At 45.8% G+C, this 140,362-nt stretch overlaps 5 protein-coding genes and 1 pseudogene across 6 annotated transcripts in view; 4 read left to right on the top strand and 2 right to left on the bottom strand.

Annotated features, from left to right (window-relative positions):
- Positions 1-11,742, top strand: part of Abcg4 (ATP binding cassette subfamily G member 4) — a 14,645-nt gene extending 2,903 nt beyond the window's left edge. Inside the window, exons 3-15 of one of the 2 annotated variants that reach the window (XM_051156279.1) lie at positions 3,185-3,302; positions 3,411-3,543; positions 3,650-3,700; positions 3,888-4,033; positions 5,572-5,695; positions 5,809-5,923; positions 6,116-6,267; positions 7,115-7,213; positions 7,474-7,642; positions 7,730-7,830; positions 10,439-10,597; positions 10,712-10,830; positions 11,014-11,742. In XM_051156279.1, coding sequence (XP_051012236.1) covers positions 3,185-3,302; positions 3,411-3,543; positions 3,650-3,700; positions 3,888-4,033; positions 5,572-5,695; positions 5,809-5,923; positions 6,116-6,267; positions 7,115-7,213; positions 7,474-7,642; positions 7,730-7,830; positions 10,439-10,597; positions 10,712-10,830; positions 11,014-11,239 — 1,712 coding nt within the window. In that variant the 3' untranslated portion in view covers positions 11,240-11,742. Of the gene's footprint in view, positions 1-3,184; positions 3,303-3,410; positions 3,544-3,649; positions 3,701-3,887; positions 4,034-5,571; positions 5,696-5,808; positions 5,924-6,115; positions 6,268-7,114; positions 7,214-7,473; positions 7,643-7,729; positions 8,077-10,438; positions 10,598-10,711; positions 10,831-11,013 lie in introns of those variants that run through there. The other variant, XM_051156278.1, reaches the window with a different exon arrangement.
- An 8,923-nt stretch (positions 11,743-20,665) lies between these two features.
- Nlrx1 (NLR family member X1) lies at positions 20,666-35,801 on the top strand. Its single transcript, XM_051156277.1, has 9 exons — positions 20,666-21,133; positions 21,657-21,726; positions 22,100-22,188; positions 22,631-23,250; positions 24,437-25,258; positions 30,990-31,585; positions 32,567-32,653; positions 34,471-34,722; positions 35,232-35,801. Exons 1-9 carry the CDS (start codon positions 21,091-21,093, stop codon positions 35,551-35,553), a joined length of 2,901 nt encoding a protein of 966 aa, XP_051012234.1. The 5' UTR covers positions 20,666-21,090; the 3' UTR covers positions 35,554-35,801.
- A 2,213-nt stretch (positions 35,802-38,014) lies between these two features.
- Nherf4 (NHERF family PDZ scaffold protein 4) lies at positions 38,015-41,684 on the top strand. The gene is made up of 10 exons (XM_051155718.1): positions 38,015-38,112; positions 38,259-38,332; positions 38,650-38,861; positions 39,303-39,492; positions 39,572-39,708; positions 39,958-40,162; positions 40,355-40,551; positions 40,655-40,840; positions 40,948-41,148; positions 41,363-41,684. The coding sequence occupies exons 1-10, from the start codon at positions 38,015-38,017 to the stop codon at positions 41,390-41,392; spliced, it is 1,530 nt and encodes a 509-aa protein (XP_051011675.1). The 3' UTR covers positions 41,393-41,684.
- Positions 41,685-42,593: 909 nt separating this feature from the next.
- Positions 42,594-48,931, bottom strand: Ccdc153 (coiled-coil domain containing 153). The gene is made up of 7 exons (XM_051155837.1): positions 48,881-48,931; positions 48,393-48,472; positions 47,801-47,866; positions 46,905-47,024; positions 46,153-46,245; positions 43,686-43,816; positions 42,594-42,778 (listed from the first exon to the last, which is right to left on the bottom strand). Exons 1-7 carry the CDS (start codon positions 48,925-48,927, stop codon positions 42,650-42,652), a joined length of 666 nt encoding a protein of 221 aa, XP_051011794.1. The 5' UTR covers positions 48,928-48,931; the 3' UTR covers positions 42,594-42,649.
- Positions 48,932-57,562: 8,631 nt separating this feature from the next.
- Positions 57,563-133,753, top strand: Cbl (Cbl proto-oncogene). The gene is made up of 16 exons (XM_051156276.1): positions 57,563-57,886; positions 81,569-81,816; positions 111,307-111,453; positions 115,139-115,295; positions 116,602-116,723; positions 117,376-117,513; positions 118,312-118,399; positions 118,867-118,998; positions 119,464-119,667; positions 125,072-125,203; positions 125,291-125,668; positions 127,214-127,308; positions 130,104-130,244; positions 130,794-130,891; positions 131,684-131,863; positions 132,933-133,753. Exons 1-16 carry the CDS (start codon positions 57,695-57,697, stop codon positions 133,223-133,225), a joined length of 2,745 nt encoding a protein of 914 aa, XP_051012233.1. The 5' UTR covers positions 57,563-57,694; the 3' UTR covers positions 133,226-133,753.
- Positions 105,393-105,914, bottom strand: LOC127198359 (prefoldin subunit 2-like; annotated as a pseudogene).
- Positions 133,754-140,362: the final 6,609 nt, after the last annotated feature.

Here is a 140,362-nt window from a genome sequence, read left to right as displayed (position 1 = left end):
AGCTACCGACTGAAGCAAGTGTATTTCAGTGGGAGGTCTATAGGCCCCTCATGATCTGAGCAGTTGTGATCCAGGGGGAGTTAAGAGCCAAATGCTTTCAGCCCAGAGGAAGGCGTGTGGCTGTTGGCAGGCCGAATGCCCTCTCTTGGCTTAACTTTCCTCATTGGATTCTTAGGAGCTCAGCTGAGTTGGTATCTTTGAGAAAGGCAAGTGAGTGTAAGATGATATTTGTGGCAGGCCTTGGGTCTGACTGGCATTGGACAGACTGTGAGGAAGTGAGGGGAAGGTTCACTCTTGCAGTTTCTTTTCTTGCACAGGAAGTCACTTTGGTGAGGGGCTCTGCAGATCAGACACTGGAGGGTGCTTTAGATCACCATTCTGGTTGACCATGAGGAACTTAGCCAGAGGGCTGAGACTTTCCTCTCCAGGGACAGACCTGGCTATGTGGTCTTGGGTGTGTTGATAGCTGTGGCCTCCAGTGGCCTCCTATGCTGGGGGAGCAGCTGAGGTTAATAGACTCTGAACAGGCAGTTGGTGTGGTCTGGTCCAACAGTGGGCATGGGTCGGGCACAGACAGCAGGTGACATAAGGTAAACTCATGGCCTCTGCTCAGGAGTGTGCTTTGGGACTAGGTGAGGGATGAAGGATGGAGCGCTTGCCACAGCAGGTCTGCCAACTTAACATGCAAGGTCCTGGTCCTCCGCCTCAGCCTCCGTCTCCACCTCCCAGGCTTTGGACAGTCTCTGCCCTCTGTCCCGTGGACTCTGTTGTAGCAGTGCCTTCTCTCCTAAAGCCTTGGGGCCTCTCTTGTTGCTCCTGAGCTCCAGTGTCACCTCTTCCATCTCACTGTTCACTCTTCTCTCTAGCCCTAATTTTACTTTCACTCACACCATGGGTGTTTTCTTGTCCATTTCTCTCTTGAACGCATAAACTATGTCCGTCCTTAGTTTTTTTTTTTGTTTTTTTTTTTTTTTGTCTAGTGTCTGGTACAGAGCATAATACATGGTCGATCTCAATTAGCATTTGTCAAATAGAGTCTTAATACAATATGCCTTGTGAAATGCGCTGTATGTGCCAAGAACTGAGCCATCTGCTTTACATATATTAGCTCATTGACTCTTCACAAGGACCCTATGATGTAGGCACCACCTTCATCCTTATTTTACATATGAGGAACCTGGAGCTCAGAGATGTTAAGCAACTTGCCTCAGGTCACACAGCTGGTAATGTGGATCACGGATTTGAACCATATCCACCTGAGTCCATACCGATACATGCACGCACCTACTGCTTCCCGTTGGGTGAGTGGCAGGTGAGATTTTACTGGCCATGGCTGGGGCTGGAGAGACAAGCTTGTAAAACAGTGAAGACATAAAAAAGGAATTTATTTTTTTTCCAGTACGGAGCAAAAGCATGGAGAAAACACACTTACCAAGCATCTATTACATGGCAGTCAGACAAAGAAGCCGAGCAAGGCACAGACCCTTCCCCCAAGATTTTTGCCTGACTAAGAGGTTGGAGGAGGGGTGTGAGCACAGGCACATAGAGTGACAAACGTGCTGGCATCTGAGCAGTGCTGTAGGAACACAGGGCAGGCAGCAGGCTTGGGCTGTTCAGCAGGAGTGTCCTGGAGTGTGTAAGACAGCGAACACTGTAAGGAGAGAGTCTTGTCTTTTAGGGCCTGGGTGCCCTCACCACACATCCATTCAGGGCCGGCCAGCATCAGCTTTCCCACAGCCTTCAGTGCCCCCACCCGACTCTAACACTGGTGGCAGTCATTTTTAGGGGGACAGGATGAGAGGGTGGGAGCCACTGTGTAAGAACTGCTTGCCCATTGTAGCTCAATTCCACTCAGCCATGGATAGTTCTTCTATGACTAAACCTCCTCTAAGATCCTCTCTCTCTCTCTCTTTCTCTCTCTCTCTCTCTCTCTCTCTCTCTCTCTCTCTCTCTCTCTCTCTCTCTCTCTCTCACACACACACACACACAAACACACACACACACACACACACACACACGGGAACCAGAGATCAAGCTCAGATATCATCTCTCAAAAGCCATCCATCCATCCACCTTGCTCTCTGAGATAGGATCCCTGGCTGGCCAGTGAGGTCCAGGGAGTGACCTGTCTTGGCCTTTTCTTTTCTGTTTTAAATAGAATGATTATGATTCTATTTATTTATTCTATGTAAGAGTGCTCTATCTGCATGTACAACTACATGCCAGAAGAGGGCATCAGATCACATTATAGATGGTTGTGCACCACCAGGTGGTTGATGGGAATTGAACTCAGGACCTCTGAGAGAGCAGATAGTGCTCTTAACCACTGAACCATCTCTCCAGCCCCTCTGTCTTGGCCTTTTGAGCACTGGGATTACAAGTATGCACCACCAACCCCAGCCTTTTTCTGTTATTGTTGTCAAAGATTCATTTTTTTAAAAAAATGTGTGTGTGAGCTGGGTGTGGTGGCGCACACCTTTAATCCCAGCACTTGGGAGGCAGAGACAGGTGGATCAATGTGAGTTTGAGCCTGCTCTACAAAGTAAGTCTAGGTCAGCCAAGACTAAGCAGAGAAACCCTATCTAGAAAAACAAACAAACAAATAAATAAATAAATAAATAAATAAATAAAAATGTGTGTGTGGCAAGGGGTGCTAGCATGTGAGTGCAGTGCCTGCAGAGTCCAGAAGAGGGCACTATATCCCCATGAGCTAGAGGTACAGGTAGCTGTGAGAGTGGGTGCTGGGAACCTGAGTGATGCCTGCTCTTAACTGCTAGGCTGTCTCAACTTCCCAAGCAGGGCTCACAGCAGGATCACCAAACACAGGTTAAGCGGGCATTTTAAGTGGCCTCTAGGGGTGGAAACTAAAATCCTTCCTGTGTTTGTGTGGTAAGCATTTTACTGACTGAGCCAGCTCCCTAGGACCCCTTTTTAAGAGTTCTGAGGATGGGGCTGGAGAGGTGGCTCAGAGGTTAAGGGCATTGACTGCTCCTCCAGAGGTCCTGAGTTCAATTCCCAGCAACCACATGGGGGCTCACAACCATCTATAGTGTGATCCGATGCCCTCTTCTGGCCTGCAGGTGTACATGCAGGCAGAGCACTGTATACATAATAATCAATAAATTAAAAGGATGCCTCTGACCCCTTAGCCCTCACCAGTGACTCCCTCTTGTCCTCACCACAGGTTACAAGACCCTCCTCAAGTGCCTGTCTGGTAAGTTCTGCCGCCGAGAGCTTATTGGCATCATGGGCCCCTCTGGGGCTGGCAAGTCAACATTCATGAACATCTTGGCAGGGTACAGGTGAGCATGAAGAACAGGAGCGGGGGGGGGGGGGCGCAGGACTCAGGAGGGGGACCTCCTGGGGCAGCACATGGGGTGCTCATTGCCTACCCGTCGATCTCCCTGCAGGGAGTCCGGGATGAAAGGGCAGATCCTGGTCAACGGGAGGCCGAGAGATCTGAGGACCTTCCGCAAGATGTCCTGCTACATCATGCAGGATGACATGCTTCTGCCACACCTCACAGTGCTGGAAGCCATGATGGTGAGGAGAGGGTGGCCTTCTCCTCCTCCACGCTCCCCTTTCCATCGCTGCAAGCTGAAGGGACTGGGCAGGAAGTGGCCTTCCTCACTTGCTCATCACTTTTTAGGTCTCGGCCAACCTGAAGCTGAGTGAGAAGCAGGAGGTGAAGAAGGAGCTGGTGAGTGGGGGAGGAGGAGGTGGGGGAGGGGGTGGAATGGGTCCTTCTGAGGCTTATGAGTTTCAGGCCCCAGGTTGGGTGGGGAGCAGGGGCTTGAGGGCCGAGCCTTGTGAAAAAGGGGTGGTGCTTCGGTGAAGCAGAGATGCTGAGGTTGACTGGGGCTGGCTGGGGGGCGTGGTGCCTGCAGGTGACAGAGATCCTGACAGCCCTGGGACTGATGTCCTGCTCTCACACGAGGACAGCCCTGCTCTCTGGAGGGCAAAGGAAGCGCCTGGCCATTGCCTTGGAACTGGTCAACAACCCGCCTGTCATGTTCTTTGACGAGCCCACCAGGTAGCTCCTTGCTTCTCCTGACCTAAGCCAGGGATGGATGTGGAGTCTGGTTAATGGCTCCATGGCTGGGGACCGGATCTCCTGCTTGCAGCCTTCTGAGGACTCCACCCTTGCTAATCTAGTCGGAGCCAAGCTGTCCTATCTTTCATCCAGGTGGAGATCTGGATTCCCCGTACCACACGTCTCCCTCTTCTCACCCCAGAAGTCATTAGTCATCAAGTCCTCCTTTTGGTAGCTCTCAGACTTGCTCAGTCCCATCCCTAATGCAGGACATCATCAAGGCCTCATCTCCCTGTCTTCAGTCTCCCAGGGACTTTCCTCCTTTTTTTTTTAGTTTTTTGTGACAGGGTTTCCTCTGTGTAGCCTTGGCTGTCCTGGACTCACTTCGTAGACCAGGCTGGCCTCGAATTCACAGCGATCTGCCTGCCTCTGCCTGCCGAGGGCTGGGATTAAAGGCTTGCACCACCACTCCTGGCCAGAATGGACTTTCTACCCGACAAGTCCAAGCTCCACTCTCCTGCTTCAGACCACGCAATGAGCCTCATTCACGCCCAACACAGTCATGTGGCTTCTTCTCTGGTCTTTCCTATTTTATGTCCTAATAACACTGAGCTGCCCACAACTCCCATCACACTCCGTGTTTCATGCCCCTTGCTATGTCTTCTGTGTGTGCCCTTCACCATGGCTCCTTCCATTGTCCCTTCACCAGCTCAACTCTTGCTCTTTCCAGACTCAGCAACCTTCTCTGGCTCTACTCCACCCCCTCACCCCCCACCCCCACCCCTACTCCCTCACCCCCACCCCGCTATAGCATGGCATGGCTGATCCCCGGCCAGTCCTTCAGTTTATGTTGCTAGTCACCTTTTCACATCTCCTCAAGTCAACCCATGAGTTGTCTGTCTCTCTTTAGACCAGCCTAATATGAGACCTTGCCATTCCAGTGCCTGATATGCAACAGGTGCTTGGCAGTGCTCTGGGCTTGCAAATATCTGAGCCATATAAGGTGTGCAGGATCCGGGGGCTTTGTCCTGGTTGGCTTTCTATTGCTGTAACAGAGGCCTTGACTGAAAGCAATGTGGGGAGGGAGGAAAGGATTGGTTTGGCTTACACATTCAGATCACAGTCCATCACTGAGTGAAGTCAGGGCAGGAACTCAAGCAGGAGCCGAGGCAGGGACCACGGAGGAATGCTGTTTGCCAGCTTGCTCTCTAAGGCTCATTCAGCTTGCTTTTTATACAACTCAGGAACAACTAATGGGGAATGGCACCACCCATAGTGGGCTTTGCCCTCTCATGTCAATCATTAACCAGGAAAATGCCCCCCACAGGCTACTCTGATGGAGGCATCTTCTCAAGTAATGTTCCCTCTTTCCAAATGACTCCAGCTTGTGTCAAGTTGTCACAAACTAACTGGTACAGGGGTGGCCAGAGGGGTGCCTTCCCGCTAGTCGCATCCCGTTCACAGAAGCTGCCCCACCTCACTCACCCCCTCTTAGCTGCATCCACCTCACTGGTCCCTGGTGACCTCTCTCTGGACAGCGGTCTAGACAGCGCTTCTTGTTTCCAAGTGGTGTCCCTCATGAAGTCCCTGGCCCACGGGGGCCGCACGGTCATCTGCACCATCCACCAGCCCAGTGCCAAGCTCTTTGAGATGTTTGACAAGGTCAGTATCCCCAGGTCTCCAAGAAGACTGGCCTGTGATAGAGGGACATGGGTGTCAATGGGGTCCCCCAGGCCACTGGTCATTTTTTCCTCATGTGTTCCTTTCTGCCTCAGCTCTACATCCTGAGCCAGGGACAGTGCATCTTCAAGGGTGTGGTCACCAACCTGATTCCCTATTTGAAGGGGCTTGGCTTGCACTGCCCCACCTACCACAACCCTGCCGACTTCAGTAAGTAGGGGCTCGTGTGAGGAGGTGAGTGACAGAAGAGGGCCAAACGTTGGGGTTTGGATCGTGAAGGCCTCTTGGGGACAGAGAGCTCACTGTCACGCGCCTTCCCCCGGTATACCAAAGAAGGATTGTGCTGCCCTTGGGAACTGGGGGGTGAGGCCTAGCTAAACACTCTACTCTGTGTCCCCCTAGTCATTGAGGTGGCCTCTGGCGAGTATGGAGACCTGAACCCCATGCTGTTCAGGGCTGTGCAGAACGGCCTTTGCACCATGGCTGAGAAAAAAAGCAGTCCTGAGAAGCCTGAGAAGAATGAGGTCCCTGCCCACTGCCCCACGTGCCCTCCGGTGAGTGGAGTGCAGAGGGCAGAGGTGGGGAGGGGAGCTGGGACCGCAGGCAATGACCCTGCCGAAGAGCTGGTCCCCAGAGGCATTGCTGCCACTGTGTATTGGGCAGCCTGGTCCTCAGAAGAGACCTAGTGTTAACAGTGGTGTGCTCTCCTGAGCTTTGGAGTTCTCATCCAAGTGCTCCTCCTGAGTTCCCATGAGCATCTTGGGTGATGCACTAACCTCAGTGCCTACTCAGGGCCCATCTGGAAAGCGTGGCCAGTGCAGTTGCTGACCTCAGGGCCAGGATGGTCTGTCGTCATCTCTAACCCAGAGGTGACGACACTAGCTTCCCAGAACAGATGGGAAAGCTGGCTGGCAAATCACACAAGCTCTTAGCCAGCCACTGGGGCAGGCAGGGTCCACCTAGTGCCAGGTCTTTTCCTCAGATGAGATGCCGCCACTCTTGGGAGCCAGAGGCTTGGCTATTGTTGCTATGAGTCATCGTCATCTTTGTTAACCAATAGGAGATCCAGGGGCCTCTATAGACAATTATGGCCTTAGAGTGAGTGGAAAGGAAGTGAAGAAGGAACCAGTTAGATGAGCCAGAGAGGGGTCCTTCTTCTTCTCTTCAACCACCCAACTATCTTTATCTGCTCTCTCTCCGGTTCTCTCTCCCCCGCCCTCAACCTCCCTGAGGTCCTCACCCCTAAACCCAGCTTCTTGGTGAGCATCTTAGGGGCAAAGTCTCCTCCTTCGGCAGGCTCAGGTGCTGTCCCGGGAAGAGCTTGGGACTCTTCGATCTACTGAGCTGGATGGGTAGTGGGTGGGTAAGGTACACTCACCTGGCCCCATTTCTGCTCCCTAGGAAATGGATCCTATTGAAAGCCACACGTTTGCCACCAGTACCCTCACCCAGTTCTGTATCCTCTTCAGGAGGACTTTCTTGTCCATCCTCAGGGACACGGTGAGATGTCAAGCTGAGGGGCAGGAGGTGTAGGCTGGACCTCTTGGGCTATAGACTCTCAGTAGCTGGGACGGGAACTGGGGACACTATCCTCTCATGTGATGTACCTTGGCTCTGTGTGCCTACAGGGTGCCCCCTTCCCTCCCACCCCCCCCCCCCCGAGTTCCCATTCTAGCATGGCCTCCCCTGTGTCCTCCACCCCAGCTCCCACTCCCTCGGCCTGAGACACATACCTCTTCTCTTGATGACCTCGGCTGTAGGTCCTGACCCACTTGCGGTTCATGTCACATGTATTGATTGGCGTGCTCATTGGCCTCCTCTACCTACACATCGGTGACGACGCCAGCAAGGTCTTCAACAATACCGGCTTCCTCTTCTTCTCCATGCTGTTCATCATGTTTGCAGCCCTTATGCCCACCGTGCTCACCTGTGAGCTGAGCTGCCTGGCTGATGGGCAGGGCATGGGGGGGGGGTTGCTGGGCATGAGGCAGGGTCCTGACCTCCCTGTGCCCTTAGTTCCCTTGGAGATGGCAGTCTTCATGAGGGAACACCTGAACTACTGGTACAGTCTCAAAGCATATTACCTGGCCAAGACTACGGCCGACGTGCCGTTTCAGGTGAGTCCCTTCCTGACGCTGCAGACTCAGTATGTGTGGTCTAATGGGAAAACCGTCAACAAGCCAGAAATAGCTAGGTGTAGTGGCTCACCTCGTCCCAACACTTGGCAGATGGGCTGGAGTGGATGTGGAGAGAGGGGGGTGCTGAGACTGGAGGATTGCCATGAATTCAAGTCCAGCCAGAGCTACAATGTGAATACCTATCCCAAAATAAATAAATAAAAAGGTGACCACAATAACAGAACAGCAAATGTCTTTATCTTATTATAGGCAGCAGAGAGCTCATAGGTTCTGGAGCCTTACTTACTTGCAAGCTATAAAACACTGGGCAAGCTACCCAGTATCTCTGCTTTAGTGGAAAACGGACCAGCACCGGTGACTTCCTCAGAGTTATGCTTTAGAATTAAATGTGAATGCATATAAACTTTAATTTTTAATTTTAATTATTGATTTTTTTTTTGAGACAGAGTCTTCTACATAGCTGTCTTGAAACTCACTGTGTAGACCAGGCTTTCCTTGAACTCACAGTGATCCGCCTGCCTCTGCCTCCAGAGTGTTGGGATTAAAGGTGTGCGCCACTACACCTGGCAATATTTTTTTACATTTACTTATTTACTTACCTTGTGTGTGCATGTACACATTTGTGCCACAGTATATGTGGGGAGGTCAGAGGACAGCTTGCAGAATTCAGTTTTCTCCCTCCAATATTTGGATTCTAAGGACTGAACCCTCCAACTTGGCAAGCAAGCACCTTTACTTGGCTCCCGGTAAAGTTTTTAGAAGTGAGCTTGTCACATACCAACTGATGTTTATTAAGCACATTAGTGCCTTGTTCAAATCTGCGGGGCCACCAGTAATCCTTTGTGCACGTTACTGAAAAGTGTCCCTTAGCTAGGTGTGGCTGGGCACAGCAGTAAAACCTGCACTTGGAAGGCGAAGCCGGTGAGGGTGATTAGGAATTCAAAGGGAGTTTGAGGCCAGAATGGGCTCCATGAGACACCTGTCTCAAACAGGCAGACAGCAGAAGGGGAGGCAGGCGCTGGCCTGTGCCATGGACAGAGCTTAGCGAGAGAAGTGCAAGCTGGATCTTGGCCTCTGGTTGGCTCTGTCTGGGAGCTGGGAGCCTTTGTGCAGGAAAGAACCTGTACAACTGTAGCTAGTGAGGCAAATTCCTGTTTCCCTGTGAGCTTGTTCTCTCCCCTCCCCCCCCCCCCCCGGGTGTGTGTGTGTGTGTGTGTGTGTGTGTGTGTGTGTGTGTGTGTGTGTTTTGAGACAGGGCCTCACCCTGTAGCACGGGCATAGAGGGATGGGAGTAGAACGCTTGCCATTTATGCGTCATGTCTGGGGTTCCATCCCCAGGACTGCCAAGGAGGAAATAGCTATTTTACTTTATTTATCTAGGTTCTCTGAATTGAGGCCTTAGTCTGTAAGCCCAGGCTATACTGGAACTGACTATCTAGACCATGATGACCTTGATGACCTTGAACTTGTGGCAATCAGCCTCCCAAGTGCTAAGAAATTATATCATTTCTTTTTGAGGCTTACAGCTGGTGTTAAGGGTTAGGTAGAGTAAGCAAAATGAAGCAAATTAACAAACCCATTATTTTATATTTTTTAATGATAAGAGCGTCTATGACATGCATATCTAACAAAAATTACAGAGATACTGTCACCTCAGTAACCAGAGTCTCCATGGTGTGCTTCCCAACCAATCCAAAAGGGGAAACAGAGCTTCCTCCTAGAGAGAGTTGATTTTTCAATACTATAAGGAGACTGGAGAAACAGCACATCTGTAAAAGATTAAAAATGCTTGTTGCGCTTCCAGAGGACTAGAGTTCAGCCCCCCACCCACACATCAGACAGCTTACTACTGCTTGTAATTCTAGCTCCAGAGAAACAGCACCCTCTTCTGGCCTCTATGGGTACTTGCACATAGGTGGCATATACATACCGAGACATACACATAGATAAAAACAAATCTTAAATAACTATTATATGTATACCTACATATATCCATACATATCCATACATATATGTATGTATGTGGCTGGAGAGATGGCTCAATGGTTAGGAGTGTTTGATGCTTTTGCAGAATGCCTGAGTTTAATTACTAGCACCCATGTCAGACAATTTACAAATACATGTAATTCCAGCTCTGGGGGACTCCAACATCCTTTTCTGCCTTCTGTGTGCACCTACATAAATGAACACATCCACATCCACACCAGACACACACACACACACACACACACACACACACACACACCACACCACACAGTCACACTCACACATATACATAGACACACACAAACATATAGACACCCCCACCCCCACACACATGGAATACCCTGGAATGATGTGAAGGACTGGAGATGCCCAGGGGTGGAAGGAAGATGCCTGAACCTGTCAGAGCAAAAGGACAAAGTTATATAAGATGTTGTCTGGGAGGAAGGGGACATGTGTCAGTCTGAAAAGCAGCATGAACAAGAAAGAAGGCAGTGTAGGGCTGACAAGCCCTGGGAACACTTATTCCCCAGGAAAGTGTAAGATGATTGGTCATTTGCCCTTGGCTTGAAAGTCCCTAACCCCTTCTGTGGCTGCTCCCCAGGTGGTATGCCCAGTAGTGTACTGCAGCATCGTGTACTGGATGACAGGCCAGCCAGCTGAGACCAGCCGCTTCCTGCTCTTCTCGGCCTTGGCCACGGCCACCGCCTTAGTTGCCCAGTCTTTGGGACTTTTGATTGGCGCTGCCTCCAACTCCCTGCAGGTGGGAAAGTTGGCACTCATGTGGGGTCTCCTGGGAGAAATCAAGAGCTGCCATGGGGTGGATTGAACTGTGGTCACCCCTGTGACAGCCGAGCTCCTCCCTCCTGTCCTTCAGGTGGCCACCTTTGTGGGCCCGGTTACTGCCATCCCTGTCCTCTTATTCTCCGGCTTCTTTGTCAGTTTCAAGACCATCCCCACTTACCTGCAGTGGAGCTCCTACCTCTCCTACGTCAGGTCGGTGAGCTTCCTTCCCCACAGGAGGTCTAGCTTCTAAAGGGGCTGTGAGTGTCTGATTGTTTGCCCCTGCACCCTGGCTGGCACCTGAGTAACGAGAGCCCTGTGGCCGGGCTCTGGTGATTTGCTGAGGGACAGGGGTCCTGTGCTCTGTGGCTTGCTCTGATGTCCCTGTTTGCCTAGGTATGGCTTTGAGGGTTTGATCCTAACCATCTACGGCATGGAGCGAGGACACCTGACGTGCTTAGATGAACAGTGCCCGTTCCGGGACCCACAGATCATCTTGCGAGAGCTGGATGTTGAGGAAGCCAAACTCTACATGGACTTTCTGGTCCTGGGCATTTTCTTCCTTGCCCTGAGGCTGCTGGCATATCTTGTGCTCCGGTATCGGGTCAAATCCGAGAGATAGAGCTTGGCTCACTTCTTCTGGGCAGGAGGCCTCCAGCGCCCGTCCTTTGGGACTGTTTTAAACTTGTCGACTTGGGCATTTGGTTGCTGGTGCAGCTGCCCTCCTCTTCCTCAGTTGCTCCACAGGCTGGCTGTGGGCCTGGCCCCCCAGGGCTTCAGCCCTCTTCAATGAAGACCAGGAGTCTTCCCAAGTGATGCAGTTTGTAGCTTCACCCCTACTCTCTCCAACACCTGCATGCAAAGACCGCTGGGAGACTGCTCTCCTCTGCGCAGAACACCTCCTCTGTTGTTTGCCTGAGAGCCCTGCTGTTCTCTAGGCCTTGACTTAGAAGCGATCAAACTGATGCCCCTCTGAGGTCCCCACCACACTAGTGTTTGTAAACTGCTATCGGGTTGGAGTTCCAGGGCTGGGCCCTGGTGGGGTCCCCAGGGAGTCCCATCATGAACATTGGATAGAGCAAGGAGGGACTCTGGAAGTCACCTCCTCCTCCTCTTCCTCCTCCTCCTCCTTCTCCTTCTCCTCCTTTCTCCTCACACCCACTTTGGCTGATTTGGACAATCTGTTAGAGCAGAAGCCAGGTTTTCTGTCTGGGCCACCACTCCCAATCCTGGAGATTGGAGAGACCACGGGATGTCCCACGCACTTTCCTAACCCTTCTGTCAGGGTAGGTCTCTACAGCATCTCTGCAATAATGTCTGTGTCACTCTCCCACCTGCCACAGGAACTGGAGAATGCACTTTATTCTCTGGTGTAAGCCCGGGAAGACCCAATCCTTCCTCCTTGCTGCTCCTGAGGCTCAGGAGTTACAGGAAAACAAAAGTGACCAGGCAATCTCAGCCCAACACGGGCTCCATCCCTCACGGCTCAGAGGGGAGTGACGGTGGCATGGAGCTAAGGGTGGTGGCAGGTGGGCAGTGCCAATGTCCTCCAGGGGAATGCCACTTTGGAGGCTAAGAATGAGGTGGGTGCCACTCAGTATGGCTCTGGGGTCTGCAGGTGTCTATCTCCCAGTCTTCCCTCCCTCTTGAGGCAGGGGTGGCACTGGGTACTGGCCTCCTTGAGGTCAGAACCCAACAAGCACAAAAATGGGCACAGCTGGCCTCAGCCGCTGCTCCCCCACGGCCCTCCTTTTGTGCTCCAAACTGACACTTGCTCTTCTGCCTTTTCTCCAGCTGTCTGTCGCTCACTCAAACTTCCATTCACCTAGTCCCATCTTCTAGTCAGCTGCTGGTTCCTGGACATCAGAACAGTGGGGCCTAGATGCCAAGGTGGCAGCTACCTGGTGGGTCTAGGATCAACCTCCATGTGGTCTGCCCACCCCCAGGACTCTGTCCCCAGCCCCCAAGGTCACTCTTCTTTACCTGCCCCAGGCTCTTCTCATTACACAGATGCCAGTTGTATTTGTGGGTTTTCACCCATTATTAATAAAACCTATATTTATACAGTACGCGGTCCGTGAATATGGGTCTGCCACCTGCTACCCTAGGCTATTGAGGGGGGGGTGTCTTCAAAGCACTTGGCATAATGTCTGCCATTTTGGGGGATGCTGTGGCAGGGATGTGAAGTCTTAGGCATATGTCAAATTCATGAATGTAGATCTTGTGAAATATTTGTGTCGTACTTCCTGCCTGATCAAAACGCTCAGTGCCAACCCACACCGTCCTTTGTCATCATCGCCATTTTTCAGATGAGGGAAAGGTGACATGGGCCCTTAAACAGTAGAAATGGAACCTTGAGGGCTTGGGCACGTGGCTTGGTTGGCAGAGTGCTTGCCTAGCATGCATGAAGACTAGCCTCGGTCCCCAGAACTGCACAGTCCAGATGAAGTGGCATGCAGGAGTTACCCCAGAACTTGGGGGGTGGACACAGGAGGATTGGAAGTTCAAAGTCATCCTTAGTTACCTAAGGAGTTCAAGGCCGGCCTGGGCAACGTGAGACCCTGCCTAGAGGGGAGGGGGTGAGGGGTGGGACTTGGAGGCCACGTCTTCTGCTGCAAGACTCCGTTCTCAGCACTGGGCAGGGCTCTTGGTCATAGCTGGGTCTGCAAGCTATTTGTGGGCACTTACATCTGTTGCATGGGCATATGACCAAAGTGACCCAGGACTCTCTCCAGGGCTCAGGGAGCCCTGAGAGTACACAGAGGGGAGGGAGAGTGCCTGTCAGTGGTTTTCAGAAAGAGCAATGGGAAGCAGAGAAGACCCTGTAGATCCATCAGTGGTCCTCAACCTTCCTGATGCTGCGACCCTTTGGTGCAGTTTCTCATGTTGTGGTGACTGCTAACCATAGTTTTTTTTCTGTTGCTACTTCATAGCTGTGATTTTGCTACTGTTACGAATCATGACACAACTATCTGATATGTGACCCCTGAGGGGTCATGACCCACAGGTTGAGAACCACTGCCCTAGAGCCTTCTCTGCCTCCAGGATGGAAGTGGCAGGGGCCTCATTGGACTTACTCTAATGTTCTCTTTTTCTTTCTGTTTTTTTTCCCTACTGGGCCACACATTCCAGGGATGAGCCATCAGTAACCAGCACCAAACACCAGATGGTTGGTGTGGGACAGTCCCTGAGGGTCTTGAGAGCTGGTGGCAGATGACCCGAGAAGCTGTATATTGTCTGGTCCTCGTTTCTTTTGGGCCTGAGGTTTGGGGATTGAAAGAAGTGACTGAAACCATCCCTGTCCGTTGTTTGCGACACCACAGTTGTACCCCAGGTGGAGAAAGCGTCCTGGTCTGGACGAGGGTCCAAGTATGACTGGCTGGGTGCGCAACTGTAGACCTTCTCATTTCGTTTCTTTCTTTTTCAAGATTTTATATTTTATTATTATGTATACAGTGCTCTGCCTGCATGTAGACCTGCAGGCCAGAAGAGGGCACCAGATCTCATTATAGATGATGGTAATCCACCCTGTGGTGGTGGGGAATTGAACTCAGGACCTCTGGAAGAGCAGCCAGTGCTGTTAACCTCTGAGCCATCTCTCCAGCCCTCTTACTTCATTTCTTTTCTTTCTTTCTTTCTTCTTCTTCTTCTTTTCTTTTTTTTTTTTGTTCTTGTTTTTCAAGACAAGGTCTCTCTGTGTAGCTTTGGCTGTCCTGGACTCCAGGCTGGCCTTGAACTCACAGCGATCCGCCTACCTCTGCCTCCCGATTGCTGGGATTAAAGATGTGCGCCACCACGCCTGGCTCTCATTTCATTTCTTATGGAGAGTTGGAGTGAGAGGGAGAAGTAGGGGAGTCTGACTCCTAGGTTGTTTTAGGGGTACTTAGGGACTTCCTTCTCAGAGCGTGCCTGACAAATGGCTCTTTACAAGTTAAAGGTGGGAAGTTCTTCCACCAGGTAGTTTTCCTGCTTCCCTCCCTCCCTTTCTGTCTTTCTTTTTTGTGTATTTCTTTGTTTTTGCTTGTTTCTTTGAGACAGGGTCTCACTGTGTTAACCTGACTTGCCTGAAACTTGCTATGTAGACCAGGCTGGCCTCAAACTCAAAGATCTGCCTACCTTAGCCTCCTGAGTGCTAAGATTAAAGGTGTGGGGCTGGAGAGATGGCTTAGTGGTTAAGAGCACTTGCTGCTCTTCCAGAGATCCTGAGTTTAATTCCCAGCTACCACACCCTCACAGCCATCTGTAATATGATCTGATGCCCTCTTCTGGTGTGCATAAAGACAGTGTACTCATATACATAAAATAAATAAAATTTTTTTTTTTTTTGGTTTTTCGAGGCAGGGTTTCTCTGTGTAGCCTTGGCCATCCTGGACTCACTTTGTAGACCAGGCTGGCCTCGAACTCACAGTGATCTGCCTACCTCTGCATCCCGAGTACTGGGATTAAAGGCGTGCGCCACCACGCCCAGCTGAATTCCTGTTTCTCTTGACTCTACCTACCAAGTGCTACACTTTCAGGCAGATGTGTCTGGTTCCTGCATTGCATTGCAAATTAAACCCAGGGCTTCATTCGTACTACACAAGCACTGTGGCAGCTAGGCTACATCTTTAGGCTCCTTCCAGATCATGTAGCCCAGGTTTTCCTTGAAATCAAAGCAACCCCATTGCCCTCAGCCTCCTAAGTGCTGGAATTACAGGAATGAGCTACTGTCATGAACTAGTTTTTCTTCAGATTCTTCCTTTACTGTTTCACTATGTATTTGTTTGTTTGTTTGGCTGCAGGTTGAACCTAAGACCCTGAACATCCCCAAGCCTTTTTAAGTTGTTTTAAACTTTTAGACAAGGTCTCACATTACCCGTGTTGTCTTTGCGCTCCCTCTGTAGCCTAGGCGGGCCTTTACAGTTCCTGGCCTCCATTGTCTGCTTCTCTTTTAAAATGTAAACCCTTGCCCATCCCATACTGAGGGCACTCTACACTGAGCTACACTCCCAGCCCCAAATAGTTCTGATATAATCAGACACCTTTGATTTGAAGTTCCACAGAGAACAGAGAGAGCAAAAGTCCTTCGGGAGCCAGCATCGCCTGCAGGCACAGAGAGCACTGGCAGAATGGTGCATAGATTTACAGAGAGAGCTTTTTTTTTTTTTAATCTTTTTTTTTATTTTTTTTTGAGACAAGGTTTCTCTGTGTAGCCTTAGCTGTCCTAGACTTGCTTTGTAGACCAGGCAGGCCTTGAACTCACAGTGATCCACCTGCCTCCGCCTCCCGAGTGCTGGAATTAAAGGTGTGCGCCACCATGCCCCCGGCTGAGAGAGCTCTTTTGACTCCCACAGCAAACCCGAGGTGGGGCTAAGTGCAGTACTGCCACCTGCATTGACAGCAAAGGAACTCCAAATGGGCAGAAGCGGCAGGCAACCTCTCCAAACACGGAGCTTTTGCCACTGTCATTGTCACCCACCTGCTCTGCTGCCTCCTCCTCCTCCTCCTAGTTCCAGCCACCTGCCCATCCAGGTGTGTCTGGAAACGGGTCCCCACCCCATGGCCACCTGCTAGGCCTCGGAGACTGTGTTCTCAACATGCTGCCTGGCTGTGTCAGGGCCTGTGCAAAGTGCTAGAGGGCAGAGCTGATGGCTTTCTGTGCCACGGCTCTTGGAGCACCTGGTGCTGCTCCATTCTGAGGCCAGAAGACAGAGGACATGCCTAGAACATGACGCACAGCCTTCCTGTCTGCAGAGGCCAGTCAAATTACATGTTATTAATAAAAAGCCACACAGGTGTCATACCCATGGGGAGGGGAACGGCTGCTGGCTCTGAGCAATGTACAATAATCATAGCCAGGTGATAGTTGGCTTCCCATGGCTAGGTAAGTCAGTGACACTAGAGGAGGACCCTGGCCCTAGATGTCACCCCTGAGATGACATCCGTGGGGCTGCGCATACTCCTTCAACTTCTCTGGAAGAACTTCTTTAATATTTTATCTTATTTTTGTTTTGTTTTTCAAGACAGGGTTTCTCTGAGTATCCCTGGTTGTCCTGGCACTCACTCTGTAGACCAGGCTGGCCTTGAACTCAGAGACCTACCTGCCTAGTGCTGGGATTAAAGGCATGTGCCACCACTGTCCAGCCTCTTTTATTTTGTTTTCAATATTTAAAAAATATATATGTGTCCCAGCACTCGGGAGGCAGAGGCAGGCAGATCGCTGTGAGTTCGAGGCCAGCCTGGTCTACAAAGTGAGTCCAGGATGGCCAAGGCTACACAGAGAAACCCTGTCTCGAAAAACAAAACAAAACAAAAAATATATATGTGTATGGGTGTTTTGTTTGCATGTATGTCTACGCGCCACATACATGTAGTGCCCGAAGAGGCCAAAAGAGGGTATCAGATTCACTAAGAATGGAGTTACAGCTGGTTGTGAGCTGCTGTGTAGGTGCTGGGAATTGAACCCAGGTCCTCCAGAGGAACAGCCAGTGCTCTTAACTGCTGAGCCATCTCTCCAATCCTAGAACTTCTTTTTAAAATGCAAACATACCATTTTCCATGCTGCCCTGTATGCTCTTCTGACTTTATATTATTTATTTTGGTTTTTGGCTTTTTGAGACAGAGTTTTTCTGTGTAGCCTTGGCTGTCCTGGACTCTCTTTGTAGACCAGGCTGTCCTTGAACTCACAGAGATCCACCTGCCTCTGCCTCCCAGAGTGCTGGGATTACAGGCTTGCACCACCAGGCCCTGCTCCTTCTGATTTGTTTTGTTTTGTTTTAAGACAGGATTTCTCTTGTAGTCCTGGCTGTTAGGGAGTGACTTTATAGACCAGGAGGGACTAAAGGCGTGTGCACTGCACCCGGCTCCTTCTGGATTTTCAAACATCCGGTTCAAATGTTGCAGTCTCTGTTAGAAGCAGTTAGTAAGTAACTTTCCTAAAAGTTTGCCTCTGTCTCTGAAGAACATCCTCTGTCAACATGGTAGGTCCCTGCATGGCATGCTCTGCTTGGCAGCCCAGGGTGAGTGTTCAGTACTGGCCCAACACCACGCATGGAATGAACAGACAATTGCTTAGATGAAATTACCACCATTGACTTCTGTTCCAACAGAGGGTAGATCATAGAAACCAATTCCCAGCCCTGGCCGGAGGAGCCTCTCTTGGAGTTCGCTATTTGATGTCTGCTCCCTGCACTTTGCACACCCGTGTTGGCATGTGGAGCTTTCCTTGGTTGACGGCGATGGGTGGCTCTGCTATCCCAGTTACGAGAACCTAGGGTGTTCCTTGAATGGAAGGGATGAGGGTTGGGGTTTTTAGAACCCGGAAGTCCTGAGGCTAAACCATGACTGGATGTCAGACAGGAAGAACGGGTTGCAGTAGGAAGTGTCTATCAGCCCCCATTCCTCCTTTCTGGCCAAAGTGACAGAGCCCCGCCCCTAGAGGCCTTGGGACTGAATGACACAGAAGGGAGGATCCGAGAAGGGTTCCGTCTTGTGCCTGGAGGTAAGCTATGGTTATGATCAGGAACGGAGGTCAGGAGGCCTTGGGGATGAGTATCTCGGGGTGAGGAAAGTCTAGACCCGGAACTCTTGTTCTGACTCATCTGGGACTTCCTGCGCGAGTCACTTCACCTCTCCACACTTCATCTGTAAAATGGGCTTTACCAACAAGTCCGGACTGGGAGGTGGATCTGAGGTCCTCGGCTGGGCCTGAATGCTTGGGAACCTGCAGGGGGCAGTACGGGAACTGGGCCCTGGGAGGGCCGGGCGGGGCCGGAGTCCCCGCCCCGCGCCGGCTCCTCCCGGCCCCTTCAGTAGGGCTCCGCTCGCTCGGTGCGCTCCAGTGTCCAGGTCCGGCTAGGTGCCAGAATGGGCCGGGCTGCGCGCTGGCGGGCGGGCGGAGGCAGGCTAGACGCGCCGTGCCGAGCGAGCCGGGGAAGCTGGGAGGCAGCCGGAGACGTCGGTTTCCTCCCGTCCGGGCCGCGGCGACGGGCACCAGGGCCTGGGCAGCCTGCGTAAAGGCCTAGCTGGCTCGATCGCTCCTCTGGTCCCCGGTTGGGCGGCTTCGCTGGGCCCCAGAAGCAAGAGCCGAGCTGCTGGGTCGCGGGAGCGGGCAAGTGGCACTGGGAGTTCTGCCGGAGCTTGGGCGCTGAATGAGGGCCTGCTGGCAGTTTCACTTTGCTTGCTCCCCGAAGCCAAGTGGAAGTGGGAGAGCTGTTTGGGACCCAGTCGTGGTGGGAGAGCTCCGCGTCTTCTTGCTGCATCCCATCTTTTAGTTAGTGCCATGACAACTGTTTGATTAGAGAGTTGCCTAGGCCTAGCGTGTCTTACAGCGGACCCTGAACTGATGTCCAACCTGAGGTTTACCAGGGGTTCAAGGACCTTTCTCCAGCTCCAGGGCCTCCTTAGCAGCCCAGTCAACCCCAGCCAGCTCCTGCTCTGGCTGGTTCTGCTAAAGCAGGTTGCTCATTACAGCCTCTTCCCAAGTTTGCCCTCCTGTCAGTCCCTCAGTGTCGCTGAGGGAAGCCACGCCAGAATAGTGACACAGATATAAGAAGGCGCTCATGGGGTCAGAAGAGGCTTCTCTGGAGAGAAGACCTTGTGCGGACTGACACTCAAGAGTGTCTGGGATTCTGACAAAGGAGATGATAGTCAAAGTATAGGGACTAAGTTAGGAAGGTGAGAGCAAGAGTCCGGTAGTCCTGGAGGATGAGGCGTGGACTGGGGGCAAAGCTAGAAAAATAGCTTGTGTGGGCCTGGGGTTTGTAGCTGTTAAATAGCTTAAGAGTTTAGGGAGTGAGCCAGGTGCAGTAGCACAGGCCTGTAATCCGAGCGCTGAGGGAGGCCGGGGCAGGTGCATCTCTGTGAATTCAAGGCTAGCCTGGTCTAACAATCGAGTCCAGGGCAGGCAAGGTTACACAGAGAAACCCTGTCTTGAAAGAGACAGTGATAGAGAGACAGACACACAGAGAGAGAGAGAAGACAGAGAGAGACAAAGACAGAGAGATTAGGGCGTTGATTTCTTCTGGGAACAAGGACTGGAATAGGCCAAGAATGGAGGCACAGGGGACTTGAGGAAATGGGGATTTTGTCAGATCTGGAAGGATCTGAGTTAGTTCTGCAACGATGAAGTTAAGGGTCTAGCACAAAGCAGCAGGGAGAAGCCTGTAGGGCTGTCTCTGCGGTCTGAAGGGGAGGAAGAAGGATTTGAACTAAAGACCTAGGGAATACCATGCAAATCCAGGGCTTGGGGGAGGTCTGTGGCAAAAGTAACCATGGGGGGGGGTGCGCAGGGGGGTCAGGAGAAGGGTGAAGAGGCCAGGTTGTCCAGGGTGAAGTGGGAGGCAGAGGCGGCACATCCTTGTGTCAAGCAGGAAGTTCATTCACACATTCATTTATTATTTATGCCAGCCTTAAAGGCAGCTTACACAGAAGTCAGAGAGAAGATACAGTGATAAAACCATTAAAACTCAGCTGAAAGGATCTGCTGGCTGTGGCGCAAAGGCAGCAGGAAATGAATAATGATGACTTGGGGGAAACTAGGCTCAGAAAAGACACTGGAACTGAGCACAGGAGTGCTGTCTGAGCTTGGAGCAGTCGTAGAGCAATATAAAACCTAAAAGCAGGTGATGGGGCTGGAACTCGGGAGAGGCGGCTGTGAAGCCTTGGGGTGGGGTTGGGGCTGGGGGAGTTGGTAGGAGATGAAATGCAAGCTCTCAGGTTGGGATTATCCTTGCTGGGGAGAGCTAGAAGCCAGGCCAGGGCTTCAGACATGCTCATATCTAAGGAAGGGCTGAGCATCCCTTGGGAGATGGTCCCTTCTTAGATACTAGGGGAAGGGTTGGAGAGAGAGAGAGGAGAGAGAAAAACAGAGAGAGAGAGAAAGAGAGAGAGAGAGAGAGAGAGAGAGAGAGAGAGAGGAGAGAGATAGAAAAACCAGAGAGGTGAGAGAAAGAGAGAGATATGGGAGGTTTGAGAGGTCACCTACTGGTGATGGCTATACATTAACACTATTGATTTTATTTTATTTTTTGCTTTATTTTTGTTTGTTTGTTCTTAAGCTTTTCTTTTCTTTTAAGATTTGCTTATTTATTACCCATACAGTGTTTTTGCCTGCATGCCATAAGAGGGCACCAGATCTCAGTATAGATGGTTGTGAGCCACCATGTGGTTGCTGGGAATTGAACTCAGGACCTTTGGAAGACCAGGCAGTGTTCTTAACCTCTGAGTCATCTCTCCAGCCCCTTAAGTTTTTCTTTTATACATTTATTTAGATATGTATTTGTTCATTGTGTGGGTGTGGGTACAAAGGTCAGTGGTCAGAGGACAACTTTTGGGAACAGTTCTCTTCTACCCGGTGGGTTCCTGGAATTGAACTCAGGTCCTCGGGCTTGGTAGTAGGAGTCTTTACCTACTGAGCCATCTCCATACTTTTCTTTTTGCAGGAGAACAGGAAAGAAAGTAGTTCTAAGTGTTCCAGGCTCCAACTTTCCTAGGATGAGGTGGGGGCGTGGTCTGGGAAGAACACCCCAGTTATCAGGTAAGCAGGAAGCTGAGGTTTCTGTTTTGACCCCTCCTATCTGCTTCAGGGTCCAGATGGTTCTTCCAAAACAGCAGGGATCCAGACACCAGATGCACAAGTTCCAGCTGTGTGGTGCCACAGCTGGTGCCCGTGGGCATGTCTCCTCGCCTCCCAGAGCCTCATCAAGGGAAAAAGACAAGGGAGCTGAGCTGGGCCCCTTCTAGCTGTTTCAATCTGATTTTTTTTTTTTTTTCTCCAAGACATTAGCTGCCTGTTGGCTGTGTACCAGACCGTGGGTTAGGTTTTTGGTATATAATTGTCAACAAAACCAGATGTGAACCCTGCTCTCACGGAGGGGGAAATGGATGATAATCAAATAATCATATGGCTAACTAGAAGATTGCATAATAATAGCTATTCAGGAATAGCGCATGCTGCTATAAGAGCAAATAGAAGTGGGGCTTGATGTCAGTGTTGAGGTGTGCATTAGTGGGGAAACGTGCATGGGTCTGCAGATGCTGCCTCTTTCTTGTCTTTGTAGGTGAGCATATCTCCTTCCTGATCCACTGGAGTTGGCCCTTTAAAGGGGTGCATCCCTGTGGGCCCCCAAGGTGAGACCTGGGTGTCAGGCCTCAGAACATAGCTAGACATAGCTCAGGAGATGGGGATAGTCAGGCTGGGGCACTGTCCTGATCCCTTGGGAGAAAAGGGTGGGGTTCTTGGGGTGGGGATGGTAGAGAGGCAACTTGCAAGGATCTAGAGGAAGTTGGCTTCCATCATGTAGGTATGCATGATGGTGGGGAATGGGATAGATGGGCAGAGGGGCCAGTCTGAGTCTAAAGCAGGCAGCAGTTAGGCATGGAGAGGCCAGGCCTCAGTCCCGGGCTCATCTTAGAAAATGCAGACTGGACTGGTCTGGACTGAGCTAATGCCAGGGTTGAGCCCAGTTCTAAACCTCAGATCATCCCTTGTCTTTGCTTCCAGGACCTTTATCCGTCACCATGGAAACTCAGCAAACAGTGCTCCCCCACCAGGAAGGCATGGACAGCTGTTCAGGACTGTCTCTGCTACTGGTAAAGGAGGGGTGTGGAGGGGAGAGGTGCCTGGGAGGAGAAGGAGGATGAGGAAGGCACAGAGGAGCCACTGCTGTCATCTACCAATGGCCCCTCCCTCCCAGTATCCCTCCCTCCCGTCATCTGTGCACATGGACCCTATACAAAGCAGTCACAGAGACTTTCTCTCCCTACCTTCAGCCATAAAATCAAGAAGCCAGTCAGCCCAGGCTTATCAGAATTTGTTCAAAGGCTCTATGTTTTCTGTCATGGGACTCTAAACCTTTTGAGTAATCTATTGGTTAAGAGAATAAGTTCCATGTGCCCACTCTACAATGGGATCCCGTATCTCTAGGCTCTCAGTGCTGACTCTCTACTTTGGCCTACAACCACCCTGGCTTGCCCAAAGAGCCAGGATCCCCAGTCCCTTGTCTTAACAAAGGTCCTGTGCTTTTTCATACAGAAGCTCTCCAAAGGCATCGCCGGAACCTCACTGAGTGGTTTAGCCGGCTGCCCAGAGAGGAGCGCCAGTTTGGACCAACTTTTGCTCTAGACACGGTCCACGTTGACCCTGTGATCCGCGAGAGCACCCCAGATGAGTTGCTTCGCCCATCCACAGAGCTGGCCACGGGGCATCAGCAAACCCATGCAGGGCTTCCCCCACTGGCTCTGTCTCATCTCTTTGACCCAGATGCCTGTGGGCGCCGCGTGCAGACAGTGGTGCTGTATGGGACCGTGGGTACTGGCAAAAGCACGCTGGTACGCAAAATGGTGCTAGACTGGTGTTACGGGAGACTGCCGGCCTTTGAGCTGCTCATCCCCTTCTCCTGTGAGGACTTGTCATCCCTGGGCCCCACCCCAGCTTCCTTGTGCCAACTCGTGACCCAGCGTTACAAAGACCTGAAGGAGGTATTGCCCCTGATGACCGCTGCTGGATCCCGCCTGCTCTTTGTGCTCCATGGCTTGGAGCATCTCAACCTTGACTTCCGGTTGGCAGGCACAGGGCTTTGCAATGACCCAGAAGAACCCGGAGCACCAGCTGCCATCATGGTCAACCTGCTTCGCAAATACATGCTCCCTGAGGTAGGTTGTTCCTTGACACACCCTGCCACTGCTGCCCCTTAACCTGCCCCATAGGGATTAAAAAAAAAAAAAAAAAGATTTATTTATAATGTACGTAGTGATCTGCCTGCATGTACACCTGCAGGCCAGAAGAGGGCACCAGATCTCACTAGAGATGGTTGTGAGCCGCCATGTGGTTGCTGGGAATTGAACACCAGGACCTTTGGGAGAGTAGCCAGTGCTCTGAATCTCTGAGCCATCTCTCCAGGGCCCCCATAGGGAATCTCATGTTCTTGGCCTACATGATTGTTGAGTAGGACAGCACCTGGGTTAGTTTGCCCCTGGCCCCTCCACTTTCTAAATGTGTGACCCTGAGCAAGTCACTCACCTTCCCAAATTCTTGTGTTCTTCTGTCCTTGTTCAGTTTGGGTTAAGTGAGATACTACGTATAAACTGCTGAGCTCTGTGCCCTGGACAATAGTAGACAATCAATAATTGGTATTGATGATTTTTTGGGACAGGTTCTCTCTGTGTAACTCTGGCTGGCCTGAAGATCACTATTTAGACTAGGCTGGCCTTGAACTCTCAGATCTACCTGACACTGCCTCTTGAGTGTTGGGATTAAAGGCATGCGCCACCATGCCCAATGCCATTAGTTATAAAGTTGATAACTCTGGTCTTTTTCATTCTTGGACCCTCCATCTTTAGAGGCTTAAGACAGTCAGGTTTCTTGAGATGCAGAAGTTTCTGTTTTTGTTTTTGGTTTTTTGAGATAGGATTTTTCTGTGTAGCCTTGGCCTTCCTGGACTCACTTTGTAGACCAGGCTGGCCTCGAACTCACAGCGATCTGCCTGCCTCTGCCTCCCGAGTGCTGGGATTAAAGGCGTGTGCCACCATGCCCGACTGAGATGCAGAAGTTTCTTTCTTTCTTTTTTCTTCTTTTTTTAATTTTTAAAAAAAGATTTATTTATTATTATATATACAGTGTTATGCCTGCATGTAACACTTGCAGGCCAGAAGAGGGCATTAAATCACATTATAGATGGTTGTGAACCACCATGTGGTTGCTGGGAATTGAACTCAGGACCTCTGGAAGAACAGCCAGTGCTCTTAACCTCTGAACCATCTCTCCAGCCCCTCTTTTTTTTTCTTTTCTTTTCTTTTTTTGAGAAGTTTCTTTCTTAACCTTTAACCATATCCTTTGCAGGCCAGCATTCTGGTAACCACCCGGCCCTCTGCCATTGGCCGTATCCCTAGCAAATATGTGGGCCGCTATGGTGAGATCTGTGGCTTCTCTGATACCAACCTGCAGAAGCTCTACTTCCAGCTCCGCCTTAACCAGCCCGACTGTGGGTACGGTGCAGGGGGTGCAGGTATCTCCGCCACACCTGCTCAGCGGGACAACTTGATTCAGATGCTGTCCCGAAACTTAGAGGGGCACCACCAGATTGCCGCTGCCTGTTTCCTGCCCTCCTATTGCTGGCTTGTCTGTGCTACCTTACACTTCCTGCATGCTCCTACCCCGGCTGGCCAGACCCTCACAAGCATCTATACCAGCTTCTTGCGTCTGAACTTTAGCGGGGAAACACTGGATGGCACCCACTCCTCCAATTTATCCCTGATGGCCTACGCAGCACGAACTATGGGCAAGTTGGCCTACGAAGGGGTGTCCTCCCGCAAGACCTACTTCTCTGAAGAGGATGTCCGTGGCTGCCTGGAAGCTGGCATCAAGACCGAGGAGGAGTTTCAGCTGCTGCAGATCTTCCGCCGGGATGCCTTGAGGTTTTTCCTGGCCCCGTGTGTGGAACAGGGGCACCTGGGCACCTTCGTATTCACCGTGCCCGCCATGCAGGAATACCTGGCTGCCCTCTACATTGTGTTGGGTTTGCGTAAGACCGCCCTCCAGCGGGTGGGCAAAGAAGTGGTTGAGTTTGTGGGCCGTGTTGGGGAGGATGTCAGCCTGGTATTGGGCATCGTGGCCAAGCTGCTGCCCCTGCGGATTCTGCCTCTGCTGTTCAACTTGCTCAAGGTAACGATCCCTGCCCTCAACACACACACACACACACACACACACACACACACACACACACACACTCACATACAACATCCCCCCAACACACCCAATATCACTCAAAATACACACACATCAACATTCAACGTACCTCAACACCCCCCCAATACTACCAATACACACCCAATATCACCCAACACACCACACACACACACACACACACACACACACACACACACACACACCTTGCTCATCCCTCCAAGGATCCCCATGAATCTGTATCACTCCTTGCTCTTTGCCCAGTGGCTACAGGCTGCCTCTTGCATAGCCGTGAAGCTTCTGAGAAATTAGCTCTTAGTGGGATTGAGCTGTAAAGACTGGGGAGAAAGGAGCCACAGGAAGACTCTGGGGGGGCGGGGCTAAGAGGGGACTTGAGGTTACAGGGACATTTGAAACAATCTTGCATGGATTTTTTTTTTCTTCTTCTTTTTCTTCTTCCATTTTTTCCTAACTTTGGCTGCTGGGAGGCACGCTGGGTCAACCTAGTTCGGAGGCCCAGAATCTTTTTTTTTTTTTCCCCTTTCTTTTTTTGTGGTGTTAGGGATTGAGCCCAGGGCCTTGCGCATGCTAGAAAAATGGCCTACCCCAGAGCTACATGCCCAGTAACCCCATGCTCAGAAACTCAATTATGCCTGCTCCTTCAGAGGCGATTCGGCCCCAGGAACAATGACTCATGCTAACTCAATTGCTGGAGACAGGTTTATAACGCAGATGCCATTTATTCATTTGTACTGGGAGGATGAAAGGCACAGGTAATTGGTTTAGGACAGTCCATCCTGGGTGCAGGTCCACTCCAGAAATCAGCCAGCAGGCCTGAGGGCGACGCTGTGAGCAGAGCGGATGTGGGAGGTTCCTTAGAGATGGAGGCGCCCGTCTCTGCTGACATCTGCCAGATGCTTCAGAGGCAGCCTCATCAGCCCAGGAGATCTGGAGAGGATAAGGCTGCCAGAACCTCGTTGATAAAATGGGGCTGGAGAGATGGTTCAGTGGGTAAAATGTTTGCCGGTCAAGCATCAGGATTTCAGTTCACATCTCTGGAACCCACGAAAATGCTGAGTGAGTGTGGCAGACCTCCCATGGCTCCCCCTGGAAGGCTGAGACACCGGATCCCTAGAGCAAGCTGGATAGAGAGCTCACAATCTGATTCAGGGACCCCCGTCCCCAAGAATAAGGTGATTCGGGATAATTCCTAGGATTAATCTCAGGCACACATGTGCACACGCACCCCCACATGGGTGCCTGCACACATGCAAACGTGTAAACACACAAATGAAAAAAATAGTTGAGAAAACTTAGAGCTTGTCTAATGTCATGTTGGCAGCAAGTAGAACAGCTAAGATTTGGACTCAGGGTTTGTGACAGCTGCTGTCCCCTTACTTAGTTAACTCCGGTGTCTTGAGAAGGCAGCACACTGGTTAGTGCTGCAGAACTAAAGCTGAACTTTTCCTTTTTTTTTTTTTTTCCCCAGACAGAGTCTCTCTGTGTAGCCTTGACTGTCCTAGACTCACTTTGTGGACCAGGCTGGCCTCGAACTCACAGCAATCCTCCTGCCTCTGCCTCCCAAGTGCTGGGATTAAAAGGTGTGCCACCATGCCCGGCTCGAACTTTTCCTTTTTTTTTTTTTTTTTAAGGCAACAAAGCATAAAGATTAAGAACAGAGATGAGATATAGTAACCTGGAGACCTGAGTTCCAATCCCAGGCTCTGCTACCAGCTAGCTGTGTAGCCTTGCCCTAGATTCCTGTCTGTTAAATGGAGCAATAACAGAGTTTATTCATTGATACCATTTAAGGCAATTAATTAATTAATCCTTTGGTTCTGGCACTTAGTAAGTGATGTTTAATTGTAAAATATAAAAACAGGGGCTGGCAGAATGTCTCAGCAGATAAAGAGGCTTACTTTTCAATCCTAGAGGCCAGGGCTTGACCTTCAGAACCCAAATAAAAGTAGAAGGAGGGCACCAGGCATAATGGCTTATATCTTATGGGGGGGTTCTCTGTGTAGACTTGGCTCTACTGGACTCGCTCTGTAGACCAGACTGGCCTCGAACTCATAGAGATCCACCTGCCTCTGCCTCCCAAGTGCTGAGATTAAAGGCGTGTGCCACCACCGCCTGGCCTGGTTTATACCTTTAACACCAACACTCAAGAGGCAGAGGCAGAGCCGGGTGGTGGTGTATGCCTTCAATCCCAGCACTCAGGTGGCCGAGGCAGGTGGATCTCTGAGTTTGAGGCCAGCCTGGTCTACAGTCAGGACTACACAGAGAAACCCTGTCTCACAACAAACAAACCTAAAAACAAAAACAAAAACCAACTCCTTAGAGTTGTCCTTGGACTCTACATACACATGCGTGCGCGCGCGCGCGCGCGCGCACACACACACACATGCACACATACTAATAATAATAATTAACATAAACATTAATAGGCCTAGGTGGCCTGATCCTCTTATACCATTGCCTCAGACAGAAAGGCTATGGCCACTGCTGAAGCCATGGAATCAGTGGATGCAAACGCTGGTCCCCTGTGGGATTGCGAGCTCTCCAGTTTGTCTTGAAGTCATGTCTCAAGTCTTCTCAGAGGGAGAATTAGCCTTGAGGAGGGTTGATTGCATCTGTTCTTCATGAACCTACCTTTTTCTTCCTCTTCTTTGTCTTCCTCCTCCACCTCCTCTTCCTGACCTGGAGTTGGGCCTGGGCCCTACACGTGCCTGGCCAATGCTCTCTAACCCTGAACCTCACTGTAAGCCCTTCCATGATGATCTTATTGACTCGTCCTCACAAGGTGACATTTTCTGGTCTTGTCTCCAGATCGATGTCGAGTACCATCACTTCCAAGGTGAAAGCCTCACATTTCAAAACCGAGCAATAATTAAGACACCAGAGGGGGTGCCAGCAAACAACTTTATTTCTTTGTGAGGATGGGAGGTGACGTAGCAAACCTCTGAGATGTAACTTGTTTCTCTGTCAAACATTTCAGTACCTGCTGTGCTGGGCTTTGTGTTAGGTGTGTGTGGGGAAATCAGTGAATGACTCTGCAGGTTCCTGTCTTCTCTGAGTTTGCAGAGCGAATGCAAAAGTCAGTATGTCAACACAGTGAGAATGATAAATGCCTAGAAGGGAAGTTCTGATTTTTTTTTTTTTAAAGATTTATTTATTTATTTATTTATTTATTTATTATTTATCAGTATTCTGCCTGCATGTGAGCCGGCAGGCCAGAAGAGGGTGCCAGATCTCATTATAGATGGTTGTAAGCCACCATGTGGTTGCTGGGAATTGAACTGAGGACCTTTGGAAGAGCAGCCAGTGCTCTTAGCCTCTGAGCCAAGTTCTGATGTTCCAAGAGAGATAGATGAGCCTGCTTTGAGTGGTCAGGAAAGCTTTCTGGAAGAGCCTTTCAACATCTTTTTCATAGGATTAGCCTAGGGGACAGTTGGGGTGGCAGGAACTCTAGCTTCATGGAGGCTCTGAAGGAGGGGGAGCCTGCTGAGAAGGGCAAGAAAAGGTGGCAGGAAGGGAGCATAGGAGCAGGGGTGGAAGCTTGGGGTGGAGACACTGAGGGTGGCAGGGGCTTTACCACGCAGGACCACGAGGCAGCAGAAACCACGCCCACCATGCTTGCTCTGATGGTCAGGATGTTTAGAGTGTTGATACATTGTAACACCCAGCCTGCTCTCCAACCGCGAGCCCGAAAGTCAGCCCTTGCATCTGCGGTTCCACAGCTGTGCATCCGTCCCAGTGCAGATTGCAAATGTATGAACCAGATGTGGTCATGTGTGTGTGTAGTCCCAGCACTTGGGAGGTGGAGGCAGGGGGATCAGGAATCCATAGTCATCTTCAGCTATATAGGCCTGGGACACAAGACCTTGTCTCAAGGGAAGGACAAGAGGAGAAAGAGGATCAAGAACAAGAAAATATTTAACTATTAGGGCCTAGTGGCAACTGCCTGTAATCCCAGTACCCTGGAGGCTAAACCAGGAAGGACAAGACTGGAGTGGACTCCACCAGTAAGAGCTTGTCTTTTTCTCCTCCTCCTCCTCCTCTTCCTCCTTCTCCTCCTCCTTCTTCTTCTTCTTCGTCCTGGGACTTGCTGTGTAGAACAGGCTGGTCTCAAATTCAGAGATTCACCTGCCTCTGCCTCCTAAATGCTGGGATTAAAGGTGTGTGCCACCACCTACTGCCAAGAGCCTGTCTTAAAAAACAAAACAAGAGGGCTGGAAGGATGGCTCAGTGGTTAAGAGCACTAGCTGCTCTTCCAGAGGTCCTGAGCTCGATTCCCAGCAACCACATGGTGGCTCACAACCATCTACAATGAGATCTGGTGCCCTCTTCTGGCCTGCAAGTGTGCGTGCAGGCTGAGAATGTATACATAATAATAAATAAATCTTTAAAAAAAAAAACAAGAAAGGACAGAGGGAAAGATTTGAAAAAAATTGCACACACCTATACACACATATATAATTAAAAATAAATAAATAATAAAAATAAATAAAAAACCTTAATGCCAGGCATGGTGGCGCACGCCTTTAATCCCAGCACTTGAGAGGCACAGGCGGCAGATCCCTGTGAGTTCGAGGCCATCCTGGTCTACAAAGTGAGTCCAGGATAGCCAAGGCTACACAGAGAAACCCTGTCTCAAAAAACCAAAACACAAACAAACAAACAAACCAAAAAAAAACCACACAAACAACCTTTAAAAGAAATCCAAGGGGCCAGGGAGCTGGCTGGGTGGTTAAGAGCACTTGTTCTTGCAGAGGGCCTGGGTTCCATTCCCAGTACCCGTGTGGTGGCTCACGACCATCCATAATTCTGGTTCCAGAGGCTCTAATGTCCTCTTCTGACCTCCTCAGGCACCAGACACCCACATGATGCACATATATACCTGCAGACAAAACTCTCATGCACATAATATAAAGAAACAAAATAAAACAAAACCAGGTGTAGCTGAAGGGGGTGTAGTGCCATGACTGAGGGCACTCACCATGCCTGAAGCCTTGGGTTCAATCCCCAATACTGCCCCCACAAAAAGTATCTGTAGTAAACATACACAGGTCCCTGTCAACACGGTATAGTACTGTTTATCTAGCACAAATAATCCCACATAACCATTCTATATTTAGCCTTTACATTCTATTAAGTGTTTCAAGTAGTCCAAAGATTATTCAATATACAGTAGGGTGTGCATAGACTATATGCACAAATACTAACTCGTTTTACATACGGGACTTGAGCATCCAGGCACATTTGATATCCACGAGGGATCCGGAACCAACTCCCTCCCTGTGGAGGGTCAACTGTATGTATTCATGCTTTCCCACCACCACCTGGACCAGAAAATGAATTGGTACCCCGGGGAAAAGAAAGAGATCCCTACCATCTGGAGTGCATGAGACAAGCGTTTGAGAGATGGGCCTACAAAAGTCAGTTTGGGGCCAGATCATGAAAAGCTTCCTATTCCAAGGCTAAATGTTTGGGGTTTACCTCACAGGCAGTGGCGGGGGGGGGGGGGGGGGGGATCATGGAGAGTTTTCCAGCAAGGAGGAGTAGCCGAGATCTGACAAGTGGTGTTGTGAGCTCAAGGGGAGATCGCCAGGTTAGAACAGCTGGAGGGGCAGTGCCGCTATCTTAGTTGAGCCTTGAAGGCTGGTTGGATGTGTGAGAGGCCACACCCCCTCCTGCGCTTCTTTTCCAGGTGGTTCCACGAGTGTTTGGGCGCATGGTGAGTAAGAGTCGGGAGGCTGTGGCCCAGGCCATGGTGCTGGAGATGTTCCGGGAGGAGGATTACTACAATGATGATGTTCTGGATCAGATGGGTGCCAGCATCCTGGGTGTGGAGGGCCCGCGGCGCCACCCAGATGAGCCCCCTGAGGATGAAGTCTTTGAGCTCTTTCCCATGTTCATGGGGGGACTTCTCTCTGCCCATAACCGGGCGGTGCTGGCTCAGCTTGGCTGTCCCATCAAGAACCTGGATGCCCTGGAAAATGCGCAGGCCATCAAGAAGAAACTGGGGAAGCTGGGCCGGCAGGTGCTGCCCCCCTCGGAGCTTCTTGACCATCTCTTCTTCCACTATGAGTTCCAGAACCAGCGCTTCTCGGCTGAGGTGCTTGGCTCCCTACGGCAGCTCAACTTAGCAGGTGTGCGCATGACACCCCTTAAGTGCACAGTGGTAGCCGCTGTGCTGGGAAGTGGGAAGCACCCTCTGGATGAGGTGAACTTGGCCTCCTGCCAGCTGGATCCTGCTGGGCTGCACACCCTCATGCCTGTCTTCCTGCGTGCCCGGAAACTGGGGTAAGGACTATTCCTTACCCACAAGCATAAAGGCAGGAGGCGGTTGTAGGGGAGGCAGTGAAGAGAAGGTGCTAGGCTAGAGGATGGAGGAGGGTCAGGGGACATGTATGAGCCTGCTTTCTGTTGCTATAGCACTCCCTAAGGCTAGGTACTTTATAAAGAAAAGAGGTCTGCCAGGCAACACACACCTGTAATCCCAGCATCCAAAAAAAAAAAAAAAAAAAAAAACTACGCAGGAGGAGTGCTGTGAGTTTGAGTCCAGCCTGAGCTACACAGTGAATTCCAGGCCAGCCTGGGCTATGTAAGATCTTGTCTCAAGAAAAAGGAGGAGGATCTGGGTGTGGTGGCACACTGGAGGAGGCAGAGGCAGAGGCAGAGGCAGGAGGATCTCTGTGAGTTTGAGGCCCGTATGGTCTGCAAAGGGAGTCTAGGACAGCCATGGCTGCACATAGAGAAACCCTGTTTCAAAAAAACAAAAACAAAACAAAACAGAAAATCCACAAAAAAAAAAAAAAAAAAAAAAAAAAAAAAAAAAAAAAAAACAACAACAACCCAAAACAAGTAAATAAACAAAACAAAAACAAAATAAAAAAAAGAAGGAGGTGGGGTGGAGGGACAGCACACGGAGAAGCCTCGCTCTACAACAGCCCACTGTAGTGGGAACCAAAGCTCTCAAGTCTAGCTAATTCTCTCCAAGTGCAGATCCCGACCTGACCCTCAAAGCAGGCTCCCTCTCTCAAGGTCCCTGCCTTCCTGCAGTCCCTTCACAAACCTCCAGCTCATGTCCCTTGACAGAGCAGAGCACGGCAGGGTGGGATGGAGAAGGTACGGGCAGAGGTAACTGGAGCACCAGGAGGTGGGTGAGTGTAGATGGCATGGCAGGAGGCAGGCTGGGAGGCGGGGCACAGTCCATGAGAAGATCCCAGGCTGAACTGCTTTCTTGGTCTCTTGCCTTCCCCCTCTGGCCACCTTCCCCTCCAGATTGCAACTCAACAGTCTGGGCCCTGAGGCCTGCAGGGACCTCCGAGACCTGCTGTTACATGATCAATGCCAGATCACCACTCTTCGGTGAGTGTCCTAGCAGGGGCCTAGTGGGAGACTCTGGCCTCAGACGTGATGAACACCATGGCTGCCTTGGCTCTAGTTAAGAGGTTGTCTAGGCCCTGGGTGGTCCCCCAGGCCAGGTCTGTTACAAGCATCAGAAAGGAGCAAAGTGGGGCAGGAAAGATGACTCAGAGGTTAAGAGCACTGCCTTCCAAAGGTCCTGAGTTCAATTCCCAACAATGACATGATGGCTTACAACCATCTATAATGAGATTTTGTTTGTTTGTTTGTTTGTTTGTTGTTGTTGTTGTTGTTTTCGAGACAGGGTTTCTCTGTGTAACAGCTCTAGCTGGCCTGGAACTCGCTCTGTAAATGAGGCTGGCCTAGAACTCACAGGGATCCACCTGCCTCTGCCTCCCAAGTGCTGGGATTAAAGGAATGTGCCACCACTGATTTGGTACCTTCTTCTGCCATGTAGGTGTATATGCAGGTGAAACACTGTATACATAATAATTAAATAAATTGGGTGCCTTTAATCCCAGCACTTGGGAGGCAGAGGCAGGTGGATCCCTGTGAGTTCGAGGCCAGCTTGGTCTACAAAGTGAGTCCAGGACAGCCAAGGGATACACGCAGAGAAACCCTGTCTCAAAAAAACAAAAACAAAATTAAATAAATCTTTTTTTCTTTTTTCTTTTTTTGTTTTTTTGAGACAAGGTTTTTCTGTGTTCGCCTTGACTGTCCTGGACTCACTTTGTAGACCAGGCTAGCCTGGAACTCACAGCAATTTGCCTGCCTCTGCCTCCCGGGTGCTAGGATTAAAGGCGTGCACCACCACGCCTGGCTAAATTAAATAAATCTTAAAAATAAGAAAGAAAGCCGGGCGTGGTGGCGCATGCCTTTAATCCCAGCACTCGGGAGGCAGAGGCAGGCGGATCGCTGTGAGTTCGAGGCCAGCCTGGTCTACAAAGTGAGTCCAGGATGGCCAAGGCTACACAGAGAAACCCTGTCTCGAAAAAAAACCAAAAAAAAAAAAAAAAAAGAAAGAAAGGAGCAAGGTGGTGCCATATGACCTTTAACCCCAGCACTAGGGAGGGAAAGAGAAGCAGATCTGAGTTGAAGGTCAACCTGGTCTAGAGAGCAAGTTCCAAGTCAGCCAGGGCTATAACAGAGAAACCTAGTCTCAAAAACAAACAAAAATAAGTATAAAGAAAGGAACAAGGAAGACACCAGGAGTAGGCAATAAGAAAGCCTTTCTCTGGCTAATAACAGGCTAATAACAGCCTGGGGGACAGGAAGGCTGTTGCCTGGCAACAGAGCCACTGATCCCTGCAGACTCCCATAGGGCTGAATACTCTCCAGTTGCTCCCAAGATCTTAGCTGATTTCCTAGGAACCCAGATACTCACATTGGTTGGAAGAAAAGAACCAGTTCCCACAAGTTGTCCTCTGACCGCCTCGGCTCCCTCCCCTCCCCTACCCCCACAGGCATACACGCACAATATAAGTAAATGGATTGTATTTTTGTCTTGAAAAGGGTCGGGGTGGCAGAAAGATGGTAGAACCAGAGAGAAGGGAGGACCGAAGGCTAGAGAGGCTGTAAAGAAAGGTGTAGGAAGGGGACTAATAGGAAGAATGGAGAGCCCGGAAGTTAGAGAAATAGAAGAGAGAAGAAACCGGCTTCCCCACCCCTACCCCCCCCCCCCAGGCAGTGGCCACTCCTCATTTCCCTGTCCCCTCACCTGGACCTCATTTTTGTGTCCAGGCTGGCTCCCAACCCAGATGTGCCAGCTTGGGTATCTACAGTGCCCCATGCCCCAACCTTGCCTTGCCTGTGGCCCTTAGGCTGTCCAACAACCCACTGACCGCCTCGGGGGTTGCCTTGCTGATGGAGGGGCTGGCAGGAAACACTTCCCTGACACACCTGTCCCTCCTGCACACTGACCTTGGAGACAAGGGGCTGGAGCTGCTGGCTGCCCAGCTGGACCGCAACAGACAACTGCAGGAACTGAATGTGGCCTACAATGGTGCTGGTGACACAGTGGCTCTGGCCTTGGCCAAGGCTGCTCGGGAGCACCCTTCCCTGGAGCTGCTGCAGTAAGTCTTCTCATGCCCCCCAACCCCCCTGGCTCCCCCCAGGCTCCAAGCCCTGCTTTTCCCCTCTCTTCATTTTATCTCCCTAAGCATGGGGTGCTCTGGACCTGAGCCTGCTGTTTGTGCTCCCTCTCTGATCCTGGTTTACCAAGTCCTGAGCCAACCCACATCCTCTGTGACTGTCCCTTAACCTGTTTCGTTTTCCTACCACCATTTCTCCCAGGGACCACTGTCTCTGGTCACACTAAAATTTTCCATTGACTTCTACTTCTGTCTCTGGCTTATTGCAGATTCTTTCTGTGGTGCTAGGGAGTGACCCTACTAGCTAGGGCTTGTGCCTGCTGAGCATTTGACCACCTGAGCTGCAGCCCCAGACCTTATTACAGACGCTTGTCCCCTCCCAGTCAGCATCCTGAAGGGGTTATAAGGCCTTCTGGCTCTCTGCCTATCCTCCTTGGGCCTTTCCTCTCAAACGCCTGATGAATGACATCCTCCCATCTCTTTCCCACCAGCCTCTACTTCAATGAGCTGAGTTCAGAGGGCCGCCAGGTCCTGCGGGACTTGGGGGGTTCCGGCGAAGGTGGTGCCCGGGTTGTGGCCTCGCTGACAGAGGGGGCAGCAGTGTCTGAGTACTGGTCAATGATCCTGAGTGAAGTCCAGCGCAACCTCAACAGCTGGGACCCGGTCCGGGTCCAGCGCCATCTCAAGATGCTGCTCCGGGATCTGGAAGATAGCCGAGGGGCCACCCTTAATCCTTGGCGCAAGGCTCAGCTGCTTCGAGTGGAGAGTGAGGTCAAGACCCTTCTGGAGCAGCTGGGAGGCTCTGGACACTGAGAAACTGACAGCTGTTACCTAGCTGTGGGACCACTAGCCCTCTCTGTGGCTTCCTGGCTTGTACAACTCTTTCTGGCAAGATCCCTTTGGTTTTGCAGTCAAAGCAATGGGTACAACTGTGCTCCCCTCTACCCCCAACAGGTCCAGCCAGAGCCCTAAGCCTAGGATTCCCAGGGTCAAATATAGTGAATTGATGCTTGGACTTGGATATGGAGCATGTCACTTCTCCCTCTGCCTAGAAGGACTAAGGGGACGGCATGTGAGTGGCCAAATTGCCCTGCAGCCCCATCACCGGTCTTGCCTCTCTCTCCCCTGATTGTGTTATCAAGGGGCATGACTCCCATGTTTGCCACACTGGGGGTTCTGCCACCCAGCAGATGCACTGAAGGACTTCCCATTCCTGCCTTATTCCCACCTCTGGACACAACATGCCCTCACATTGGTGCTTTTCCCAGCCTCATGTCCCCTCAAATGCACGGGTATCGATGGGTCAAGTGTGCTCACCTTGCTGCTATTAAAAAGCTGTGTGTCTTTCACTCCCTCTGGTCTCCTCTTCCCTGCCTGGTGCTTCACTTCCACTGAAGGTGGTTCCTGGCCACGAGCCTCAGAGGCAGTGGTGTTGCTGGAGGTTTTAGTACTAGTGCCTGGGCTCCAGCATCCCTATGGAGCTGAGCTCTGCCGCTCGGCCTTAAGAAGCTATTTAAAAAGAGGATAGTGAGAAAGCAGAGAAGGTCCAGGTGTGGTGGCGCACGCCTGTAATCTAAGCACTAGGAAGGCAGAGGCAGGAGGATTGCTGTGAGTTCGAGGCCAGCCTGGTTTACAGAGTCCAGGACAGCCAAGGCTACACAGAGAAACCCTGTCTTGAAAAAGACAAAACAAAACAAAACTAAAAAAAATCAGGGATAGGGCTGGAGAGATAGCTTAGGAGGTTCAGACAGACACTCATTGCTCTCCCAGCGGACAGGAGTTGAGTTCATGGCAACCTCTGCAGCTCCAGCAGATCCAACACCTTTTCCTGGCCTCTGTAGAGCATTTACACCTTCTGCACACGTGCCCGCACCAACCCCCCATCTCTTTTGTTATTCTTTCACTCACACATTTGAGCAAATACACACACACATAATTTTTAAAAAATATTTATTTATTTATTATTTATACACATTCTGCTTGCATGTGTGCCTGCCTGCCAGAAGAGGGCACCACATCTCATTGTAGATGGTTGTGAGCCACCATGTGGTTGCTGGGAATTGAACTCAGGACCTTTGGAAGTACAGACAGTGCTCTTAATCTCTGAGCCATCTCTCCAGCCCCCACACAATTTTTTTTTTTTTTTTTTAAAGCTTAGGAAAGCAGAGAAAGGAGATTTGTTTGAGGTGACCACACTGGGAAAAGGTCTGGTGACCCTCCCATAAAGGCTCATCTTTCAGGTTCCTGACCTGAGATTTAGGCTCAGATACAGTAGAGGGCAAGAGGTCTGTGTACTGAGCAGCCCGGTCGGGGTGTGGTCACGAGCCACTGACGCAGTGTCTCTGTCCCAGTCTGTGCAGCTGGGTGGTCTGACAAATTGTCAGAACTGTGCGCAATCTCTTCTTGAGAGGCAAGTTCTGGCTGGCGTCCGGGGCTTCTTTTTTCTTCTTCTCCAGTTTAAGATTCCTGGAGAGATTCCAATTCTTTGGGATCCACTGTTTGACTAGTCTGATAGGTAAAGGGAGAGGCCCAGGTATCTGTAGATAACTTTGTTGCTGGAGGGGCTGTGTGTACACAGCCCTGAGGTGAGGTTGTTCATGCTGGGCCTTAGGATTCCTGTCACCCTCTTCATAACTTACTGCCCCAGCATGGGATTACAGTGACCAGGGATATACTCTTTACTGTGCATGACAGCAAACGGGGGTGGGGGAGGCCGGAGGGGGCGTGGTTAGAGGTAGAGTGTGGGGCTGGGGGCAGGAGGAAACGTATGCACACACTTCCCAGGGAAGAAGCCCCATTACTGTTAACCATTACCCCATTGCTTCCTTGCAGTGTCTTCAAGAAGGCGTGACTCGGGAGGGGGCAGGTGGGAGGGTCAGCTGGTTAAAATGAACCTTGTCCCTACCCTTAAGTCCTGGGTCACTGATCCAACTATGGAGGCGGCTGCAGGTAGGAAGCGTGGAGATGTCCTTGAGAGGGGACTTTGGGCCAGCAGCAGAGGGGCAGGTCTGAAATCTTGGGGCCTAGGGCACTCTTGCTCCTGGAGCTTGTAGCCCTGAGGCACATGGGCAGGAATGAGGTGAGTTTCTGTGTCTTATTTTCCTGGTCCACACCCTGCACTGATTGGCCTCCGATTTCTGTGCCACAGAACTGGGGGATAGAAATAAAGGGAGTCAACACCTATGTGTGTGTGTGTGTAGAGAGAGAGAGAGAGAGCAAAGCAGAACAGAAGGGGTTTGGGGTTCTCCTAAGCCCTTTCAGTTTTTTTTTAATCATGGAAGTCCCAGCTCAGAGGGTGGGGGAGGGGAATGTGTCTCTACTCTTACCCCGCCTTTGTCCAGCAGATCTTCGAGACACGGCCTTGTTAACTCTGTAAGTAGAATGAAGGTTGAAGAAGAAGAAGAAGTGGAGGTGGGGAGCCTTTCAGCTATCAGTACCTATTGTAGAACCCGGGACCCAAGTCCAGCTACGAGGGAGCGAGGGAGCGTCTCTTACTTGTCTCTCCTGCCTCCTTACAGGAAGTTTAAGTTTAATCCACGGCTGGGCATTGACAACCCCGTTCTCTCCCTGGCTGAAGACCAGGACCATTCTGGTAACCCCCACCCCCATCCCTGGCAACTGCTACCTTTCCCTAAAGACACTACAGGTCCACACAGCCTCCAATCTCTTTGGTAACCACTAACTGCCTCCCTCTGATAGCAGTAACTAAGCAGAGGTAGAGGGGGGCAGCTCTCCCTTTGTCTTAGCCACCCTGCCCATGCAGTGTTCACTGGGCTATAAAGCTCACCTTTTCACTGGCTGGAAGCTGCCCAGCGTTGTGACAGGAGGCAGGGGCTCCCAGTCATTTGAAGCTCCTGGGCTGTGTCCCCCCCCCTCCTCTTTTTTGCTACCTATCTCCTCCTCCTCTAGATCCCTGGAACCTTCAAAGGCCTCGCTTCTGTCTGCTGAGCAAAGAGGAGGAGAAGAGTTTTGGGTTCCATCTGCAGCAGCAACTGGGCAAGACTGACCACGTGGTGTGCAGGGTGGATCCAGGCACCTCTGCCCAGCGTCAGGGTCTCCGGGAAGGAGACCGGATCCTAGCAGTAAACAGTAACTTTGTGGCACATGAGGACTATGCGGTGGTGAGGCTGGGCTGGTATTCCTCGTGGTACAAAAGAATATTCTCTGCCAGGCATTGGTGGAGCACGCCTTTAATCCCAGCACTCGGGAGACAGAAGCAGGTGGATCACTGTGAGTTCGAGGCCAGCCTGGTCTACAATGTGAGTCCAGGATGGCCAAGGTTACACAGAGAGACCCTGTCTTGAAAATGACAAAACAAAACAGGAAAAAAAAAAAAAAAAGAACGTTCTATAGCACTTCAGGGAGGCAAAGCTCCACCTTTGCCTGTGCACTGTGGTGTGTGGGTCAAGCCTCTCTCTCCCCAGACCGCATGACTTGGAGCTAGAAGGGTTGGGTGAAGGCATCTACAAAGGTAGTTTCTACAGTTAAAAAATTTGCACATTTTAGGCGATCCTGGGACTTCAGGGGGCCAACCTCTCTCACGCCTGTGTGCCCTTTTATAGGTAGTGCGCCACATCCGGGCCAGCGGTCCCCGGGTATTGCTGACAGTCTTGGCACAGCACGTGCACGATGTGGTGCACACTCAGCAGGGGAGCGATGGTTTCCTCTGTCCTACCCTAGGCTCAGGGGTCAGGCCCCGTTTGTGCCATGTAGTAAAAGATGAAGGTGGCTTTGGCTTCAGCGTCACCCATGGTGAGCTTAGTCACGGGTGGGGAGCTTAGGTTCTGTCCTAGGCAGGCAGCACACTGGGACTTACTTTTCCTGCTTTTAGGAGCTCGGGGTCCTTTCTGGCTGGTGCTCACTGCAGGGGGAGCTGCTGAGAGGGCCGGAGTGCCTCCTGGGGCCCGGCTGCTAGAAGTGAATGGGGTCTGTGTGGAGAAGTTCACTTCCAACCAGCTTAACAGGAAGGTAGGGCTTCCTGAGGTGGCTTTCAGCACGGGCCCACCCCGCTGACCTGGGGGTCTACATGTGTCACCTCTCCGCTCTATAGTTTGAGTGAGGTTTGCCCTCCTTCCTGGGAGGAGGGGCTAAGGAGATAGCTGTCTTTCTGCCCTCCCCGTCCCCCAGCCCCCAGTCCCCCTCCCCCCGCTCCCATCCCCCCACCCCCCACCCCCCGCACAGATGGCTCGTGCTTACGTTCTTGCTCTGTCCTCACAGCTTTGGCAGAGCGGAGATCAGGTGACTCTGCTGGTGGCAGGGCTGGATGTAGAGGAACAGTGTCACCAACTGGGAATGCCTCTTGCTGCACCTCTGGCAGAGGGCTGGGCACTGCCCGCCAAGCCCCGGTGTCTAAACATAGAGAAAGGGCCTCAAGGCTTTGGGTTCCTGCTCCGGGAGGAGAAGGGCCCAAATGGCCACCTCGGTGAGTGGCATCCCTGGAGGTGGATAGGGAACTGGGCCTTGGGTCGGCCGTACATATCCAATTGCATGTTTCTCAGTGTCCATGAGAGGTGCCACACAGCCCCCATGGCATCCTCCCATGTACTGCGGGGTTAGCCTCTGGGAGATCGTGGAGGTGAGTCAGGGAGGAGCAGTGAATATGTCTATGTCCCAGGGCAGTTCTTGTGGGATGTGGATCCAGGACTCCCGGCTGACAAGGCTGGGATGAAGGCTGGAGACCGCCTGGTAGCTGTGGCTGGGGAAAGTGTGGACGGGCTGGGCCATGAGGAAACGGTGTCGAGGATCCGAGAACAGGGCTCTTGTGTCTCCCTCGTTGTTGTTGATCCTGAGGCTGACCGCTTCTTCAGCATGGTGAGCAAGTGACAGGGTTGGGGAGAAGGAGGAAACGGAATAGGCTTCAGGTGCTACAGGTTTGCTCTGGCTGCCCTTCCACCCCCACCTCCACCCCCTCCAGGTACGCCTGTCGCCCCTCCTCTTCTTGGAGAATGCAGAGGTTGCTGCCTCTCCTCCGGCAGTTGACGCAGTTGAGCCTTCTGGCCTTGAGGACTCCCGTCAGTGCTTCCTGTACCCTGGGCCTGGAGGTGGCTATGGATTCAGACTTTGCTGTGTGGCCAGTGGGCCTTGTCTTTTCATCTCCCAGGTGACTGATACCCCGTGTGCCTCGGAATCTTTCCACCATTTACCACCTTCCTTCCCCCCCTCCCCCTTATCTGACCGACACTTTTGTGTGTCCCTCCACATTGCCAGGTGACCCCAGGAGGCTCAGCTGCCCGGGCAGGGCTGCAAATAGGAGATGCAGTTTTGGAGGTGAACGGCTATCCTGTGGGTGAGGCCAGTGACCTGGATAGGCTTCAGCAGCTGCCTGAGGCCGAGCCACCCCTCTGCCTGAAGCTGGCAGCTAGGAATCCACAGGGTTTAGAAGCCTGGATTTCCTCAGTGTCTGGAGAGGTGAAGTCAAAGAGACAAATGGAACCATGAGGAGGGCAGAGAGGAGGGCTGCTGGGTAGAGCTGTGTGGGGAGTGCAGGAGGGAACCGTAGGTCATAGGAGGTTGGCATAGAAGGATCCATTGACCAAGTTCCAATCCTGAGCAATCTGAGCATGTTGGGGCAGGAAAGTGAAGTCTTCTGGTTCCAGACTGACTCCCCTTCCTCTCTATGTAGGCCTGGACTCTGGCTTCCGAGTTGCTATAGGATACCCCTGCTTGGCATAGACTTGAATAGCGCCTCTCCTGCCCTTGCCCTGCACCCTGAGGTGGAGGGAGCCAGGAACGGTCTCACCAAGCTGGAAGTGGGAGCTGCAGGATTCAGACACCACTGACCACAGGACTGCCAGGGGACTTGCCCTTCTCATGAGCCCAACCTCCAGCAGAGGGGTGAAGACAGAGACCTCGGGCAGGCTCACTGGGAAGCCTGGGTCTCCACGAGGTGTTATGTGGAAAATTTGAGGAGCTTCATCTGTGCCCCAAATATGAAGTTCTACCTAAGAAGGCGATGCCATGAGGCCACTTAGGATTGACGCCAATGAGAATTTAGGCTAGGTACGACTCCATTCCTAGGATTAAAGCTATATTTTCCTTCTATGGACACCTTAGCTCGTTCCTGGGCACTGTAATGTCCTATTACAGCCTTTCTCAGCTGGCTGGTGAGGTGGCTCAGTAGATAAAGGCGCGGGCTGCTAAGCCTGACAACCCGAGTTCAATCCTCAGAACTACATGGTGGAAGGGGAGAACCAATTCCTGGAAGTTGTCCTCTGACCTCTCTATATAAGCACCTTAGTATGCCACTGTCCAAATAAATAAGGAAATAAATAAATAAGTGTATGTATTTGTATACACACACACACACACACACAAATCTGGCTTTGTGGGTTTTTTTTTTTTTTTTTTTTTTCGAGACAGGGTCTCTCTGTGTTAACCTTGGCTGTCCTGGACTCACTTTGTAGACCAGGCTGGCCTTGAACTCACAGCAATCCGCCTGCCTCTGCCTCCCGAGTGCTGGGATTAAAGGCGCGTGCCACCACGCCCGGCTGGTTTTGTGTTTTTGTTGGACACGATAAGCCAAGGTAGTTTAGAGGAATCAAAAGTGCTCCATGCTTAAGGTTTAGAACTTTGTCCTTTTGTTTTGTTTTGTTTTTCGAGGCAGGGTTTCTCTGTGTGGCCTTGGTTGTCCTGGACTTGCTTTGTAGACCAGGCTGGCCTCGAACTCACAGCGATCCACCTGCCTCTGCCTCCCAAGTGCTGGGATTAAAGGCATGCGCCACCATGCCTGGCTCTCCTTGTCCATTTTTTATCATTCAGTATTTAGGACAATGGGACAATGGGTCAACTTAGAACATAGATGTTCCCACGAGAGCCATTCCTTACTGCCAAAGGCCACAATCCACAGTTCTGTTGAGTTCTACATCAAGTTGCTTTATTGATAGGCCTCAGAGATTAGAAGCCAATGGCCTTAAAGATCCAGGGGGTTGAGACCAAATTGACGTAGCTGCTCCTTGTACCTGGTGTGGAGTTTCAGCACAGCTGCATCCCACTGAGGCTTGACCGCTCTCAGCTTGGCCAAGAGACAGTCCAGGTTGCCCTGTGAACACCAAGCTTTCAGCTCCCAGGGAAAGGGAAGGGTGAACATTGCCTCAAGTTGCCCAGCTTGGTTAGTATGGGTTCTTCACTAGTGGTGCTCTCTCCCTTCTTACTTTCTTCCCTCCCTCCCTCCCTTCCTTCTTTTTGTAAGATATCCTTGATTTGTAGCCCAGGCTGGCTTTGAACTCAGAATTCTCCTGCCTCAGTGTCCCAAGTGCTAGACTGCAAGCATGAACCACCATGCTTGGCTGCCATTGCTCCTCTCTCTCTCTTTTTCTTCTCTTTTCTTTCTTTCTTCAATGCTCAGGATTGAACCCAAAGCCTCACCCATGCTAGGCGAGTACCCTGTCACTGAGCTGTATAGCCAGTCCTCTTTTTACTTTTCCTATGCTGCTCTTGAACTCTGTACCTGCACTGGCCTATGATCCTTCTGCCTCAGCCTCCTGGATAGTAGAATTTCAAGCCTGTGCCTCTCCTTTCCTTCCCTGCTTCTTCTTCTTCCAACTCCTCTTCCTATTCCCACCCCAAATCCTCCCCACCCTCCCACCCCCCCACCCACCCCCAACAGACCTTTGTGCTGGGGATTGAGCCCAGGGCCTTGCACACTACGCTGCAGCTCTCCACTGTCCTATACCCCTAGCCCCTGATTATTCTGAGTCTAGATCTCACTGTGTAGCAGCTACATAGTACACGGTAGCCTATGTTGGCTTTGAACTTGAAATCTTCCTGCGTTAGCCACCCAAATACTGGGATTACAAGTCACTGGCTCTGTTAATGGTTGTATCTTCTGTTTACACTTAGGATATGGCATGGCTTTCTTGGGTTGTGGGTCAATCACACTACTTGGGGGCACAGGGATAGAGGGCTATGGGATGCTGAGAAGATGGCCTCCGGGGAGTGGTGCTTACTTGTAAGATTTCTTCATATTTGGCCTCCATGTCTGCCACATGGGTGCGAAGCTGAGCCAGGGTTCCAGCTTGCTCTCTGAGGGCTTGCTCAGCCTCTTCCCTTGCTGTCTTAGCTTCCCTTTGGCATGTCTCTAGGGAACAGGGCAGAAAGATAAAGAAGACAGGATAATGACATTGTGCCAAGAAAAGTAACCAAAGATTCCTGAAAAGGGTGCTTTGCCAGAGCCCATCGCAGACTTACTGGGTCATCAACTTCCCTGAAGGACTCACTGAGGTATAGAGGGATTGGGATGGGGAATTGGCCAAAGTCTAGTGTCTATCTTATTCAGAGTGGGACAAGTGTCTCTGAGTCTCTGTGACTTAAATGTTTGTCTTTGTCTTGTTTAACACAGGACCTTAGCCGGTTGTGGTGGTGCATGCCTTTAATTCCAGCACTCTGGAGGAAGAGGCAGGTGGATCTCTATGAGTTTGAGTCCAGCCTGGTCTACAAATTGAGTCCAGTACAGCCAAAGATACATGCAGAGAGACCCTATCTCAAAAAACAAACCAGCACCAGCCAACCAAAAAAAAAAAAAAAAAAAAAAAAAAAGGACAAGACAAGATAGGACCTTATGTAGCTCAGGCTGGCCTTAAATTCTCTATGTGCCAAGGACAACACTGAACTCTAGATTGTCTTGTCTCTGCCTCCCAGGGTTGGGATTATAAGACTCTTACCACCTAACATGATTCAGTTTTTTTTTAAACCTTTATAAAGTTATTTATATCTGGGTTTTTTAAACATATTCTCTCTCTGGGTGTGGTGGTGCAAATCTTTAATCCCAGTACTTGGGAAGCAAAGGCAGGTTCATCTCTGTCTGATCTACAAAGAAAGTCCAGGACAGCCAAGGCTCTGTGTAACAGAAACCCTGTCTCGGCTCACAAAACAAAACAAACAAACAAACAAACAAAATTCTGTGTGTGTGTGTGTGTGTGTGTGTGTGTGTGTGTGTGTGTGTGTGTGTGTGTGTGTGTATGCAGGCACCTGTGGAGGCCAGAAGAGGGCACTAGACTGGACCCCCTGAAGCTGGAACTATAACGGTTGTGAGTTACCATGTGGGCGCTGGGTATCAAAGCGAGGCCTCAGGAAGAGCAGCCATCTTTCCTAAGCACTGAGCCTGCCCCTAGGTCGTTCTCTATCTTTAGAGGGAAAGTGATCTATGTCCCTTGAGTTTGCTGTGACCCTTAACTGTGAAAACGGATGGATGGCAAAGCATCAAATATAGGAAGTGTTCAATATATGATGGCTTTTCATTATAAGAAGGCCAAGGTTAGAGATGGAGTCCCTGGCCTGTATAAGCAGCTCATGAATATTTATAGCCAAACCAAAGAGATTTTAGGATAAGAAAATTTTGAAGTAGGATGTGATGGCTCACATCTGTAATGCTACAACCCAGGAGACCGAGGCTGGAGGATCACTCTGAGTTCCAGGCCACCTTGGGCATTGTGAAGAATATAAAAGGCGGTGCTCAGGAGGCGACTGGAGCAATAGCTCAGCAGTTAAGAACACTGGCTGGTGCTCTTGCAGAGGACCCAAGTTTGTTTCTCAGGACCCACATGGTGGCTCAGAAACACGTGTAGCTCCAGCTCCAGGGGATCTGATGCAGTCTTCTGACCTCTGCTTTCTTATCTGATTGGTTTATTCATTGATTTAGCAAGTAGAAATTTAAGGCCTACTAAGTGCTTGACTTTGAAGATATAGAAGTAAAAAAAACCAAAAAGACAAAACAAAACAAAAACTCAAAAACATTTGCTGTAGTTTGGTTGTAAAAATTGGCTAAACTAATAAAGAAAATGTTCTGCTTAGGACAGACAAGGCAGTGAAAGGTGGTAACTGCTGGACTTGGGGAGATTAGGTAAAGGGAGAAATGGCTGAGACCTAACTTTTCTTTACCCTCAGAGGCTTTTAAAACAACTTTCTTATTTATTTATTTATTTATTTATTTTTGGCTTTTTGAGACAGAGTTTCTCTGTGTAGCTTTGGCTGTCCTGGACTCACTTTATAGAGCAGGCTGGCCTCGGCCTCAAACTCACGAAGATCTGCCTGCCTCTGCCTCCCCGAGTGCTGGGAGTAAAAGCATGTGCCACCACACCCGGCTCACATTACTTCCTTTTTTTAGATTTATTTACTTCGTTATTTTATGTATATGAGTGCTTTGCCTGCATGTATATATGTGCACCATGTGGGTTCTGGGAATTGAATTTGGGTTCTCCGTAAGGACAAGTGCTTGTACTGCTAAGCCAACTCCAGCCCCTAACATAGAGGTTTGTGCCACCGAACTCTGTTCAGAGGAAAGTTAAGGTGAAGGTGACCCTAGCTAAAATTCAACCAACAGACTAGCCATGTAGAGGCGGACCTTCTGAGTCCACTCTTCCAATCTGGGCCCTGTTAATGAGCCTGGGAAAGAAAGGGTGAGGGATGAGGGACTACCCAGCTGCTTCTGTAGACCTCTCACTTCCTCCTCCAGCTGCTTGCTTCGAGTCGCCAACTCTTCTTGCAGGGCTCTGCGCTGGCGGCTCATCTCTGAGGTAGGAGCAACAGGCAGCAAGAACCCAGGCAGGGATGGAGGCATGAAGAAAGAAAATAAAGTTTCATGTGGGGAGAAAGTCTCAGTCAAGGAGCAGAACTAAGAAACTTGAGAGACTTAAATTTTTTTTGGGGGGGGGGAAGGCTGGGCATGGTGGCGCACTCCTTTAATCCCAGCACTCGGGAGGCAGAGGCAGGCAGATCCAAGTGAGTTCGAGGCCAGCCTGGTCTACAAAGTGAGTCCAGGACAGCCAGGGCTACACAGAGAAACCCTGTCTCAAAAATAAACAAACAAACAAAAATTTGGGAGGAGAGTAAACTAGACCCTCGGCCCCGCTGCAGCTTAGGAGGGGAATTCTGCCTTTCTTCCCATTCTCTCCCAAAGATGAAAAAGAGAAGGGCCGTGACTGCATTGTGTTTCTCGCACATACCAAACATGCACCATTAGACAGTCTAGATGTGGTGACCCACATCGTACCAGGGATCTCTCTTTGGTTCTCAGGACCCTGCCTATGCCGGGAAGGTAGAGAATAGACATAGCAGTTGGAATCTCTCTTCATTCCCTACCCAGAATTCCCTGACTCTTGGTTGTCTTCTTCCAGGTACCTGTCTCCTGCACTTTCCCCCAAAGACCCCCCCAAATCAGTCGAATGTACCTGCATATACAGCCCTCCCTTCACTCTGGGCTTTTTCCAGTTCAGCTTGCAGCCCGTGTAACCTCTGCTTCAGCCTGTCTTCAGCAGCCTTGGCCCGTTGAACCTCCTCCCTCTGTAGAGCTGTGAATAGCATCAGAGCCATGCTCAGGTCTGGCTAAGAATCGCACAGAGTTGTCTACCACAGCCTCGGTGAACTCTGCTCAACTCTGGGAACTTGGAAGCAGGTGTCAACCTCTTCTCCAGTGTCTCCCCGGCGCCCCCCAAACCCATAGACTTTTCATTCCTAAGGAGTCAATATTCTTTCCATGTCTGGCTATTCACCCACAATCTTCACTGCCTAGCCCTTTCTCACAATCTTTGCCAACAGAGAATGGTTGGCTTGCTTTAACCCTTTACACCGTTCGAACTTCCCAGTTCTCCAAGAACCCAGAAATGCCCCATGTTGCCAGGTGCTGGGTGCACATTCTATGCCAACTTGGCACAAGCTAGAGTCCCTCAGAGAGGAGATGAGCCTCAGCTGAGAAAACTCCTCTGTAAAATCTGGCTGTAGGCAAGCCTCTAGGGTATGTTCTTAATTAGTGATGGATGGGAGAAGGCCCAGCCCATTGTGAGTGGTGCTATCCTGGGGCTGGTGGTCCTGGGTTCTATAAGAAAGCAGGATGAACAAGCCATGAGGAGCAAGCCAGTTAGCAGCACTCTCCCATCACCTCCGCATCAGCTCTTGTGTCCAGGTTCCCACCCTGTTTGAGTTCCTATCAGCACTTCCTTCAATAATAAATAGTGCTTTGGAAACACAAGCCAAACAAGCCATCTCCTCAGCCACAGCGTTTCGTCACAGCAATGATGACCCTGACTAGGGCATGTCTGCTGTCCCCCTGACGCTTCACACTTCTTACCTAAGTGGGCCTGAAGCAACTCCTTCTCAAGCAGCAGCAGCCTGTGCTTGGCCTCAGCCTCCACACCTGTCCTGGCAAGACAAGTCTTAGGTTACTCTGATCTCTCCCTCACCCTGTCTTCCGTCTTCCTCCCACATCTGCACTGCTTCCTGTGTGATGGAGAAAGAGTCACTGAATGAAGAGCACCCAATGGCAAAGTCTGACAAATTCACAGCTGAGTCTTCACAGCCTGTCCATGCTGGATGCTCAAAAGGAGGGTGACAAATATCATGAAGGTGAAGAACTAGATCGGGTTCCAGGGGGAGTTTTGGAGGGGGGGGTCATCCACCAGTACCCCAGCCTGGTGGAATCTGGAGACAACGCTATGAAGAGGAGGGTGAGAAAGCTTCATGTTAGCCAAGTGCGGCGGCAATGCCTCCGATCCCAGCACTAGGAAGACTGAGGCAGGAGGATAGCTTTGAGGGCTGCCTGAGTTCCATAGTGAGCCTGTGTCAAGAGAGCCAAAGACAAACCAACACAAACCCACTCCACCCGGTTGTCCTCCAAGGACATGGACACGCAGGAGCACCACCCTTCACCCACTTTGACTCACCAGGACTTGGATTCTTTTTCTTCTTCTGTGCCCCGGTTTTTCTCCCCTTTCCTTTGGTTTTAGGCGGCATCCTTGCTGTCCTGGTGGGGGGAAGAGCTTCTATGTGGGTCTGCATACAGACATGCCTCCCTGACTGCTAGATTGAGGCAGGAGTCTCAGGCAGGGTCAGAATTCTAGTCTCCCAGCGTATCTTAACACTTTTTGTTTTTAGAGACAGGGTTTCTCTGTATAGCCCTGGCTGTCCTGGACTCACTTTGTAGACCAGGCTGGCCTCGAACTCACAGCGATCCACCTGCCCCTGCCTCTGCCTCCCGAGTGCTGGGATTAAGGGTATGCACCACCATGCCCGGCCCCGTATCTTACACTTTTTAGAAGCTTCTTCTTGGTCTCCTGGGATGCATAGGCAGGCTAGGATCAGTGAGGGAGAACAATGCGATGTGTAGCAGTCAGTCAGTCCTCTTAGGGTCCCTTAGTCTTCCTCTTTCTACCTGCAGGACCAGCTCTGGCTTGTGTTTTGTCTCCCTGGGAGCAACATTCCACGGGGAGGGCAAAGAGAGACCCAAGTAGATTGAGCCTAGGGAGGAGCCTGAGTCCTCCGGGCCAATCCAGGGTGGAAAACTTCTTGCAGAGGCAGGGCCGAGAACTGGGCTGTTGGGTTTCCAGAGACCGCATGCCATCCAGGCAACTGGGAAACACAGCGTTCCTAGGCAGGTGAGAGAGCTCAATCGGCTCATACAAAGGTCCTATAGTGAAGCTTCTCCTGTTACGCCCAAATCCTAGCCCCAAAGAAGAGGCTTTGTAGCTGAATAGTTAGGCTTCCTGTCTTTATAGGCACTGCCTACGGTCTGGAGACTCTCCAGTTTTAGGATGTAGAAATTTACAGACTGAGAGAACAGTGTTTCACAGAAGCAGAGAAAAGGCAGGCATAGTAGCCAACCACAGGGTCCTGTGAATGCAGTGGCATTATCTTCTTTAAAACTGAATGTTTGGGATGAGTGGTGGCGGCGGTGGTGGTGGCGGCGGCGGCGGCGCACGCTTTTAATCCCAGCACTCAGGGGACAGAGGGAAATTGATCGCTGTGAGTTCAAAGTCAGCCTGGTCTAAGAGTCCAGGATAGCCAAGGCTACACCGAGAAACCGTGCCTCGAAAAACCAGGCAACCAACCAACCAGACAAACCTGAAGCTTTGCTTCAGAAAAGCTACTTTGGTGTGTGAGGGAAAGATGTTCTGGCACAGGCAGTTGAGTGTTCCATTTAAGAGAAACGAGAACAGAGAGGTGGAGCCATGGGCCTCAGGATGCTGACCGAGACAGAAGGGCACAAATTAGGTAGAGTCATGAGTTCAGCTTCTTAACTTGACTTGGCTTGGCTTGAATTTCTTGGTGTATAAGTTTTGTAGTTCTTGAAAGCCCCAGACTCTAATGGTGTGTTTACAGGACTTTTTTCTCTCCCAGTCAATCTTGCCTCACTCCTCCTATTTCTTTTCTGTTTGTTTGTTTGGTTTGGTTTGGTTTGGTTTTTCATGACAGGGTCTCTCTGTGTAGCCTTGGCTGTCCTGGACTTGCTTTGTAGACCAGGCTGGACTTCAACTCACAGAGATCCACCTGCTTCTGCCTCCCGAGTGCTGCCCTGCTGCAAGAGCTTCTTAGATGAAACTCTGCCAGGTTTTTCATATTATTTGACTGCTATTAGTATTGGGTTTCCTCCATTCTTTTAACCTATTTCTGCTCTGATTCTTAGATTGGGGTTTTGTGGAAATCACACACACACACACACACACACACACACACACACACACACACACACAAACACAAACACATGGGGGTCAAGAGAGATGACTCAGTGGTTAAGAGCACTGTCTGCTCTCCCAGAGATCCTGAGTTCAATTCCCAGGAACCACATGGGGGCTCACAACCATCTATAGTGAGATCTGATGATCTCTTCTGGCATGTAGGTGTACATACATGCATATAGAACACTCATATACAAAAGCAAATAAATAACTCTTTTAGCCCTGCGTAGTGGCAGACACCTTTAATCTCAGCACTCGGCAGGCAGTCAGAGGCAGGCAGATCTCTGTGAGTTCCAGGCCAGCCTGGTCTACAAAGTGAGTATAGGACAGCCAAGGGCTGTTACACAGAGAAACCCTGTCTCAAAAACCAAAACCAAAACAAAACAGAAAAGGAACTACATATACGTGACATAGTTCTATATATGTAATATATTGGAAGTATGATTACATATAAATAATGATGGCTTTCGCTTTCCTATTTATTTTTAAAAGTTTTTTATTTTATTCACATTACATTTTGATTGTTAACCCTTCAAGGTTTTAATCTGCAGACAGGTGTTTAGCCCCCCTTTCTCCCTTAGCATAGAGTTGGTTAGGGCTCCCTCTAGTGGACTTGATTGACCTCCTGAGTCTCCTAAATGTCTTGGGCCATCCCCTTTGGGGGGTGCTTTATAGTATCTTGTACATGATTTAAAAAATTGATTGTGGGCAGAGAGTATGATGGGTAGCTTGCTGCTGCCCTCCCTCCAGCTGAGAGGGCTTTCTCTGGAACTGGGCCATGGCTGGGCATCATAATGCCATCATACATAGACTTAAACAGCAAGCCTTCCTCCCTGTGAATTATGGGACCTACAGACTCCTTTTAGGCACGTCTGTCTATTCTAGTCCCTTAAATCGTGGTCAGTTGCCTATTAACAGAAGCAAAATCTGAAGAAACAGACACAGACATGGGAATAAAAATCTTCCACCTGTATAGAGCAAGCAGAAGGTCAACACGTGTTTATTTAACCCCAGGCATTTTAGATATTTTAGAAAACATTTTTTTTTTTTTTTTTGAGACAGGGTCTCTCTGTGTAGCCTTGGCTGTCCTGGACTTGCTTTGTAGACCAGGCTGGCCTCGAACTCGCAGTGATCTGCCTGCCTCTGCCTCCCAAGTGCTGGGATTAAAGGCATACGTCCATCAATGTGCTGCTAGGAACCAGAAACCAGAGGAGCCCTCTGCATGAGCAGTACTCCTCCCCTAACTGCTGAGCCACATCTCCAGCCCGTTATACTCATCTCTGTGATACTTAACAGCCCCTGTAACTTAGGGCTGGTGAGCCCCATGCACACTTCTGGGACGTGGAGAACATCTTTCTTCTCATTTTTTCCCCCACCACATTTTCATTTATTCTTCCTTCAGAATGTCCCCTCCCTGCCCTGGAGCACAGTAGGAGCTCCTGCCCTCTCCTTCCCAGGAGTTCCTTCGGGACTTCTTTCCCTGAATCGCTGTCACTCATGTTGGTGCTTGGAATGACACGTTGAGGATAGAAATGACAGAACGGAAGCTATACCCCCCATGCCTGAGATGAGCATGTATTTTACAAATATGTTCAGTCAACCGAGTCTCAGGTGCAGGATCAGGATGTGGTTTGAGGTCAAGGTGAAGCAAAAAAGTGCCATATGTCACAAGAGAACTGTTTCTAACGTAACCCAGAATAGGATGACATTATGCTCAGCAATTCACCGCCATCTCTAGAACATCTTGTGAAAACAAGCCAGATGAAAACCGCGAGGAAAAGCTTGGGCCTCTCTCCTTTTTCAATTGACTTCAGTTTAGAAGCCATGCTAAGAAAGATCATTTCATCATATTTATCTCTGTTAAATTTCTTTTGGGGGCCTGGGCAGTGGTGGAGCACACCTTTAATCCCAGCACTCAGGAGGCAGAAGCAGGTGGATCACTGTGGGTTCGAGGCCAGTCTGGTCTACAAAGTGAGACCAGTGCAATTCAAGGCTACACAGAGAAACCTTGTCATGATAAAAACAAAAACAAAAACAAAATTCTTTTGGGAGCTGGAGAGGTGGCTCAGCAGTTAAGGGCACTTGCTGCTCTCCTAGAAGACCCACTTATGTGTACACACATATACAGATTATTAAAATTAATAGACAAAAATCTTTAAAATTTGTATTAAGTTTAGTGTGCATGTGTGTGTGTGTGTGTGTGTGTGTGTGTGTGTGTGTGTGTGTGTGTGTACACTATAGAGTACATGGGAAGGCCAGAGGACAACTTGTGGGAGTTGGGTCTCTCCTCCTTCCATGTGGATCTTGGGGATTGAACTCAGGTCATCAAGCTTGGCAGCATGTACTGAGGCCAGCCTGGTCTACAAAGTGAGTCCAGAACAGCCAAGGCTACACAGAGAGACCCTGTCTTGGAAAAAAAAAAAAAGAAAAAGAAAAAGAAAAAGAAAAAAAAAGATAATTGAGCCTACAACAAACAAAACAAAGTTCCATCCAGGAGGGCTTTTGTTTGACTTTTGAGAAAGGGCCTTCTTACCCTGATCTATACGCTGTATAGATCAGGGCCTCTGACTACCTCTGTTTCTTGAGGGCTGGTTAAAGGTGTGCAGCGCCACACCCTGATCTAGACAGGAGATTTGAGGAGAGATAGGGGAGGGATAAGCACTTACTTTTATTCAAATACGGGATTGGTTATTCACATATTAAAAGAAAAATGTCCTAATCAGAGATCCAATGGTCTTGGCTACAGCAGTGGGTCTCAACCTTCCTAATGCTGTGGCTCTTTAATACAGTTCCTTGTGTTTTGGTAACCCCAACCATAAAATTATTTTTATTACTACTTCATAATTGTAATTTTGCTATTGTTTTGAACTATAATGTAAATATCTGTGTTTTCTGATGGTCTTAGGTGACCCCCATGGCCCTCTTAGATCACCAGAAGTTAAGTAAGAACCACTGGCCTATAGGGACCGTGAGCTGGGCAGAGTGACACAGTTGTATAGTCCCAGCTTCTTGGGAGGCTCTGCTAGGAGGACCCTTTGACCCAGATATTTAATGTCAGCATGGGGGAAAAAAAAAGTAAGACCTGTCTTCAAAAGGAAAATGGGGGTGGGGGTAGGGGGAAGGGAGAAAAAGAAAAAGAAAGCAACAGTTGCTTATGATGAAGGGATGATAAACATTTTTTTTTTCTGGTTGCAGATGTCTCTAACTGCACAGAAGGAATTATTAACTTACATGGGAGAAAATCTGTTTGGATGTGGCCAATGCATCTTGTTTTTTCACTTTTTTTTTTTTTTTTTTACATGATTGGTGTGGGTTCAGCAAATATGTATGAAGCTCCAAGCCCAGGCCCTGCCTAACCTGAGGCTGTTTCTATCAGTATGTCAGCAAAGGGTCCTATCTTCCCGGAGAGAATAGCTGTGCAGCAAAGGCCAGGGAAGCTACCACCAGGAGTGGAGAGCCTACCTATCCCTGATGCCTGGAAGGGTCGAGAAGGGTGATTGCTAAGCTTGAAAGACCTGTTGGATAGGAGGAATTGGCCTGGTGAGTTTAGTGGAAGCAGGTGGGAGTGTGTGTGTGTGTGTGTGTGTGTGTATGTGTGTGTGTGTGTGTGTGTGTCCGTCCTTCCCAGAAGGGAAGATAACGTTGCAAAGGCCTGGAGGTGTGTGGCTCCCAAATCTCTGAAACTAGAAAATCGTGCTCATCCTCTCTAGGCTGAATCCTGAGCTATTAAAAAAACAAAACATAGTGTGGCTTTCATCTTCTCTCTTCAATTACCTCTGGTGGAAAAGAGCTCCTAGGCCCTTGGCCACTTCACTGATGGATACAGAGAGGTAGGGAGAGGCAGGGGGAGGTAAGGAGAGGTAGGGACAGGGTTAGGAGTATTGAACCCTCTAAAGATAAAGATGGCACTGCTGACTCCTGCCTGGGAGATGTTTTTCTTTGTTTTTTTTTTTTTTTTTTTTTTTTTTGGTTTTTCAAGACAGGGTTTCTCTGTGTTAGCCTTGGCTATCCTAGACTCGCTTTGTAGAGCAGGCTAGCCTCGAACTCACAGAGATCAAGCAGCCTCTGCCTCCCTAGTGCTGGGGTTAAAGGTGTGCACCACCAGCGCCCGGCTCTGCCTGGGAGATGAACTAGTCTTTTGTTCATGGTGATAGCTATGTTTCTCCCAGGAAATTGGCAGTAAAGGCCAACGGCAAAGCGCCATGATGGGTGCTCAGGCTTCCGACAAATCTTCCACCTTTCCTATTGTTAGGGGACAGTTGGCAGCCTCCATGTGAGCCAGAAGTGAATGTTGTGGGATAGAAATGACATTGGGATTAGATGCTGCTATGGGTGATGCTGTGTACACAGTGAATTGTAACAGGCACTCAGTGGCTGCTTTTACAGTTCAAAGAAGACTTTTGCTGGAATTTCAGAGTTTGCCTCTTCCTAATGATTCGGTGCTGGTGCTGAGTGAACTCTTGTTGCAGGAAACAAACCAAACAGGAAAGAAACAGAAATGTGCCTGCTACAGCATAAACAAAATGTTGCTGTGTAATCCCACGCTATCTATGTAGACTTTGCTGATGATAACACAAACTGAAAATATTTACTTATTTATTTATTGGTTTTTCGAGGCAGGGTTTCTCTGTGTAGCCTTGGCTGTCTTGGTCTCACTTTGTAAACCAGGCCAGCCTTGAACCCACAGAGATCCACCAGCCTCTGTCTTCCAAGTGCTGGGATCAAAGGCATGGTGCCACCACCGCCCAATTAGCCTGATTTTTGAAGAATGATTTTTTGTTGTTGTTGTTTTTCAAGACAGGGGTTCTCTGTGTTAGCCTTGGCTGTCCTGAACTCATTTTGTAGACAAGGCTGGCCTCGAACTCACAGCGATCTGCCTGCCTCTGCCTCCCGAGTGCTGGGATTAAAGGTGTGTGCCACCAGCGCCTGGCTCTCGAAGAATGATTTGCATTTTAGAAGCATACTCCGGGCAGAGGGAATATCCTCAGCAAAGGGGATGAAATCGTGCCTGTTCTATTTTGTGACTTGGTAAGATACCCACCATAGGATCTATGTATCATTGAGGCATTTACAACTAGGAGCAGGATTGTCACTGTTTATTTTATTACAGATGCAACACTGGGGAGGATTTTAAAAGTTCAGTTCATGTGTGTGCTTCTGTCCGGCTACACTTTAGGAACTGTATGGTGACAGGATGAACTGACAGTGTCAGTGAGAAAGGTCTCAATATTCCACGGGAGTCAGAAGGAAGGCCTGCAGCTAGGGAGGTAGCAGTAATTTTAGAGTGTTACTTAGATTTTTCTTTGCTAAATTACTATTTTTTTTTTTCTTTCTAGGTAGAAAATGATAAAAGGCTGAGTGCACACGCCTTTAGTCCCAGCACTCGGGAGGCAGAGGCAGGAGGATCTTTGTGAATTCGAGGCCAGCCTGGTCTACAAAGCGAGTCCAGGACAGCCAAGGCTACACAGAGAAACCCTGTCTCAAAACAACCCCCCAAAGCCATCAGCACCAACAAAACCAAAACAAAGAAACTGATAAAAGGGCAGTCTACTGACAGGAAATGGTAATAAAGATTCAGAAATGTTGGAGACGACTGATTTGCAAACCAAAGTTGTGAGACTGAAGAGCTCTGGAGTTCGGAGACATTTCCTCGCTTGAAGTACTGGATAAACTCAACAACCTACCAGCCAAGGCTTTGGTGGCAGAGCCAAGAGACAGAGATAGTGCGGAACTTAGTACTTTAATGGCACTACGGGGCTTGGGGCTAATTTTTTTTTTTTTTTTTTGATTAGCAAATCAAGGCAGGGCACTTCCTCCTTTGGAAAAGAAGTTTCTATTTTCAAAGTTCTTCAGATGAAGCTTGAAGAAAAGGAAGTGGAGGCAACTGGGAGTTGAATTTCTGTTCCCTGTGTGCAAGTGGCCAGCGCTCACAGCTGTCTCACAGCTTCTGTGGGCGGGGCCTCGTGCTGGCAGCGCATTCCGCTGAGCAATAGAATCTTTAAAATACATATTCAGTTCTCAGAAAAGGAACTGCTCTTCAGAGACAGGAAAAAAAAAAAAAAAAAAAAAAAAAAGGAGAGGCACATGAGACTTGACTCCCCAAACCTTAAGCCTTTCAGGGGCCTAATCAGTCTGCAAAAATTGTAGCACCCGAATTCCCATTCTCTGCCAGTTATAAACACCCAGGAGATTTGTGTGTGTGTGTGTGTGTGTGTTTTCCCCCCGAGATAGGATTTCTCTGTGTAGCCCTGGCTGTCCTGAACTAGCTGAAGCAGGCTGGCTTGAACTCACAGAAATTCTCCTGCCTCTGTCTCCTAAATGCTGGGATTAAAAGGCATGTACCGCTGGGGGCGTGGTGGCACACACCTTTAATCCCAGCACTCAGGAGGCAGAGGCAGGTGGATCACTAAGTGAAACTCTGTCCCAAAAAAGCAAAACAAAACAAAAACAAAAACAAAACCAAAAAAAACAAACAAAAAAAAAAAAAACAAAAAAAAGAAAGAAAGAAAGAAAAAAGAAAGAAAGGCATGTGCTACCACGCTTGGGCCAAGGAAAAATTTAATCTCAGCACTCGGGGGTAGGTAGAAGCATGTGAGTCTGCATGAGTTCAAAGCCACCTATGCTGGTCTACAGAGCAAATTCCAAGGCAGCCAGGGCTACGTGGTGAAACATGACCCTGGTGTAGGGGTATAGCTCAAGGTGGGGTGTTTGGCTAGCATGTGTGAGGTCACAGGTTCAATTCCAAGCACCACAAAAAACAAAAACCTTGGCATTCTCCATTTTCCCACAATATGAGGCAGATAACTCGAAGCTCAACTTCCATATTTGTCGGGAAGACTCCTTCCACCCCTACCTGTCTTGATTTGTTTTCTTTTTCAAGACACGGTTTCTCTGTGTAGCCTTGGCTGTCCTGGACTCGCTTTGGAAACTGAGGCTGGCCTCAAACTCACAGCGCACCCCTACCTGTCTTAATCCGAGCATAGCAACGACTCACTCCCAGAGGCGGCAACAAGCCAGAGTCCATAAAGAAAATGGACCACAGGGCTTCTGTCTAGTGAGCAGGTTCTACTTTGGACCCCACCTCTTTCGTTCCATCCCTCCCTTCTCCAGCAGAGGGCGCAGGCACCCAGTTTCCTTTTGGGGCCCCGCCCCGGGTGGCCACGCCCCATCCTCGAGGGTCGGGGCGGGAGCAGTGGGCGCGGAAACTTGCTAGAGGCTTTCCGGGAGCTGCTGGGCACGCGGGTGCTCGCGAGCTCGGGCGCGAGCGAGTTTGGGGGGGAGGCGAGGAGGGGTGCTCGCTGCGGAGTCCCGTGCTTGCCCGTCTCCGGCGCGCGCCCCCGCGCTGCGCCGGCCGCGCCCGCGCTCGCGCAGGGGCGCGCCTCAGGCCGGGCGCCTCCCTCTCACTCCCTCGGCTGAGAGCGCCCGGCGGTGGCTGCCCGAGAGGCCCCTCCTTCTCGACCCGCTCCTTTCCCCAGCTCGCGGCCGAGCGGGCTCCCGACCCTCCGCTGGCCATGGCCGGCAACGTGAAGAAGAGCTCGGGCGCAGGCGGCGGTGGCTCTGGGGGTTCGGGCGCGGGCGGCCTGATCGGGCTCATGAAGGACGCCTTCCAGCCGCACCACCACCACCACCACCACCTCAGCCCGCACCCTCCCGGCACGGTGGACAAGAAGATGGTGGAGAAGTGCTGGAAGCTCATGGACAAGGTGAGCGGCCTGCGGGCGGGCGCGCGCGGCGCCGGGTGGGCGTGGGCGGTAGGGGAGGGGGAGAGGGAGGGAGGGAAGGTTGCCGTTGGCAGTTGGGAACGTTGAGGTGTGTGGGGAGCCAGACAAAGATGGGGTGGGGGCTGGGGGGAGGGCTGGTCACCGCGCCACCCGGGCGGAAGTGCGATGGGGGTGCGGAGCTTGGGGATGTGATGTGGGTCGCCGAGTGGGCCCCGGGAGGTGGGCCTGAGGGATGTGTGTTGATCTGCCGGCCAGGGCTCCAGGTTGGAAGAGGAGTCGCCCTAAGTGAGGGACCTGGGGTCAGGAGGCGGCGGGCGGGACTGACTGCGGTCTGGGTGAGCTTATAGTTTTTTCTCATTAAGATGTAACGCGAAGATCAAAGAAAAAAGGTGGGTTTAAGTGGGGGCAGGGAAGGAACTTCCCTTCCCCGCTAAGGGTGGTTTAAGATTTTTTTTGGTCTTGCAAAGTGTTGTATGTAATCCATTGCTGCTGCTGAGATAGACACTGGTCAAACCACAAGTTCTGGTTAGAACCATTATGTTTCGAAAGGTGGACTGACCGAGCGTACTAAATTGCAGTCTGACTTGTACAGAACTTCCTCCCTGTGCTCAGTGCTTTAGCCGGGCTGTGGTGGTTGGTTTTTGTAACGGGCCTCTCTGCCTGTTATTTCAGGACCCCTTTGATAACCATTTTAAAATCAGGTGCGGGGCTAGGGTTGGCGTTTTATGTTTAGCCTTTTAAGTCTGTCATTCGAGAGACTCTTACTTCCCTCTAGTTATGTCTGTATAATGTAGTCTTATTGGCTCAAGTACTTAAACGTGGACACACAATCTCTTAACATTTTGTTAGAATTCAGTGCTCTGTTTCCTTGATTCTTACCATAGTCATTAATTTTTCAAAATTCCTACTGCAGATCAATGTGATTAGGAGGATCTGGCATGTTGGCGAATGGTGTTATTTCCTCCAGGGTAAATTTGGTTTTCTTTGGTTCCTCTCTGGGCCCAGGTTCCTCTTCTGTAAAGTTCTCCATGGGTTGTTTTGGACCAGAAACAGCCAATAAAATTATTATGAAGCATTTGGCCAATGTAACTGCTATATAAATGCTTAACAAGTCCTGTGTGAGAATTAACACTCTAGCGCTGCATACCAGTGGTTTCAGAGCCACTTTTCCAGGCCTCATTTTTCCCAATATTAAGTAATTTGAATTGTTGGGAGCCCCCTCCCTGGTCTCGATTGGTATTGTAATTAATGACATAAGTAGGTTGATTGTGTGTGTGTGTGTGTTTTGTGGAAATTTAAAAACCACCACAAAGATGTGCTGATATCTTGTTTGTTTCTTTTTCTTTTTTTAAAATTTATTTTATTAATTTCGTTTGTGGGTGTTCTGTGTGCATGTATGGCTGTGCACCACATGCATGCATTACCCTGGGGTTAAGAAGATGTTGGCTCCCCTGGACCTGGAGTTATGGATGGTTGTAAGCCGCACCTGGGTCTTATGCATGAACCAGTGCTGTGAACCACTGTACCACCTTCCAGCCCCAATATAGCTGAAGCTGCCTGGAGATCCTGGGGAATGAACCCTTGTTTCTTGGGACAAGCTTTCACTTTGTATCTCAGGCCAGTCTGGAACTCACAGCAATCTTTCTGCCCCAGCCTAGATCCTAGATCCATGTATTGACATCTTAAAAAATACTGAATGTCTTTACAATCTGAAGTTTGTAGGTGTACATTTTGGGAGCTTAACTGTTGGACTTCTGGTATAGAAACAGTTTCATTTCCAGTTAGTTTCCCATGTAGGACATGGAGTGGGCTCACTGTATCAGAGTGATCCTGATTAGTGACTTCCTTAGAACAATGAACTTTAAAATGGTGTTTCTGCTAGTGATAGATTATGGCTGGTCCTGTTCTCCATGCTAGCCCAAATGAACCCTCCCTTGCTTTCATCACTTGAGAGTGTTGACTTCTGAATTTTTCTAGAGATGTTTAATCATGGTCTCTAAGTTTTGGTTGAAACTGTGTTTAGCTTTTTGGTGGTTTCCGGGACTGTAGGCGTCTAGCTTTTCTAATCTAGTCTGGAAGGCGAGGGGTTTTGTTCTTTACTGCTTGTCTCTGAGGATGGTCTCAGCCATGTGTCTCATAACACTCACTGTGCTGACATGAAAGCTTAGTCCTTTCTTACGCTAGGCCTGCAGGTTTGTACCACTTTTCAGACTTTCAGATTGTCTTAATACTTCCGTGTTATTACCATCTTGCTGCCTCCCCCCACCCCCAGCTTTAAAAGTCTTAATGGGGATCACTGAATTCTTTTTGCTTCATGTGTTTGAGTGTTTTCCTTGCTTGTATCTACATGCATCCGTGCCTGCTGCCTATGAGAGGGCCAGGAGGAGTCTGAATCCCCAGGAACTGGAGTAACAGACTATTGTGAACTTCTGTGCAGGTTGTGGGAATTGAACCCTGGTCTTGTGCCAAGAGCAATAAGTGCTCTTAACCACTGAGCCGTCTCTCCAGCTTCTTACTGCATCTTTCCGATATGTGGGATTATGTAGTGAGTCCTGAGTTGTCATTTTGTTCTTGTAAGGGTTAGGTGTGTGTTACTGCATCCTGCTACTAGTCAGTTTAATGAGTTATCGCTGGAGACTGGAGGGCTGCTTCTTTCCTTGGTTTTGGATGCCTGCAGCTGATGCAAGTTGTGGGCGTTGCTCAACATGGGCCTAGTTTGCTTAGTTGTGTGGAACTTAAACTTGTTGGGGGAAAAAAGCTTGTAGTAGAATAGCTCTTAAACAAAAATGGACATGACCGACTTTTTTGGGGGCCCTGCCCCCTGCTTTACCAGGATATTGTAATAAATGCTTGCAGAATTATTTCTCTATAAAGAAATTGGCGTAGCCAAGAAGAGACTTGATACCCTATGAGAATATATAGGGGGACGTAATCCCCCTCAGGAACAGTCATAGGGGAGGGGAATAATGGGAAAATGGGGGGGGGGGAGGAATGGGAGGGTACAAGGGATGGGATAAACATTGAGATGTAACAAGAATAAATTAATAAAAAAAAAAAGAAAGAAAGAAATAAAGAGAGGTCTGATGCAAAATGGAATAAAGAGAGGTTGCTCACAGAAAAAAAAAAAAAAAAGAAATTGGCTAGTACACTAAAGACCAGGCAGGGAAGAGAAGATGGAAAGAAAACTCACATGTAAATTTTAAGTTGCCAAGATATTGAATGTAGTGAGATGTAAAATGTCGTTGTAAAGTGTAGCAGGCTGGCAGACATTCCCGGGGAAGGGAAGGAGAGTCAGTGCTTTGGTCTTGCTGGTTAACATGCTTAATCCTATTTTGATGTTTTAAAACAAAAAATTATTCTTGGCCTATGCAGTCTTGCAGGCTTTAACCTTTACCCTCTGGAGTGGTAGCACTGGGAGGATCTCAGATGTCGCTGTAGCCCAGGCTGGCCTTGAACTAAGAGCAGCCCTCCTGGATTAGAGGCAGCCATCACCACACCGCTTTCTGTTTTGTTTTGTTTTTTAAAAGATTTATTTATTATGTATACAATGTTGTGTTCACATGTAACACCTGCACACCAGAAGAGGGCAGCAGATCTCATTATAGATGGTTGTGAGCCACCATGTGGTTGCTGGGGATTGAACTCAGGACCTTGGGAAGAGCAGCCAGTGCTCTTAACCTGTGAGCCATCTCTTCAGCCCCAGCTTTCTGTTTTTTAATTTAAAAGAAGAATTTTAAAAAAAAAGGATTATCTTAGGGCAGTGAGATGGTTTAGCAGCTAAAGATACTTACTGCTAAGTTAGTGTGAGCCTCAGGACGCACAAAGTGGAAGGAGAAAATTAGGCCCTGCAAGTTGTCCTCTGAACACAGCACGCATATGGGGATGCGTGTGTGCTTTGCGCTCTCTCTCTCTCTCTCTCTCTCTCTCTCTCTCTCTCTCTCTCTCTCACACACACACACACACACACACACACACACGCACACACACACGCACACACACAAAGTATTCTGGCTCTCTGTCTCTGTCTGTCTCTCTGTCTCTCTCACACACACACACACACACACACACACACACACACACACACACACGAAATACCTGCTCCCCACTCCCAAAAGAGCATTGGGTAAATTAGTATACTTTGCAAGTAAAATGTCTTCAGCATGTTCTGTTGGACTGACTGCTTTTTCCTCCTTCCTTCTCCCTTAACTTCTGTTTGATTTGTCTGCTGAGTTTCAGGCAGGTGGTAGGCGTTAAGTTCACACACTCCAGGAGACTGGAAATGATAAGTGACTGCTAAAGTATGTCCAGAGTGACCTGGAGTCTCTTAGAGACGTATTTGTTCTGGGTTTATCTTAACCTCTGATGCTTGTGCCCCTATTTATTTTTCTTTTTTAGATGAGGTCTCATTGACCTGGAACTCACATGAAGCTCCTTATCTCTGTTTGCCATGTGCTGGAATTAAAGGCATACCACCACACCTGGCCTTTTGTTGTTATTTTTTTCTCTTGAGCCCTACTATAGTTTTTGTTTGTTTGTATACTAGTTGAGCCTCCAACTTTCTGTAATCCTCTTGCCTCAGCCTCCTTACTGCTGGGGTTACAACCAAAGGCCACCATGTTAGACAGCCTCTGAAGCTTGTAAACTCCATATAGAAAGCATTTGCAAGCTATGTGAACCACCTGTCTGTTACACTGCTCAGGGGCTCCTGTACAGTAGTAGGTAGTGTATAGGTAGTTGCTTGTATGTCACAAAGGAACTAACTGGAAAGAAAAAGTCTGCGGATGGGAGTTAGTTTACTTGTTTTTGTTTTGTTGTGGAATAATTTGTTTTAGCCACAATAAATTTATTTCTTACCATAGCTCTTTATTGGTATCATCCTTGTTTTATAGGTAAAAGTAGTTAGAGTCAGAGGTTAAGTAATTTCCTGACTTGGAATCCAGCATTAACCTACTTCCTAAGGCATCATAAGTTCTTCTTCCTTCTCAGGTGCACATCCAGATCTTGGTCACAGAGGCCATCTATAGTAGGGCTAAAATGACATTGTCAGTCACAGAGCAATAGATTGTGCTGGTCTCAAAAGATACTAATGGATCAATTACTAAGCGTCATAGAAAACACAACTGCTGTCCTATTTGATGTGCTGATACACACCCCTTTGTGAGGCCAGTTGCAGAATTATGGCACATGTGGTTCCTACATTGCATAATACTTGGTAATGATGACGGGTGACTGTTACTAGTTTATGCATAACATTTACTAGACTACAGTTTTTATCATTTTAGCGTATGTGTTCCTTCCAGTGAGAAGTTAATAGTGAAACAACATTCAGTGTTAAGGTGGAAGCAGCCTTGTCGATGCCGTGTTCCTTCCAGTGAGAAGTTAATAGTGAAACAACATTCAGTGTTAAGGTGGAAGCAGCCTTGTCGATGCCGTGTTTACAGCAGCACTTACTGTAATCAGGAGTAAGCATCTGACTAATTATACTCTCCAAGTTTGTGTGAGTGCAGTCTAATGTTCAGACAGCAATAAGACCCTCGAGATGCCTTTGTAAGAATCATGATTGTATTTAGAGAGAGACCTGTGTAGGTTCTCAGTGGGCACTCCCAGCCTGGCCCTCATCTGTTCCCTGTGAAGCCATCATTCCCTCAAATGATAGTAAGGCAGTGTTTAACAAGTACCCCTCAGCGAAATAATTGTTAGCTACTCCTCTCCAAGACAGTCTGATTAGATAGCTTTGGCTGGTATGGAACTCTGGACCTCACTGTAGTTCAGGCTGGCCTTGAACTTTCAGCCCTCTTACCTTAGCCTCCCAAGTGCTGGGGCTACAGACATGTGCTACCATGCCTGGCTATTTTTAATTTGGGGTTAGTGGTTCTTCAAATGATGTGTGTTGGTTACTTTGTGTGGTGAACATGGATGAATGTACACATTATTTTCCCATTACACTTAATGTTGTCCATATTGGCATTTACCACTCCCAGGTAGGGGAAGAGATGAGACAAGGACTGGCTGTCCAGGCTGGTTTAGAATCAGAGTGATCTTCTGCCTCAGACCACCTCCTGCCCCTCACCAGGTGTACACAACCCCACCTAGCACTTTTTACCTTTTTTTTTTTGGGGTGGGGTGGGTGTTTTGACCATAGGGTTTCTCTGTGTTTCCTTGGCTATTCGGGACTCACTTTATAGACTAGGCTGGCCTCAAACTCATATCAATCCAATCTGCCTGCCTCTGCCTCTGGGATTAGAGGCGTGTACCACCATACCCCGCTACTTGTTACCATTTTTAATTTTACTTTTTTTGAGACACAGTGCCTTTGTGTAGCCAGGTGCAGTGGCATATGCCTGTAATCCCAGCACTCAGAAATGCAGAGGCAGGCACATCTCTGTTAGTTCGAGGTCCACCTGGTCTACAAAGCAAGTCCAGGATAGCCAAGGCTACACAGAGAGACCCTGTCTTGAAAAACAAAACGAGTAAACGATGGCATAAACCAGGCCTGGTGGCCACGCCTGTAATCCAAGCACTCTGGGAGGCAGAGGCAGGTGGATCTCTGTGAGCCAGCCTGGTCTACAAAGTGGATAGCCAAGGCAACACAGAGAAACTCTGTCTCAACAAACAAAAAAACAAAACAAAAAACAAAAAAAAAAATTTTAAAGTAGGCTTAAGTTAAGGCTAACCTTTTTAATGGCTCTTAGTATAGGAAAATTTGTTTTTAATAGGTTGTTAGCTGGCAGTATACATATAATAAACCTAGAACATTGAAAGAAAAGCAAATTGAGTTTTAGTTTGAAAACAGAGCCTAAATTGTAATCACAGATTCTAAAGTTGTTAATTGTGATGTACATTAGGTTTGTTACCAGGGGGATTGTAACCAGCAAGTCATTGTGAAGTGTTTTCATGATTAGCACATTTTGTGCTGGAAGGAAATAGGTGGGAGTAGTCAGCAAGGAGCACTGGAAGGCAGCCTCGAGCTGTCACCACACTGCTCCTTCCTACAGCAGCTTCCAAAAGGGGACCGGGGTCTAATAATGGCATTTGTGTTGCATATCTCTGGGGAATCCAGGCACTGGTGAGAACAGCCGTCAGAAGTAAACAGTGGTGGGCTGTGCTTGCTTAGCATGCTCAGAGTCTTGGGGTCCACCAGGGACTAGGGTGCTGGGGTGGGGACAGGACATGACAACACTGATGACACAGGGACTCAGTAGTGACTCTGGATCTTCTTTCCCTGTAGCTTTTAGAATGGCATACTGGGTAAGAAGCACTTGAGTTTGAGCCACAGGATCTGAACTGTGACTGCTTGCTCCCTTCCCTCTGGCTTAGGTCTGCATGGAAGGCAAGGGTTTGTTTTTGTTTTTGTTTTTGTTTTTTTGTTTTTTGTTTTTTTTGAGACAAGGTTTCTCTGTGTAGCCCTGGCTGTCCTGGAACTCTCTTTGTAGACAGGCTGGCCTCAAACTCACAGTGATCCTCCTGCCTCTACCTCTTGGGTGCTGGGATTAAAGGTGTGTGCTACCACGCCCACTGGAAGGTGACTTTAAACAAGGCTAATTCTTTGGTCCTTCGTTGGCTAGGGTTGGGTCCAAACTTCTCTAATGTGTTTTGTTTGGGATAGGACCTTGCCGTGTAGCCCAGGCTGGCCTCAGACTTTGAGCAATCCTCCTACTTAGCCTCTCAAGCATTCGGTCATAGGCGTGGAGGTACCATCTCAGGACTACTTTTTTCTTTAAATCTGTTTTGAACAGCGCTTTGGTTCTGTAGCACCTTTTTGAGAAAAAGAAAAATACAGCCGGGTGTGGTGGTACATGCCTGTAATCACAGCACTTGGGAGGCAGAGGCAGGTGGATTGTTGTGAGTTTGAGGCTAGCTTGGTCTACAAAGTGAGTCCAGGACAGCCAGAAACCTTGTCTTGAAACTGCCTTCCCACCCCCTACCCCCCCCCCCCCCACCAAAGAAAAGAAATAAGAGGAAAAACACAACGGATGAATCATAAAATGTGTAGAACAACACAGAACTCCTCATTATTCCACGCCCTCTCCAGAAGGACCGGAGGTTCGTTCCTCCTCCCCAGGTCCTGTGTCCTAAGTGGCTCTAAGAACTTTGATAGAGAGCATCATCTTTGAGACGTTTGCTGCATTACTGACTAGTGGATTGTTAAAGTTTTTAGCATTTGCTCCCTTTTGCTTTTCTTCACTTCTGGTACTGGAGATGAAACTCAAAGCCTTGAGAATACTGTGTAAATGCTGTCTGACTCCAGACCAACAGTGACACAGCCAAGGATCAGTAATTAATCATTCTTTTTATCTTGGAGTAGTTTATAATTTCACATCTTTTTATAACTCAAGATATCTCAAAATACTCTACTTAATAGCCTAATGTGCATTAAGAAAAGTTTACAGACTGGAGAGATGGCTCAGAGGTTAAGAGGACTGGCTGTTCTTCTAAAGGTCCCGAGTTCAGTTCCAGCAACCACGTGGTGGCTCACAACCATTTATAATGAGATCTGCTGCCCTCTTCTGGCATGCAGGTGTACATGCAGGCACAACATTGTATACACAATAAATAAATAAATCTTTAAAAAAAGAAAGAACATTTTACATGTCACTGAATGTGTGTGAGCATGTGCACGCCTGTGTGCTTGCAGGCCAGAGGCCAGCCCATTCATTCCTTGGACACCTTCCACCTTTCCTTTGATTCTGGAATTGGCCAAGTAGGCTAGGCTAGCTACGTTATACAATCCCAGCTAGCCCCAAGTATCTGCCTGTTTCTGCCTCCCCAGTGCTGTGATTACACCTGTTTTTGTTGTTGATTGATGCTTTCATGTGGATTTTGGTAGGTTGAATTCCAGTCTTCATGCTTGCAAGGTAAGCACTTTACCAACTGAGATATTTTCCCCAGCTCCTTTCCTTTTCAAGTGGCTATTGAACTGGTGAGCTAGTAATCTTCAAAGTTTAACAGTTTAGATCACCTAGGGTTGGGGGCTTGTTAAATGAAAGAATCTGGTAGGTCTGGAGTGGGGCCTGCAGCTCTGCATTGCTGACCATCATCCACCGTGGTCTAAGGAGCACACTTGATGTAGCAAGGCTCCATACCACAGTTGCTTTTATTTAGAAAAACTTGAATTTAATTTTCTGTTAAAGACATGCCAGTATGGTATCTTAAATTATGAAAGTAATACATACTTAAAATATACTTTTTGTAAAAAGAAACAGTGGGATGCGCCGCCCCCCCCCCCCCCCCCCCAAATCTCAGGCTTTCTCTGTGTAGCCTTGGCTGTTCTAGAACTTGCTTTGTAGACCAGGCTGGCCTTGAACTCATAAAGGTCCACCTGCCTTTGCTTTCCAGGTGCTGGGATTAAAGTCCTATGCCACCATTGTCTGGCTGAAACAGTGAGATTTTTAAAGAATCCTTTTTCTTTTATAAATTTGTTACACTTACAAGGTTTTCCATGTTATACTATATAATAGATGTCCCTAGAAAAGTTTTCAAAGGGCTGTGCAAAATGTTAAGATGTGGGCAAGTTTGTTTAGCCTCTGGGATTAAAGATGTGTGCCACCACATCTGGCTATTTTTTGGTTTTAATATTAGAAACAGTTTGTATTGTTTTGACATAGGGCCTCACTTTTGGACTAGCCTTAAACTACTGACTGTTTTTTTTTCTTCCTAGATACTGGGCTTAGAAGGGTAAGCTACCACTTCCTGGTCTAATTTTCCAAGTTTTTTTTTTCTTTTAAATTTTATTTTTGTAATTTAATGTGTGTGTGTGTGTGTGTGTGTGTGTGTGTGTGTATGAGTACATGCTTGTTTGTGTGTGTGTTGTGTGTGCATGTGTTCTCGTGTACACATGAAACCCAGCAGAGGACAATTGGATTTCCTGGAGCTGGAGTTACAGGTGGTTCTTAGCTGCCTCCTTTGGTGCTGGGAAACATTTTGGTTTTTCTGCAAGAGCAGTGCATGTATTAACGGCTAGCACCATTTATCTTGGGTTGGCTTAGAACCCATTATGCAAACCAAGACTGCTCTCCTACCTCTGCCTCCAAGTGTTGATTAAAACCACACACTACAATGCACAGCTTCCAAGTATTTCTTTAGGAATGTTCTTAGAAAAAAAAATTTCTGAGTTAAAAGCCGGGCTCTGTGATGTGTTTTAAGTATAGAAAGGGCTCTGAGGACTCTCTTAGAGATCTTGAGCCAGAGCACTCCTTACTCCCTAAGGAGACAAGAGATTTGGCAGTGGAACTCCTTTAATGTCTTAAGCCAAAGTTGCATTGTGGTAGCACCCAAAAGTTTTTGTTATTTAATCTCTCATTCAGGTTAGCATTTGGTTTGAACGTTACACTGATTAATTCTGGACAGTTATGTTTTTCCCTTTAAAAATAGAGTATGTGTAAAAACTTATCCATGAAGTATGGTTAAGTTGTCAGAACATGTCATTTTGTATTGAATGTATTTTTCTTTTTAGCTGATGTGATAAATGAAAGTAAGATTGGTAGTGAATTGTAAGTGGCACTGTATTTGTAACGTGCTGTTGGGTAGCATTTGATAACAATAATATAATTACAATTCTAGAGTCTGAATGGGGTTTTGATAAATCAGTGTTGGAGAATAGTAGCTAGAAAAAAGGCTTTTTCTCTTGGGCCCTAAATTATTGAGCAATAGTAGGTTTCTGTGAAAAGTATAGGTTGTACGTTTGTTTCTGGAATTCAGTCATGAGTTGCTTTTCTATAAAAGCTTCCCTGTGTGTTTACACTTGTGAAACTGTTCTTTCCTTCAGTTCGGGGATGGTAGGGATCTGTTTTGAGACAGGTGCATACACACTGCGAGCCTCTTTCTACCCCCCTGTGCTGGGGTGGCAGGTTGTGCTCCGTCATGCCAGCTTGAACTTTCTATCATTTGAAGTTTCTGTGGGTTTTATTTTTTTTGTAAAACATTTTTATTATTTTTAATTACATGTATGCATGCATGCATGTGTATGTGAGTGGGGTGACCTCGAGAACCAGAGCCAGGCATTCCCTTGCAGATTGAGTTAGGGGTAGTTGTAAGTCACCTGACATGGGTGCTGAGATTGAATAGTAAACGCTTTTCACCACTGAGCCATCTCCCTAGCCCCTTCTTTGTTTTTGTTTTTGCTTTATTGAGACAGAGTGTCTTGTAACTGAGGTGACCTTGAAATTTTGATATTCCTGCCTTTACCTCCCTAAGTGCTGGGATTACATGCGTGTTAACCTTGACTAACATAGCCACGCCTAGCTAACCCTGATATTTTAAGAGACTTTAGAATGCTTACATTTACAGACAAAACTGAAGTTCAGAAAGATGAGTCATTGTCCGCGCTCATGTATGTGTAGTTAATGTCTGAAGCCACCAGACTAGATCCCAGACCCTGGGACTCTGACCTTTCCTACTGTGCTTCCTGTGAGCAAGAGCGACTGCAAAAGTGCACTAAAGTTTTACACTGTTCTATGTATAGCTCCACTTAAAAGACATTTGCTTTTGCAGTATAGCATTCGTTTCTTTAAAAAAAAAATGTGTGTAGTGTTTGTGGGTGCATGTGGAGGTCAGGACAGCTTTTGGGAGTTGGGTTTGGCTTTCCTCCCTGTTGAGGCAGTCTGTCTTCTGCTGCTCTGTGAACTCCAGACCAGCTGGCCCAGGAGCCTTGGGCAGCTCTGTCTCCACCTCCCTTCTTGCGGTAAGAGCTCTAGGATAACAGATGCGCAGATCTGGATCTGGCTTTTCATGTGCGTCCCAGGAGTGGGACTCAGGTTGTTACACTTGTGTGGCTAGCAATTTTACCTGCTGAGCCAGCTCTCAGGCCCTGAAATTTTTTCCCTTTTGTAGAAAAACTTGTAGATGAAAAGTATGTTACCGGGAGCCGAGTTTAGTGATGAAGTGCTCTGCTCATACACATGAGAACCAGAACCTGAGCCCCAGCACCCATGGAAGGAGCCAGTACTGTGGTGCCAGGCTGGAGAGACAGGAGTATCCCTGAAACTCACTGCCAAGCCAACCTAGCCTACTTGTTGAGACCCAGGCCAGTGAGAGACTGTCTGAGCAGGATGAAACCTGAGGTTGTCGTGGCCTCCACATGTATGTACACTCACACCATGTATACTCTAGAAAGTGCTGTTACGTACAGGTCAAAGTCTATGGAGAAAAAAATTTTTATGTAAGTATTGTGAAACAGAATATTTTCAGAATATTTATTGAGTATTACACTTTTGTTCTGAAAACCATAGTCACAGCTAAGAAGACAAGTAAAAGCTCTTGCCCTTAAAAAACAGGCTTGGTTATACCTATTCTGCCTAGTTGGAAATGCAGATTCCTGACTGGTGGAAACATTCTGTATTTAGAACAGAAGCAGGCCTAGGCACTGTTCTCTGTGGTTCTTCACTTTATAAAAATTCAGTGATTTAGCCGGGCATGGTGGCGCACACCTTTAATCCCAGCGCTCGGGAGGCAGAGGCAGGTGGATCCCTGTGAGTTCGAGGGTGGCCAAGATAACACAGAGAAACCCTGTCTTGAAAACCTAAAAAAAAGAAAAAAAATTCAGTGATTTAAAAAAAAACAAACAAAACAACTTACTAGTTTTGTGTGTGTGTGGGCATACACAAGCTATGGTGTGCATGTGGCGGTCAGGTGGCTCCTTCTCTTCTTCTACTGTGTGGGTTCCAGAAATTAAACCAAGGCTGTCAGGCTTGGAGGCAAACTTCTTCCCCATTTAAGCCATCTTGCTGGGCCCAAATGTAGCAGTTTTTAAGCATGGCTTTACTTCTCTTTATTGTGATCATAGGAGTTTCCAGTGTTTTTTGTCTATTGACTATTGAGCCTTGGCAGAAGCAAAGACAGACGTAAGCCAGTGAGAAACTATTATGAATGGAACATGTGGCAGCCGTACAAGGGCATTGTTGGTTTCTCAGAGCTAAGCGCGTGTCGTTGACATTGTTCTGAGAAACTCTGTAAATATAGCTAGAAACAAAAGTCAGTCACTTTGGAAGGATATAGAAAACAAAATCTCCACATAGAAGATAAGACTAAGTAGAGCATTTTTATTCCTTTAGGTTTTTTATTTTAAAAAAATTTTAAAGACAGTGTTTTACTGTATATTCTTGATTGACTTGGTTCTCATTGTGAATCCAAGCTAACCTAAAACTCATCAAAATTCTCCTGCCTCAACCTCCCAAGTTCAACACCCAGAGTTTGTAGGAAAATCAGAACTCTTTTCTTTCTGAAAACTTTTGATGAATGATTGTTGTTGGTTTTTGTTTGTTTATTTGTTTGTTTGTTTGAGACAGGGTCTCTCTATGTAGTCCTGACTGACCTGGAACTTGCTATGTAGACCTGACTGGCCTTAAACTCACAGAGATCTGCCTGCTTCTGCCTGCTTTGATTAAAGGTGTGCGCCACCATGTCAGGCTTAGTAAATGATTTTTAAAGTTAGGCAGTAGGCATTTGTGCCTAGGAGGTTAACTGGCTGCCAGTGTAAAATTCTCTAAGTCATAAAGGCTTTGATGTGTGTTAGCTGTTCCCTTGAATTATTCACAGAGGGCCTTTTTGGAGCTCCTTTTAAAAAGGCTACAAATGCTTAAGTCATTTTCTTTCCTTAGAGAGTACATTAATAGTAAGAGGTCACCTACCACTGTATTTTCTTTATGGTCAGTGTTAATGTTCCATAGCTGAGAGCTTGGTATTAGTGAAATGCTCATTTCCCTGTTGATGCAGTGATGCATCTCAGAAATATTTTGGAAAAAGCAGGCATTTAATCTTCAAACCATTTTATAAGGCCATATTTTATCAAAGTATAAATAACATTTGTGAGAAATGTATTATATGGGGCTGGAGAGATGGTCTATTGGTTAAAAGCATTTGCTGTTTTTGCAGAGTCTGTGGTGGCTCACCACAGTCTGTAACTCCAGTTCCCGGGGCTCCACACCCTTCTCTAGCTCCCCTCTGGGAGGAATGCCTGCAGTACCTTGTGTGTTCACGAGAACAAAACACTCACACATAAAAAAGTTTTTTTGTTTTTTGTAAAACACACATTGAGTGTTTTGGGAACCAAGTCTTATAAATCCCTGTATTTGAGAGCCTGAGGCAGGAGACTTGCTACAAGTTTGAGGCCAAACTGGGTTACAGAGTGAGACTCTAACAAAAAAAGCAAAAAAGCCAAATAAACAAAACCCCCAACAAACAAATACACAAAAGAATTATATAGTCTATGTGTTGAGGTATAAAGCTGTCTGTTTTCAGCTCATTGTAAATAAAATACATTGTGTGTTGTAGACTGGGTATTCTATGTAATGCCAGGGAAATTTTAGTTTAACTAAAAAAAATTTTGTCATTAAGGAACATGTATTTCCCCCGTCTTAGAGATATTAGGCACATACTATATTTTAATTTCAACTTTAATAAGAAATATGCTCATAAGTACTTTTTTGAAAGATTTTGTGTGTGTGTTGTGTGTGTGTGTCTGTCTGTATTTTTGTTTTGTTTTGTGACAGGATCTAGTTATTACAGCCTAAGCTGGCGTTAATTTCTGCTCCTTTTAAATCTTGGCTTCTCAAGGTTACCACCGCGTTCCTCTGACTTGCTATTGTACTTCCTGAGTCAGTGGAACTGCAGGTTCTGTGATAGCTTCCGCACAGTGCTGCAGGGAAGGCTGTGTGGAAATGGGAGGGAACTGTATACATTGGATGCCTACGTCATTGGCAGCTGGGAGGGCCTTTCACCCACATTTCATGAAACAGATTTTATCTCTTTGTAGGTAGGAGTATTGAGGCCCAGTGTTAAGTTTATTCAAGGTAAATGACTGAGCAGAACATTTTGATATAGCTGGTTGATATAATCTTACCAAGTATAAAAAATAGCATAGTCCTTTTAAATGTTAATAAAAGACCCAAGTTTAGCCTTTGTCATATCGCCTAGCAACCCCCTGGCTGGTTCATACATGTCTGCAGCACCCTGGCTGGTTCATACATGTCTGCAGCACACTTGGGGCCTTGGCAGCTGCACTTTAGCCTGATTGACCTTTGCATTCTTCGTAGTTGCCCGCTAAGTCCAGATCCATTGGTGCCTTAGTGCTGTTGAGGTAGCTGTCTCGTTGGTTATTCTGCGGGTTCTACAGACCAGACTCTTTGCTGTGATTTTAGCTCTCACTGTAAATCCCAATTCATAGAAACCCGTCTTCCGTTTTAAAGCAGTCACGGAGCACTTTGTTATATTTCCAGACTTACTCTGCAGGGAACCCAATACTTTCTTTGTTGGCCCCACCCTCCTTTTGTCTGATCACCTCTGTCAAATTCAGGGACCTTTTCTTTGCACTTCATTTCTCAGAGTATGATTCAGATGTTGAGAAAAATTGAAAGCATCAGGCTTAGTTTAACTGCCTCCGTAGCCACACATTTGCTGCTGTCTAAGCCCATTCTGGCTCCCTTTCTTCCGATTTGAGGAGGAGTCTGTTTAGATGGTGTGGCCCTTCTGAACTCCACTTCAGGTTTCATTTCCTATTGTTTTACCAGAAACTTATCAATCTCTTTGCTCTCAGTGTGAAACATGTACAGCTTTTTCTAAAATAAAAACCGGGTCTGGGGAGTGGTTCGGTTGGCAGTGCTTGTCTTGTGTGTGTGAGGCTCCAGGTTCTATCCCCAGCACTGTGTAAGAAAGCAAACAGGGAATGCTGTCACAAGCCGGTAATGGTGGCCAGTCTAGAACGAGACCCTGCCTTAATAATTCAAGTCTTCAATCACAAGGCTTTTGAGGTCTTTGTTGAATCCTTTTCTTTAATTGGCACATAAAATAATACATATTTATGGCATATGCTAAGTTCCAGTCGGTTAGTGTCAGCCTCCCCTCTACCCAAGATGCACTGTATTTAGGGTTCTACCATCTAACAGTTTTTATTATTATAAGGTATGCTTTGGGTTGTAGCATCAACCTTACGAGGTTTTGGAATGTAACACAAATTGGGAACCATTTATTTTACTAATATGAAATTTTAACTGTTGCACTTAGAATATAGTGGTGTTCTGAAAGGAGCCCTTTTTCTTGGTTAAGTTGTTTACTGTTTTTAGTACTGTATAGAATGAGCAGCTTCCTAAAGTGAAGTTAAATATTTATGCATCAAATATTTTTGATGATTTAGCCTATCTTTGTTTGCTAGCCTCACACAGGGCTATTTTATAAGAGTATACCAGAAATGACCTGGTGAGAATAAATACATAGCTTTAAAGACTATGTATTGCCTTTTCGCTTGAAGAGTCCTTAATGGTTTGCTATTAAATAGGAATTTTGTAGCTTGTTTTTCTTTTAGGGAATCAGGGTCTTCATGTAGCCCAGGTTGCCATGGAACCACTTGCTTCTGCCTCAGAGTATTGGCACTATATTGGGGTATTACAGATGTGTGCCATCACACCCGGCAGCTGGGATCTGTTTTAAGGAAACATGTCTAAGCATGTGTATCACCTTGATACCTTAGTCATGAAGAGTTGAAAACAACATGATTCAATAAGGAGGATAGATAGCTTAGCTATGTTTACTGAATGAGTAATTTAGATATCACATGCTTACAACATGCTTTTGGGGACAGAAGAAGGTCTGTTTGCAAAGGCACTTGTCAGTAGTCTTTTTGTTTTTGTTTTTGTTTTTCCGAGACAGGGTTTCTCTGTGTAGTCTTAGCTGTCCCGGACTCACTTTGTAGACCAAGCTGTCCGTGAACTCACAGAGATCAGCCTGCTTCTGTCTCCTAGAGTGCTGGGATTACAGGTGTGCGCCACCATGCCCGGCTGTTGTCAGTAGTCTAAAGCTATGCCCTAGTCAGAGTGCTCTTCTTTCTCTCTTCATCCATGTTTCTCCCTCTTGCCCCCTTTTAAAAAAATGATTTATTATGTATACAGTATCCTACATGTACACCTGCACACCAGAAGAGGGCACCAGATCTCATTATAGATGGTTGTGAGCCACCATGTGGTTGCTGGGAATTGAACTCAGAACTTCTGGAAGAGCAGCCAGTGCTCTTAGCTGCTGAGCCATCTCCCCAGCCCCCTGGCCTTGAACTCTTGATCCACCTACCTCCACTTGCTAAGTACTGGGTTTACAGGAGTGTGTCACTACACCCAGCTAATCTAGATGTTTACTTTATTTAAAAATTTATTTTTGCAGGTTTATAATTTCAACAATCATTGGTTCTCTGTACTAATGGTAGTTTTTATTTGTTTGTTTGGTTTCTGTTGTTGTTTTAGTGGTAACAGGGATGTAGGTTAACCAGGTATATAGATCTTATTGGATGAACCTTTGTCCTTATGTTTTCTGGGCAGCCACATTTGGAACAGTATGGGACATTATCATCCTTCTGGTCCAGACAGCTTTGTGGAGCCTGGTATCTTTGTGCATATCTGAAGTCTCCATCTTCTTCATTTCTGGCTTTTCTTTCTTTCTTTCTTTCTTTTTTTTTTTTAATGCTATGCTTTATAGTCTAAGCAGGCCTTGAGCTTGAAGAAGTCCTGCAACAGACTTCTGAGCTCTGTGATTATAGACATATGCCACCATATTTAACTAGTCTGTTTCAAAATTAGTTATGAGGTAGTGAAATTATTTTATGATTGGGGTCACTACAACACGAGGAACTGTATTAGAGGGTTGCAGCACTAGGAAAGTTTAGAACCACTGTTCTAGGCAGTGAGAAATTTTGAGGTCAAGTTATGAAAGATGAATCAAACTTTAAGAACTGAGTCTGATGTTGAGGAGGACAAAACTTAGGAAAGGGCCCTGGGAAATATTGGATTGCTTCCTGGTAGTGGTTAGTTTCTCCTCCCTTTCCCATGGCTGCCTGAAAATAGTGACTCATGAGACTCAAGATAATTATTTTACAAATACCTACGCCATATAGCTAGGCTTTTTTCGGACTAGCTCATAACTTAAAATAACCCATTTATACTAATTTACATTCTGCCACATGGCTGGCTACCTGTGCTCAGCCACCATGTCTCCATCCTCTTCACACCCTGTGTGTCTGTCTCTATCCCAGAATCCTTTCTGCCTATCTGATGTTTCACCTCCCATTCCCTGCCTAAGCTACAGACTATCAGATTTATTATTGACAGGTCTACATCCATAGAATACACAAAATATTCCTTCTACAGCTCTACAAATTCTAGGAATAAGAACGAAGCAGAAGTAGGTCAGTTTATATAGGGAAGGAAAACCAGCATTTTAAAACTTATTTATTTATTTATTTATTGTTTTTGAGACAAGGTTTCTCTGTGTAGCCTTGGCTGTCCTGGACTTGCTTTGTAGACCAGGCTGGCCTCGAACTCACAGCGATCCTCCTGCCTCTGCCTCCCGAGTGCTGGGATTAAGGCGTGCGCCACCACCGCCCGGCAGGAAAACCAGCTTTTAATCTCTTGTTCTGCATTAGATTGATATGATCTAGGATTCCTGATGTTGGTATTCTGACTACCTGCTACAAGTAGAAGTAATCCTTTTTGAATAGCAGTATCCACAGTCAAATTATTTATAATTTATACAGTGACCGGCATTTAGTGAAAAACAAACAAACAAACAATAACTAGGTATATGACCAACTGAAAACAATAGGAGACATGGATTGTATAAACACAGAGGATAGCCAGGTGTGGTGGCGCACACCTTTAATCCCAGCACTCAGGAGGCAGAGACAGGCAGATTGCTGTGAGTTTGAGGCTAGCCTGGTCTACAAAGTGAGTCCAATATACCCAAGGCTACACAGAGAACCCCTGTCTCAAGGAAAAAACAAAACACAAATATGGAGGAGTGCTATGATTAGATGTAGCAATTGTCATGAAGCGCTGTTTAGCCAATCAGTTGGGCAGAAGGACAGGAAGTGGAAGGCGGGGCTTCCTGGAGAGGAGGATGAGCTGGAAGTTGACAGTTGAAGTGGACAGTTGACAGGGGGAGTTGGTGGAGAGACGCTGCTCAAGGACCATAAGATTGGCAAGTGCTTGGGATATAGTAGGTTATGAGGACATAGGATTATTTTAGTTTAGTTTTAGTTTACTAGTAGGTTGGTAGTAGTTTAGATTCTGCCCAGTATAGTGCTTGCAACTTTGAATTACATTTCCGTCTCATTGTGTCAGTTATTGGCTTCCTAGGCCATACAGATATCTGCAACAGACTGAGGATAGCCAGGTGTTGTGGTGCACACTTTTAATCCCAGCACTTGGGAGGCTGAGGCAGGTGGATCTCTGTGAGCTTGAGGCCACCCTGGACAGCCAGGGCCACACAGAGAAACCATGCCTGGAACAAAACACAGAGGATCCAGAAATTGTCAGTCAAGGACTTAAAATATATCTATTATTTATGTTACAAAAATTAAAAGCTAAATTGGCAAGTTTTTGTGTGTGTATACCTAAGCCTTATACATACTAGACAAGTGCTCCACCACTGTACCTGATACTCAACTGAAAGTTTTTTTTTAAGATTTATTTATTATGTATACAGTATTGTGCCTGCATGTGTGCCAGCAAGCCAGAAGAGGGCATCAGATCTCATTATAGATGGTTGTGAGACACCATGTGATTGCTGGGAATTGAACTCAGGACCTCTGGAAGAGTGAACAGTGTTCTTAACTGCTGAGCCATCAATCCAGCCCAAAAGTTTTTGTAAAAATTGTGAAATGAATGCACGCCTTTAATCCCAGCATTCTGGAGGTAGAGGCATTACCTGCAGAGCAGTCATGTTGGTGCTAGATGGCCATTCTTTGGATAGTAAAATGATCGTGTGTGGGTGTGTGTGTGTATGTGTGTGTGTGTGTGTGTGTGTGTGTGTAGGCAGGCATATTGCATGTATTTTCTTTTCTTTTGGTTTTTCGAGACAGGGTCTCTCTGTGTAGCCTTGGCTATCTTGAACTTGCTTTGTAGACCAGGTTAGCCTTGAACTCACAATGATCTGCCTGCCTTTGCCTCCTGTGTGCTGGGATTAAAGGCATGCCCGGCCTACATATTTTCTTTTTTGTTAGTTGTTTTTCGTTAGCATAATGGGTTTCATTATGACATTTTCATTGTGTTTTCTTTCTTGTTTAGACCAATTTTGAGAGAAGCATTCATGATGCAGTTAGTGCAATGCATTCTCATTCATAAATAGTATTTATTGTAGTAACTGTACCATAATTTATATGTCTATAATGTGTAAACGTGTGGTTTTGAGGCTGGTACCCATTCTTCTGCTGTATGTTGATGGATATGTGGGTTGTTCCATTTTTCATGATAATCTTCTTCTGCACTTTTTTTTTTTTTTTTTTAAAGACAGGGTTTCTCAGATGGGCAGTGGTGGCGCATGCCTTTAATCCCAGCACTTGTGAGGCAAAGGCGGGTGGTTCTCTGTGAGTTCGAGGCCAGCCTAGTCTACACAGTGAGTCCAGGACAGCCAAGGCTACACAGAGAAACTCTGTCTCGAAAAACAAACAAACAAACAAAAAACACAGGGTTTCTTAGTGTAACAGAGCCTTGGCTGTCCTGGCCTTTCTTTGTTGACCAGGCTGGCCTCAAACTCAGAGATCTGCCTGCCTGTCCCCCGAGTGCTGGGGTTACAGGTGTGCGCCATCATACTTGGCACACATTCTTATATGTATGTCCCAGAATATTTTTCTAGTCGTGGAATTTTGTGTTTGCTCATATATATATTTCAAAAATTATTTTTTCAATTTTGGGTATTTTTTGTGACAGGGTCTTTCCCTGGCTGACTTAGAACTCACTATGTAGTCCAGGTTGGCCTGGAACTCCCAGCGATGGGTAGGCCTATCTCTGTCTCCTGGCTGATGGAATTAATGTTTACCACCATGTCTGGCTCATAGTGTACAGACTGTTAATCTGACAGTATTGCTGGCTGACCTGTTCCCAGTTGGTTGTGTCAGTTTAGGTTGTTCTAGGCCATATTTGAATGCACCCTTTGCTCCATTTCCTTGCTATTGGTTGGCATGGCCAGTTTGTTATTTGTCTGATTGTGATTGTAGGATTTTTCAGTCTAGAATGAGTAATGAGATTGGGTACCATCTTGTGGCTCCCCCCTCTCCCCCCCAAGACAAGGTTTCTCTATGCTATCTTGGCTGTCCTGGACTCACTTTGTAGACCAGGCTGGCCTTGAACTCACAGTGATCCGCCTGCCTCTGCTTCCCGAGTGCTGGGGTTAAAGGCGTGCAACCCCCCATGTCTTTTGTTATTGATACCATATTTTGTAAGGATCCTATTGTAAGTAGTGATAGCTTGTATATTGGATTATCTTTTCTCCTGACTCACAGGCGTTGTTTATGTCTCCTCCATATATTTGTTTGGATATATACTCTGGATACATACATACTGTGCATATCTTCTAACTCGTTAAGGATGTTATTGCTTTTATGTTGTCTTTCTTCTGTTTTAAATTTTTATGTTTTTGATAGGGTTTTCCTATGGAGCCCAGGCTGGCTCCTTGAGCTCAGGATCCTCCTACACCAGTGCCCCAAGTGCTGGGATTTACAGGCCTGTACCAACATGCCCCAGCTTTTTACGACTTCTCATTAAACAAGTTCTTCCTTTTGCTTTGTCTCTCCCCACTTTTGAAGTAGTAGAACTTAAATCATATTTTCCTTTATGGTTTGTGCTTTTCTTGATTCTTTTTTAAGGAAAGCCTTTCTTTATCATGAAGTCATGCAGCTAGTTTTCATGTACTGTAAAGCTCTCTAGACTTGCCTTCCGCATTTAGTATCCCATTATGGATACTCAGTTATTCTAACACGTTTTTGAGAATTGACAGTTCCTTGAGACAAAGGAATCTTTGTCAGTGTGGTCTGTTTCTTGACTTTTTGTAGAGTAGTGTCTTTTCCAAGATACAGGAAATCTGATGTAAATAGCACAAGTTAGTCAATAGGAATAAATACAAATTACCAACTTCTGCAAGAAATAGACCACTTAGAAGTAAAGATTGTTATATTGGGTTCTCAGTATAGATTTGACTGCTGAGTGCACACTCACTTGAGAGATGAAGGCAAGAAGGACAGCCTGTGTTACATGCGGCTCAAAACAGTAAAAGCAGGGGCTGGTGATTCCCAGCACCCACATGTTGGCTGTAACTCCAGTTCCAGTGAACCTGACTTCTTCTTCAGGCCTCCATGGGCACCAGTGACATACATGTAGGCAAAACACCCATACATATAAAGTAAAAATTGAATGAAAAAAATCCAAAAAAACAAATGAGCAAAATCTAGTTTTAAAAGAGACCTACTTAATAAGAGAACTAAGGAAATTTAAAAGTAAAAGATGAGGATAAGAAGCAAATTCTGAGAATTCTGGATTTACTGATGAAAAGATGACAGGTGTATATAATGTAAGGAGAAACCAGAGCAGCTTCATTTTCTTGGGAAGAACTGGGTGTATCAGTTCACTTGCAAGCATTGCTAGGCACAAGGCCTTTATACTCTTGTTCCTCAGTGGCTATTAAAACTCAAGCTTATGTCTGGGCATGGTGGCACACGCCTTTAATCTCACCACTTGGGAGGCAGAGGCAGGTGGATCGCTGTGAGTTTGAGAGCGGTCTGGGATACAAAGGGAGTCCAGAACAGCCAAGGCTACAAAGAGAAACCCTGTCTTGGAAAAAAACAGAACCAAACCAAAAACAACTCAAGCCTATGTACCACAACAGAGATTTGCCTTCCAGAATGGTTATGTCCTTTCTATCTGCCTCTGAACCCCTAGGAATTTTCTTCTTTCTTTTTTTTTTTTCCCCTCCCTTTGTCTCCCCACCTCTCCCCTCTCCTTTTCTCTCTTCCCCTCCCTTCCTTTTAAAGATAGTCTTTCACTATGTAGCCTTGTTGGGCCTGCAACTCTCTTTGTAGACTAGGCTGGACTTGAACTCATAGAAAATCGATCTGTCCTTGCCTTCCCTTTTCTGGATTTAAGGTATGCACTACCATGCCTGGCCGGAATTTTCTTTATTGAGGTATAAGTAGTTTGCTACATTTCTTCTCCTCTTCTTCCTCTTCCTCCTCCTCAACAGGATATTGCTGTGTAGACCAGGCTGGTCTTAAATCACCTGCCCCTGCCTCCCTAGTGTTGGGTTTAAAGGTGTATGCCACCACACCCAGCCTTTTATATTAATTTTCATCTGGCATATTTTCAGGCATTTGTGGGAGAATCCACCCCCCTCACTGGTTGTATTGTCTATACTATTAGTCTTTCAAGAGTCCTCTGTTGCCCCAGGTGCTGGGATGAACCCACAATATGTGTATGGTAGGCAGATGCTCTGCCACTGAGCTATACCCCCTGGCCTCTCACAGAGTTTGAAGAGCCCACCTTGGGGTTGGAGAGATGGCTCAGGGGTAAAGAGTGCAAACTGAGTTTGGTTACATCAAGGTGCCTTACAGCTGCTTCTTACTCCATACAGTTCCTGACTCTCTTCTGGATTCTGTGAGCACTTGCACTCACATGCACATGCTCAGATACATGTACACACATACATATAATTTCAATAATTCAGGAAACCACCCATCTTTGTAGGAGGACTATTAGTCGTATGCCTAATGGTTGCCTATGGCATTGGGTTACAGATCCTTTCTCATCCTCATGTATCTGTCATATTTATGCAAACAGCAAATATGCCATAAATCATAACATAAAAAGGAAAGCTGTCCTTAAGGCCCTCTGAGTAATAGCCTGTCTTTTTTTGTTGTTGCAGGTGGTGCGGTTGTGTCAAAACCCAAAGCTGGCGCTGAAGAACAGCCCACCTTATATCTTAGACTTGCTGCCTGATACCTACCAGCATCTCCGCACTGTCTTGTCAAGATATGAGGGGAAGATGGAGACGCTTGGAGAAAATGAGTATTTCAGGGTGTTCATGGAGAATTTGATGAAGAAAACTAAGCAGACTATAAGTCTCTTCAAGGAGGGAAAAGAAAGAATGTATGAGGAGAATTCTCAGCCTAGGTAATGGAGACATACTACACAAATATTAACTCAGGTCTGTGAATGTCAGAATGGTAATGCTAGAAACAGTTGAGTTGCTTTGAATTTTATTTTAATAGAAGTAGAAAGCTCACATGTGATATGAAAGGTCTTGGTAGACATTTGGCCATCATTGCGTCAGATAGATTTATCTGTGAAAGAAAGAGTGATTTACACTCATGAAAAAGGTTGCAGGCAGTAGAATTGGAATCCCCAAAGATAACAGATGTTTGTGGGTAGATGAGAGTTTGAAAGAGATTAAGCTGAGGTTGAGGAGAAAAGATGAGATCTTAGCAAAAGCCGCAGCATCTTGATAAATCACAAGTGTCAGATAAGGGGAAAAAGCTTAATTCCTTTTTGTTTGTTTGTTTTGGTTTTTGGTTTTTGGAGACAGGGTTTCTCTGTGTAGCCTTGGCTGTATTGGACTCACTTTTGTAGACCAGGCTGCTCTCGAACTCACAGTGATCCTCTCCCTCTGCCTCCCAAGTGCTGGGATTAAAGGCGTGCACCACTATGTCCGTCTCTGTTTTTGTTTTTTTAAATAAAGCAAATTGAACCAACACTTTCTTTATGTGTAACAATAATTTTTAACTAGAATAAATTGAGGCACATGTACAATGCCTTCCCTCTAGTGTTGGGTATAGATAGACCCAGGGCCTCACTTATGGTAGGCAGCTGCCTAGCATCAGCTGCAGTCAGGCTACATTACATGTTACTAGCTTGGCTGTTGTAAACTCCTACCAGAAAAGATAATATATAAATTTCAGTTGTTCTTTTCCGTCCTAAATGCTAGGCAAGTACTCTACTGCTGGGCAATATTCCCAGCTCTCCATCAGTAGTGATTTATGCCTCTTCTCCTTGCCCTGGCTATTTTGAGACAGGGTCTCACTGTGTTTCTGAGACTAGCCTGAAACTACTCCCCCTTATAGCCCAGGCCGGCCTAGAACTTACTATGACCCTTTTGTCTCAGTCTTCTGAGTACTGGGATTGCAGATGTTTGCCACCATGCTTTGCTTGGGTAATGCTTTGCTTTGTTTTGTATTGTTTTTGAATGAACTCACAGTGTAGTCCAGGTTGGTCTGTATGTATAACTGGGCTGGTTTTGGAATACTTTAAAAGAGCTTTCCTAGTTTTCTTTCTACTGCTGCTCTCTGGTTCAGTCTCTCAAAGGCTGGATGGGGTAACTTCCTGATGAGTGCTTGAAGTAGGACCAGTCATTTCTTTTTCTTTCTTTTTGGTTTATCGGCATCAGGTACTGTGTGTGATTCCCTCAGGAACCCGAATCCAGGTGTCCTCGTAGTCTCCTACTCTTTAGGCTTTGTTGGCTTAGACTTTGGCAGTTCTATCTTGCTTAAAGTTTTTCTTTTTCCATATCATTTTTGCCTTTACTATAACAAATTACTCAGATATAATGTAGATTATCACTCTCGTCTTCTTAGAAATGTTTCTTTTTTGTTTGTTTGTGGTTTTTTTTTGTTTTTTGTTTTTTTGTTTTGTTTTTTGTTTTTTTGAAATGTTTCTAGTGAACAAATTCAGTCTGTAGAAGCCTGTCTTACTTTGGTTTACATGCAGATGTGGTGTTTTGTTTTGTGTGTTTGTTTTTTCAAGACAGGGTTTCTCTGTGTAGCCTTGGTTGTCCTGGATTTGCTTTGTAGACCAGGCTGGCCTCGAACTCACAGAGATCCGCCTGCCTCTGCCTCCACAGTGCTGGGATTATAGGTGTGCACCACCACCCGGCTGCAGATGTGTTTTACTCTACTAAATGTTTGGATTTTTGTGGCGATGCTGACGGGGGAGATGGGTCAGTGGTAGAGAACGCGGGGCCCGTCAAGCACTGTGGCATGCACCTACAATCCCAGCACTTCGGCTTCTGTGAGTTTGGGGCCAGTCTGGTCTCCAGAATGAGTTCCAAGACACCATAGCTGTTACACAAAGACACCTTGTCTTGAAAAACAAAACAAATACTTCAGTGCTGGAGGGTGGTGGAAGTAGAGAGAATCTGGGGGCTCTCAGCCATGCTAGTTTAAATGTAGTGACAGATCCTGTCCACACACATGCACACACAGAAGTGAACAGGCCCAAACACACATGCAAATAACACTTATACATGTAAGACTTTAAGTGGTAAAGCACTGTTGTCATAGCATGTCCCTGGGTTCAATCTCTGGTTTCTTTTCTTTTGTGTGTGTGTGTTTCCAGTACTAGTGATTAAAGTATTATAGTTTGCTTTAAAAATCAACTTGTATTTGCTAGCTATTATAAAGTAGACTCTCTAATTTTAGGAGCTGAGAAGAGAGATATATTTGAAATCTGTAATGTGCCAAGGAGTTAATAGAGATATGTAATGCAGTTTTGCCTGTTGGATGGCATCAGAGGTGAGGCAGGAAGTGTTAATCTGAACTAGATTTTGAAGATGAGTAGGAATAGTTTAGGCCAGTGGTCCTCAACTGGTGGGTCATACACAACCCCTTGGGAGCGTTGAATGACCTTTTCCACAGGGATAACATATCAGATAGCCTGCATTTCAGATATTTATATTGTGATTAATAACAGTAGCAAAATTGCAGTTATAAAGTAGCAATGAAAATAACTTTATGCTTGGAGGTCACCACCACATGAGGAACTGTAGTAAAGGGTCCCAGCATTAGGAAGGTTGAGAGTCACTGTCTAGGCAGAAAAGCCAGCCTTTAGCACACTAGCAAGGACCTGCGGACTGACTGAGTGTTGAAGAATGTGGGAGGCCTGGTTTGGCTAGAATTACAGGAGTTAGATGAGGGGAAGTACAGGTTGGAGTCGGACTGTAAGGACTGCCTCTTACAGACAACCAGTTGTCTAGAACAGCTTCTGTCTTTTATTTGTAAGGAGCATTAATTTTTTCATATATATTTTTTGGGGGCGGGGAGAGAATATTGTATCTGAGGTTGGCTTTTGCTATATTGTTCAGGCTGTTCCAAATTCCAGGCCCAATTGGCCCTTCTGTTTCCCCTCCCTGAGGAACTGAACATATAAGCATGCTACTGTGCTCACCTAAGTACATTTAAACTTTTTTTTTTTTTTGGTTTTTCGAGACAGGGTTTCTCTGTGTAGCCTTGGCTGTCCTGGACTCACTTTGTAGACCAGGCTGGCCTCGAACTCACAGCGATCCGCCTGCCTCTGCCTCCCGAGTGCTGGGATTAAAGGCGTGCGCCACCATGCCCGGCTTCATTTAAACATTTTTAAGTGCATTTATTTTTATGCGCATGGTACACATGGAAGCTCACATGGTGTAGTGTGTGTCTGTGTGTAGGGTGGAGAATATTTTGCTGGAGTTGGTTCTCTGCTCCCACCGTATGGGTTCCAGGGATCAAACTCAGGTTATCAGGGTAGGCAGCAAGGCTTTGGGCAAGCATCTTTACCCACTGAGCCATCTTGTCAGCCAGCCCTAGGAACATTTTTATAATGAAGTGGAAACCGCACTTTCTTCTTAGAGCATACTGAACAGTGTTTGGTGTGCTCTTCCTTAATGACTGTCGTAGTTAGGGTTTCATTGCTGTGAAAGATGCCATGACCACGGCAACTCTTTTTTTTTTTTTTTTTTTTTTTTGGAAAAAGGTTTTTCTGTGTAACAATCCTGGCTGTCCTGGAACTCACTCTGTAGATCTGGCTGGCCTCGAACTCACAGATCCACCTACCTCCCAAATGCCACCCTGCCTGGCTCACGGGAACTCTTGTAAAGGAAACATGTAATTGGGCTGGCTTACAGTTTCAGATGTTTAGTTCATTACCATCATGGCAGGAAGCATGGCAGCATGCAGGCAGACATGGCGCTGGAGAAGAAGCTGAGAGTTCTAGGTCCAGATGGGCAGGCTGGATGTGAATGTTACACTCGACCTGGCTTGAGCATTTGAGACCTCAAAGCCCTCCCCATAGTGACACACTTCCTCCAACAAGGCCCCACCGCCTAATAGTGCCACTCCCTATGAGTCTATGGGGGCCATTTTCTTTCAAATCACCACAATGACTGAGAGCCATTAATAGTACACTGGCGCCGGGCGTGGTGGCGCACGCCTTTAATTCCAGCACTCGGGAGGCAGAGGCAGGGGGATCGCTGTGAGTTCCAGGCCAGCCTGGTCTACAAAGGGAGTCCAGGATGGCCAAGGCTACACAGAGAAACCCTGTCTCGAAAAACCAACCAACCAAACAAACAAAGAAAACAAAATAGTACACTGGCTAAGTAGATAAACTCTGAAGCCAACTTGCAGGTTTTAGTCTTTTCTTAGCACACCCCTCCTTTTTTTTTTTTTTTTTAAAGCTATGTGATTTCTATTTCCTCATCCAGAGAATGAAATAATAATGCTTTCATTGTGGGCTGTTGAGAGTTTTGTTCTTTTATATTTTGGAGAAGGGTCTCATGTATCCCAGGCAGGCCTTGAACTCACCACATAGTGGAGAATGACCTTGAACTTCTGATCCTCCTGTCTCAGCCTCTTGAGTTTTGAGATCAGAGGCACCAAGGGCTTTGCGCATGCTGGGCAAGCACTCTACTGAGGAGCACCAGCTTCTATTGTATTAGTTACGGTTTTTATTATCTAGTAAACATAAAGCATTGTATTGGGTTGTGTATTGTTAATATATAATACCACATCAAGCGTGTAATTTGACCTGGCTAAAGTAACTATTCTCATATTAATGTAAATACATACAATATAAAAAAGTGTATAAATTGTTCTTACCAAAATTAGACTATTTTTATAATTAAGTACTTTTACTGTTTCTCTCAATTGTCAGCTCTTTCAAATTTACTTCCCAAATAAGAGATAATAGGCTTCTGGTTCATGTTTTGGTTGCTTATAGACTTTTTGGTTTTATTTTTAGTTCTTATTTTATGTTTATGGGTGCTTTGCCTGCGTGTATGTCTGTAGACCATAGGTAACAATGCCCACAGAGGCCAAAAGAGGATTTTGGACCCCCGTCTGGAACTGGAGTTGCAGTTGTGAGCTACTGTGTGTGCTGGGAATTGGACTCATGTCCACTGGAAGGGCAGCCAGTGCTCCTAACCACTGAGCCATCTCTCCAGCCCCAGACTTAAAAAAAAAAATTTATATACATTTAATTCATATACTAAAGAGTTTTATGATGATTAAATTTTAATCAGCTTTACACAAGCTAGAGCCATTTGTCTGGAACGAGGGAACCTCAGTTAAGAAAATGTCTCTTAGCAGATAGGCTGGCTGTAGGCAAACCTCTGGAGAGTTTATTTCTTGATTAATGGTTGATGTAGGCCCAGCCTAGTTTGGTCATCAGTACCACCCCTAGGCAGGTATGATACTGAATTGATTTTTGTTTTTTTAGAAGGTAAACTGAGTAAACCAGTAAGCAGCACTCCCCCATGGCCTCTTCTTCAGTTCCTGCCTTGAGTTCCTGTCCTGATTTCTCTCAGTGATGGATTATAATACTATTTTTTCAATCTTCCTAACACTTCGACCCTTTAATACAATTCCTCATGTGTGGTGACCCCCCCCACCATAAAATTGTTTTCATTGACACTTCATAACTATAATTTTGCTACTGTTATGAATCATAATATAAATATTTTTGGAAATAGGGGTTTACCAAAGAGGTCACAATGTACAGGTTAATGAACAGGTGGGCTATAAGATGGAGGGTACAATAAATACTTTACTCCACAGAGACCCTCCTGCCTCTGCCTCCTGGCAGCTGGGATCAAAGGTGTGTGACACCATACCTGACTTTTATCATTTTCTTTTTTATCATCACAGCAATAGAAAGCAAACCAGGACAAGCTCTTTAAAAGAATACATTTCCATTTTGTTGTATTTATAAAGTCATACAGCTGGGGCTGGAGAGATGGCTCAGAGGTTAAGAGTACTGACTGCTCTTCCAGAGGTCTTGAGTTCAATTCCCAGCAACCACATGGTGGCTCACAACCATCTATAATGTGATCTAATGCCCTCTTCTTTCATGCAGGTGTCAGGCAGAGCACTGCACTGTATACATAATAAATAAATCTTTAAAAAAAAAAAATCATACAGCTGTCACCACAATTTAATTTTGGAACATTTTCAGTGTTCCAAAAGGAAATCCTATAGCCATTAGCAATCACTTTGTTAAGCTTTCTTCTAGTTCAGGCACTAGTATTTACTTTCTGTATCTGTAGGTTGGCCTGATCTGGAAATTTTATATACATTTCATATAAGTGGAGCCATATAATGTATATAGTAACTAACCATTACTTAGTGTCTGGTTTCTTTAGTGTAGTTACAGTTTGTCCATATTTATAGCATACATTTATACTTTCCTTTGTGTGTGTGTATATTTGGGGGGAGGAAGCTAGCTGAGAGACAGGTGCACACTGTAGCCTGTGCTGCCACAGAACTCACTATGTGGCCCAGGTTGGTCTTGAATGTTCAAGTCCTCCACAGCCTCTGGAAGGCTGGGCCTGCTGGTGGCACCTACCATACTCACTACTTCATTCTTTTGTTAGTTAATTTCTCTGTGTTGAACATTTTGCTTATAGATATTTGAGTTTATACTTTTTAGCTATTATAAGTAATATTGCTGTGAACATTTGTGTACAAATTTTTGCATGCTATTTTTACTTCTCATTGTTACTTCTTGGGAAGGAAATTGATGAGTTACCGAGCAATTAGTTTTTAACTTTTTTGAGGAAGTTCAAGGCTATTTACATATTGGCCTCAGCATTCTACACTCTGCTAGCAGTAGAGTAAGATTCTAACTTCTCTCCAGCTCTAGTTGTTTGAACCATTCTGCAGGTATAAAGTACTGTCTGGAGGCTTTCAAATAAACTTCCTTAGTCAATAATCTTTTAATGGGCTTGCATATCTCCTTTGAAGAAATGCCTATTCAAATCCCTTGCTTTTTAAATTTAAATTTTACTTTGTTTTATTTATGTATATGTATGTGGTACCCTGAGGGAGTTGGATCCCCTGGTTACAGTCAGTTGTGAGCTGTCTCAAAGTGACTGACCAAACTCAGGTCCTTTGGATGAATAGGAAGTACCTTAACCAAGGAGCCATCTCTCCAGCACCCTAGTCTTTTGTTGTTTGTTTGTTTGTTTGTTTTTGAGACATGCCTAGAACTAAATATGTAGCTGAGGATGACCTTGAACTCTTGATTTCCTGCCTCTACCTCCCAAGTTGTACAGTCAGAGGCACGTACCACTTAAAGGAAAAAAAGTTCTTTTCTTTTCCTTTCTCTTTTCTTTTTTTTCCCAGGGTTTCTCTGTGTAACAGACCTGGCTGTCCTAGACTCGCTTTGTAGACCAGGTTGGCCTTGAACTCCACCTGCCTCTGCCTCCTGAGTGCTGGAATTAAAAGCGTGTGCCAGCACTCCTGGCTAAATTACTGTCCTTTTGTCGTTTGTTTGCTTGCTTTAAGATGGGGGTCTCCGATGTAGACCAGGCTGGCCTGAGTGCTGGGATTAAAGGTGTGAACCACCACATGCTTGACCTCAGCTTTCTGTTTTTACCTTTTTCAGTCCTGGAGACTCCATGGTTCTTACACCTTCTGTTCATTTTTAAATTGTGTTCTCTTTTCACTATTAAATTGTAAAAATTCTTTACAGGGCTGATTGAATTCAAGGCCAAACTGGACTGCCCAGTGAATTCTAGGACAGCCTAGGCTACAGAGTGAGACCCTGTCTCCAAATTCCTTTCCCTCCTTACTACCTAATTCAAGGTCATAAGGATAATGGCTTTGTTGTTGTTTTCTTAAAAGTTTTAGCTCTTGTGTTTAGGTCTTTTTTTGGTTATGCGTTCATTTATTTATTGTAGGCTTTTCTTTCTTTCTTTCTTTAAAAGATTTATTTGTTTATTATGTATACAGTGTTTTTGCCTGCATGTACTCCTGCATGCCAGAAGAGGACACCAGATTTCGTTAAATGGTTGTGAGCCGCCATGTGGTTGCTGGGAATTGAGCTCAGGACCTCTGGAAGAGCAGTCAGTGCTCTTAACCTTTGAGTCATCTCTCCAGCCCTATTTATTTATTTTTTGTTTTTGTTTTTTGAAACAAGGTTTCTCTGTGTAACAGCCCTGGCAGTCCTGGACTCACTTTGTAGACCATACTGCCTTGGAATTTAGAGACTCACCTGCCTCAGCTTCCAAGTGCTGGGATTAAAAACGTGTGCCACCATGCCCAGCTGTAGGCTTTCCTTTACGAAATAAGGGTCCTGGTTCATTCCTTGGGATATAAATAACCCTCTGTCAAAGTACTATTTGTTACAAAGACTGTTCTTTTTTTTTTTAAAGTATTTATTTATTATCATGCATACAGTGCTGAAAAGGACATCAGATCACATTATAGATGGTTGTGAGCCACCATGTGGTTGCTGGGAATTGAACTCATGACCTCTGGAAGAGCAATCGGTGCTCTTAACTGCTGAGCCATCTCTCCAACTCCACAAAGACTGTTCTTTAATTATTTGCTCTTGTCAAAAGCAAATTGACCAGCTTGGTTGTGGTGGTCCATCAATGCCTGTAATCCCAGCACTTGGGAGGCAGAGGCAGTTGGATCTCTGTGAGTTCAAAGCTAGCCTGATCTACAGGCAAGTCCAGGACAGTCAGGCTACACAGAGAAATCCTGTCTCAAAAAACAATTAATAATTAATTATTTAACCGACCATAACATAAGGGTTTAATTCTAGACTTTGAATTCTGTTATTAACTCTTACACCTGTCCTGATGCTGGTGTCACATTAGCTTACAGTATTATGCCTTTGTAGACTTTTGAAATCATCAAATGTGAGTTGGGACTGTAAAGATGACTTAGCAGTTAGAGCCCTGTTGCTCGCTCTTCCAAAGGACCAGAGTTAGGTTCCCAGCACTCATGTTGGGTGGCTCACAACTACCTCTAACTCCAGACCCAGGGTGTTTGGCATCCTTTCTAGACTGTGGGCAATGTACTTACATGTATAAACACATACACATAATTAAAACTTCTTAAACCAATAATTTGAAATGTAAATACCCATTAACAAAATAGACACAGAGAGGAGGAATATTCAAAGAACATGGATTTCATCTATAATGCAGGATCAGATCAGGCTGTCAGTTTCTTTGAAAATAATATATAGAAACCAGATAGATGTTGTGTTTAATGTGTAGTTGTTTGCTTTTTAAGTTCTTAGAATTCATCAACCTGGGCCTCCTTTGGTTACAGATCTTTCCTTTTTCCAGTGATGTTTTCACTGTGTACATCATTTTTTGCTAAAGCCTATAGCACTTGATATTTCCAAAAGGTCTCCCATCTAAGTCCTAACAGTTGTGCACATCTTTTAAATGTTGATTCAATCAACTGCTGCCTCCAGTTTTAGACTGTTAATTGCTCATATGTGGAAGTGAAATTGATGTTTGCTTATACATGATTCTTGTGCTCTGCAGCTTTGTTGTTTGGTGTGTTCCTTGGGCTTTCTTAGAAAAAGAGATCATGCTATGTGCAAACAGATGTTTTAGTCTTTTTCCATCCTGGGTGTGTTACTTCTTTTTCCTGCCTAATTATGCTGGCAAGATTTTTGTTGGCTGAACCTGTGTTGAGTAGAAGTGGCAAGAGTGCATCCTCCTTCCTGGTGTGAGGAGGCAGCTTTGTAAGACTTCACTATTAAGATGAGACTGGATTCTTAGAGATGCCTTTTCTTGGGTTTAGGAAGTTTTTCTCTGCTCTGGTTTGCTGTTTTTTTGTTTATTTGTTTTTTGTTTGGTTTTGGTTTTGTCTTAACTCTTGAGAGTTACAAACTTGTGCTTCATCCGTCCTTGATTGTCTTTGAGGCCTAGGATAGTTTTAGTTAGTAAATGCAGTGAAAGAATCTTGATCAAAAACTAGTCTGAGCAGCTTACACCAGGGTAGAAATCTGTCTGCCTGTAGAATCTCAGAAAGGTGTAAGCCTCAGGTATTACAGGACTGAGTGTTCCCAGGGCCCATCTCTTATCCATCAACACCCTTAGTGCCCAGTATGTTCATTCACACTGCAGAAAACTGGCATTCTCTTTCTTAGGAGCTGCTACCAGAGCAAGAGGCTGACTCTCAGTTGTGTGGTTTGCTTTTCCAGTGCTGTGTTCTTACCAGAGAAGTGCGCTCACTGCACCCTGAAGTAAGGAATAATTGATTATGCCTGAGTAGAAGCTGAAAGTGGCTGGTTATAGAGTGTAACTGAATTTTTAAAAACTGGCTCATAGTCATTGTAGAATATAATCTTTTTTTGTTTTGTTTTTTTGTTTTTGTTTTTCAAGACAGGGTTTCTCTGTGTAGCCTTGGCTGTCCTGGACTCGCCTTGTAGACCAGGCTGGCCTTAAACTCCCAGTGATCCGCCTGCCTCTGCCTCCCAAGTGCTGGGATTAAAGGCGGGAGCCACCACCGCCCGGCTGTAGATTATACTCTTTTATTAAGTTATCCTACCCTTTTATGTTATCAAAACTTTGCTTATCTTGCATAATTTGGAAAAATTTAGACCTAACTAAAGCTCATCGGCTAAGTATTCAGTAGAGACTAAGGTAGTATTGAGTGTTTGGTGGCAGCACTGCTCCAGGAACAAGATGGAGCAGAGCAGCCCAGAGGCCCTTCCCCCGAGAAGCCTGTTGATCTTTCATTTCCTAATAATTTGCAAAGCAAGTTTTTTTGTTTTATTTTGAGGCTGGGTCTCACTATGTAGACCTGACCTGACCTGGCCCGGAATTCCCAGAGATTTTTCTGCCTCCTGGGTTCTACCCTGCCATACTCTCCTCCAGCGAACCGTGGGGGTTCACAGACTGGACAGGGTTTGTATACCTAGAGCCCTCTCCCAGCACCCTGAGAGCACTACGGATAGATAAGGAACTACAACTATTTCTGTGTTTACGAGTTTGGCCATGGTGAGGAACTATTTCTAGTTAGATTGGGAACATTTTTCCTGCATTTTGGAAAGGGGTGGGAACATGTACCCGTGTCTTGTCTTGTCTTTTTTCTTTTTCTTTCTTTCTTTCTTTGATTTTTGATTCATGTAACTTTATGTGAGCTCTATGGATTGAACTTGGGTTGTCAAGGTTTGAGACGAGCGCTTTTAGCCACTGGGCCATCTTGCAAGGAATTCTTAAGTGCAAGCAAGCAGTGTTTGGTTTTATCTTAAGTCATGGTAAAGAATGCAGCTGCTGATGACATGTTTCATTTGGTGCTTTGTCTTGAGTTTGTCTGGAACCAGTAATCTTGCCCACTTTTTCCTGAGTGCCATGAGTGTCACTGTAGTAGAAAAGACAAGTCATGCAGTGTGTGACTTATTATGGAGGTAATTTTAATACTTCAGACTGTCTGAAAGGGTCTTGAGGCCTATTGTATTCACATCCTTCTAAAATGAAATTCATTGTATGTGTGCACATGCATGTCATGGTATGATATGAAGTATTTTATGTGCCTGGCCCTTTAAATGACCCAACGCCCTTCAGTGTCACTTGGTTCTTGGACTTCTGGGAACAAGAGAGTATATAAAAAGCCGCCAGAGACTGAGAGCTGTGGGAGAGGAGGAGGAGGAGAGAGTAGTAAGAGGAGTAGGCAGGGGTAGGTTCCAGGAGACAGGAAAGTCGGGTCAGAGAGCTGGTGCAAGAAGAAAGGAGATTGAGTAGGGCTAGAGAGAAGAGATGAGACTGAGCAGAGTGAGGATAAGAGACAGTTGAAAGTTTGAGCTAGCCGAGGTCTCGAGAAGGGAAGGCAGGTGAGCCTTTTTTAGGCAGGGTTTTTCTATATAGCCTGGAATTTGCTATATAGGCTAGACCAGGTTGCTCTCGAACTCAGATCTGCCTGCCTCTGTCTCCTGAGTGCTGAGATGAAAGGCATGTACCACTTTTAGCTGGCTACACCGTTGAAACATCAGATTAAATACTAACCTACACAAACTGGGAGAAGTTAAAACATGCTTTAATAGACTTCTTAAAGGCATGTCTGCTGAGCACAAGCTTACTCAGCAGCGTGATTTACCACAGGAATGTGCAATCACATAACAGTTCCAGGCAAGGTAGTTCTGCTTAGAATACAAACTTGATGATCCAGATAGAGAGAGACTGTGAAGACACTATGTTCTGCTTGCCCAAGTGCCAGGGATATATAAAAACCAGAGCGTTACAGAGAAGCGAGCGGCGAATGTCAAGTAGAATGTGCAAAGCCTTTCTCTCCTCACTTTGCTCTAATAGTGCCAGCTAAGAGTGGCTCTAAACCCGTAGTGCCTGTGAGGCCCACAACTGCATTTAAATGAGGTGTGTTAAAGCAGCAGCTCAGAAGCTGGTCGCAGAATGCCCTTGCCAGTCAGGCCTGCCAGGATGCCTAGGAGCAGTAGGGAGGTTAGCAGCAGTGCCGCCTGCCTTTTCACTTCTATTTGCTACGCCCTGAATTTGAACATTTTTCAGAAAGCTTAAGTCCAGTGTATTAAATTGTTACAGAAATTGAATAAAAAGCTTTCATTGGTTGTTTTCCTTTTCTCTTTCTGTAAACTTTGCCTCTATTTCCTTTTATAGTCCCAACAGTCATCTAGCCTAACGTCTCACAAAATGTATCTGGGTGGTTGAAACAAGTATTTAGATTTTATGTACCTTTGCTTGTATCGTTGTTGTTGGGTTGGTTTCTCTGTTTTTTTGTTTTTGTTGTTGGTTTTTTTTTTGTTTGTTTGTTTGTTTTAAATTGGCTGGAGAGACAGCTGTGGGTGCTAGGAACCAAACTCTTAATTTTTGGTTGTGAACCTAGCCTTTAGCAGCTGAGCCATCTCTCCAGCCCTCCCTGTTGTTTTTAATGGTATTTTCTCTGATTATTTATATAGAAAATAATTAGTTGAGTCTTCAATTTTCTCTGTTAAGCTGGACCAGATAATAACGATGCCGTTCTCTTCCTTCGACTCTTACCTTCAGTGAGCATGATCCAGCAGTAGCCCCTTAGGAAAGACAGCCTTCCGTTGCTGTTTCTTTTGGCAGTAGCCTTGCCTTTCTTGTCACTAACCTTTGGCTTAGAAAAGACTAAATAAGAACTCTTTAAGTCTTAATCGCTGCATCATGAGTTTGTAGATTTATCTCAGTAACACCATGACAGCTAGAAATACCTGGCACTGAGAGGTGAGGTGAAGACAGTGTAGAGTGCTGGTGCATGACAGTGAACTGGCTTGCCCAGATGGGATTTCTCCACCATGTGTCTGCTGAGGAGGAATTCTTACTTCTGGTGTGGGCGTAGCGTGGTGGTGGAATGCTTACCTGGCACACATAAAACCTTAGTTTGATTTGTTGGTTGAAAACAAAAGTGTAAAAAGGTACACATCAGATCAGAAGGCCAAGATCATCTTTGTCTACATAAGGAGTTTCAGGCCATTTTGATCTAGAGATAAAATTAAGAAAAAAAAATTCTTGCGTAAACCCTAGTTTATTTTATTTTGATTTTTTTGTTTGTTTGTTTGTTTGTTTGTTTTTAGACAGTGTTTCTCTGTGTAGCTTTGGCTGTCCTGAACTCGCTTTGGAGACCAGGCTGGCCTTGAACTCACAGCGATCCGCCTGCTTCTGCCTCCTGAGTGCGGGGATCAAAGGCATGCATCACCACGCCCAGCAAACCCTAGTTTTTGTTGGTGGTGGTTTGTTTTGTTTTGTTTTTTGTTTTTCGAGACAGAGCTTCTCTGTGTAGCCTTGGCTATCTTCGACTCGCATGGTAGACCAGGCTGCACACTCTAGTTTTTAGTTACATATTTTGTGATATTGATGTGTGTTTGTGTGTTTTTATATGTGCATGCATATTAGCAAGATAGCAATAGAATGCTTGCCACATAAACAATGAAGCTCTGAGTTTGATCTAGCACCCACATAAACAGCCAGATGTGACTGATGTTTGTAATCACAGTGTTAGGGTTACCACTCTAACCGAATTGGCAAGCATAAAGTCCCAATGAAAAACCCTGTCCCAACACAGGGTGAACAGCTCCTGAGGGACAGCACCTATGGTTGACCCCTGGCCTCCACACAAACATACTCACACACAAAAGCTATGTGTTTTACTACTTAACTAGACTAGTGATTAATAATCATTTAGATTTGCTAGGGTTTTAGGCAGTGCTTGGGATCTAACCTAAGGCCTCATACATGCTAGACGGGTGCTCTATTGCCAAACTGTTTCCATAGTGCCTATAATCATTTAGAAATTTTTAAAAATGTTGTATGAAAATAACATTTTAAAATGTATTTTATTACCTTTCAAAGAATTAGTTTTTATTATGGCATTTAAATATATTTTCTATATATGAGTATTTTTTTTCTGCATGTATATAAATGCACGTTGTGCATACAGTGCTCACAGTGGCCAGAAGAGGGATTTGGAGCGCCTGGAACTGGAATTACAGATAGTCATGAGCTGCCGTGTGGGTACTGGGAACTGAGCCCAGGTCCTCCTCACGACTAGCCAATGCTCTAACCACTGAGCCATTTCTTCAGCCCCTGAAAATAATGTTTTTATTTCATGTACTTTGATTATGCATTTTTGAATACACTTCATGCAAATGGGGGCTAGAAAAATGGCTCAGTGATTAAGAACACTCATTGTGGCTCACAACCACCTGTAACTCTGGTTTTAGAAGATTTGGCATTCTTTTCTGGTTTCCTCAAGCTCCAAGCATTTACTTGTATACAAATATATATATATAGGCAAAAAACCCATACATATAAAATAAAAATAACTTTCAAAAATTAAAATAAGCTTTTATAAGGAATATTCCATAAAATTCTTAGGTAAAACTGTCACTAACCAGGCGGTGATGATGCATCCTTTTAATCCCAACATTCCAGAGGCAGAGGCAGGCAGATTGCTGAGCTCAAAGCCAGCCTGGTCTACAGAGTGAATTCCAGGATGGCCCAGGCTACACAGAGAAACTCTGTCTCCAAAACAAACATTAAAAAAACCTGTTACTAGTGATGTCTGTGTTTGCCACCCACATATATGTATAGCTGTGTATGAAGAATGGTAAATGGTTTAGTACTATTTAGCCTGTGAATTACTGCCATGTTAACATTTTTGAGAACTTTCACAGTGAGCACCCTTGGATGTAGAGTCTCCTCTCTCTTCACACACTGATTCCTATGGGTATACAATTCCTTCCTTAATTGTGTTAGTGTAATGCAGTGGTAATGATCATCCACTGTTGAAATTGATTCTTTTTGTTCGTTTGTTTGTTTGTCTGTTTTGTTTTTCGAGACAGGATTTCTCTGTGTAGCCCTGGCTGTCCTGGATTCCCTTTGTAGACCAGGCTGGCCTCGGACTAACAGTGATCTGCCTGCCTCTGCCTCCTGAGTGCTGGGATTAAAGGCGTGCGCCACCACGCTCGGCTGAAATTGATTCTTGCCTTGAACTTTCTGTTTTTGTTTTTAATCTATGAAATGGCAATAAAAATCTGGTATAAATTCCTGGTATCTAATAATCCCTTAAAAAGTATTCACTTTTAGTGCTTCCAACCCTTCCAGAGGACCTGAGTTCTGTCCCCAGCACCCATGTCTGGCTGCTCACAACTACTTGAAGCTCCATATCCAAGGGTTTTAATATCCTATATTGGTCTCTTTGGGTACCTGAACACACATGGCAAATTCATTCTCCCTCTCCCTCTCCCCCTTCTGAGTGCTGGGATTAAAGGCGTAAGCCACCACGTCAGGCTTACTTTTTGGTTTCTTTAAAAACAGAGAAATAGGGGCTGGAGAGATGGCTCAGAGGTTAAGAGCACTCATTGCTGTTCTTCCAAAGGTCCTGATTTCAAGTGTCAGCAACCATGTCGTGGCTTGTAATCACTCATATAAGGAGATCTGGTGCCCTCTTCTGGCATGTAGGCGTACATGCAGACAGAACACTGTGTACATAGTAAATAAATAAATCTTAAAAATAGGGAAATATAGCTGGGTGTGGTGGTGCATACCTTTACTCCCTGCACTCAAGGAGGCAGAGGCCAGCCTGATCTACAAAGTGAGTCTAGGACAGCCAAGGCTACACAAAGAAACCCTGTTTCAAAAAACAAAACCCAGCTGGATGTGGTGGTGCACGCATTTAATCCCAGCACTGGGAGGCAGAGGCAGGCGGATCAATGTGAGTTAGAGGCCAGCCTGGTCTACAAAGTGAGTCCAGGACAGCCAAGGCTACACAGAGAAACCCTGTCTCGGAAAAAGCAAACAAACAGGAAAAACAAAACCCCAGAGATATGTTATGGAAATATGTTTTTGTTTTAATCCCAGGTGTGGGATATGGGCCTGCTTCAGAGTGACCACATCAGCTGACTATGATTTGCCTTGGACTCCAGCAGGGGTGTGATTTTTGCTAGCTGAGGATAGTTTATGTTTGGAATTCTGGGAATTCTTCAGCGTGTATATAGATGCTAGAACCCTGAGAGAGATGGCTGCTGCTGCTGCTGGTTTCTGCTGCTGTTGCTATCGCTGGGTTGCTGGTTGCTGGCTGGAACTTCCCCTAATCAACAAGAAGTAGTCTTATGATATTTATGCCCCCTTTCCGCTTTAACCTTCTTTCTCTCCTACCTAGAGTTGGGGTTTTAGAAGGGATAGGTAAGGAACTTCCCCTAATCAACAAGAGGCAGTCTAACTCTATTTATGCCCCCTTTCCCCTTTAACCTTCTTTCTCTCCTACATAGAGTTGGGAGTTTGGAAGGGATAGGTGTGGTATAGGGAGATCGGGGAAAAAGAACTCAATAAAGTAGCCAAAAAGTCTGGCTACGTGTTTTGGCATGGGGGAAAAGACGTAGTAGTTGTGTTGTTGTGTTGTGAGGAATACCCTCTTTGCAGGCGCACAGGCTCAGTTAGGCTCATCTCGCCTCATTCACACTTGGTTTCTGCAGTGTCTTATTTTATGGCGCCTGTGCCTTTCTTTGGCAGTATTGTACTAAGTCATCTCTTTGCTTTTGTGATTTCCTCTCTATCTTGCATACGGCTGTCATTTACAGCCTTAGAGCAGATCTTCCCAGTTTCAACCGTTAATAACACCCTACTGCATTTGTGAAATCCTTACTCCCTTAGCTTTCCATTTCAACATGCTGCCATGATTATGCTGCTGTCGGGTGGTGTAAGCACAGGCTGCATTCTACTGCCCTGCCCCTCCCTGGCTGCTGAAGGGGAGCATTTGCTTCACTTGGACTCCTTCCCATATTTCTGTAGAAATCCCGTCCGTTCTTTCAAGTCTAGAAAACTTCCTAAGTTACACAAAATTATAAAGTATATGTGTGGTCCATTACTCTAAACTCATGAGATGGCCTTGATGATGAAAATTCTCTTTGATTCATTCCCCCAGATTTAGACTTATCTAAAAAATCCACATCTCCCCCAGTCTTTGGGGAGGGGGACAGCAAAACTTGGGGGCAGTAGTTAGTATCTGTTTGTTCAGGGAAATCGTTGTTTAAATAGAAATTGGTGTTTAATGTGTTATGTACTTAGGAGTTAAATAATTAATCATAACTGGATAGGCTTTTTACATATTTGATTAGAATCTATTAGAACTGTCTCCTGTTCAGTGTAATTTGTTTTGTCTGTGTGTTTTTATTTTATTTTTAAGTGCATGCCATCAGTAGCCTTAAAAGAGGCTTCCTTGTTTGTCCTTTGTGGAAGGAAGTTACGATAGGTTTTTGAGATTGTATAACTGTGTTGCTGTGAGTTAGAGAAGAGTCTTCAGGCGGGGGCAGCGGTGGTCATGCCGTTAATCTCAGGACTCGGGTGGCAGAGGCAGAGGAACTGCAACTTTGAGTACAGCCTGAGGTCGAGGACTACACAGAGAAACCCTGTCTCAGAAAACAAAACCAAAAGCCAAATAAAAGGGAAAAAGAAAGAAAAGAAAAAGAAATCGTCTTCAGGAGCTGTAGTGACTGTATTATAGTCGTCTTCAGGAGCTGTAGTGACTGTATTATAGTCGTCTTCAGGAGCTGTAGTGACTGTATTATAGTCGTCTTCAGGAGCTGTAGTGACTGTATTATAGTCGTCTTCAGGAGCTGTAGTGACTGTATTATAGTCGTCTTCAGGAGCTGTAGTGACTGGTATTGTAGGCTAATAGGTTCTCAGCTGGAGACAAGTCCTGGTCTCTAAGAGACAACCATAGTACATAGGCTAATGAGCCAACTACCAGCTGCTAACTGGCTCATCCTGATTCTTGAGTATTTTGTGTTTTCTAACTACACTGAAAACAAACAAACAAACAAACAAACAAACAAAAAACCAAAGATACTAACCTCCAAAATGTCTGTCAGTAGAGGTTTTAATTTTTGAGATAGGGTCTTCCTGTGTAGCCCAGGCTGCTGGCTTTGAATTCATGATCCTCCTCCTAGCTTCCTGAATAATGGATTACACATGTATACTACCACATCTGGCCTGTGGTTTAAATGTATAATATTATTTTAAATTTTAAGTGGATTTAACTGGACTTGGTGGTGCATTCCTATAATCCTAGCATTCAGGATGCAAGTGGATCTATGTGAGTTCAAGGTCAGCTTGGCCTACTAAGTGAGCCAGGACAGCCGAGGCTACACAGAGAAACCCTGTCTTGAAAAACAAAACAAACAAAAAACAAAACAAAAAAAATTTAAGTGAATTTGTCTGTTGCAAAGGAATTAGGAAAAAAATATACCCATGGAAAAGTATGTCAGTCTTTTCTGGTAGTAACCTCACAGTGAAGAAGCACGGTGAAGATTAGGTAGTTAGACGATCAAAGCGCTACAATAAGGTGCCATGACATGTGACAAAGGGCACCTTTCACTGCTTCTTTGATGAGTTCATAGTCTCAGTGAAAACGTACGGAATTCACAAGTCAGATACGTTGAAGACATAGTACAAAAAAAACAAAAAACAAACAAACAAACAAACAAAAACTGGCCAGTGCTCTGGAGAATAACTGTTATGAAAAACAATTAACGATCAAGAAATTACCATAGTGAGCAGTGGTGGTACATGCCTTTATTCCCAGCACGAGTTCTAGGACACCCAGGGCTACACAAAGGAACCCTGTCTCAAAAACAAATGAATAAACAAAAAGCCAAACAAACAAAAAGAAACTACCATGTCAGATAAAAAGAAGTGGCTTATGCCGGGCGTGGTGGCACACGCCTTTAATCCCAGCACTCGGGAGGCAGAGGCAGGCGGATCGATGTGAGTTCGAGGCCAGCCTGGTCTACAAAGTGAGTCCAGGATGGCCAAGGCTACACAGAGAAACCCTGTCTCGAAAAACCAAAAAACAAACAAACAAAACAAAAGAAGTGGCTTATGATGTCCAGGCTTGGGTTTGGGAAAGTATGATCCAGAAAAAGTGCAGGACTTCATCAAGAATGCTAGTCTTTTACAAGAAGGCCAACAGAGCCAACTAAGCAGGGCTGGGGGCGAGGTGCTTGCGAAGACTGAAGCACCAGCCAAAGACCATGCATGAACTGGACCTAGGCTCCTACACAGATGTAGATGATGGGCAGCTTGGTCTTCATGTGGGTCCCCTAGTAAGGACTCTGTTGCATGCTTTTCAGTCATTTCCCCCTGGTGGGACTGTTTCGCCAGGTCACCGAGGAAGAGGATGCACCCAGTCCTGATGTGACTTGATGTGCTGAAGTGGGTTTGCGGGGGGGGGGCTCCCCTTTTCTGAGTGGTAGGGCAGGGGGTATGGGGGAAAAGGAGGGAGAGTGGGACCAGGAGGAGAGTAAAGTGAATAAATTAATTTTATTCAAGTTAAAAAGTTCTGTTCTGATGCTGGTTTCTTGGGTTGGTTGGTTCACTGGGGACACTTTGGGGATAGAACCAACTCCTTGACCAAAACCATGTGCTGTACTGTTTCCTGTTGTGTAGTCTAATAAAGATGCTAGAGTGCTAGAGGAAACAAAGTGGATGAGAGGTAGGTGTGTAGTGGATATAAACATGTTTTTGTTTTGATCCCAAGTGTGGGATGGGGAACAGCCTTGTGAGAGAACAGGTGATGTTTATCCACTAGAAGACAAACCACCTCATGCGGGGGCGTGTTTTTTGCCAGCTGAAACACATCTTAGTACAGACTCTAGAGGAGCTACATATATGGGCCCAAAACAGGAGGCGGGGCCTTGGGGGTCTTGGTATTGTTTGGCTGTTCGTCACTCCACATCCAGGCGCTCCCAGGGAACCACGCCGGAGAACACTTCGGGCTGCTGCTCTGGGCTCTGGCTGCTGTTTCAGTTCCAGCAGCAACTTTGGTTGAATTGCTGGTCTGCTGAAATCCTGCCAACTACGCCAGGGGAATCGCTCCCAGGAACTGAGTATAAAAAAATGTCTACTTCTGTTCCCATAAACCTCCTTTCTCTCCTATCTAGGGTAGATGGGTTGGAAAAGAGGTGTAAGAATTAAAGAACCCCAAATAAAGTAGGTTTCAAAAAGGTCGAAGCCTACAGGTAGGTATGTGGAAATTGCTATCTTTCTAACTTTTCTGGAAATTGTTTCAAAATTAATAGGCCTTTACAAATGAGCAAGACCTAGCTATAGTAGATGAGTGTGTTACACTTTCTGCCTCTGCCCCCTGAGGAAGTGTCGTTCGAATGGTGGAAGGAAGACAGTTATTACAGAGCAGGGCATGACACAGCCCATGAAAAGTCTGAACAAGATGTTATAGTTTGTTCAGAAGCAGAGAATAGATAGTAAAGATAGATGGGTGACTTTTCTTTTCCTTACCCAAGGGAGGTGGGATTTGAGAATGTTGAAAAACGGGCAAGATTTCCATAACCGTAGTTATGGGAAGGGAAAATATGTGCCGTAGCAGAGATCCCCAGCTCCGGGATCACACAGATACTTACTTCCTTACAAGCTTGTAGAAGGATTGGGGTGTACCTCAGTGGTAGGGTATTTTCATGTACAAGGCTACAGGTTAGCTCTCTAGCACTTAAAAAAAAAAAAAAAGTTGGCCACAAAGAGATGCACATGTTACTGCTGTCCTGTCACCATGAAAGCATGGGGCTTAGAAAGTAGAGTGTTCGGGGGAACATGGAGTATTGTTTAGAAAGGTGAATTAGGATATGACCATGAGTACCTTTTGTTGGCTTTTGGCCAGAATTGCATGTGGAAGGAATAAAGAGATTGAATCTGTATTTTAAGATGCATTTGGGAGCCAAAGAGCTGGCTCAGTATTTAAGAACACTTGTTGCTCTTGGAGAGGTCCTAAATTCAACTCCCATAATCCGCATGTCTGCTAACAACTATCTGTAATTCCAGTTCCGAGGGTTCCTGCTCCTTCTCCTGGCATCCTCAGGCACTTCATGCACTTGGTGCACATACATGCATTCAGGCAAAACCTTCCTACCCTTAAAAAATAAATAAATAATTCTGCTGGAGCACTGATTCCGTTCTGGAGGACTTCCAGCATACACATTAGAAGTGTAAAGTAGGAAGGGATTGTTAGAGACTCATATGGGCTGCTACCTTCTCTCCTTGGTAAATTAAGTTAGTGTTTCCTCTGGCTACTAACTTACCATGTAGAAGGGGTGGGATTGTCACACACATTGGACCATGAGGATGGTATTATATATACTCTTTTTTTTTTTTTTTTTTTTTTTTTTCAGACAGGGTTTCTCTGTGTAATCCTGGCTGTCTTGGAACTCATTCTGCAGACCAGGCTGGTCTTGGACTGAGAGATCTACCTGCCTCTGCTGTCATGAAAGTCATGTACTACCATGCCCGGCTGGTATTATATAAACTTAATGGGGGAGGGAATCATAGATATTTTTAGATATGTTGATTGAAAAGTCCTTTCATGATTTATATTCATGTGTATTTCTCTGTGTGTATGGTTTGGTATATGCTTTTGCTGTGTAACTCGTACTGGCTGTTTTTCAAGTAGAGATCCTCTTGTTTGAGCAAGTGATGGGGTATAACAGATGTGTGCCATGACTCTAGGCTCGCTCTCTTAAAAGAACAATTTTAGTAGATACAAGTTAAACGGTGCTTCATTGACTTCCTGTTGAAAGAAGTTCCGTAGTATCTCTTTTTAAAGTTGGTTACTGTGTGCTGAGTGGAGGCTGCTGCTCTTGAGTTATGACTGTCTTCTCAGTGTGTTCTTAACTGAGCATTCTTGAGTGACACTAGTGTCGTATATAAAGGTTTTGAATTTAACCAGTGGAAGAACTACCCTTACCACTTGAAATAGTACCAGTACATGAAGTTCTAACAGGCTCTGGTCACTTCACTTTTAAATACCATTACCTAAGTGGGTATCCAGCCCATATTCTTAAAGTAGCTTTATATCTAAAGTTATGTTTAAAATATTGCAGATTTCCCACAGTATTTTATTAATGAAAGCTTCTAATTATAAAGGCTTTTAAATTTTTTATATTTATTTATTTTGCATTTGGGGGCATATGCTTGCCACAACCTACCATGTTTGGGTGGGGTTGGGGTGGTAGTCAGAGGACAACTTTTGGAAGTCAGGTTTCTCCATTTCTCCATTGTATGACATTATGTTTGGCATCAAGTACCTTTATCTGCTGAGTCATCTTTCTGGCCCCAATTAGACAGATTTTTGTTTTTTATTGGAGGGTGTTTTTCTTCTATCTTAAAAAAAAAGATTTATTTATTTTTATGTTTATGAGTATTTTACTAGCAGGCATGTCTCCAGTCCCCATGGAGGCCAGAAGAGGTTGTTAGATCCCCTGGAGTTGGGGTTATAGATGATTGATAGCTACCATATAGGTGATGGGAAATGCAAGAGCAGCAAGTACAAGAGTACTTGTACTGAATACCACTGAGCCCCTGGTTCTTTGTCTATTTGTGTGTTTTTGAGGGTCTTGCTATGTAACCCTTCCTAGCCTCAGCCTTCTAAGTACTGGGATTAAAGCATGTATCACCACACCTGACAGGTTACATAAATTTGAAAGAATTTTACAGCCACTATAGAATGAGCTATAATTGACTAAGTTACTATATTTATTTGTTTGGTTTTATGTGTTTACTTATTTATTACCTACTTACAGATAGGGTCTCACTATGTAGCTGTGACTAGACGGTTGTGGACCAGTCTGTCCTTGAACTCAAAGATCTACCTGCCTTTGCGTCCTGAGTGTTGGGTTTAAAAGCACACAACTGGCTAAATTACTGCTTTTTAAATTAATTAACTGTGGTTTTTCAAGACAGGGTTTCTCTGTGTAGCCTTAGCTGTCCCAGACTCACTTTGTAGAACAGGCTGGCCTTGAACTCAAAGAGATCCACCTGCCTGTCTTCCTGAGTGTTGAAATTATAGATTTGAGCCACCATGTCCAGCTTTAATTGAATTTTTTAAAACTACATTTTTAAAAATTTATTTCATATGTGTCTATATGTGCTTGCTAGTGCCCTGGTGTGTGAGTGTAGGTTAGGAGACAATCTTCTGGAGTTGATTCTCTCTTGTATGTGGGTCCCAGGGATTGAACTCAGGTCATCAGGCGTGAAGGCAAGTGTCTTCCTTCACCTGCTGAGGCAGCTTACCAGTCCAAACTGCTGCTTTTAAAATAAAAGCTTTTCTTTCTTTTTTTTTTTTTTTTCTGACAAAACATTTAATTAACAAAAAATATTACAATAGCTGAGAAAATAATAATAATAATAATAACAACAATAAAAAGAAATCAGAAGTGGGAATCAGGGTAAAAAAAAATGCAGAGGCTTAAATTCCTAAGAGACCAGCACCCCTGCTGACCTGGCCTTAGCCCCAGCCCCTTCTGAGTTTTCCTTGGCTGCTGGCTTCTCATCTTCCCCGGTAAGACGAATGTTGTGCTTTTCCCGGAATTCATTGAGTTCTTTCCCCTTTGCCTGAGGCTGCTGTGACAGTGCCTCAATGAGCTTCTGTATCTGTTCCTTGTTACCCTCCAAAGCAGGCAGCACCTGTTTGACAGTCCTCTCACCAGCAGGCCTCCAACTATGCCGCAGCACTTGCTGGTTTCATCCACTTCCTTCAGAATGTCCCACTAGGCTGTGCTCATTCAGTTCCATCTCCAGCTCAGCTGCTTTGGCTGCCAAGCCCCTCTGTTCCTGCTGAAGGCAATTAAAGCCAGCAATTACCTGTTCTGCCAACACCACCCCGTTCCCCCTTCCCCTTGCTGCTCCCGCTGCTCTTGCCCACCTGACCGCCGCTGTCCACCATTTTCGCCACCTGCAAGCTTTTCGGCCTGCGCACTCCCCAGCTTTTCTTTAAAAAAAAAAAAAAAATAATAATAATAATAATAATCTCGGGCTGGAGAGATGGCTCAGTGGTTAAGAGTACCACCTGTTCTTCCAAAGGTCCTGAGTTCAATTTCTGGCAGCCACATGTGGCTGACAACCATCTGTAATGTGATCTGATGTCCACTTCTGGCCTACAGTTATACATGCAAGTAAATACTGTATCATAATAATAAATCAATAAATCTTTTTTAAAAATTAACCTCACTGGGCATGGTGTTAATCCCAACACTTGGGAGGCAGAGGAAGGTGGATTGCTGCAAGTTTGAGGCCAGCCTGATTCTACAAAGCGAGTCCAAGACAGCCAACGCTACACGGAGAAACCCTGTCTCAAAAAAAAAAAAATCCTTTTAAATTTTTGAACCACTTTCAGATGAGTCTAATTTGAAACGATTAAGGTGTTTTGTTTTGTTTCTTTAGTGTCTTATTTCTTTAGAAATTGTAAAATTACCAGGTGAGGTGATACACGCCTTTAATCCCAGCACTTGGGAGGCAGAGGCAGGCAGATCTCTGTGAGTTCGAGGCCAGCCTGGTCTACGAAGTGAGTCTAGAACAGCCAGGGCTACACAGATTAAACCCTGTCTTAGGAGATGGGAGAGAGAGGAGAGAGAGAAAAAATCAATTGTAAAATTAATTTATTTTTTATTTTAATTTTGTTTTACAACTTTTTGGAGACAGAGTTTCTTTGTGTAACCGAGCCATGGTTGTCCTGGACTGGTTTTGTAGACCAGACAGGCCTTGAACTCACTGAGCTCCACCTGCCTCTCCCTCCTGGGTGCTGGGATTAAAGGCCTGTGCCATCATGACCAGCCAAGAAATTGTAAAACTCTTTAAGCATGCTACTTCTTAGGTTTTCGGGTTTAGCAAATCCCTAATGTGGATAACAGTGCTTTAGTTTAGCAGATTAAATTTTCTAGTCTCAGGTAGGATCCATCTAACTATATAAATAAGACAGTAGTTCATTTACATTGTTGACAGGCAAAAAGAATATGTACTTTTACAAATAGTAAATATTTTAAATATTTTATGTCTGTGTGTGATGCATGTGTGTATATGTAGTGCCACTGTTGGCATGGAGGCTTCCACCTGGTCGATACAGGGTCTCCGTTGTTGGCTACTGCTGGTCTGGAACCTCAGGGGATTCTCCTGTCTCCATCTTCTGTCTTGCCTTAGGAATAGAGGAGCACTGAGATTACAAATCAGTACGACTGTGCTCAGCTTTTTGTGGGTTCTGGGGTTTGAATCTCAGGCTCTTACTTACTCTTATGTAGAACATGCTTTATCTTCTGTGCGGCTCCCCAGTCCCACATCATTTCTCGCTGAGGCTTCTAGTCCTCAGACATAGAAGCATAAGCACTGGTGATCTCGTGTTTGCTCTTGAGTCTTAGGAAATTAAACTGCTCAAGGTCAGATTTCTTTCCCACTTGCAACACAAATGGAATAGCATAAATCCACACCTTTAAATAGATGGGACTATTTGTGCTTCCTCTGATGGCATCTAATGTCAATCCCACTGCGGTTAAATAACTGCCCAGGGACACTGCATGCTAATAGGACAGGAAGTACATTTTGACCCTGGTCTTCTTGACTGTTACTATAAATGTAATGGAGCATTCTTGTCCGTTGGAAATTTATCACTACCAAAGTCTCACAGCTGTAACCCTGACTCTCTATGACTCTCTGCTCTCACTGCTTAGAGGTCATCCATTACTTTCTGTGGAGGATCTTTGGCTCTTACTGCTCCTCTCTCAGCCATCTTTGCTTCTTGAAATTTACAGCGTTCTGGGGTGGATGAGGCATTTCCACTAACGAGAGAGTTACTGCTTATCTTCTTTGAAGGGGGCAGGGCCTCTACCTGGTGGGCCTTGAATTCGGATATCTGCCTGCCTCTGCCTATTCACTATGTATTTATATTTCTTTTTGGAGGCGGGATAGTTCAGGTCAGAGTTTCTCTGTGTAGCCCTGGCTGCCTTGGAGCTCTCTATAGTCCAGGCTGGCCTCAAACTCAGAGATCCACTTGCCGCTGTCTCACCAGTGCTGGGATTAAAGGCGTGCACCACCATGTCAGCCCAACACAGATGCTTTTTCTTTCATTGTGGCCTTCTCTGAGGAGTGCCTACTCTTAGCACTCTCCACCCTATTCCCTTTAGACAAACTTCTCACTGAGCCTGAGAGAGGTTGGTGGCCAGCAAACTTCCTGTCTCTGTTCTTCCCACAACGCTAATGTTAGTGCTGTGTTTCGTTATGTACAGTTTTTTTACATGAGGTCTGGGGATTTGAACTCAGGCTCTCATGCTTGCAAGACAAGCTCTCTTTTTTTGTTTTTTTTTTTGTTTTGTTTTTGTTTTTCGAGACAGGGTCTCTCTGTCTAGCCTTGACTGTCCTGGACTCACTTTGTAGACCAGGCTGGCCTCGAACTCACAGCGATCCGTCTGCCTCTGCCTCCCGAGTGCTGGGATTAAAGGCGTGCACCACCACCGCCCAGCTAAGACAAGCTCTCTTAACCTGCTGAGGCACCACCTATTTTCACCTTCAAAGATAAAGCAGGAACTATAATTACCCATTTAATCTCTTACTGTACTTTTATATTATTAGCAATGTTTCTTATTAGATGAGATTATACATAGTATAATTGTTACTTCACACCTAAGGTAGGCGGGATAGAAGTAATCTTGGCTTTTTTGGGTTTTTAAAAACTGTTTTTATTTATTTTTAATTTGTTTTATTTTGAGACAGGATCTTACAGTGTAGCTTTGGATGGCCTGGAACTTGCTATGTAGATCAGACTGGCCCTCGAAATCATAGACATCTGTAAGAGACAGATCTTGTCTCTGCCTCCCTAGTGCTGAGGCAGATTAATTTTGACTTTTTAAAGAAGACTGAAGCTGATGTGGTTAGGGCTGTTAAGCACAGCATTTGGGAGGTTGAAGCATGAGAGTGGCTGTGGTGATGGTGATGTGGGTGATGGTGCCCGCCTTTAATCCCAGGCAGAGGCAGGTGGATCTCTGTGAGTTTAAGGACAGCTGGTCTGTGTAGTGAGTTCCAGGACAGCCAGGGCTATGTAGAAGACACTGTCTCAAACAAAAGAAAACAAAAGGCCAGTTTGTACTTACATAGTGAATACCTGGCTAGCCAAGTAAGACCTTGTCTCAGAACCAACACACTCCCCTGCAAACAAAACAAAACAAAACAAAAACACAAAAAACTAATACAGGGCTGGGCATGTAGTCCAGCAGCAGGATGGATGCTCCCTCTGCAGGCACAAGGCCCTGGCTTTGATCCCCAGCACTGAAAAAACGAAACTGATTCTGCACGTAGACTCAGCAGTTGGTCATGGGGAAGTTGTGAGAAGGGAAGAGGGGGGAAGCTGAAGGCTTTAAAGTCAGTTTGCAGTTCCCTAGATGTGGGTGGTGAGAGCTAAGGAAGTACAGAGTGACCTTCCTCTAATACCGTACTTCTTGCAGCTATGGGAGTTTGCAACAAGAAGTTCCCCGTCTTCAGCATGTTGCAAAAGATGGAGTGCTGGGGTTTTCGGTTGGTCTTTGAAGGTCACGGCAGTGTGGGACTGGCAGCTGCTGCTGAGACTCTGACAAGCACTGCCTACCTAGCCATTGCGCTTCATCAGCCTGTTCTGTTAGAGTCTGCTCATAAGACTGCAGCCCACAGCCGAAAAGTGTTACTGGGCAGAATTCCAAATCAGATCTCTCAGAAAACTCTGACCCATGGGTTTTTAGAGGCTCACTGTTCCCTCGTGAGAAGTCTGATTGTGATGCACATGTGGTGGTTTTAAGAACTGTCTGCTGGCTCTGGAGAGAGGGATGCATCTTTGAGTAGCAAAATGTCTTAAATTGATTTTCAGTAACTATTTTAGTCCGCACTTTGAACTCGTCTTAGGTAGCTGGTGCCATTACATCCTTGTGGTCGATAGCTTTCCATTTTTGTCCCTTACTTAATAGATTTATAAAAGCTTTCTGTCCATTATTATTTTGGTATGTATATTTGTTTCTTACTCTATTCAGTACTATACCTGGTAGGTTTTTAGTGGAAAAATAATTTGGAGAGCAGAAGATACTAACATGATAAGTCCTATGTTTCCTCAGGTTCAGCTTAACAGTCACCATATAGAGAGCCCTTTACAACCACCTTTGTTAAACAGCCTACACATAATTTTTAAAAAGCAAAATAAAAATGATGCTGGGCCTCGTAGCATGTGCCTTTTATCCCAGCAATCTGGAGGCAGAGGCAGGTGGATCTCTGAGCCCAGCCTGATCTACAGAGCAAGTTCCAGGATCTGCAGGGCTACACAGAGAGAAAATGTCTTTTAAGGATGCTTTTTATAGGATATCAGTAATTAATCATGGTTTGAGATTTTGTAATCAGTCAAGTTATATAACAAGAATATAGACTTGAGTGCATAAATAAAAAATCATTAGGACAAGGCAAACGTCAAATTGTAGTTGGATTGGTATTTAATAGTATCTAAAACATCTAGATCCTGTTATGTGTAATGCTGACATTAAAAATAACAAGGACAGTCTGATCAAATTAGGTGCATCACCTGTGTTACATTGGTACCACGAGACATCTTTATAATCACTCCACTAAGTAGAGGTCACTAGGACAAAGTGAATTGATTGTTAAACAAACAGTGGTAGTATATGCATATATTTGTTTTAGATGTTAACATTTCATTTTTGGTAAAAAGAAATAGTAGCTTAATACAATTAGAAAATTAAGTACAATTTTCACAAACTGGTTTAATGAATATATTTGTTAGGTCTGGATATTTAAAGTTATTATTGTTAACATTTTTGTCTTGGATTAATTACCTAATAAAAAAAATTTTTTTAAATCTAAAGTAGGTTTCTGCCCAGCACATTGACACTGCCTTTCTATTGTGATTGTGTGACTATGGCTGTGCATGTTTCTGTGCTGCTTGATGCAGCCTTTTACCTGACACCCTAAGGCGTATCTGTCCCTGTTAGCCTAAGGTCAAACTGTTGACTGTGTGGCTGCTTCTTTTCTATATGATGTTTATTTGAAGGAGAGAGATGGGAGACATTAGATTTTCATCTTTCATTTGTTGCTAGAACAAAATAATTCTGAAGCCTTCCCTGCTTTACATAAAGAACTGTAGCTGATGCAAAAAATGCATTCCTTCCTCTCCTAGTTTGAAGTATTTTTGAGTATTATTGACCAGAAATTATAAATTTATTTTCATGTTCATATTATTTATGTTACTTTGTATAGTGAATTCAGTGCACTTAAATTATCAGTAATTTATGTCTTAATTATTGTACTTTGATCATTTGTAGGCGAAACCTAACCAAACTATCCCTGATCTTCAGCCACATGCTGGCAGAACTGAAAGGCATCTTTCCAAGCGGACTCTTCCAAGGAGACACTTTTCGGATAACTAAAGCAGATGCTGCAGAATTTTGGAGAAAAGCTTTTGGGGAAAAGTAAGTCTCTAAATGATGAATCTTAACCATGAAAAGCTAAAGCTTATATTAGAAGATATTTGTTTAGAATTTTAAATTTTGAAATATATAAAACAGTGGGTCAGCAAGGTGGCTCAGCAGGAAGTGCTTACCGCACAAACCTGAGGATCTGAGCTTGATCCCTGGAACCTGTGTAAAGATGGAGGGAGAGAACTGATTGTACAAAGTTCGTCCGCTATTTACATCTGCACCAGGGCACTTGTACTCTGCACTCATACAAACACACACCACCAACAGCAGTAATAACAATAATAGTTTTCAAAATTCTTTTATTATTATTATTTGTTGTTGTTGTTTTTCAAGACAGTTTTTCTGTGTAACAGCCCTGGCTGTCACAGAGTTCCCTTTGTAGACTAGGCTGGACTTGAACTCACAGAGATAGCCTGCCTCTGTTTCCAAGTGCTAGGATTAAAGGCATGCGCCACCACTCCCAGCCAATTAAAAAAAAAGGCCAGGGATGATGGTGCATAGCTGTAATCCCAGCACTTGGGAGATGAAGTAGAAAGATGAGAATTAACTATCCTGGGCAGTATGAGATACCCCCCCCCCAAAAAAAAGCAAAATAAATAAAGATATTTAAAACATAGTAAAATTGTCAGATAGTAGTGGTATATACCTTTAATTCCAGGGAGGCAGAGGCAGTCTACCGAGTGAGTTCAGGACAGCCAGGGCTTACAGAGAGACCCTGTCTCGACAAAACCATAGAAACAAAACAACATGGACAATCTTTGGGAAAATGTGCATGTGTTTACTTCATTTTGAGGCAGGGTTTCCCTGTGTAGCCCTGGCTGTCCTGGAACTCAGTCTGTAGACTGCCTCTGTCTTCTCAAATGCTGAGGTTAAAGGTGAGTGCCACTGTGCCCAGCCTTCTCTAATTTAAAAGCTTTTTATTGATTCTTTGTGAATTTCACATCATGTACACCAGTTTCACTCAACTTCCCATGTCTTTGTATCTGCTCTTTGTCCTTGCAGTTTTACCCCCAAAAGAAAAAAAATCTCACCTTGGAAGCTGTAGTGTGTCACACAGTATACCCTTCTGTCTGTACATCTTTCCTTGCAACTGTTTATTACAGTGAGTCATTAGCTTGCTTTGAGGCCTCTGGCTTCTGCCACACTATGAATACTGGGTCCTCACTGTTACTTCTCTAGGCCAATTCTCTCACTCTCCTGACTGGACCTAGCCCGCCTGCCTGCCACAGGTGGCAAAAGGCAGGGGAGCCATCTTTCTCACCCACAACACCCCGCCACCCTACCAGGGCTGTCCCTATTGCACTGCCTAGGTGTGGTGGCACAGCCATTGAGGGGTGGGGCCAGCTCTGCACAGCCCTTGGCCCCAGGCTGCAGCCCAGAGCAAGGAATGCAGAGTCCTCAGTGGCCTTTGATGGTGATATGAGCCGTGGCTATCGACACAGATCCGTGCTGCGGCAGGGCAGCTGTGGTGTGTCCCACAGTACACCCTTTTGTCTGCACATCTTTCCTTGCAAATGTTCATCACAATGAGTCATTGGTCTGCTTCAGGCCTCTGGTTTCTGCTACACTATCAACACTGGGTCCTCACTGGGACCCCTCTAGGCTATCCCACTGTTACCCTTTGTCATGGAGATCCTGCACCTTTGGATCTGCTGGGTCAGCCCCTTCATGTGCTCTGGCAGTTCCTGGATGGGATAGATGTTGGGGTGGGCCATCTCAAAGTCCTGGATCTGGGCCTGGGTGGTGGGAGAGTTGCTCAGCCTGTTAGGTCACCCAGGGCCACAGCTCTCCTGAGTGCTTCAGCTCTCATAACCTCAGTGGCAGTACCAGCTGGGACTTGACCATGACCTCAGGTGGCATAGCAGGCTACTCACACCAGGCTATTCCTCTCTACCCTCATGTCTCCAGCTCTGCCTGTTTTCTTGGTGTTCAAACCATTCTGCTTCTTTTTTTCTTCTGTCTCTCCACCACATACTTGCATATTGTACTGGCTCCACCTGCAGGTGGACCTTTGGGTGTTTTTCTGCTTTCTCCAATATTTAAATAAAACTGCAATTTAGATGAAGTCCATGTTCTTTCCTTGTGTAATCTTCCTTTTCTCTCCTTGTCTATTCTGTTAATGGGGATTTATATTACAAATTATTGGTTTAAAATTTTTGAACTGCGTATATATGGATGTATTTGTACATATGTGTGCAGTGAGCACACAGGCCAGAGAGTGTAAGGTCTCCTGGAGCTAGAGTTGAGGTGGTGGTGTGCGTTGCTGGATGTGCGTGCTGTGAATTGAATTTGGTCTTAGTGAAGAGCAGTGCCTGGTGCTAATGCTGAGCCGCCTCTTCAGGCCACATCGCAAATCATTTGCTTTTGCAAACATTTTCATAAGTATTTTCATAAGCTAGACTTTCTCCATAATTACATAGCTAAGAATGTTATTGGTAGTCTTGGAGTTTGACTTTTTCCACTCTATAAAGTATTACCTAATTGCTTTTCAAATTGGTTTGTATGAATTTGCTTTTTTTTTCTGCTGTTACTTGCTCTGTAGACCAAGCTGACCGCAAACTTAGAGATTTACCTGTCTCTGCCTCCTGAGTGCTGGTAAGAGTTCCAGGATTGGTTCAGTATAGGGTGTGCCTAGAATGGTCCAGGCCCTGGGTTCAGTCCCTAGCAGTGGGAAAAAAACAAAAACAAAAAACAAACAAACAAAAAAAAACCCTACTACTTAAAAAAAAAAGTTAATGCTCAGCCAAGCATGGGAATTAGTACCTATAATTTCAGCACTTGGAAAGCAGAGGCAGGACGTTTGAGGCCAGACAGTATTACAAAAGTCTTGGACAACCCCGCCCCACCCCCCCCCCAAAAAAAAACAAGCAAACAAGCAAAAACCCCAATAAACAAAAAACCACTAATGTTTGAGCTAGAATTACAGAGATTATACTTCCTGTCTGATATGCAGAAGGCTTTGATTAGATTCCTAGCACCACAAAAATAAGAATAAAATTATACTGCATAATGTTATAGTACATAAATGTGGACTGATGGTGATTTTCAAAGCTTAGTTCAAAGCCAGGATAGATGACATAAATCTCCCAGCACTTGGGAGACAGAAGCTGGTGGAGTTCTATGAGTTCTAGGCCATCTTGGTCTACATAGTGAGAACCCCCCTTCTCGTAAGAAAAATGTGGCGTAGTAATCTGCACCTCTCCTCTCAGCATGGTCATTCAAGGCTGACCAGGGTCTCCATGGTAAAACTGTTAAAATGAGGCATGAACTCATCTATCTTACGTCTTCTAGAGCAGAGCAAACGCTGTAGAAAGGTGAGAAACAGATCAGTATGTGACATTTTTGGCCAGAGGATTGTAGAAAACCATCTCTTTTACACATTAGGAAGTTAACAAGCAACTCCTTTATTTCCTTTAATAATAGTAGTGTCTGGGCTGGAGAGATGGCCCAGTGGTTAAGAGCACCGCCTGCTCTTCCAAAGGTCCTGAGTTCAATTCCCAGCAACCACATGGTGGCTCACAGCCATCTATAATGTAACCTGATTCCCTCTACTGGCCTACAAGCAGACAACACTGTATACATAATAAATAAATCTTAAAAAAAAAATAGTAGTGTCTATAGTTACTACAGTTACCTGTTCTCTCATTGTGTCTTCTCTCGCCCCCTCCCACCCCAGGACAATAGTCCCTTGGAAGAGCTTTCGACAGGCCCTTCATGAAGTGCATCCCATCAGTTCTGGGCTGGAGGCCATGGCTCTGAAGTCCACTATTGATCTGACCTGCAATGATTATATTTCTGTTTTTGAATTTGATATCTTTACACGGCTGTTTCAGGTAGGATTCTAAAAGTCATTGACCAACCTGGTGCTATTTTTCTGAAGAGAAAGCTCTTTAAAAAAAAAAAAGAAAAAGAAAAAGAAAAAGATAAAAGCTGAGTATGGTGGCTTGCAATTGTAGTCCTATCACTTATGTTGTTGAGGCAGGAAAATTGCTGAGTTCAAGGCCAGCCTGGGCTACAGAGTGAAAGGCAAGCTAACAGCACTTGCTGTTCCTTCAGAGGAGCCTAGTTCAATTCCCATGGTGACTTGTTATCCATAACTCTAGTTCTAGGTGATGTAATGCCCTGTTCTGACCTCTGGGCATTACACATGCATGTAGTGTGTATACATAGTTGCAAGCAAAATACTCCTTCTACACATTAAAAGAAATATAATCTAAACGTATAAGCAAAGAAAAGATTAAAATTAACACACATACACACGTATATATTATTATAAATAGCTGGACATGATGGCACTTTCCTGTAATAGCAGCACATGGGAAGTCCAAGGCTAGCCTGAGCCCTGAGTAAATTCCAAGCCTAGTCTATACAAGCCATCCCAAGCAAAATGAACTTTTGAAATGGCTATAATCTTTCTTCTTCTTGTGTTATCTTTTTTGTTGTTGTTCTTGAATATTCTTCTACCATATATTACATCTCAACTGAAGTGTCCCCTCCCTTCCTAGTCCCCTCCCTTGTTCTTAATAAACTTTCTACTTCTGCCACTACTTACCCACCCCAAAGGGCTAATCTTTGTCCACTGAACTCCTGCTTTGTTTATTTCTACCTCCAAAGTGTTGAGATTACAGTATGTACCACCATACCTGACTTCCCATCCCATTTTAGATTGTTAATCCTAAAATGCTTTGGTACTTCAATGTGTATGTGCATATGCCAGCTTGAATAAACATTCATTAAGAGCTTAATAATTGTACATAGAGATCCTATTCTGTTTTTCTGGTTTTTGTCATTGTTTGACCTTAATACTGGTTAGAGCTGCTGGTGTGTGTGTGTGTGTGTGTGTGTGTGTGTGTGTGTGTGTGTGTGTGTGTGTGTGTGTGTGTGTGTGTGTGTGTGTGTGTGTGTGTGTGTGTGTGTGTCTGTGTGTGTTGTTCTCCCTATACAAAGCAGCTGTATTCTTAGCTCTTAAAAGTTTCTCTTCTTCCCAAATATATGTCTTCCCGTAGAATGACAGTAGAGAATTTGTGACAAACCAAATTTACAATTAAGGGTTGAAAGTTTTGCTTTTGTTCTTCATGTTTCTAAGACTTATTGTATGTCTGAGCCCAGTGGTCTGTGATTGATCTTTTATTTCTTTAGCCCTGGTCGTCTTTGCTTAGAAACTGGAACAGCCTTGCTGTGACTCACCCTGGTTACATGGCTTTCTTGACATATGATGAGGTAAAAGCACGTCTGCAGAAGTTCATCCACAAGCCTGGCAGGTCAGTACCCTGAAGCAAAGAGGTTTGTTCTCCTGAATTTCATTCTCTCATGACTTCTCTTAGAGTTGAAGGGACATCTTTTTTTTTTTTTTTTTTTTTTTTTTTTTTTTTTTTTTTAGTTGGTTCTCTAGTGGCCCAGATTTAGAGATAGGATTGACGTCTGTCACGAAAGTTGACTTCACCAGATCTTGTGAGTTAGTAAATGTTTTTAAGCCAATTTAGAATGGGGTTTATTCTGGGTGCTTAGAGTCCTAGTACGCAGGAGCTTGGAAGACTGAGGCAGGTGATTTGAGACCAGCCTGAAACAGATCACAAACCCTGTTTCCAAAAGCTAGAGCAGGGAGGGTCAGGTGGCTCTGGCGTCATAGACAAGTTGTTTTTTTTTTTTAATTGGGGATTGAACCCAAGCCTTCAGGCATACTAAGTATTCATCCTCCTCTAAGCTGTGCCCAGACCCTTGAAAAAGTTACTTTAAATTCCTTTCAAGTTAGCATACAAAGAAACAAATTTTGTGATTACATCTTAGACATACTTTTGCTTTTATTCATAATCATCTTTGCCTCCTAAAGAAGTTATTCTTAATGGTCTTTTTGGATTTTGTCTATCTAATACCAGCACACATACTGAAACTTGTGGTCATCTTTGTTCTCAGTTACATCTTCCGCCTGAGCTGTACTCGTTTGGGTCAGTGGGCTATTGGGTACGTTACTGCTGATGGGAACATTCTGCAGACAATCCCACACAATAAACCGCTCTTCCAAGCGCTGATTGATGGCTTCAGGGAAGGCTTGTGAGTATCACTGCTTTCTTTCTGTCTTTTCTGAGAGTCTAGGAACTGGGGGGCTTCGGTACCTCTTCATTAATGGCTTCTATTGCTTATTTTCTCTGCAGTTTAAAATCTTAGGAATGTGTTAACATGCCACCTTGCTTTGGCCTGGAGGTTGAAGCAGCTTCACTCTTTTTTGGGGCTCTCCAAGTATGAGATTGGCTTTCTTTGTTGGTTTAGTTATCACCACAAATAAACTTTATCTCTTTTTCCAAATCACTTAGTTTTAAAGTCAAATTAGAATTAACTATGCAAGGATCAGGACATGCTTTGGCTGTTTATTTTACTCGTCAGTGTGTAGTGAATAGATGTTCCATTGACAGCAGACCGTCTACCTAGTTGGTCTGGTTTAGCAGTTTTTCTTCAGGTCGTGGACTTTTGTGATGTGTGCTAATATTTATGGCTAAGTTCTCACTCTTGAATCACCACTCCTTTGGGAATTCAAATTCATTTTCTGTCAGTAAACTGAAAATACTGTTGAGTGGGTATCAGAAAACCAGCTGTGTTCTAAAGTGACTAGGAAAATTCATTTTCCATTGTGTATCATCTCAGGGTTAGCACTGGGACAAGAAGAGTGCTGCTCCTAGTGTTGGAATAGTCTCGCAGTAGAAGCCACTGAGAGATGATCTCAATGACTTAGCGCTATCTCTTCAGCTCCTTGTTACTTATTTTTTTAAATGTGGTAGATGTCATTTGTCTGTTTTAGCTTGCACTGATAAATTGGCCTAATTGAAGCCCCAAGGATGATTCATCTCTTTATAGCTATTTGTTTCCTGATGGACGAAATCAAAATCCTGACCTGACAGGTTTATGTGAACCAACTCCACAAGATCATATCAAAGTAACCCAGGTGAGTTTGGTTTTATAACTCTAAATTGCTGGAGCCAAGCTTTTAAACCATTGGTGTGTGTGTGTGTGTCTGTGTCTGTTGTGTCTGTTGCATGTGCATGTGGAGGCTCGAGGCCAACATTGGGTGTTTTTTAGTCACTTTTCATCCTGCTCTTTTAAAATAGGGCCCCTTATTGCACCTGGAGCTGACTGGCTACCTTGGATGGCTGGTCATCAGCTCTGGGATCCCTTTGTCTCTGTCCCCTAACGATAGTGTTCAGATGTGAATCACCACAGCTGGCTCTTAGGTGGGCTCTGGGGATCTGAACTCAGGTCCCCATGCTTCTACAGCAGGTTTTCTACTGTCTGCCGTGCCTTCAGCACCTATTGTGACATTCTATTTGAGTAAATTGACAGTGTTGGTTTCCTGATGCTAGCATTTAATGTCACTCGTTCAACATGTTATCTCTCAACTTTTTTTCACCAAAGGAACAATATGAATTATACTGTGAGATGGGCTCCACATTTCAACTATGTAAAATATGTGCTGAGAATGATAAGGATGTGAAGATTGAGCCCTGTGGACACCTCATGTGCACATCCTGCCTTACGTCATGGCAGGTATGGATATCTAAACTCTGTACTTTTTCCTGTGTGTTCATTCTGAGACTCAGGTATTATATGTACTTTATAGATAGAAAGGATTGGGTAAGTCTAATCTTTTAAATCCCTTTCCCTTCATACTTTATTGCTTTCTGCCCATTTGGTTTTTTAAGGTAGGGCCTCATTTAACCATGGTTGGCCTTTATATCTGTTTTGGAAGAAGAGCTCAAATTCCTGTACCTTCTACATTGACCTCCCAAATGTTGGCATTACAGGGATGAGCTACACTGCCTGGCTTTTCCCCCTTTCTCTCTCTCTTTCTGGGCACTGAGGAATGACTCCAGGGCATGCTAAGCACACATATTACCGCTGAGCTATATCCCTCATTGATTCTACTTTTATCTCTAGGGACTATATTTTCTAGTAGATAAATATGTTCAGCACTTTCAGAAGTATCTATTGTACTGTCATCTTCTTCTGCAGGAATCGGAAGGTCAGGGCTGTCCTTTTTGCCGATGTGAAATCAAAGGTACTGAACCCATTGTGGTGGATCCATTTGACCCCAGAGGCAGTGGCAGTCTATTAAGGCAAGGAGCAGAAGGTGCTCCCTCCCCAAACTACGATGACGACGATGATGAACGAGCTGATGATTCTCTCTTCATGATGAAGGAGTTGGCAGGTGCCAAAGTAAGGCTGGAATTTGGGGGCATTGAAGATACAGCTTGGTGTTTAGAGTGATGTTTTGGTCAGCATAAAATACTGACTGAAAGCAAGTTGGGGAAGGTTTATAACTTGAAGTTCATATTCAGCATCCAAAGTCAAGGTAGTACTACCTGGAGCAGGAACAGATCAAATGCAGAGAGGCCTTACTGGCTTGCTCAGCCATACACGTGTATACAGGGCTTTCTCTATGTAGCTCTGGCTATCCTGGAACTAGCTATATGGACAAGACTGGCCTCAAAGCCCCAGAGAGACCTGCCTGTCTTTATTCTCTGGAGTGCTGAGATTAAAGATGCACACTCACCTACCCACAAAGGGCTGGGCCCTTCCAAATCAACCACCAACCAGTCAGTCATTCAGCCAATCAAAAAATGCTCTACAGGCTTGCCTAGAGGCTAGTTTTATGGAAGCATTTTCTCAGTTGAGGTTTCCTAGTTGACAGAAACAAACACACAAACCAGCATAAGTTATTATCTAGCATCTGTGAGCCCTAAATATGACCCTTACCCCTACGAATAAGTTCATTTCTTTTTGGTCATATCCATAGGAAAAACTGAATGGCTCACTGCACACATGCATACTCACTGTTTTTTATGAGGGTAGAAACTCAGAAGACTTTTATGGAATGCAACTTTAAAGTTTTTAATAAAGACTAACAAGGTGTGCATTATACAGATGCTTGGGTCACTGTAGAGTGTTGTGTGGGACCAGCAATCTCGGACAAAACTCTCAGGGACCTAATAGCATGCTTTTTCTTTTTCTCTTTTTTAAAACTTTGTGTATGAGTGTTTTACCTGTAGGTATGTCTGTAACACGTGTATGTCTGGTGCCCATGGGCATCAGAAAAGGACATTAAATTCCCCAGAAGTAGAGTTGTGGATGGTTGTTAGCCGCCATGTGTGTGCTGGGAATTGAATCTGAGCCTTCTGCAAAAACAGATGCTCTTAACCACTGAGCCAGCTCTCTAGCTCCCTAGTAGCTTTCTTCAGGAAGACAATGTAGGTGTAGGTGAAACCCTGTTTGGCACAGGAAGACAGTGTTGTTTCAAATGGTTCAGTATGTTTATTAAATATTACAGGCATTTGGTAAAAAGACATAAATGAGGGCTGGGCGGTGGTGGCGCAGTCCTTGAATCCCAGCACTCCGGAGGCAGAGGCAGGTGGATATCTGAGTTCCAGGCCAGCCTGGTCTACAAAGTGAGTTCCAGAACAGCAAGGGCTACACAGGAAACCCTGTTGGTGGGGGTTGGGTGGGGAGGATAAACATTTTTCTCCTTAGCTTTGTAGAAATTAGAAAACGAAACTCTTCATTTATGTATTGCAACTTGGTCATGTCTGATGGTTTGAGTGAGAAAGGTCTCCATCCGCTCCTGCGGTTGAATCCTTGTTCCCTAGTTGGTAGAAGGCAGGACCTTGTTGGAAGAACTCTGTCACTGGGAGTAGGCTTTGAAGTTTCAAAAGCCCGTCTTATTCTCAGCTCGCTCTGCCTCCTGGTTGTGCATCAAGATATAAGCTCTCAGTTACTGCTTCAGCACCATGCCTGCTGCCGTGTTCCCTTCCATGATAGTCATGGACTCAACCCCTCTGGAACAGTGAGCCCCAAATTAAATGCTCTCTTTATGAGTTGCCTTGGTCACATGTGTTTGCCACAGGAATAGAACAGTAACTAAGGCTCCATCCTACAGTTTACTTAGTCTTTTTGTTTGTTTGTTTTTGTCTTTTGTTTTCGAGACAGGATCGATCTGTGTATCTTTGGCTGTCCTAGACTCTTGTAGACCAGGCTGGCCTCAAACTCACAGTGATCTACCTGCCTTTGCCTCCCAAGTGCTGGGATTAAAGGTGTGTGCTACCACACTGGGCTCTACTTAGACTTTCTTAAAGGATATATTGTTTCCAGGCTTAAATGTGTTTGTGTATTGTGTAGTCTGTCTGTGGATTGATTTTGTAGTAGAACTGTGCTATTTAAACTTTGAGAGCTGTGCTAATAAAGGGGGTGCTGGTCCGTACTTGGAATTGAGCACTTGGGAGAGTAAGGCAGAAGGCTAATGCCTACACATAGACACATGCACATAATATCTTTAAAAACAAAACCTTTGTTAGAACTGAGGAAGTAGTTAAGGGGAGGGGTGCATGAGAATTCCACAAAAATAGTAGTATTTCATTTTGTGGAGTGGCAGGTAGGTAGTGGTTTCTTATTTTATTCTTTGTAACTTTTAGTTTATTTTATATTAACTTTTAGAAGATATTAAATTTGTCCCCTCCTTCCCCCAAAGTCATACCATAAAGGAATATGAAAACATGAAACTGCCTGGTTCATCACACCCTGGTAGCTGTCATTTGTTGTGTTTTGCTTGTTTTTCTGAGTTGTACCTTGAATTGAGCCCTAGACACTTGACCTCTTCCACTGAGCCACATCATCAATCTGAGATTTTGGGCTTTGTTTTTTTTCTTAAGTATATATCTGTTGTATAAAGTGATTTTTTAAAAAAAAAATAACCTAACTTCCTGGTTTTGTTTGTTTTTAAAATCATTATTTCTCTGTTTGTTTTTTAACAACCTAAGTTCCGGGGCGCAGGGCGGGTGTTTTAACAACCTAACTTCCTGTTTGTGGGTTGTTTGAAATAATTATTTCAGTTTGCATCTGTCACTACTAAGTGAACCATGCTCGCAAGCATCTTCTTAGGAGGCTGAGTTAAGAGACCAAAGCTATTAACAGCATGCTTACAGTGCGGTAGGTAATGGATAGTGCAGTACTGTGAGTCAAGGGAGTCACATGTGCTCCCTCCATCTGGTCTGGCCATTCTGTCATCCTGGGGCCTTCCCTTTCCTCTCAGGGCATGATTGCATCTCCTCTATTCAAAGACTCATAGATCCCATCTTGTCTTTTTCCTTTTTTGAGGAAAGTATGTCTTTAAACTACCTCTCTGGGAGTCTGGAGAGGTGGCTCAGTGATTAAGAGTAGATACTCCTCTTCTGGAGAACCTGAGTTCAGTTCCCGTTACCTGTATCGAGCACCTCACAACCACCTGTAACTTTAGTTCCTGGGGGGGGGGGGGCAACTTCTCTCTGACCATCTTAAGATCATTTGCACTCATATACACATGCTTATACAAGACATATACATATAACTAAAAATAGTAAAAATAAATCTCAAAAAATCTCTATTTAAAAAATGAAAGGGAGCCGGGCGTGGTGGCGCACGCCTTTAATCCCAGCACTCGGGAGGCAGAGGCAGGTGGATCGCTGTGAGTTCGAGGCCAGCCTGGTCTACAAAGTGAGTCCAGGCTGGCCAAGGCTACACAGAGAGACCCTGTCTCGAAAAACAAAAACAAACAAACAAAATGAAAGGGTCTGGCTGGACATGGTGGGTTGCTGTGATTTCAAGGCCAGCCTGGTGTACAAAGCGAGTTCAGGACAGCCAGGGCTACACAGAGAAACCCTATCTCGAAAAACAAAACAGAACAAAAAAGCGGAAGGGACCTTTCCAGGCCTTTGATATCATAATATATTTTCATTCAGCACTTTGTTGTGCTGACTGATCTATGTCGACTTGACACAGCTAATCATCTGAGAAGAGGAAACCTTGATTGAGAGAAAATGCTTCAATAGATCAGGCTGTGGGCCAGCCTGTAGAACATTTTCTTAACTGGTGATTGATGGAAGAGGGCCCAGCCCATTGTGAGTGGTGCCTTCCTTGGGCTGGTGGTCCTGGGTTCTATAAGAGAGCAGGTTGAGTAAGCCTGTAAGCAGCACCCCACAGCTTCTGCATCATTAGCTCCTGCCTCCAGGATCCTGCCCTACTTGAGTTCCTATTCTGACTTCCTTCTATGATGAACAGAATGGAAGTGTAAGCTCAGTAAACCTCTTCCTCCCCAAGTGTGGTTGGTCATGATGTTTCATCATATCAATGGTAACCCTAACTAGGACAGTGGCTAGTTCTAGGATTCTAGTTGCAAACATTGAGCCCAGGGAGCTGGAGAGGTGCTCAGTGGTTAAGGACTCTTGATGTTCTTCCAGTTGACCTTAGTTCAGGGCCCTGTGCCATGTGAAGCGGTTACAGCCACCTACACTGTAACTCCAGCTCAAAGGGGTGCAGTACCCTACTCTGTCCTCTGTGGTCACCTGCACACAGTTGGCATCCACGTACAGACAGACACATAAACAAAAATGAAATTAATTTTTTTTTTCAGCTTAGCTCTAAGTCACAAGAGCTTCATACCCTCTTTTCTTGCCATGTGTCATGGTGTCCTCAATCTTCTCACCCTTTCTTGCCCTTTATCCACAGTTTTCATGCGTGCCCTGTCCTTGGTTTCTTAGAAGAGTGAAGGGTGTCGAAGTGCCCAGCTCAAGAAGCGTGTCACTAAAAGTGAGGTTTCAAGTTAATGAATAAAATGAAAGGGAACCTATAGATAGAGTTGAAGGTCTTTAGAGGAAATGAGCAAGTGCTGGGCTACGTGTTGATGGAGTGAGAGTTAGCTTGGTGAGACTTAGCTTTTTTATTTTTTAGCCCCTAATGTTAAACTGAATTCTCAGCTGAAGTGGAGCTTGGCTTTTGAGGCTTTGGTCAGTCTGTCTTTGTCTCTTCAATGTTTCCTGCATGTTTCGGTGGCTTCTAGAATTTTCCTTGTTATACTCTTTTCAGATCATATATCTCTCTCATCTTTAAGTTTATTTATTTATTATTGTATGTGTTTGTGTGTGCTTATGTGTTGGGTGTGCCGTGGCTTTCCTGTGGTGGTCAGAAGACAGTATTGTAGAGTCAGTTCTCTCCTCCCACCTTTACATGCATTCCAGGGCTCACACGCAGATTGCCAGGTTTGCAGAGCAAAGCATGCACATTTACCTAGTTTTAATCTTGACAGTATCTTTTTTTCCTTCAAAGATGAAGAGATGGAGTATTGTGATAGTTTTTTAAATTGTAAGGTAGGCTCCTTTTGGTAGCAGTGCCTTTCTGGGTTAATTTGCCTGTAGCCTGCCATCTGTGATTGAGAGTGCCCTCTTTTTTTTTTTTTTTTTTTTTTTTTTTTTTTTTTTTTTTTTTTTTTTTTTTTTTTGGTTTTTCGAGACAGCGTCTCTCTGTGTAGCCTTGGCCATCCTGGACTCACTTTGTAGACCAGGCTGGCCTCGAACTCACAGCGATCCGCCTGCCTCTGCCTCCCGAGTGCTGGGATTAAAGGCGTGCGCCACCATGCCTGGCTGAGAGTGCCCTCTTATGATGCAAATATAGTTCAGGATTCCAAAAGTATCTGTATTTTTAGAGGCTTGTGGGGCCCAGCACTCATGATCACATAGTATCTGCTGTCTGTAGTTTTAGCATTGGAAGACGCTGTTCCCTAAACAGGAGTAACCTCCGAATGTCTCGTTGGTTGTAGGTGGAAAGGCCTTCCTCTCCGTTCTCCGTGGCCCCACAAGCTTCCCTTCCTCCAGTGCCACCAAGACTTGACCTTCTACAACAGCGAGCACCTGTTCCTGCGAGCACTTCAGTTCTGGGGACTGCTTCCAAGGCAAAGCATTAGCCATTCCTGTCCCTTGCTGAGCCTTGTTGTGTATTAGTGGTTTTTGGTTGACTTGTTTCCATCTTGTTTCCATAGGCTGCTCCTGGCTCCCATCATAAGGACAAGCCGTTGCCAATACCTCCCACACTTCGAGATCTTCCGCCACCACCCCCTCCAGACCGGCCTTACTCTGTTGGAGCAGAAACACGGCCTCAGAGACGGCCCCTGCCGTGTACACCAGGCGACTGTCCATCTAGAGACAAACTGCCCCCTGTCCCCTCTGGCCGCCCAGGGGACTCATGGTTGTCTCGGCCAATCCCAAAAGTACCAGTAGCTACTCCAAACCCTAGTGATCCTTGGAATGGAAGAGAATTGACCAACCGACATTCACTGCCATTTTCTTTGCCCTCACAAATGGAGCCCAGAGTAGATGGGCCGAGGCTTGGAAGCACGTTTAGTCTGGATACCTCCATGGTGAGTCCTAAGTTTCAAATCATTTAATCTAGTAGTATTTGTGGGTGGCATTTTATGGTCAAAAGTGTTTTGTTGGGCTGGGCATGGTGGCACACACCTTTCATCCCAGCACTTGAGAAGCAGAGGCAATCAGATTTCTGAGTTCAAGGCTACCCTGGTCTACAGAGTGAGTTCTAGGACAGCCAGAGCTACACAGAGAAACACTGTCTTGAAAAACAAAAAATTGTTTTGTTTACAGGGTTTTGGTCTGTATGCCAGGCTAGCCTCAAATTCTTGATCTTTTTGCCTCAGCTTCCTAAATAACGTGAGATTACAAACATGCACCACTGTGACTGATTGGGTCAGTTATTTGATAGGTTTGTTTAGAATTCAGAAATAGCATAATTCATAGCTAATGAGATGGCTCAGTGTAGAGACACTCTCAGTGAGTCTGATCTCTGGAATGAAGTGGAAAGAAGTGAATTGAAAAGAGGTTTGTTTAAGGAAAAGGCAAGGAGCCAATACATACCTGTAATCCCAGTACTTAGGAGGCATGAGTTCAAGACCATCCTAGTCTACATAATAAGTTCTAGGTCAGTTAGAGTCACACAGTTAGACTCTGTCTTTAAAACAAACAAACAAACCAACAACAACAACAAAAAACGTGCCGGGCATGGTAACACACCTTTAATTCCAGCACTCAGGAGGCAGAGGCAGGTGGATCGCTGTGAGTTCGAGACCAGTCTGGTCTACAAAGTGAGTCCAGGACAGCCAGGGATGCACAGAAAAACCCTGTCTCAAAAAACAAAACAAACAAAAACAACAACAAAATAGAAAAGAAAGACCCAAGGACTGATATTATGGCTCAGTAAAGGAGCCTGATAACCCAAATGTGATCCCTGGAACCCATGTAATAAAAGGAGAGAAGAGAATTGTGATATTTATTTTGTGACTTACACATACACACAAAATAAGCATTTTTTCAGTTTTATTTTTTTAAAAAGAAACAAGGAGGCTAGAGAGGTGGCTCAGCAGTTAAGATCACTCGCTGCTTCTGTAGAGGACATGAGTTCAATTTCTAGCACCCACATGGTATTCTACAACTTCCTGTAATTCCATTCTAGGAGATCCAGTGCCCTTTTGTGACCTGAGGGGACATGGCACACTTGTTATACACATATATACATGCAGACAAAACACTCATATGTATTGTTAAAGCTGTTAGAAAAAAAGTACATGCCATATACACAGAGACACTGGTGCCAGTGCTCAAGTGGGAGTGTTTTTCCAGAAGGAAATAGTTAGGTTAGGTGGACCCTTCAGAGAACATGGAAGCAGGCGGGAGGTAAAAAAGGTATGAACTCTGTCATAAACTGATGGTTTTAACTTGGGTAACAGACGTCACATTTGGGGTGAACGTTGATGGGTGAATTGACAAGGAAGTTGGGAACCTAAGGAGATGGAATGGGAAGACTACAGCTGAGGACTGTAAGGACACTCAGGTGACTATTTCTTAGTTTTACAGAAAAGACGATCATAGCCTTGAGACCTTTTCTTACTTTGTAGAATATGAATAGCAGCCCAATAGCAGGTTCAGAGAGTGAGCACCCCAAAATCAAGCCTTCTTCATCTGCCAATGCCATTTATTCTCTGGCTGCCAGGTAAGCATACTACAGCTGTATTTCTTTCTGTGCGATGGCTATTTCTTCCTTTTTAATGAGATAAAGTCTTCCTAGTAGACTCTGATGGCCTCAAACTCAGAATCCTAGACCTGGTGTGCTTGTATGCTTGTATCACACACGTGAGAGGCTAAGGGAGTGAAATTGCTACAAGTGTACAAACTAGCAAAACACACAAGGGGCTGGATAGTGGCTCAGTTGTTTAGATACTTGCTGGTTTTCCCACGGACCTGAGTTAGATTCCCAGCAGCCAAATGGAGGTCCACAACCATCTGTAACTTCAGCTCCAGGGGATCCAGTGCCTCTGGTCTCCTTTGGCACCTGTACTCATGTGCACATACCCACTTGGAGACACTCACATATGTCTTATGTTTGGTTATAACTAAAAATAATAATAATCTTAAAAGCCACCTCCCAAGTCTCCTACTCTGGCCCTCTTAAGTGCTGTAATTTTTGTGTTTTGAAATATTTTCTTTCCATCCCTTTTTCTTTATACATGTGTGTAGGGCAGTCAGGCTGAGTCTTATCATTTTTATTTAATCTTTTTAAAGAATCAAGTTTTGTTACGTTTCTCTGACGTGATTGATTGATTGATTTTGGGTTTTCAAGGCAGGATTTCTCTGTGTGGCCTTGGCTGTTCTGGACTCGCTTTGTAGACCAGGCTGGCCTTGAACTCACAGTGATCCACCTGCCTCTGTCTCCTGAGTGCTGGGATTAAATGTGTGAGCCACCGTGCCCAGCTGACATGTGTACTGTTGCCAGGTGCAGTGGCAAATGCCCTTAATCATAGCACTTGGAAGACCGAGAAAGCAGCTAGATCTCTGTAAGGTTGAAGCCAGCCTGGTCTACATAGTGAGTTCCAGAACAGCCAAGACTACATAGTGAGACCCAGTCTTAAAAAATAGACAAGTATTTTATACATTTATAATTAACAAGAGGCTGGAGTGTTACGTTTTAAACCCAGGACAAGCAGCTGAGATGCCTATTAACAATGCAGACTTGGCCTTCGGGTTCTTGAAGCACCCCTGTTCCTGTCTGCTGCAGGTTGTGGCTGGCATGCACTGCCTTCCACCCTGAGGCTTTGTCCTAGACAACCCAGAGAGTTTTGGATACCTGCCTCTCCTTTCACTCCTTTTGTGCCTTTGCCTTCCTTGCTGCTGAAGTCAGTTCCCCCCTCCCTTTCCCTGCCCCTTCCCTTTCCCTGCTCCCCCCCCCCCCCACATGGATGGAGGGGCATGACCACTCTGGACTGTGCCAGATGTGCCTGCATCTGGCTATGCTTTCTCACACATCTATAATAAACGTTCTCCACCATAAAAACAAAACAAACAATAACAACTAAAACTAGACAAACATCAGCCTGGTCTAGGACAGTGGAGGCTACATAGAAAACAAACAAGCAAGCCCTGTCTTGAAAAGCCAACCAACCAACCAAACAAACAAACACACAAAGAACATTATGTAGATACAGGGAGAGAAATAAATGTGTATCTGTTGGTTATTTAGGATATGCAAAAATAAAATGGGAAAAGGGAAAGAAAGACACTCAGGTTTATTCCAGGAAGCATGCAGTAGGGCCTTTTCTTTCACAGTTAGTATTTTGTCTTCGTTTCCTTTCATACAGTGGGATAGCAGTTTTTGTTTTTAAGTTTTTTATCTTATTTTATGTGGATAGCTATTCTGCCTGAATAGATGCCTGTGCACCCATGAGCAGGCGGTGCCCATGGAGATGTACCAGAAGAGGCCCTCAAATCCCCTGGGCATAGAGTTACAGATGGTTGTGAACTGCTGTGTGGGTGCTGGGAATTGAACCACAATCCTCTGGAAGAGCAGCCAGTGCTTTTAATCCTAACTGCTAGCTGAGCTCTCTACGGCCCTTGAAGAAAGCTGAGTAAGAATTGCATAATATGCGCTGCAACAGCGAGATCTCTGAAGCCAGGCACAGGGATGTAGTCAGTCTAGCGTGTGCAAGGTCCTGTGTTTGATCCCTGTACTGCCCTCCCGACAAATGCATCAAGAGTTAGAAGTCTAGGATGCTAATGGCCAGGTTACTTTTTATCTATATCAGAATTTCTGGTAGGAAATATTGAAGAGCAAAAGCAATTATACTTTTTGACAAACTATGTACTACCACCATAGGTAGGCTTTTGTATTGGGATTTGCTATACATTTCTAGTGTTCTGTTAGAAAGCCAGCTGGTGTTCCTTTTTTTGTTTGTTTGTTTGTTTTTTGTTTTTCGAGACAGGGTTTCTCTGTGTAGCCTTGGCCATCCTGGGCGCCACCACACCTGGCCCTTTTATTTATTTATTTATTTTTTAAATAATTATTTTTATTTTATGTGCATTGGTCAGATCCTGGAGTTACAGACAATTGTGAGCCGCCATGTGGTTGCTGGGAATTGAACCTCAGTCCTCTGGAAGAGCAGTCAGTGCTCTTAACCACTGAGCCATCTCTCCAGCCCCTAGTGTTCCTTTTTTTATGCCCTGTAAAAAAAAAAAAAGCATGCAAACAGGAGCACTGAAACAAAACTTACTTGTGAGTTGAGGTTATAGTTAACTACATATTCCAGTTTAAGATTTACATTCCATTAACATCAGCTGAGAGTAGGATTTGTAACTGGTGCAGATTTTCCCTAATGCTTGCCATGGTCACTGGGAATGGTAGGACCCTAAGTGCTATTTATTTTGTTTTGTCAAATTGAATTGTATTAGTTCTAAATCTATTTCACACTTCAAAGTTTTCCAACTTAATTATTACTATTTTTTTAATTCTTCCAGGCCTCTTCCTGTGCCGAAACTGCCGCCTGGGGAGCAAGGGGAAAGTGAAGAAGACACAGAGTATATGACTCCCACATCTAGGCCCATAGGAGTTCAGAAGCCAGAGCCCAAACGGCCGTTAGAGGCAGCCCAGAGTTCACGGTATGCTCACAACAAGCCAAGTGTCTTTACTCAGATAATTCACTTGCTGTGACTTTACCTGCTTTCTTACTTACTACACATACCATTGCCTTGCAGAAGTAAATCAGAAAGAGAAATCTAGACCCTAATGTTTAGGGTCTAGTATGGATACATAGTTGCATGGTCTCTACACTGGCACAGTGACCTCCAGAACATGTACATGGTTAGCTTGTCTTGAGTCAATCTCACAGTATTTATTAATGGTATTGTTACAAAGAGAATGTGTTTTTTTGAAAGAATTAGGGTCGCCAGGCGTGGTGATACATGCCTTTAATCCCAGCACTCGGGAGACAAAGGCAGGTGGATCACTGTGAGTTTGAGGCCAGCCTGGTCTACAAAGTGAGTCCAGGACAGCCAGAGCTACACAGAGAAACCCTGTCTAAAAAAACCAAAAAAAAGAAAAGAATGAATGAATTAGGGTCTAGGACAGTTAGAAGCAGCTTAGTCTTTTTAAAATTGCAAATAACAGAATCTTGTTTGTGAAGAGCATTGTACCTCTTTGTGGTTCAGAGTATGTGACTGTGACCAGCAGATTGACAGCTGCACATATGAAGCAATGTACAACATTCAGTCCCAAGCGTTGTCTGTAACGGAGAACAGCACCTTTGGTGAGTCACCTGTCTTCTACTTAAACACTGATATGCCGTGTGTGGTAGCACATAGCCGTAATTTCAATATGTTGGAGCCTGAGGCAAAAGGATTACAAGTTTGAGGCCAGTCTAGCCTACACAGCTAAGACCCTGTCTCAAGAATAAAAAGAGAAGGGAACTATAGGGTGGCTCTGTAACATTTGGTTGAAATAGCTTAAGCTAAGGAGAAAAATTATTCTCAGTACTCTTTGTCAAAAGTTTTTTGACTCATGGACAGCATGGGCCCCACTTTTCCTTTTCAGACATTAGTTCCTAACTGTTTTCCCTCCTCCCAGGGCTGGAAACATCTGTTACATGGCCTGGATCTCAGTATTAGCAGCTCTCTTTTAGTCCCATTACATTGATGAAATTCTTTTGTGTGTGGGTGGTAAATATTCAATTCCCATGTTAAGCAGCTTACCAAGGGGGAAAGTTCAGGAAGTCTTCACACAGCCCTTTAGCTGATCTTTTGAGGCAAGCTGCAGATAGGAGGCTCTAAAATAGCACTTGTGTCTCTGGCATCAGTAGCTGTCAACCTTGGCAAGAGTGACTGTTAACATATTCATCAAGAGAACTGGTACAGGTTTTATTTTATCTCTAGCCACAGGACCCCAAATGGTATTTGGCCCACAGTATAGACATTTGAGTAACTGTTGAATGAAATAAAAGGTTGTATGCATCTGTGAGTGAGTGGATGCCTCTGCACTGAAGTGTGTTGGAAAATGAAGACTGACAGGAGAAGACAATAACTTACCCCTAACTTTCTTCCAGGGGAAGGGAATCTGCCTACAGCTCACACCAGTACTGGCCCTGAGGAATCAGAAAATGAGGATGATGGGTATGATGTGCCTAAGCCACCTGTGCCAGCAGTACTGGCCCGCCGGACCCTGTCTGACATCTCCAATGCCAGCTCCTCCTTTGGCTGGTTGTCTCTGGATGGTGATCCCATAAGTGAGTCTCCAGGCTACTTTGACTTGTACTGGATTGCTGTCAGGCCTTTGGTTTATAAGTAAAAGTCATGGCCTTGTCAGGTGGCAGTAGGTCAGTGAGTGGAAGTAGTGGGCTGTGCACTGATTCTAACTGTTAGAAAGCTGGTCCTAGGTCCCACATTGGAAGTGAAACTCTGTAGGTGGTGCTTAAATCACAGCTTGTATTGAGGAAGGCAAGGCTTCTAGCTCTTTTAAGTATGCATGTAATGCTGGGAGTTAGGCTTGAGGGAAGCAATGCTGTGTTCTTTATTTTTCTAAGCCCTGTCCCACTGGGAAGAAGTGTGCTGACCTCAAATACACCTTTTATAGGCCTGGGCCACCCCACATTGGTCTCTAGTATCCAGGGCTGCCCTTGCACCTGTGGCCGCCTGGTAGGGCAGCAGCCAGAATAGCTGTCACTTTGGAAATTGAAGTCAACTTTCAGACCAGCTGATGGAAAAGATATAGGGTCTAGTTGTCCATCTAGGTGGGCTCCTCACCTAGGCTAGTTTACTGCTTCCTCTGCAGTTTAGGCTGTGTTGTCTCCTTACTTGAGGAAGGAGTAGTTTGGTGAGTATGTAAACTTGTTTATAAGGATAACACACAGTGTAGGTGTTATCTGCTTCTCAAAGCCACAGTTACTATTAACGGAATGGGCTCATGGCTTATTTAGAAGGGCTGTTATTCTGATAGACTCTAGACCTAAGCCCAACTTTTAGGCTGATGGTGTAGCTCAGCAGCACAACACTTAATCTAGCATATATGTAGCCCTGGGTTCAGTTCTAGCACTACAGATAAGATAAAACCCAGACTTGTGTCAGGCACAGGAACTCATAGCTGTAACCTGAGCACTCAGGCGACTGAGGCAGGACCACAGCTGTGAGTTCGAGTCCAGTCTGTGGTATAGAGTGAGCCCCTGTTTGAAAACACTCAAAAAAGCAGAACTCCAGCCTTGTGACAGAAGAACACACTAATAGCACATTGTTATTGCTACTGCCATTAAATGTCAGTTTCCCAAGGTTTGCAAATATTTTCTTTCCTTTCTCTTTCAGACTTCAATGAGGGTTCCCAAGTTCCTGAGAGGCCCCCCAAACCATTCCCTCGGAGAATCAACTCTGAACGAAAAGCAAGTAGCTATCAACAAGGTGGAGGTGCCACTGCTAGCCCTGTTGCCGTTGCCCCCTCGCCGCAGCTCTCAAGTGAGATTGAGCGCCTCATGAGTCAGGGCTACTCCTACCAGGACATTCAGAAAGCTTTGGTCATTGCCCACAACAACATTGAGATGGCCAAAAACATCCTCCGGGAATTTGTTTCTATTTCTTCTCCTGCCCATGTAGCCACCTAGCACATCTCTTCTTGCAGTGGCTTCAGAGGACCCATGAGCCGGGCTCTTGCTCAAGGAACACCTAGGAAAGCAGTGGCTTCTTTTGGGATGTCACTGTAAGGTCCTGCTTTTTCTGTGGGTATCGACACATATGGTTCAAGATTTCAAAGCAGTGGAATGAAAATGGAGCAGCTAGTGTGTTTCGTTGTTGTATCAGTCTTAAGAGTGTTTCTGTAGTCCTTCAGTCCTTCGGTCTTCATTAGGAGAGTGTGGATTTTATAAAATGGTAGCCTACCCTGGGAACAGTACAGAATGCAGTAGAAGAGCTGTGGTGTAGCCCTAGTTAAGGACTTAGGACTTTCCTGTTAAGGGCGTGTGTGTCTGTGTGTCCTGTCATTATAAGGTTATCCTGCTGTGTGTGAATCCAGGCAGGGAGTTAGCACAAGAGCTTCAGGAAGGCATCTCTGAAGACTCGCATCTACTGTGGTATTGCACCTAGCCCTGCTGGATGTTACAACCTCAACCCTCTCCTTAGATTATCATTGTTAGAACACCCGCTGTCCTTTCCCCTGGAAACTCCTACTCCACCTCTTCTTCACTGATGGTCTGTACACTTGCTGTCACCAGTCTCACTGACGCCCAGCAGCCTATAGGATGTACTTTCTCGTGTGTGATGGTGTTGGTTTGGTAGAATAGGTGGGAAGGAAAGTACTATTCTGTGGTTACAGTTTTGATTGACGCTAGCCGCTAACACTGGTCATTCCAAAGTGCTGTTTTTATAGGAATGTTGAATTTGTTTTTTGTTTTTTTTTAATGTTTAAGTGGTTTGAGATAGAGGCTTTCATATGCATTCCGTGTCCTCCCCAGGAAAAGCCTGTGGGAGTCTGTTGCCTTGCTGCCAGGTATGTGTTTCTGATATAGATCATGAGTCTTTCTACCTAACAGGAACAGAACATTTGTTTCCAGCCCGAATACCATGGCGCCTGTAGGAAGCTTCAGTCATATGCTGTTTAGACTTACAAAATAAACAGTAAGGACTTATCTGCTCAGTCTTTCCTTGCCAGTGGTTAATTTCAGCTTAGGGATCTCTCCCTTGAGTAGGAGCCAGGTTAGCTTTTCAGAAATGATTTCTTTCTTTCCCCTCTAAGGAGTGGGGACAACCCCAGTGACTGTACAGCATATGCTGATGACTAGGCCCTTGCCTACACTGATGCAGCCAGTGACTTGGTTCTTGTATGCCTAGTGCTTTGGGAATGTTTTCTCTTTCCCTTTCCTTGCTTTTTTTATTGGTTCCTGCATATAATCTCTGCATTATCCATAGTATTTAGACATCTCTCATTGAAGCCCTTTAGTCAAAGACAATTTGGGACGGTGTAGTAGTTTGTGTATTTACAGGTTCATCCAGAGGATGTAGAGTTGGTTTGAAGACCTGTTTCTCAGTCCCTATATAGTGACCTCTTGGGTTTAGTTCTCTAACTGGAGTCCTGCTGACTTCTCTGGCAGCATCGCCCTTTCTCAATCCGCTTTCTTTTCAGTCTTAACATCTTTGCAACTAAAATCTTTTGAGCTCTTCTTTTAGTTTTTGGATGCTTCAAGGTCTGGGTTTTATCCTCTTGCCTCAGAGCTATTTCTGTTTCCAAGGCAGACACTATAGTCTTTATATTGGCTTGCTGTGGTTACCCTGTGTCTCCTCCACATAGCAGTGACTAGGAAACAATAGCTTATCATTCACCTCCATAAGTTCGTGACACCCAGTTTTGTGTTTGCTTGAATAGTGAAAGCCTAAGCCAGGCTTGGTGGCATGTGCCTGTAATCTCAGCACTTAGGAGATGGTGTCAGGATGATGCGGAGCTCAGTGCCAGCTCAGTGCTACTGGAAACTGTGTCAAAACAATAGGGCCTGAAGAGGTGGCTCTTCAGTTAAGAGCAGCTGTTCTTGTGGAAGACCTAGGTTTGGTCCGTAGCACCCACATGCAGGTTTATCAGATGGATAGCTCATAATCTGTAACTCCAGTTCCAGAGGGGTCTGGTGCCCTCTTCTGACCTCTGTGGGCACTAGGCATACACATGATGTGCATACACACATGTGGGCAGAACATTTCATACATATAAAATCAATAAATGTAAAAAAAAAAACAAAACAATTGAAGGCCTGGAGAGAAAAGGGAAAGGCTGCAGGCCGCAGTCTGTCCATAGTGGCATGTTTCTTTTCATGTAGACACTACCCACAGTCTAAGACCAGTCAAGAACATAGAGCGTTGGCTATACACTTTGGCCTTTTTTGTGCATCCAAGTCTTCTGTGGAGGACTAAGGATATAGCTCAGTTGGTAGAGTGCTTATCTAGCATTCACAAAGCCATGGTTCAGTCCCCACGCTGTACAGAATATCGTGCTGAGGCATACCTCCATCCTTAGCACTCTGGAGGTGGAGGCAGAGCATCAGAAGCTCAAGGCCATTCTTGCTACATAGCAGCTTTGAAACTAGCCTGGGCGACATGAAACCCTGCCTTCAAAAGAAAACAAAAACCAAATCTGTGGCGATTACTGCCCATACTATCTAGGGAAATGACACTTTTGTCCTGCCCTCTGCTGAGCCACCGTGTGAGCACTGGGTTGGCATGGGTGGAGGGTAGGTGGGTGTTCAGTCCCTATGCTGGACAGGCACATTTTGGATTGACTGGGATGTTGCCTTATCAAATGTATATCTGCAGGCATTAAGGTTTGAGACTGTTGTGTGTAGGCCTTTCCTTTGCTCCCAGGGCACACCGGGGCCTGTGCCTGTTATTGTTAGGTAGCCTTAGGAAGGTTGCATGCCACTCATTTTGGAGATAAGTTTCCAAATTTGATTTTTTTTTTCCTTTGAAGGCACCAATAACCAATTGCCATTTTCCATTTGTATGGCAAATTTTAATTCCTTGGCTCTTCATCCGAGTTTACCTAAAATTGCCCTTTTATAAACAAGCTTTATTTTGAGCTTTGCTATTTTTGGCAAGCCCATACCTTTTCCCTGCTCTGTGTTATAATTAGGAAAACCACTTTAACATTTCCTTTTTCTCAGCTTCATTAGGTTATTTTATTGAACACAGGCCCTTGCTCTCTCTGTGTCTTCATGGATTGCTTTTCATGCCACCTTGTTGATGGGTACTATTTTGCCAGGTCTCCAGGCAAGACTTTTCTAGTCCAGTCCTACAACTAGACTTTTCTAGCTGCCCCTTCCACTGTCCTTGTAAAATGAAAAGTTCTTAAAATGGTTTTAGAAACCTGGGGGTTCTAAAGTGTTTGTCCTTCTAGTTAACAGACTGGGCAGCTCATCGTCTCAGCCTTTGCATGTTAATATTTATTTAAGCAGCAAATTTATCCTGGCTGGCTATTCTCCTCATCCCCTCTTCCTTCTCCCAGCCCCACCCTGCATACTCCGCCATTTTGTCTTTCTCTTTGAATTCTCAGACATACCTATCACTGGACCACGGTGTGTGGTAGTAGCACTGGCATCACTCAGCTGTTCTGTGGTTGTGTATCGTCCCTCTCACCTCAAATTGGGGAGGGAGTCTGGGATGGATAGGAGTCACTATTCTTCATATTTAAAATATTTATTTCCTCTGTAGGAAAGTAAAATGTATTTTATAGTCTAGGTAACAAACTTACAAGTTAATTTTTGTATCACAACCTGCTTGCAGACCAAACCAGGGACCAGCTGTGTATTCCTTCTATGGCCCCATTAACAGGATGTCTTTCTGTGATGATCAGCAGCGGTGTTATCACAGAGTGTTCTACCTCACATCATGAGAATCGGAAGGCCACTGGCCTTCCCAGACCCTCCTTCTTTCTGTTGGCCTTTCTGACTCTGGAATGATCATTCCCTAAAATAGAGTATTCCAACCACTTTCCTGGCTGCAACCACTTGGTGGTTACTGTGGTCAGAGGTGTCAGCTGTATGTGGTTCGCTGCCACCTCATGGTGGCTTACTGCTGTTGGGGAGTTAGGCATGGGCTGTCCTTAACTTTTTGCGTTTGACTGTGCATGAGTTTACTCACAGCTCTTCTATGTAGACTTACTGTCCTTATAGAGCTGTCTGGTTAAAATTGGCCCAAGACTTTCCCATTGACCCCTGTTGTCTTCCTGTAGCTTTGATACTATTTGGGAGATTCTGTTGTGTATACCTCATGGATTATCTATTTTTGCTACAAATTTTAGTAGCATCTCTTCAGTGGTTGGAGGGTTCACTGGCTGAGAGTTGCACGGTAGCGCACTGAATGTTTAAACAAAGCTTTTGCTGCAGTCTCCTTTCCAATCCAGTGCCTTTTTATCTTTTCACTGAGCTACTTCTGTCCCCAGTCCTCCTTGTGGAAAGATTTTATTTTTTTCCCTTCTGGGAAAAATTGTATTCCCATACAATTTGGAGTTTCTTTATCTATTCTTCAACAATCTTATCTCCCCCTCCCTGCCCCCACCCCCCCCCCACACACACACACACACACTTCAGCAGTCTTAGGAGCTGATCAGGAACTGAGACTGGATTCTGCTCACAAGCATTCCTAGAGCAGCCAGCTTATTGAGGCACCAGAACCTCACTGTCAATGTTAGCATCTGGCACTTGGAAGCTTCACAATTCAACACTAGCACTACACAAAGCATCTGGATGCAACCTTGATCTCAGTCCACACACGAGCAGTGCCTCTTTTAGTTTTTCAAGAGAGGTTTCTCTGTGTAACAGAGCCTTGACCGTCCTGGACTCACTTGGTAGATCAGGCTAGCCTTGAACTCATAGAGGTCCTCCTGCCTCTGCCTCCTAAGTGATGGAATTAAAGGCTTGCACCACCCACCACACCCAGCTTTGGCAGTCCTTTTGTTAGAATGCATACAGCTATTTAATGCATGGAAGACTTGGTTCTTGTATATTTGTGGCTGGAAAACTTTAGACTTAGTTCCTTCTCGTACTTGACAGTATATTGCTACACATGACTCCCTCCCTATTCCTTGAGTTCATGTGATCTTAGAATGAATGCAGTTCTTTAGGAAAACTCAGTAATTCCTGGAAAGAACAGAAGAAAGTTAAACCTGTATTTTGATTCCATGGGCTGGACCAGACATCCTAAGGCCTGAGCCTGTTATCTCCTGAGGGCATCTGTGCACCACGCTGGAAATTGTGGAGCAAGCCTGTCTTTTCAGCTTTTGGGAGATGGAAGTAGAATTAAGAAGCTCTGGCCAGCCTTGGGTATACTGCCAACTGAAGACTGTCTTGCCTGTTCATGCCCAGCCACAGGGGTAGCACCCACACTGTTTGATGCATGAGTGGAGGTGTTCTCTTCATGTGCAGATTACTGGTGGAATAGTTTCACTGTCAGTGGGACTTTTGGCTCTTCTGCTGTGGTTTCATTTAACTCTGATAGTTTGAAGGTGCAATCTCTTATGGTGGCAAAGTCATGGAGGCAGGAACATGAGGTAACTGGTCACATTGTGCCTGCAGTCAGGGAGCAAAAGACAGTAATGCTTAGGTTGTATTTCCCCCCTAAATTAAAACTGTTATCTGATCAGGTCTAGAAGGGTTTCAACATTGACTTGCCCTTGTGTTGCTTGTGTTCTCATGGCTTTTATGGCCTCATCCGTTCCCCCAAAGGCATCTTGTATGCCCTTTTCCTTGCCTCTGCTCATCTCTCTTCCCCTCTCCAGTGGTCTGCTCACTGCCCTCTCAACCCTGTAGTCAGTGAGTGTTGGTAAACTTTCCTTGGTTGACTTGCAGATTTTGAATGTACCTCTTGCCAGAATTTGCAACCTTGCACAGATTGGGTAATAAACTAGTCCAAGGCACTCATGGCCTTTAAGCTTAAAGAGCCTTTGCATAAGGGAGTAGAGCTTCTCCATGTTATAGTCTTGAGATCTGCTTCTGCTTGGCAGAGTGTCCTTATTTATGCACCAACTCTTGGTATATAAGAACCATGCATCAGTAAAGCACCGAATGGTTAGGAGTATGCAGCAATGAGATGGAGTTGGCCTATGAGAGCTTTGGCAGTCTTGCTGGCACCCTCCTCCATGTCAAAGATCACCTTTAGAAAGTTGTTTATGGTTAACCAAACTGCTGCACCTTTGAGATCAATGGCTGTGTCTAGCTTGATGCTTGGTGGATTTGAGCCTTGGAAGACAGTGACATACATGGCATGGAATCTTTTGGTGATTTGTTGAGTTGCTGCCTGTTGGGACTTGCAGCCTGAATGATACATTAAGTCCAAGGGCAGCTTTGACAATGGTGTTCAGAAGAGTTGGTGTGTGTCTGACTTCATTTACCCAAGGCATGCGTGCGCTTGCCTCTTGGTTAGCTTCTCCAGCCCTGTCTCCACAAATAACGGGAGAAAGACCTTCTTTCCAGTGCCATACAAATACGGAAAGACAGCAACGAAGCAGTAAAACAGCTCCTCCAAGTGTTTTGTAGTTTATTGCCTCTGGAACACGTAGGTTTGCTACAGCTGCCTTGACAACAATGTTTGGTGGTCATAATGCAATTCTGTCATCCTGTGATAATGCCAACTCAACACGGGGGCAGCTGTGAGCATCTTGTTATAGGTGGAGGAGCTGATCTCCATGATCTCCTACCTGCCTGTTAAACACTTTGTCCTTAGGTTGTGTTCTTAGGAAAGAATACACTCAGCAAGAATATAGATTTGAGAGTCCATCCCCACACTGGGCTTTACAGGGAGAACAGAGAAATTACGGTGAACTGAGAGCTTCCTAGAAGAGCTATGCAAAGGTACTTTCGAACTAGTAGCACAGTTGCTGCCCTGCTATTCATCTGGGAGGTTGAAGAAATCCAAACTTTTAACTTACTCAGAGTCACTATCACCTTTGTTGCTTCATTTCTTTTCTTTTCTTTTCTTTTCTTTTTTTTTTTTTTTTTTCTCTCTCTCTCCTTATGAGTCTTGACACCCAAGATTGCTTTCCTCACTCTTGAGGCTACTCTAGTCTGCTCTTGGGTGGCATTTTTAGCCTCCATTTGACCTCGGGTCTTCTTTGATGTTATTTAGAGTGCATATCATGGCTTCTACTGTAGCTATTACCTTTAAGCTTGGCTCTCTTCTGGTTTTAGTGGTGAATATTGTTCATTCTCTGATCTCTTGACCCATCTCCTGCATCCCCTCTTTGTTTGTCCTCCTGTGAGGGAGTCTGC

This window comes from Acomys russatus, chromosome 14, assembly GCF_903995435.1.
Source record: "Acomys russatus chromosome 14, mAcoRus1.1, whole genome shotgun sequence".
NCBI lineage: Eukaryota > Metazoa > Chordata > Mammalia > Rodentia > Muridae > Acomys > Acomys russatus.
The sequence above is the reverse complement of the archived record's forward strand: the minus strand, read 5'-3'. Positions and strand labels throughout refer to the sequence as shown.

What these genes read in the sequence shown, in the direction of transcription:
- Nherf4 (XM_051155718.1), top strand. Translation starts at nt 38,015, where the DNA reads ATGGAAGTCCCAGCTCAGAGGGTGGGGGAGGGGAATGTGTCTCTACTC. An exon ending in CACATGAGGACTATGCGGTG is followed by an intron (nt 38,862 to 39,302) that starts GTGAGGCTGGGC and finishes GCCCTTTTATAG; the next exon opens with GTAGTGCGCCACATCCGGGC. An exon ending in TTTCCTCAGTGTCTGGAGAG is followed by an intron (nt 41,149 to 41,362) that starts GTGAAGTCAAAG and finishes CTCTCTATGTAG; the next exon opens with GCCTGGACTCTGGCTTCCGA.
- Cbl (XM_051156276.1), top strand. Translation starts at nt 57,695, where the DNA reads ATGGCCGGCAACGTGAAGAAGAGCTCGGGCGCAGGCGGCGGTGGCTCT. An exon ending in CCTGCCTTACGTCATGGCAG is followed by an intron (nt 118,999 to 119,463) that starts GTATGGATATCT and finishes CTTCTTCTGCAG; the next exon opens with GAATCGGAAGGTCAGGGCTG. An exon ending in GAGGCAGCCCAGAGTTCACG is followed by an intron (nt 130,245 to 130,793) that starts GTATGCTCACAA and finishes TTTGTGGTTCAG; the next exon opens with AGTATGTGACTGTGACCAGC.
- Ccdc153 (XM_051155837.1), bottom strand. Translation starts at nt 48,927, where the DNA reads ATGTTGCTCCCAGGGAGACAAAACACAAGCCAGAGCTGGTCCTGCAG. An exon ending in GTTGCTTCAGGCCCACTTAG is followed by an intron (nt 47,025 to 47,800) that starts GTAAGAAGTGTG and finishes TGCTATTCACAG; the next exon opens with CTCTACAGAGGGAGGAGGTT. An exon ending in AGGGAGGGCTGTATATGCAG is followed by an intron (nt 46,246 to 46,904) that starts GTACATTCGACT and finishes CTCCTACCTCAG; the next exon opens with AGATGAGCCGCCAGCGCAGA.
- Nlrx1 (XM_051156277.1), top strand. Translation starts at nt 21,091, where the DNA reads ATGAGGTGGGGGCGTGGTCTGGGAAGAACACCCCAGTTATCAG. An exon ending in AAGAACACCCCAGTTATCAG is followed by an intron (nt 21,134 to 21,656) that starts GTAAGCAGGAAG and finishes TTGTCTTTGTAG; the next exon opens with GTGAGCATATCTCCTTCCTG. An exon ending in CATCCCTGTGGGCCCCCAAG is followed by an intron (nt 21,727 to 22,099) that starts GTGAGACCTGGG and finishes CTTTGCTTCCAG; the next exon opens with GACCTTTATCCGTCACCATG.